The 143,023-nt window shown below is 41.4% G+C and overlaps 9 protein-coding genes and 1 long non-coding RNA gene across 13 annotated transcripts in view; 4 read left to right on the forward strand and 6 right to left on the reverse strand.

The window, feature by feature from the left end:
* Positions 1-20,912, reverse strand: part of sertad2b (SERTA domain containing 2b) — a 42,944-nt gene extending 22,032 nt beyond the window's left edge. Inside the window, exon 1 of the mRNA XM_080869057.1 lies at positions 20,758-20,912. The gene's annotated coding sequence lies outside the window, so the exon portion shown is untranslated. The remainder of the gene's footprint in view (positions 1-20,757) is intronic.
* A 7,771-nt stretch (positions 20,913-28,683) lies between these two features.
* On the forward strand, positions 28,684-33,295 carry inaa (internexin neuronal intermediate filament protein, alpha a; the record flags this gene model as incomplete). Its single annotated transcript, XM_080868780.1, has 5 exons — positions 28,684-28,977; positions 29,843-30,073; positions 30,378-30,905; positions 32,220-32,344; positions 32,744-33,295. 5 exons carry the CDS (start codon positions 28,684-28,686, stop codon positions 32,916-32,918), a joined length of 1,353 nt encoding a protein of 450 aa, XP_080724906.1. The 3' UTR covers positions 32,919-33,295.
* A 1,288-nt stretch (positions 33,296-34,583) lies between these two features.
* pcgf6 (polycomb group ring finger 6) lies at positions 34,584-43,624 on the reverse strand. Its single transcript, XM_080869494.1, has 10 exons — positions 43,142-43,624; positions 42,800-42,899; positions 42,444-42,540; positions 39,753-39,808; positions 39,599-39,658; positions 38,909-39,026; positions 38,154-38,181; positions 37,638-37,736; positions 35,592-35,678; positions 34,584-35,473 (listed from the first exon to the last, which is right to left on the reverse strand). Exons 1-10 carry the CDS (start codon positions 43,214-43,216, stop codon positions 35,423-35,425), a joined length of 771 nt encoding a protein of 256 aa, XP_080725620.1. The 5' UTR covers positions 43,217-43,624; the 3' UTR covers positions 34,584-35,422.
* A 4,084-nt stretch (positions 43,625-47,708) lies between these two features.
* LOC308388305 lies at positions 47,709-49,340 on the forward strand. Its single transcript, XR_013970078.1, has 3 exons — positions 47,709-48,712; positions 48,830-48,922; positions 49,044-49,340. It is a non-coding gene; the product is annotated as an uncharacterized lncRNA (long non-coding RNA).
* A 4,995-nt stretch (positions 49,341-54,335) lies between these two features.
* On the reverse strand, positions 54,336-65,604 carry LOC308388381 (RING finger protein 122-like). Its single transcript, XM_080869064.1, has 6 exons — positions 64,626-65,604; positions 60,731-60,887; positions 59,540-59,582; positions 59,374-59,415; positions 57,408-57,490; positions 54,336-56,541 (listed from the first exon to the last, which is right to left on the reverse strand). Exons 1-6 carry the CDS (start codon positions 64,648-64,650, stop codon positions 56,427-56,429), a joined length of 465 nt encoding a protein of 154 aa, XP_080725190.1. The 5' UTR covers positions 64,651-65,604; the 3' UTR covers positions 54,336-56,426.
* Positions 65,605-69,160: 3,556 nt separating this feature from the next.
* Positions 69,161-80,565, reverse strand: LOC308388380 (uncharacterized protein). The gene is made up of 6 exons (XM_080869063.1): positions 80,185-80,565; positions 70,558-70,722; positions 70,380-70,472; positions 70,048-70,302; positions 69,840-69,932; positions 69,161-69,718 (listed from the first exon to the last, which is right to left on the reverse strand). The coding sequence occupies exons 2-6, from the start codon at positions 70,648-70,650 to the stop codon at positions 69,545-69,547; spliced, it is 708 nt and encodes a 235-aa protein (XP_080725189.1). The 5' UTR covers positions 70,651-70,722; positions 80,185-80,565; the 3' UTR covers positions 69,161-69,544.
* Positions 80,566-81,199: 634 nt separating this feature from the next.
* Positions 81,200-107,244, forward strand: xpo1b (exportin 1 b). Of its 3 annotated transcripts, none has more exons than XM_080869058.1 (25): positions 81,200-81,538; positions 82,991-83,122; positions 83,353-83,454; positions 87,379-87,451; positions 88,802-88,863; positions 90,993-91,037; positions 92,704-92,885; positions 97,450-97,498; positions 97,608-97,727; positions 97,856-97,984; positions 98,074-98,232; positions 98,352-98,549; positions 99,039-99,177; positions 100,279-100,460; positions 100,591-100,747; positions 100,863-101,026; positions 101,139-101,273; positions 101,361-101,544; positions 102,231-102,337; positions 102,767-102,961; positions 103,576-103,744; positions 104,011-104,145; positions 104,624-104,783; positions 104,863-104,959; positions 105,898-107,244. In XM_080869058.1, exons 2-25 carry the CDS (start codon positions 82,997-82,999, stop codon positions 106,042-106,044), a joined length of 3,216 nt encoding a protein of 1,071 aa, XP_080725184.1. In that variant the 5' UTR covers positions 81,200-81,538; positions 82,991-82,996; the 3' UTR covers positions 106,045-107,244. The 3 variants fall into 3 exon arrangements, with proteins under 3 accessions (XP_080725184.1, XP_080725185.1, XP_080725186.1); XM_080869059.1 differs by lacking the exon at positions 81,200-81,538 and adding an exon at positions 88,274-88,322 and having other exon boundaries at positions 83,084-83,122; XM_080869060.1 differs by lacking the exons at positions 81,200-81,538; positions 82,991-83,122 and adding exons at positions 84,594-84,660; positions 88,274-88,322 and having other exon boundaries at positions 83,364-83,454.
* A 1,750-nt stretch (positions 107,245-108,994) lies between these two features.
* Positions 108,995-130,418, reverse strand: sanbr (SANT and BTB domain regulator of CSR). Of its 2 annotated transcripts, none has more exons than XM_080869062.1 (21): positions 129,807-130,418; positions 128,709-128,860; positions 128,382-128,556; positions 127,068-127,164; positions 126,649-126,887; positions 126,397-126,455; positions 125,814-125,974; positions 124,675-124,761; positions 124,441-124,551; positions 124,175-124,298; positions 123,887-124,039; positions 122,208-122,350; positions 122,022-122,118; positions 121,894-121,926; positions 121,660-121,759; positions 114,256-114,341; positions 113,828-113,856; positions 111,083-111,156; positions 110,896-110,984; positions 110,498-110,580; positions 108,995-110,421 (listed from the first exon to the last, which is right to left on the reverse strand). In XM_080869062.1, the coding sequence occupies exons 2-21, from the start codon at positions 128,856-128,858 to the stop codon at positions 110,385-110,387; spliced, it is 2,127 nt and encodes a 708-aa protein (XP_080725188.1). In that variant the 5' UTR covers positions 128,859-128,860; positions 129,807-130,418; the 3' UTR covers positions 108,995-110,384. The 2 variants fall into 2 exon arrangements, with proteins under 2 accessions (XP_080725188.1, XP_080725187.1); XM_080869061.1 differs by having other exon boundaries at positions 113,828-113,880.
* A 222-nt stretch (positions 130,419-130,640) lies between these two features.
* On the reverse strand, positions 130,641-139,251 carry pex13 (peroxisomal biogenesis factor 13). The gene is made up of 4 exons (XM_080869230.1): positions 138,952-139,251; positions 132,112-132,830; positions 131,724-131,846; positions 130,641-131,555 (listed from the first exon to the last, which is right to left on the reverse strand). Exons 1-4 carry the CDS (start codon positions 139,023-139,025, stop codon positions 131,170-131,172), a joined length of 1,302 nt encoding a protein of 433 aa, XP_080725356.1. The 5' UTR covers positions 139,026-139,251; the 3' UTR covers positions 130,641-131,169.
* LOC308388478 (uncharacterized protein) lies at positions 132,868-135,342 on the forward strand. Its single transcript, XM_080869231.1, has 3 exons — positions 132,868-133,735; positions 133,822-133,939; positions 134,071-135,342. The coding sequence occupies exons 1-3, from the start codon at positions 133,664-133,666 to the stop codon at positions 134,229-134,231; spliced, it is 351 nt and encodes a 116-aa protein (XP_080725357.1). The 5' UTR covers positions 132,868-133,663; the 3' UTR covers positions 134,232-135,342.
* Positions 139,252-143,023: the final 3,772 nt, after the last annotated feature.

The raw sequence follows: 143,023 nt of genomic DNA on the forward strand, positions 1-143,023 counted from the left end.
TCCGGGACACCTCAATGGCCGGTCTGTGAAAATATTGTCTGACATTAAACTGGTCCGTGGCACAAAAAGGTTTGGGGACCGCTGACTTAGAGCATTTTGCTGGAATTGTTCTGTGTAGAACGCCTCATTCAATAAGTTTATGCTTCATTCTTGTGGTTTGAATTCTATTATTAAAAAAACAAACTACAAAACTCATGGATTGATTCATTGGCTACTCCATCATGCATATCAGAGTATCTGAGGACAAAATACTGATCCTTGAGTTTCTGCCAATGTGTGTACATAAATGGGTGGATACTAGTAAGCAGGGATGGGAATAACGGCGTTACAAGTAACAGCGTTACAATTAACGAGTAATCTAATTACTATTCCTATCATTACAACGCCGTTATCGGCGCAGTCGCGTTACTATTTTTCAACAAACAGACGGTTGAAGCTGTGTTCAGCTTACCGCATCTTATATCAGTTGCACGGAAGTAGCTGTAAGTAATCTGGGCGCTACAGCTTTAAGCAGCTGTGCGCTCCCGACAGCGGCAATCACTTTCTGGCAGACGATCACTTTTTGGCAGACGATCACTTTCTGGCAGACGATCACTTTTTGGCAGACGATCACTTTTTGGCACAACACCTGGAGCTAATGGGGCAAAACAGTCGCATGAGTGCTGCTGTTTGACTGAGGAAGAATAAAGTAGTCGTGGTAAGCCAATCACATGACCACTTCAAGATGACAAAGCAACAAGGTGATATATACCAGTTTATAAATTGTGTTGATAGGCCACGTAAAACCAGAGTCATGATAAACAATATATATGCAGAGTTTTTGCTTATGAGCAACCAAAAAGCAGCCCGTTCGTGTTGGTGGAAAAATGCACCGTGTTGACCAATCAAAAATGATATGGCAACATGACATTTGGTTGTTTAGGAAGAGGGGAAAGTTTTAGGAGTGACGGTGAGAGAGAGAGAGAGAGAGACAGCAGAAAAAGAGAGAGAGCGAGTTTTGAGATGTGAGAGATTTGTAACGTTTAGCATGTTTTCTTGTGTAGTTAGTGTGCAGTGTTGTGGATAGTTTTGTGTTGTGTGTTAGAACAATGAGGCGACTGCTGTCTCCAGGTAGAAACAGGCGCAGTGATACACCTGCTGCTGTCAGACCTGCAGGTATCAGGCTGTGATGTTCTCCTTTATAGTGGACAGAAATTAATTTTTTGGAGCGGCAGAAATAATTTGTGTGGCGTCTTATTGAACAGCTGGTTGTTGTGTAAATAGTTTGAAATGGTTATTTTAAAAAAAAAAGGTAAAAGGTATATGGCTGCAAATAACTTTGTTGTTTGCAAAACTTGTGCATAGGATTTTAAAATTGGCAATTGCGTTTAAAGTTATGAAAGTTATGAAATATGATTCATTAAACATGTTTGTGGTTGTTACAGTAAAAAAATTAACTTTTTCTACTCTGATTTTATGTTTTCTGTCTGATTTTAGATCAATTGTGTTAATACAGTGTGTCAAAATAAAAACATAACTGTTAATTCAGACACGTGAGGTTGTGCTGAAAAGAATGATGCCAAACAAGGCAAAGTAAATAGTTTTTAAAGGTGAAATGTGGAGGGAAAATCAAAAGTAGTCAGAAATGGCCAATTATACCCTGGACCCCAGAGGGTTAAACATTTTTTTTTTAAGTAACACAATAGTTACTTTTCAAGTAATTAATTACTTTTAGAATATTGTAACTCAGTTACTAACTCAGTTACATTTTTGAAGCAGTAACTATAATTAATTACTTTTTCAAAGTAACTTGCCCAACACTGCTAGCAAGCAGCTATTTTGATAGGGTCCAGTTAAGGAAATCCGAAGAAGTTGATTCTGTTCATCTGGACGTAGCGTTTCACTCCTGCTCCAAAATTCAACACGGCAGTGACCAAAACACAGGCAGCAGACAGATGCATCCATCTTTTATATACAGTATTTAGAGCAACAGAGACACCATCTAGAAGAAGTTACTCTTCACGTTATACTTTTACATTTGTTCTCGTTCAGCTGTGATTGGATAATTCAGGCTATTTCAACCGGATGGTTTCACATCCCGCCCATTAGTCATGCAGTGAGATCAAATCCGCACACCTCAGACTGCTGTGAATGCAAACATCTGCTCATAACCGTCTGATTTCTTCCTTCTCTTCATATTGCCATTCTTAAAAGTCAAGTTAGTCATGTTCTATTACTGTATGCACTCTCTATACTGTATACCACGTTTTGGCTGGAAATTGGTATTTTTATTGGCAAATCAAGATAATCCTCCAGTTTTTATGAGCGTTGTGATGGAAGGGTCAACCAGACTATATTTAATATATTTCTTATCGTCATATTTCCATCACCAAAACAATCAAACGTTTCCTGCTAATAGGCATGTCTAATATATCTCTTACCTCTGTGCCATAAAGCTCTACTGTTATTCCAAAAATTGTAAAAATTAATTTTTATTACAATGGTTTATTACAGTAGACTTAAATTACTTAAATTAGACTCAATTACTGCTGTAAATATCTAACCAGCCTACAGCACGCAGTACTGTCAGCGTTAATCCACAGCAGAAAAAAGCCACATTGGTACAAACTGCAGTACCTCAGTTTCAGGAAACGATTTCTGCTTTTTTATTCCTTTTTCTTTAAAAATAAAAAATAAAAAATTCAGATCTTAAAATATTTTGAGGCTTTTTTTCAAAATTGCATTTCATTGAGAGGAGTAAGCTCGAGGTTGAGATCCAAGAGCAAGGTGACCATTTCTTGTAAAACAGACACATTTTTTTTTACTTTTTCAAAACACAAAATGCAAAGTATGATCTTTAAATAAAAGACATTTCCGAGTTGCCATTTTTCCCAAACAAAATAACACCGCTTTTTTATTTTCTGTCCAGTGACTGAAGAATTCCGAGCGACAGCTCTATAAATAGAAAAGTTAGGTCGCTCTGCACAAAACTTTTCATCTTGCAAAGAGAGGGCTTGTGACTTGACTTGAGCATGGGTGAGAGAGCCATACAGAAAAACAGAGACAAAGAGAAAGAAAGGGAGGGAGGGAGGTATGTTTATTCACGACTGCTGTAACGCCTCCAGTGTCAGGTGACTTACAGGAAAGAAGTTGTTGTTCTCTCTCCCTCTCTCTCTCGTTCTTGCTCTGTTTCTCTTTCATTTGGGAACTTTTCTCTGTTTTCCTTGTTTCATAACTTCTGACATGAATTGTTTTTCTCTCTCAAGTCCCTGACTTTACTGCCCATGTTCTATAACGGATTAACAAATCAGAGTACGAATGCCAAAAACAGGCAAGAGGCAGATTACCAAAATTATATATGATAATGGACTTAAAGCGAAGTTGAAAGGAAAATAAAGCCATTATTTGAGGCTAAAACAACTATTTTAGATGTATCTTAGACCGTACTCAGTTATGTGTTTAATGAGGAGTTTCCCCAACCCTTTAATGTGTATGTGTGTGTGTATACCCATCCATAGCAAACCAGTGAGTGTGTGAGTGTCACACATTCCAACAGAAAAGCTTAGTTAGGACACAGAAACCTCTGTCCACCAACTGAAAACACTGAATTCAGTCAGGGGTTAGCTCTAGCATGACTAGTCTGAACAAAGTTCTAAGTACAGAAAATAGCAGCTGATGTGAGAAATACTGAAAGTGATGGCAGTCATAGCAGTAAATGTGTTAGTCATAGTAAAAAGAGGTGGAGTAGTAATAGTAAAAACTTGAGTGTTATTGCTTTTACCAACTCACTGCAGTGTCATTTCATGTGTGAGTGAATTCCTCCCACATGCATATCTTTGACGCTTTGCCTCCAACAGTAAATTCTGCAGCATTTTCTTTCTTTCCTTTCCTTTTTTTTTTTAATGCACTTCATGTCAAAGCAAACTGCACTGAAAACTCTGTGGGGGGATATTGTAGCTGAAAACAGGAAGGTCATTAATCTTCGAGAGAAAGCGAGCTGACACACAAGTCAGGGCACACAAGGAAGCAGCTTTAGAGACTAGCAGCTAGTAGCTATACGGCCTAGCTGGTTATCCATCTTTCTTTTTCTCCCGATTTTCTGCTACCAAGCAGCTTCATTTTATGCACCCCTATTCCTTCCAGTCACGAGATCCACAGAGAGATATTCTTCCTCTCTGGTGTAGCTTTTGAAAAACCAGGATGCACTCGGAACAATGTACAAAAGTAACAAGCAAAACAACGGCGATAAATTTATCGCTTAACACCCACCAAATCGCCGGGGGACTTGCCTGGGGGTTAGGGTTTCGTTTTTGCCACATGCAAAAATGGGCACATTTTGACAAACCTTTCTGTTAAAACAGGGGTGAAACATAAGGCCTAGGGAGCCAGAATTGGTCCTGCAAAGACTCCAATCAGGCCCACTGGACAACTTTGGAAAATGAGAAGGAGGGCATCAATTTTGGACTTTTTAACTGTATGTTAACAAATTTTACACCTAGTTAACAAAGACCTCCCCCACAGCCATTCATATAACAGCAATGAAGTGATAGACAAACATTTAAATTACACAAAAAAATCATGTGTTTTCACTATATAAGTATACAACAAAAATGCTGTACTATAGAATAATATGTAAAACAGTAACAGTAAAGTATCGCATTTTATGTGGATCATCTATTTTATTTAACAAAAAAATTCTGCTTTGTGATTACAGGAAAGTCCTTGCAGTGAGCTGCATTTAGACATTTATTTCTTACAACTTAAGACCAGTGAGTCATGCTGACAGGTTTCTTTCAGTAACTACTTCAGCATTTCTGTATTGTGTAAAAAAAAAGTCTTTTTCCTACATTGAGATACCTCCAGGATTAAATGAGCAGTTAAACTTCTTTACACTGACAGAAAGAGGAGTTTCACTGGTCCGGCTCGGCTAAGATCAAAGTGGGCCGTATTTGATTCATGAGGTAAAATGAGCTCCCTCTGACATCCGTCTGTTAAAGGATTTTCCATTTGGGTGTTCCAAAGAGACAAAATTATTGGAGACAGATGGAGATTAGCCTAACCCTACCTCTAATCCTAGATGAGTTGCCGGTGACTCGTTCAGTGCTAAGACATTGGAAAAAAAAGAAATTTCTGCCTTACACTTGTTTGCCACTGTCATCCAGACAAGTGTCAGTTTACTTCCATGTCCGCCTGAACTCACATGAAAACTTTGAAGTGAAAGCTGAAGGACAAAAGTCACGTCCACAACATCAAGATGTTACCAGTTCAGTGTTCCTGGGTGTTCCTGGGTTATCGCATTAAATAACAGCCAGAAACTTAACAGAGTTCCTTCTACTAATATGAATGTGATGGACGGCCATGGTTATGAAAAACAAAAATCACACACTTTCACATCTCCTTAACAGAACCACCCCTCACACCGCTTTGATTAAAATGTGCTTCTTTGGTTTTCAGTTCACACGATACACTTCCATCAGCAAAAATGCCGTCATATTTAGATGTTATAACAAAGTCTTTCACTTCAATTCAATTCAATTTTATTTATATAACACTAAGTCACAACAGCAGTCGCCTCAAGGCACCTTATATTGTAAGGTAGACCCTACAATAATACATTCAGAGAAAAAAAAACCAACAATCATATGACCCCCTATGAACAAGCACTTTGGCGACAGTGGGAAGAAAAAACTCCCTTTTAACAGGATGAAACCTCCAGCAGAACCAAGCTCAGGGAGGGGCGGGGCCATCTGCTGCGACCGGTCGGGGTGAGAGAAGAAGAAGAAGACTTGTACACTTTTGTACACTTGTACAATACTGTCTTATTTTGTTTTTGGTCACACAGCACTGCAGTTGCAAGCCTGGTGAAAACCCTCACCGAGCCAACGGAAGCATCTTAAAATCACCGCTGTACACTCGTTTCCGTGACACCTGTGTGACACTGACAGAGAACAAAACAGAAAGTCACAGGGTGAGCTCGAGGTGTCAGAATATGAGTTTCATCTCTTACAACCAAGTGGACTGACGGCGTTTAGGGAGACAAAAGGTGGATTCTTGTACTGTTCACTCCGAACAGTGCTGTTTTCTGAAAGTCCAAATTTCCCAAATCTCTCCAGGGATCATTTATTAATCGGTTTACTGGAATAATCTGGCAATAGGAAAATGTTTGCTGTGTCGACAAGAAAAAAAGTGCATCAGAATTGTGGTTATAGTAATCCATCCTCAGTAATCTATTACTTCTTTCCGTACTGCTGCCCTCCTACACCAGACCAGACTGGCTGAGTCAGCTCCACTGCTCTATCACGATTCAGCCTGACACACTTTCCCTCCCTCCGTCTCTCCCCCCCAACTTTCCTTCATGAATCTCTTCATTCATCCTGAGCTGGTTCAAAACTTCCTCGCCTCTCCACTATTGCTGCGAGCCTCTTTCTGTTTCGCCTGATTGCGTTTGCTCCTTTTAAATCTCATGCAGAGATCCTGCGTCCACATACTCTACGGTTCTCTCCTCTTTTTCTTCCCCCCCAAACCTCACCATCTCTCTCCATCCCTCCCTCCCTGCTGGCTGCCTTCAGGGTAGCAGAAGGGAAGTGAATGGCTTCAGCCCTCCCAGCTGGTCCCATCACCCAGCAACCCAGAGCAAAACAAAAGAACACACACACAGAAACACACACACACACTTGCACACAAGCCTCCAAACAGACAGGCAGTGTACACACGCGCACGGGTTCACCGGCAGATGAGTCTGCATGTTCTTAGACACATGCAGACAGATATGCAGATGTATGCACACACCCACACACACCCACCTTTGCCCTCACAAACTCACATCTATAAACATAGCCAGCCAGCCAGCCAGCCGTCCCCTGCAGACTCCCACCCATCATCCTTTCGTCCAGTCCCCCACCCATCACCCATCGTCCCCTTCTCCCCTCCCCGGCACCTTCTCCAGACACCCAGTCCTTTGTCCACATTCTGCTCGGCACATACACACAAAAAAGACATATTTGGGGGAAAACAGATGAACATGTGTTGACCCCCCTGCTCCCCTCCCACAAAAAAGAAGTCGACACAAAGCACATTCACACACATGCATAAAAATTGCGTTTGAGCAACAAAACAGAGCTCAGTTGTTATCTCAAACTCTGTAAGTAGTCTTGTAGCAAATCACAGCTCCAGAAACCTGCATGATCATGATGTGTGTGTGTGCACTTTAAGCCAAACTGCCAGACATCCTCTGCAATATATCATAAGTGTGCAGGTCGGCGCATTCCAGCAGATATGTTGTGATTAAGTCTCTGACTACTCTGTTTGTTTTTCCACTGCCTGATTCTTCTGCCTGGCCTTTCATAGTTTCACCGGATGACTTCTTACAAACCCCAGAGAAGAACTAGCAACTTAAATGCGCCTCTGTTAGAAATGAATATGATGCAAGCAGAATACAACTCAATGGGAAATCAGCTTTTATCATCAGTGAGATTTTTGTTGTCATGATCAAAGTTAACGACAAAGTCAGGGTCACTTAATATCTGATCGTGGCCATGTTAACCCACCAGGGGGCCCTGAGTAAAATGTTCTTTTCAGAGTTTTAATGTAAAAAAGTGTTTTATATGTGTAGTCGTCGTAAATATATGGATCTACAAGGTTAGTGCATGTTTATAACTGTTCTACAGCACACCATCTACAACTGTACTGATGCTGAGGTGGGATCACAGTTGAACTGTGTTTTACACACAAGCCAAAACTTAAGGTGAACAGATGAAGTGAACAACAATAATTACACAATAAAACTGGTCCAGGATACCCACGTGATGGCGTGTGAATAGTTGTTCCCTGTGCTGGATGTGGTAGAAAACAGGCACATATAAAGGACCTGAGTCACAAGAGCCGTGTCATCATGACCATCTGATCTGAGCAACTCTGAAGCCCAACTTGGTAAGCAGTAGTCACAATCCACCGACAGAACAAAACATAACATAATAATGACAGGGAGGGTTTTGCTACTTGAAGACTTTACCGTTTCCTTTGAGTTAAATGAAAAGCATTTCATGCATGATCTGCAAGTTTCATTCTGAATCTGCGTGCTATGTCAGCAGCATGGCGGTGCTCAGGTCAGCACTGTTGCCTCACGGCAAGAAGGCTGTTGGTGCAAACTCGCCTTGGTTCTCCCCTGATATAGCTGCGAGCTTTTAGGAAACACAAAGGACCGACATTCAAGCTGAAACATTTCCCTGACTATTTCGCATCTACACCGGGCGTGGAAGTAGATTAAGTACGGCTGGGAATTTTACCCAGGTGTTGATCCACCCTTTAGTGTGGATGGCTGTAAACTTGCACCTTCATAAAGCTGAGGACTAATGGTGTCAATGAATCATGTGACACTGATAATAATGGAAAGATGTTCCTGGCTCCTATACATTTTTGGTTGCTGAGCTGGTTAGCAGTTGACACAGAAAGCCCCTTGCTGTACTGACTTGTATCTGCAACAATAATTCGAAAGTACCGATAAACATTTAGTGAAGATGGGAAATTGTTCTGACCTTCAGGGTGACGCTTTACAAATCAATGCAAGCTCCATGGTCCATTAATGGAGATGTCTTGAACTTCATGCAACTGATAGGTGTCTAGGTCACAATGAAACCCATGCCCAGTATTTCAGGTGGACTCCATATATGGGCAGACTGTCAAAACAGGTAGTAGTCTTTCACAATGAGTCAGCAGTCAACACAACTCATTTACCGCCCTATGATCTGTATGAGCACACCCTAAAAAAAACCCAAGAGGAAAACTGGGGTGATGTGCGACATCAGATGTGATTCAGTCATTTACTTAATGAGGCTGAATGAAAAGAAACACATGCACACTCACTCAGCTGTCTGGTAACACCAAACCAGAAGCAGACAAAGCATTGAGGACGTAGACGATAATATTTACATGAGATGGAGCTAAAAGTTGGATGTTGACCTTGAAAAGAAAGGTTTGACCAGATAAATCGGACTCAGACTATTTCATGGCATATGAAAGTTATTTTCAGAGCTTTGAGAGTTTCCTTGTCTTTCCCAGTGGATCTCGTTGTGCTTGGTTTTCATGACTCATCATCGCTCAATATGAATACGAATGAATATTGAATATGGAACTAGTAATTACAAATGTTTATATAAGAACTGAAAAAAAAATGTCCTCCATATTTTTCTACAAACCTCTACAAACCTTTAAAAAGGCTCAATCAGGACAGGATCTTATCGTATATCCCATTTTTTCCATTTTCTCTTTTGTCCAAAACATGAGCACACAAACACATTAGCTGCAGAAAGCCAAAGCAGCTAATTATAGTGGACAGGTCTAGCAGGGGGACTAAAATAGAGCCGTTTGTGCAACAAAATAAAATCTGTCTTCATAAAATCAGGGGGAATGCAGTCAAAGCAATGACTGGAGGGGGGGAAAACACACACACGCACAAAGAACGGCCTGCTAAATATTTAGTTTAACTTTCTCCTTCACCATAGCAATTGTGAGCCAAACCAAACCTGTAAGAAAAATGCTTTGCTTCCAACCTTCTTCAGCCTAAACCGCTGAAACAAACAAACTACCACAGAAATGAAATGAAGTGAGATGTTTTGGAAGCACCACAACATGGAAAATCTGAGAATGTGAGCTGCTTCTTGAGGCATGGGAATGTTAAATAGGAAGGGAAACTGGGGAAAATGACTTGACTGAATAAAACCAAGACTAATCTGGTTCAATCCTGTCCGAGCACACTGTTCATGCACAGTTCTGGCAGCAACTCTATAGATAGATAGATGTAAGGAGGACTCTTCCATCTCTAGTACTGTACAGTTGGCTGGACAGCTCTGTTCACCCTGCACACAACAGAGCAAAAAATGTAAAAGAAAAAAGGGTGGAGGTGGGTTGCAAAGTGGCTTGCAGAAGGAAAGCAGGATAAAGCAGCTTAAAACAGCACCCCCTATATGCCAAATATAAGTGTTGCTGATTGTGACTGAGCTTGATTTCATGGCCTAGCTGAATTAACCACCAGTTTACCACCAGTCAGGCTCAATCCAGTCCACCGGAGACCAATCCAATCGGTTGGGGTTGGGCTAATCAGTGTGGTTTGACTCATCTTTAAAGTGTCCATTTCAGCCCAGTCCAAACCAGTATGTCCCAGTCTTGTCTACAACAGTCTTAATCAAATCCCTTTGTGGCAATCTGGCCCGGTAAACTGGCCCAGCACCAGTTCCAGCAGTAAACACGAGGAAACACAATACAAGCCAGAACAAACACCTGATCACACACAAACGCACACACACACAAACTGTCCTTACTCAGCAGAGGGATGTGTTTGCTTTCCTCCTCATTAATTATTGAAAAGAAAAATCCATCCAATAGCTACGAGTCATGAAAACCAGCTTCTGCCACACACACACAAAAACACACAAACACACACAAGCAAACCTAAAACACGATATGGCTGCGGCCCAAGCTGAATGTTGATATTAATTGCAGGCACAATTCCACAGTCAACACAGTTTAAAATCAGGTGATTATTGTGACCTGTCGTGATGCAGGTGTCCATTTAAAACCAACCACATGGTTAATTATCCAAACAGTAACGCAGTTTCAGTTTTACTATTAGCAGAGAAATATTGGACAGCTTAGAAAAGCAGGGAGAGCTCATGTGAAATTCTTTGCAGCAGATACCGTCCATCCACGCAGCCACTGATTGGTTTTATTACACTAAAGCACGTCTTACAGCGCTCCCAGATATTTTTAGACATCTAAATTGAGAGATGTGAGGCTAGGATGCTGCATGGGGTCGAACCGACAGGTGCGTACTCATGATCAGAAACAAAAACAACGGGATTTTAGTTATTGTAGTTCGGCCAACTTATCACGGTCAGCAGTTGGAGCTGCAGCAGTGGCTGTGACACACAACACACAGAGGCATTAAGCAACATAAAAAAGGATAACAAAATTTTTAAAAAGCTGGCTGAGAATCATCAAGTTTTGAAGTTTTCTTCAGTTTGTCAGTAACTTAGCGACAACCAGCTTTGTTTCTCCAGGAACAACTACCAGCTGGTGCCAAAAAATGTGAAAGGATAAAAAAATAATACCAGTAACAAAAACAGATATGAGAAAAGCATTAAGTGGCCAACTAGCAGGTAAGGACCTTAATCCACTAAACAATGTGAGACATGCTGCAGAATAAGACCGCTTTCCTGCTTTTCACTTGTTTAAAGCGTTCGCCTGACCAGCTGCGTGAGTTTGCTACCCAAAGGATACGCTACTGGCTTCCACACGAGTTTTAAATTATGGCGTTACACACATCATCATTCAGTCAAATGCCCAAACAGTAATCTCTCCAAATGCTACTCTGCACCACTGACACAGATATCAGCCTCCTGAATGGCAGCCAAGCTGACACAGCACTGTATAACAAAGTATATAATCATTAGGCCGTAATCATACAGTGACTGGAAGCCAAATATCCCAGTATCAGGGCTGGCATGTTAATGCTCCCTAACTGATTCGACTCATTTGCCATGCTGATTTGTTGTCCAGTTCCAGCTCAAAGCTTTCTGCAACCCTGTGTTACTGATCGTCCTGTAGGCTAGTGAGAGGAGGCTACAGCCGGTTAACAATACAGAGTTTGTACGCACTTTTAAAGAGAGTGTATATACTTAGCATACCCTTGTAATATCTTATGTTTCAGGAGGCAACGTGCTTTTAATGTCTCAGCAAACACTTTGAGTGAACACATAACATCTCTGCACACACCTTTGCAGATGGAGACTGAATGATTAACGAAATGTTTAAAGTACGACTGAACAATGAACACAGTCCTGCTCAACAGACATATTCATCTGCCAGACTCTCACAAAAACACAAATAATATAAATTGTAATTTAACTTGTTTGAAGATAGGATTCAAAATCTTAAAAGGTGTGTTTTGATATCACACAACTGTGTAGGTTTCACATTTTGGTGGAAGAAGATATGTGAACCTATATACATTTGAATTAAGGTTCATATAATTATTTATCATGGCGCTGATTATCGTTTTAAAATACTCTTACCTGGAGCCAATAAAATTCAGCTTACATACATCAAGTTCCTTAAAGGTCAGCTCACTGATTCATTGGCCAAAAACTGACAAAAAGTCTTATACCTGCAAATTTCTTAAAGCACTTTTAAAAAGAAAATACAGCAGTCTTTCTTTAAAAGTAAATACCCAGAGAGTGAGCTGCCTGGGTGGAGGTGTCCGCCCTCTGAGACCTTCTTGTTGCTATAATGCATCGTCCTTCACTGGACCATCTTTGATTAATTTGATTCAAGCCCATCATGTTTTCTTCCTCTTCTTCTCATTTCCTAGTGTATACGTAAATGTCAACAATGCAGTACTTCTGTGTGCTCAACCCTAACAGCCACCATCGCATGATCATGGTCAGAAAGTCCAACGTGGGCACATGGAACTTATTTCTCTCATCATTGCTGTCATCATCGACACGTATCACACACTCACAGAAGAAGCGCCCCCAACCCCACTCCCCTCATGACTCCCCTCTATGGTCTCTGCAGTTTCCCCAGGAGAATAATGCAGCTGACACAGAGCCCAACACACTCAGTCTCACTCCACAGCCTACAAAGTCCAAATCTGCTGCTAACAACTTGGTGCTACAACCCTCAGGCAGAGCCTTTGGACATAACTTACACCTATTCAATGTGGCTGATCTCTCTCGCTCTGACTTTGAACAGTTAGTCTTCGTTAAACAGCTGACTCCAGTCATTCCTATCGTGTTTTTCTTGCTATTAGCTTACTGGCCAGGTCATTGCAGTCCTCAATAACTTTCAGCTACAGCGAGTCTCTCGTACTGCAGATGAATCAACTTCAACTCCAGCATCATAACCTGCAACTTTATGGCTTTGGTTCTGTTCTTGAGCTCCACTGTGAGCAACAGCACTGCTCTAAGCAGAACCGGCAGCAGGTGGAGACCTGCTTTATGTTAACAACAATGACTACAGAGACCAGCTGCTGTCCAAAATGTTGGCTTTGTTGTCCATAAGAAACACACTTGGGAGACAGAATACTAATAATTTATCACTTGTCCCGAGTTCTTGGTTAATAAATTACTTCTATCTGAGAACCTCAAAGGTCCGCTGCTGTGGCTGTAGGAGAGTCTTGAAATCTATTATGATGTAACTGGAAATGGAACTGGCGATCTTAATCCTAGACCAACGGTCACCAACCTTTTTTGCGCCACGGACTGGTTTATGTCCGACAATATTTTCATGGACCAGCCTTTAAGGTGTCACGGATAAATGCAACAAAATAAAACCAGTACAAGTACCAAAAAAAGAAGATTTATTCATAACACACGGGAAAAGACCCAGAGAAACCGAGTTAATTATAAAACCGATTAAAAAATGATGCTAAAAACTGATTTTAAAAAAACCCCTGAAGACCATGAATTTCACACCCCAGCCTCAATTCTTGCTGCCCGGTACCAAACGACTCATGGACTGGTACCGGTCTGTGGCCCAGGGGTTGGGGACTGCTGCCCTAGACCATAACCTTCTAATCCAGTAAGAGTCGCGGAGTGAGTCGTGCATTCAGGAAACAATGTGTGCTCAAAAGCGGGACCTGTTCGGATATTAGGTTATTTTTGCACTCTACTAGAGCAGCTCTGAAAAATAATAATTTACAATATCGAGGAGAAAGCCCTTCAGTTCATCCCCCAGCTAAAATAATCAGTTTTTAGCTCCTCCTCCCTTTAAGCTCCCTTTATTCTGCCCAGCAAAAGATTTGAACAGGAAATGGGCGGAGCTGTGTGCCAGAGATCACCATATTAGGGATATCCCTTTTTTGTGACATCACACAGACCATAAGTTTAAAAAAGCTGTCTGAAATACAACATTTAGAGCAATCTCAAGTATGAGCTTCTGGCTAACAGGGATTACCTGCACTTACACTAACCTCATTATCTGAAACCTTAGGCATATCTAACATGAGCGGCCACAAACAGCACAATAGGTCCCCTTTAAAAAGAATATATTTATAGGACACTTGACTAAGGTGTTTACTGTACAACATTTTCTGATCATAATCTTCTCATTTCAGACGATCATCGCACCAAAAAAATTGTAGAACAGTAAACTAGTTCTGAAAAACATGCTGGTATTCATGCAGCATGATGAACCGAGTGTGTCAGAGTCGACCGCATTACGTTAGCATCGAGCAGCATTCTCGCTGTCTTACAGAGTAGGAGGAAGAGTGTGTGTGGGAGGGGGTATTCCAACTGAGTACATGATGTAACTCAGCATAGTATACAGGTAGTGGAGCAATGAGTCAGTGTGCTAGGGGATGCAACATGATAACCTCCCAACGAGTCAACATCTGTGCAAGCGGCTCAGTTAGGAGCTCCTTATTTTCTCAATGGACACTGGAAATCTGCTCTTTACATCTGTCTGTCTTTCTCTGAATGCAGTTGTTGCTCCTGTTAAGAGGCCTGCTCTGCAAATGCTCCTTCTCTGACATCTGATCCCCTCAGTCGTGTGTGTGTGTGCGTGTACAGTATGTGTCTCCGATCTCTGCTTGTTGCGTCTTGTTTCCTGAGGATCTCTGAATCCAGCACAATGCTCCCTCAGTTATTAGATCCTAAGTGCATTGCGGTGCACGTCGTAAACATGCTGTAAGCGTAGCAGAAAACAACACCGACGCTGGTGTAATGCTGTAACACAACGTGCTTTTACCACGAGGTCTGTTCTGGGAGTTAAAATACCGCCTCGAGTTACAGTATTTTGTCTCACGACATTTCAACGCTAACTCTTGCACACAGACAAGCCCCAACGTTAAACCACCCCCTGATTTTTAAAATTCTCCTCCCATGCTGCTAAAACAGCTCTGACCCATCAGCACATGGACAAGAGACCAGTGGGCACGTTCTGTGGCGTCTAGCACACAGACGTTCCCTGGTGCCTGTGACATTGGCAGGAGTTAAAAACACAGGAATGGGGGGTGTTTTGAGGTTCAGGGAACATCTGCGGCTGTCCTGTTGGTGGATGGTGGATGGATGGTGGATTCAAACCCAGGGCCTTATTGCACCACCATGTTGCCCCTGCTCTGTTTGGCAAATATGAAATTATTCCACCACTGAAATTCTTGTCCGGTTTTCTTTCCTGAACATTTCCTGACTTTACAAGATCTCAAAAGATAAGAAAAAAAGGCATGCAGCATTCACACAATGAAGCCTTTATCGCAGCTTTACACATTCCCACACTACAAACTTGAAAAGCACATCCATGCCAATAAAAGCCTCTTAAACACATCAAAGTATCAAATATCTAAAATAAAATCTCCTACGATTGCCACTCTTTCTCCCTGTAATGTTGCACAGTTGATCTGTTGGTTTAAAAACATTAAAAATAAAGTTGTATCCGCGTCAACATGTGAGAAAGAAAGAAGGAATGAAACAAGAAAAAGTTGCTGTTTGTTTGAATAATGAAAAAGAGGTCAGTGCCTGAAGGGGCGGGGCGATGGTGAGCGCTCTGTTCAAAGTAAAAGCACTAAAAACAAAAATGCAGAGCTGCTACACAAACACACACACGACTGCTGACTGTGGCGATGGAATGAATGGTAAGGCAGCAAAATGCAAGTGTGTGTCTGTGTGTGAGTGTGCGTGTCTCCTGTTTGCACCTGCAAACCTGTAAGTGCAGTTTATGGACAGCAGTCAAACACTTACATCACACACAAGCGCTGCCACCATGAAACGCAGCAACAAAAGAGAGACGTTTTCATTACAGCTTGACAATCTGTGTCGAGTATGTTTATATCTGTGTGTATATAAAGGATGTTGAAGGTCCTAAAGCGTGCACTGGCCCTTTAAGATGATCTTCACTACATCTGCTGAAGGTCATTAAGCTTAACACCAGAAATATTATGGAACAGCTTGAGATTAGTTCTTAAGATTGAGACTTTCAAATTAGTAAATCACAGGAAAAGCACGGATGGGCATTTTCATCAGTGTCATGACCACATTATGACTTCCTTAAAAAAAACAGCAGCCACTGATTTGCCTTTTAGATATAGCTAATATCTGTTTGCATGAAGATTAGGCTTCTAATAGTCTCCAAATGTTTATATTGCTGCATAGCTACACCTCAAACAAAGACATTACAGGGACACTAAAGGACTGAGCTGCAGCTTCCCCCACTATTGAAAAACATGCTCGGTTAATACTATAATGACTGTGACAAAGCATTTACAGAGAACTATGTTAGCAGAGATATTTGCTATCTGCAGAGTTTGTCAGATTGATGGTTTTTATGCCTTTTGTGCAAAAGTACATCAGTCTAAATCAGGGGTGTCGAACTCCAGGCCTTGAGGGCCGGTGTCCTGCAGGTTTTAGATCTCACCCTGGGTCAACACACCTGAATCAAATGATTAGTTCATTACCAGGCCTCTGAGAACAAGACATGTTGAGGAGGTAGTTTAGCCATTTAAATCAGCTGTGTTGGATCAAGGACACATCTAAAACCTGCAGGTCACCGTCACACGAGGCCTGGAGTTCGACACCTGTGGTCTAAATACTACAATACCCATGACCTCTAGGAGCCAGTGCTGTGGAGAGGGAGCCAATTACAGCTGCTTAATTTTATCGCATGAGATTAAAAAAAATTCAAACTGATTTTGATACACAGACTTAATTTCCTGACAGAATCTGAAGAACCCAGTTGTTCTTGTGGAAATGCAAATAAGGATTTAAGTTAACTTTCTTACCAGGAAGTTTTATTTGCACAACCTTACACTGTTGACTTTTTTTAATTAAAAAAAAATTATAAATACTTTGTAACACCATTGTTAATGGTTTGATGATTGAATCAGATGATTTTGATGGTAATCCAAGCTGTAGAGGCGCTCCAGCTATGAGTCACCTTACATTTTCTGTGGGAGAAATGAATGGGACTTTACTGCTGGATCAGGATTGCCCAAAATAGCAGCCACCACTTTGCAACTCTATAGCAACAGTGAGGCAGATCAAGATAAGCAAACTTTAAGTTCTATGGTAACACTGCAATGAAAAGCACTCTGTGAGTGCCTTCATTGATCCATTTCATTTGTAATTTTTGCAGTTAGAGCTTATAGTTAGCTTTCCAAGACAAGGAAATGATCTGTGGGTGCTGAAACTGATCATAGCCAATATTTGCTTGCTGAGACGTAGCTGATATGAGCGGGAGTCCAGGATGGCATTCAACAAATGGCAGTTTATGCCCACAACTGCAGGAACATGATCTGCCCCCCTGCCTGTTGTCTGACTGACCAGTGAGCTCCATCCACCCTCCAACCTGTTCAGGCTGAGTGAAACACGTTCCATATTACCAAGCTTAATACAGCATTTATGCACACAGACTTTTGGCATAAGGTCAAGGGTTCACAGGATAACCCTGCTTACTGTATAGGGGGAAAGTAGAGGGGATACCTGCTCCCTGTTAGAGCCAGCACAGTGCAGTGGAGCAACGCCAGTCTTGCTGAGGGATTATTGTGTGGTGATGCTATCATCACAACCACTCTCCCACTGTCTATTTATAGTTCACAGAGCTCTCCCTCCCTCTCTCTCTCTCTCTCTCTCTCTCTCTCAGTCTCTGTCACATTCTCCATACTGAATGCCAAATGCATTAAAAGCAGAAGGTCAGGAAAAACAGAACCACTAACCAGTACTTAGCGGTTTGAGCCTCAGAAACAAGTACAACACCTGTCCTCTGTCTTACACAGATTTGTACCCTGAGGTTTGCAGACTTCTTATGTTCACTTCTATGAGGCCAAGAATGCAACTTTCACCACTGGAGATTATGACACATTTGTAGGTCAAGATTTCTGCAGCTGGGAGCCAGTTTAGCTCACAGGGTGAGCAGGTGATGCTGCAAGGCTAAACGTAGCAGCCTGAGTCTGACTCCGACCTGTGGCCCTTTGCTGCTCGTTTTCCCAGGTCTCTGCCTCTTCCTGTCTACTCTTCTACTCTTGACATGAGGACAGTCAAAGAATCCTAAGTTTGAAGTGTATGGAAGAATTACAGTTGACCAGATCTGACTAGTGATTATATCCTTTTCTGATCTAACCTGTTAACATATACCAGGTCATTAGTTACCCATGTTGTGTTGCAAGTAAGGGGTAGAATTTGTGTTTGGATACCATACAACCCCAAGAAAGAATTGTTTGCCTGCTTGGACAGCAGGAACATCTTTTAGTTTCTTAACATCCACAGAGTCACCGCTGACCTGTTTAGGGTTAGAGGTAGGTTCACACCTTCCTCTTTAAATGGAACTTTACCCCAGTAGAAATGCATATCATTTTTTATGTAGCATGTGGCTTAAAGGGAACCCTGACCCCATCCCTGAGTGGCTTGCTGGATATAAAGAGGCAAAGTTCATTTCCATAATGACTTAAAACACCTGAACAGATAAGTGTCCAGAGGACTTTCAAGGTAGCCGCTCAGTGGTGAGACTTGCTTCTGGAAGGGCTTTGCATCTGTTCAGTGTGGCTACTGAAACGTTTTTGGCCCAAAGCGACTCCAGATTTGATCATCAAGGTAGCTTTTAGCAACATGGTGTTATCTTTACTGTGACGGTCAGGTTCATGATTATACTAGATCAGGTATTTCTGCTTTTTAGTGTACTGCAGGATTGTAAGTACAGCAGAGTCTTGAAAGTAGGGAAAGCGACAGCTCATGCTGGACGGTTTGCTGATTTTGCCTGCCAGACGGGCCACAGTGTCTGAGACCCAGGCTGGGAACACTGAAGAACCACAGCACCTTAATCTGGATTAGCTGCTGAGTTAGAGGCCTGGATGCTTGTGTAATCCCTTTGCCAAAGTTCCACCAGCCAGCCCCGCATTGGCCATTTGACGGCAGGAGTGTTCATTCAGGCCGGTCAGCCCGGGCTGCACTCAGATATGAAGGTCTATGCTCCTAGTGAGCAATGATGATTTAAAAAACCCAATAAACACGATCCTAAACACGCGTTTCTTCCTTCGGTTTGACATCGACGGCACATAAATTATAAGTACATGTGTGTATGAAGTCCAGGCACGAGGGAATACTGTGCCGCACTGGAGCAGCGCAGCAGCGCAGCGCGATCTGCCTGTCAGTCAGTCAGTGCTGGTGTGTGAGAGCTTAAAGACAACTCGGTTATATAATGAAGGCAGTAGCAGAACAGCAAATGAGCGCTGATTCTGTGTGAGCGTCAACTGAGAACACCGCGGTGAGTTCCTCCAACTCCAGAAGAATCAGATCTCCCTGAAAGCCCTTTAAAACTATACCCCCCCCCCCCCCCCCCCCCCAAAAAAAAGTTCCTGTGCTCCCTTCATGATTAAGAACTTGAAGTGACGAAGTGACGCCTTTTAATTATGGTAAATGGTAAATGGCCTGTATTTATATAGCGCTTTACTAGTCCCTAAGGACCCCAAAGCGCTTTACATATCCAGTCATCCACCCATTCACACACACATTCACACACTGGTGATGGCAAGCTACATTGTAGCCACAGCCACCCTGGGGCGCACTGACAGAGGCGAGGCTGCCGGACACTGGCGCCACCGGGCCCTCTGACCACCACCAGTAGGCAACGGGTGAAGTGTCTTGCCCAAGGACACAACGACCGAGACTGTCCAAGCCGGGGCTCGAACCGGTGTTGTGCCAAAAAGTGATTGTCTGCCAAAAACTGATTTCCGGTATTTGCCAAAAAGCAATTGCTCATATTTAAAGTGCTATAAGTAACTTGTTGGGCTATAATATGTTAAACATATGTCAAATGCATCCCTTATGGATGACATAAAGTCATCTTGAGCCACAAACAACATTCGTGTAGCAAGATACAAGCCGCAATCAGTTTTTGGCAGCGACTTTTATATAACCTTTATTTATGCAGTAAAAAAAATCTCATTAACATTAAAAATGTATTTTGTAAGAGTAAGTTGGCCAAGAGCACAGCAGAAATGGCAGCAAATATTACAATAGTTCTGTAAAAATATGTTAAGTGGGGATAAAGGACCAGATATGGTTATAATGTAAGTACAAGTTGTAAAGATACTTAAAAAACAGATAATTTTTTAATTCTTTATGTAACCCCTTTGTATCCCCTGTTCACCGAAGTCTATTTACGAACATACGTAAAGATATTACACATAAAAAATACACAGAAACACTGGAAATCCCTTTTTGGCAGACAATCACTTTTTGGCACAACACCCGGCAACCTTCCGATTACAAGGCGAACTCCCAACTCTTAAGCCACGATCGCCCGTTAAACTTTTTAAACACGCAAAAATTACAATGAGCGATGTTTCATTTGTCAAACATAGGCCGATTTCAAGAGCATCGTCATTTCACACGTAAAACACATCTGCGCGCTTGACCTGTTATGCATTATCGTTCAGCAGCATGTTCGCTCCATAAATCGCTATTTTTCCAGTGAAGTTTGGCGCTGAACTGTCTACGCGCGTTATGATCGTGCGTAACGGGAATTCCACGCTGCGCTTTTCCACTTCTGACAGCCTCTGCTGATGTACACAGGCAACGTACTTGCTCCTTCTTTGAACCAGTTTATGATGGGTTATTGTTTTTTTTCTTACAATGCTGAAAGCTACTTGTGGAGATGTTTAAGGTGTTAAAGATAAGAAGACTCATAGAGATGGAAACATAAACACAAAAATACATCACTTACGATCACAACCAAGAGGAGCCCCAGACAGCGAGTGTCTGTACAAGAGTTCATGATGCAGTTTCAGACACTCACCCTGTATGGCAGATCCGTCCAGCACGGTGCTGAAGTAGAAAAATGGATTTGAAAAAATGGACTCTGAAGCTTCTGTGACGGGAGAAAGGTCACACGGCCAATGCCGGGATGTCTAATTTCTGTTCTACCTAAAATCTGGTGGACTACGTACGGGCTCAGTCCAACGTCTCCAATGTCACACAGACCGCCGCCAATGCGAAGTCTTGTAATATCAGCCAGCCTCGTGCTGCATTCAAGTGTCATGGGACAAATAATATTCTTTGAATTCTGCTCCTGAACGAAAAGAAATCACTCAGTGTGGAGGTTCAGTTGCCTACGAAAGCCTATTAAACATATTATACATGTGGTTCATAACACGGAGATGTGTTTTGTAAAATTCGCCATGTTTCAGTCTGACTTTGAGTCTGTTTATCAGTCGTTTGTTCCTGAAGTCCGTGAACGCGTCACACTTCGCTCTGTGACAGACATGTCGTGCAGTGACTCAGAGCTGAGTCACTGTTTCGTGTCCCGCCCACACAGCGGTGGCGGCCAATCGCGCCTGTGCGGAAGCGGGTACGGCGGCGAGGAGTCACGCAGCCCTCAACAGTAACTCAGTGTGCAGTTTAAAGGGACGCCAGCCCCGTACACACACCCACCCTCACTCCAAGCTCCCGCTCCGTCCACGGAAATCGTTCCCATTGACCATTAAAGGCAGGTGGGTGGGAGCGCAGGGGACACATTCACATAAATATAAAGAAACATGAAGGATGATTTCTGAGTCAGTGAATTCAGACCAAAGACTGACTTGCATTGGCCACAGTCTGTGAAATCTATGGATGACATGTATCCTCCCAGTTTGGGGGGGGAAACAGATCTTGTTGGTCCAGATGAAACTTAATGCTTAATGCTTAACGTGCCCTGTGGAGCACCTTTTTCATTTTTTATTCCTAAATTCTGACCTGAGCAGGTAGCTCCTGTCCATTTATGCAGCTCTTGGTGGAAACCCTCTAAAAGAAAAGTGTCAGTGTGTAGAGAAGACTGTAAGCTAAGAACCAAACCCTCAGAATATAGTTGGATTTGAGCATTTAAATGGGGCTTTCACAGTTGACGGGTCGTGGTCAGTCTTCATTCTGCCTGGCTACAGGTTGGGGAAGGTGCAGGCGTCCTGCAGACTAGAGATGATACTTTGTGTGTCATAGGTAGGAAGACATATCACGGCCATCTGATGGTCGAGGTATAAAACCACTGTCACCTCTATTTCTTATATGAAATAGCTCTTTCACGCAGGAGCTACTTTGGAGAATGGACTTCATTTTTGCTGTCGTTACTGAGCTGCTTCTCCTAGAGTGTTGAAAGATATCCGTGGACATGCCTGATTGCACTCCACCCTGCTGGATCCCTTACGGGGCCTCATGCAGCTGGCTTTGGCTGGGAGATAATATCCTACTGTGTGCTGGCAGCATCACTGAGAGGTTAATCTTCCAAAACTGGAGTTTTACCCCATAAGATTGTTGTAATTCTCTTTTTCTTCCCATGTCCATCTCTTTTGTATCTACCTGATATTTCTGTCTGATGTCATAGAGTTTGTAGCGGCTCAGTTCTTCTGATGCTTGCCTGTTTCTGGGCTTCTTCCGCATAACAATCGGGGACTTTTACCTGACAGTCTTTGTCGTAACCCTGCAGAGGTCTTAGGGAGAAGCATTTAGTCCTGGGAGTTGTTCTGCATGGTGCACTTTGGTTGTGTGCCGAATGTTTTTGCTGGTCTGCAGCAGTTTGGGAGCTGTCAAGGATCTTCTGAAGCTACACTAATATATTTTTCTACAAGGACTTCTTCATCATTAACGCCCCTGTGTTAGCGCTCTCAGCACTGCTTAGTAAGGCTCTGAGGACAAGTATGAGTGGCCGACCATAGCAGGTAGTTTCTGGAGCAGCATTTAGTTTCACTTTCCCACTGTAGAGTGATGATTTGTAGACAGCAATGAAGCTGGAGGCAGTTTTACAAATATGTCTGTGGAATAAAAACTGAACTGTAAGCTAACTGGGCCACACAGTGGCACAGCGATTAGCACTGTTGCCTCACAGCAAGAAGGTCCTCAGTTTGATTCCACCATCTGGCTGGTTCCTTGTGTTAGGTTAGGCTGCTTAGGTTAACTAGAGATTCTAAATTACCCATGAGTGCAAATGGTTTTAGCCCTTCGATAGACTGGTGACCTGACCAGGGTGTACCCTGCCTAGTCCTATGGTAGCTGGGACAGGCTCCAGCACCCCCACGACCCTAGTAAGGATAAGTGGAAGAAAATGGACGGATCTAAACTGTGGTCTGACCAGCAACCATAGTTATCTGACTGTTAGTGAGCTGAAAAATGGTTAAAAAAAAAAAAGCTTTGCCACTCAGTAACTGGTGCTCCAACGAGTTTCTGACTTCACCTATTTCACTTCCTATAAAACTGACAAGAAACAGAAATAGCAGTGGGATGCAGTTCAAGTAATACACGATCATTTTGAACTCTCAAATTCAAGTCAGCGCTTCATTTTTAGATTTGTCTGAATGAAAACACACACACACACACACACACACACACACACACACACACACACACACACACACACACACACACACACACACACACACACACACACACACACACAATTGGACAGTATTAGCGTTGAACTTCTAAAGTGTGAGATGTGTGGAAAATAACTCTGGATTTCTGTGACATCTACTGGAAATGTGAAGGAACTGCATTATAAATTTCTTTTTGTTTTTATTGCCCCAGACCAGTATAAGTAATCATCAACCACAACAGTGTAGCTGTTATTGTTTTCACGTTGTCAGTGTGTGTATGTGTGTGACATTAAAAAAAGCCCTCTGAAAGTCCTCAAATGTGCCTTTGGAGTGTTTAATGCAGCAGTACCCAGGAGACAAACACGTGAAAAAGCCCCAAACTCTTTAGGGAGAGCTTCTGAAACTAATAAGAATCGTTATGGTTGACAAAAATCCACCTATGCTGGAATTTCCATTGAGTGGACAAAGTAAAAACATCCTTAGAGATAGGATCTTCGTAAGGATTACAAAAATAAAAACATTTACAAGCAGACACCAAGTTCCCCATGAAATGCATAATAACTGAGACATTTTACAATTTAATGAGGAATAGCCCACCTTGATTTTGTTGGCAGCAACATAACTCAAAAAAGGCCCTGACATTAACCACATCAGCCCTCCCTGTGTTGTCAGTAAGCTATGACACATTAAAGGACATCAGCTGAGCATTTGCGCACTGGTTGCAGTCTCCGTGCACGAAAATAAGAAAACTTGTGAGAAACTCACAACAAGAAACTGTGTTGATGTGATGTGCTGGAAGTGAGACGGATGAAAGAGTTAGTTTAGGTAAGCTGATATGTAGCAGGATTTATCCAGACGATTAAAATTTGGCGTTTACGTGGAGATCCACGATAAATATTTGTTTGGACTTTTTTGGGTTACCGCTTTCTGATTCGTGTCCTGCTGCGCCCTCAGGCGGTGGGGGCGTGCACAACCGCAAATACTCCTGGGAAATGTTGGCGTTCAGTCACACTGATTGTATTAATGTGACATAGCTTCAGTTTGCATGTGAATTCATTTAGAGGAAGTCTCTTTTACGGCACTCATGTTCATGTGTTTGCAGACACACGCCGGTTCGGTGAGCTACAGGCGACGAATGAAAAGATGTAAGAGCTGAACCACCACAATGGAGCAGCAACGGATAGAGTTAGTGTATCGATCCATTTATGGTCCAGTAATATTTGTTTTCATCGCTGTTGTCATATCGCGTTGTTATCCTTAATGATGTAACAGGCGTTCATCACATCAAGCCCTCATTGTGCGCCTTTTTGCCTCTGAGACGCTCTGATCTGAAGCGGCAGACCTTTAAACTCAGACAGAAGGATGTTTGATCGTCCGAAGGAAATGCTCTTTGGATTCAGCTGAAAATAAACGTGCCCACAGCGGTGACAGAGCTGGACTCGTCATGGAGACGCGGCTGTGTTCCAGATGTTGTTTTAGACTTCAGATCTGCGCGTAAAAGCTGTCCGTGAGTAACAAATCACTGCACGTGAACACTGTGGGATTAATCTCGTGTTAGGAGATCTAAATATATCCTTCTGAATGAAGTTGCGGCTGCTGCGCCACGTGCGTAAAATGCGCCCCGAGAATGTGGAAACGTCATGCTTTGATTTTCATTTGGCTGAAAATAAACAAGACCAGGAAACGCTGCTGCAAAGACACGCGCAGATACAGCCATCCACTTAACTAACTGTCCACAGACTGAGAACAGAGTCAGGGCAGAAGCTGTGTGGAAACTTTCTTCCTCACTTGATAGGAAAAGGCGTCATTAAATCATCATCACCGTTTACACTCACTGTGTTTATACACCACTCTCCATTCATTTATTGGTTATTTTTAATTTATGGCTCTTTTCCACAGCATGTCTTTGTCTTGTCTTCCTCCCCTCATCCCAACCGGCCAAGGCAGATGGCTCAGCCAAACCTGCTGGCGGTTTCTTTCTGCTAAAAGGGAGTTTTTCCTTCCCACTGTCACCCAAGCGCTTGTTTACAGGGGGGGTCGTATTGTTGGGTTGTTCTCTGTATTACTGTAGGATCTTTACCTTACAACATAAAGCGCATTGAGGCAACTGTTTTTGTGGCTAATAAAGTGTCTGCTTATTTTTATTTGTTCTCTAAATCGCGTGAAAATCATTTGCTAATGTTGCCTATATCACTAGAGATTATTAGCGTTGACCTTCTGATCCACTAGTTTGCTGATATATCTTGAGTTGCCAGCCAAGGAGCTGATGAACTTTATTATTTTAGTTTGTTAAAATTTTTTGTTCCTATTCTGGTCGAATTGGGCGTCAGTGTTTGTTTAGCAGTTCCGCATCCAGGAAGTCAAAATGACCTGTCTATGTCCAAATATTCAAACTGTATTCAGTTTGAATGTTGTTATAGATTGATAAGGATCAGTTTATGACTTTTATTCACTGTTATTTAACTTTTGGATGATGGCATAAAGTCTGAGAGAGGAGGACAGAGGGATATGAAAGAGTGGAGATCTAGTCAAAATCACCAAAAATTATGAAAATTCTCACATTCATTTATGATGATTTTACATAATTAAGCCGTGTGCTGTACTGTAATCAGTCATGGACCCCCAACTTGATACTATAGTAATTTTTATGAGATGATATTTTTGTCTTTTTGTAGTTTCTAGTTGAGTAATGAGGAGAGAGAGGGGAGGGGAGGGGGGGAGAGAAAAGATAATGAAGTTTGCTGGAAAAACAAAAGTTACTTTTCACAGATACTCATTATTACTATTTTCATGGATACTTTGCATCTTCTTCAGAAGCACACTTACAAAATGCCAGTGCAAATTCTATACAGAGTATATTGAATGGTGGCATTTTACAGGATTCGTACTCTGTCACTCTAAACGTGGCTGAACACGATGGTGCCACTACGTTCATGTGACGGAGTACAAATCTGTTCTCCACTCGTGAAATTGGGGTACATGGTGCTTTATGCTGAGTCTGCATAATAAAGGGAGGGTTTGTATGAATTCAAAAACTTTAATATGAAACATAATATTACCAGTTAATATTTAATATTACCAGTTAGCTTGGCTTACAGGTCTGTGAGCAGCAGGGTGATTTTCCATTGTCTGTACAGAATGATGCTACTTTAAGTGCTTGATGATTTGGTGGACTGCCTCTATGTGATTAGCAGTCTGAAATAATGTTTCTCATTTTGTCTTCTTTGCCACAAATAGTTCTTTAACTTCTTTAATGACTGAGCCTTTGCCTCTGGTTTGATAAGGAAAAGCTCCACCCTACAAGAGGTGGATTAGATTGAAATCTCTGATTATTCACTCTGATTATTCTTAAACACTATAATTGGTCATCCAACTAATTAGATTAACATTGTGATGTTTATCCAACTGAATTGAGGCTTACAAATGTGAAAATAGTTGATTACATTTGCAAACAGCATATTCCATTAATATTAATTACAAGGCACTGCATGCAGTCCCCCTAAAAGTTTGAACCTAGAATGGCATAGAAAGTACAAAGATATAAATTAAATAAAAAAAGTTACATTTGACCTCTGACCTCTCCTTCAAGGTGAATAGATTGATCTAAAGTGATTATAATGTTATACAGAGCTATTAAAAGCTATTTTTCGTACTGGCATTGTTGTATTAACAACATATGTGAATATAGGACTGATACATGGGGATTTTAAATATCGCGTTACTTTGGACTTCTGGCGTCTTCTTCCATATAATATCAAACTTTCATTAAATGTGAAAGTTATAACTTTAAACATATTATTTAATGTTTCATTTAGTTCAGTTGTTAATAGCTTTAACATCTGACCAGCTCTGTCGGGTTCTTGGAAAGCTTTAACAACGGACACGGAGACACGAACCGCGGAAGCAGTGTTCAAAGTGGCAGAGAGGAGGAGCTGTTAGGGTGAGGATGCCAGTTTGGCATATTTTTATTCTTCTTCTTTTTTGTTGTTGAGCCTTTAAAAATGCGACCATGCACAATATTTGTGACTTGAAATCTGTAAAGTTTGGGACTGAGAGTCACAACGAGAGTGAGGAAGTTTAAACACGGTTTTAGGTTTGGCTGGGGTCCAACATGCACAATTAGGTGGGTGTTACAGCCCTGCACAGTGAAAAGAAACATCTAAAAACATACATACAAGTCAAAAATGGAAACCAGGAAACATGGAGCACTTTTTGGGTCTGGAAGAACTCCAGTGATTTTGACCGTGAGCCGTTGTTGTGCCAAAAACTGATTTCCAATGTTTCCGTGTGTTTTTTATGTGTAATATCGTTACGTATGTTGCTAAACAGACTTTGGTGAACAGGTATTACAAAGGGGTATATATAAAATTAAAAAATTACCTGTTTTTCAAGTATCTTTGTGACTGTGTTATTGTACTTACGTTATAATTTCTGTAACTGTGAGACATCTGCTGCTGCCTATCTTGGCCAGGTCTCCCTTGAAAAAGAGGTTTTTAATCTCAATGGGATCTTCCTGGTTAAATAAAGGTTAATAAATAAATAAATTATAATCAATCAGCTCCCTTTTGTCCACTTTATATATTTACAGAACTATTTTTGCATTTGTTGCAATTTCAGCTGTCCTCTTGGCCAGATTACTCTTAAAAGAGACATTTTTAAAGTCAACAATTTTTTTTTAACTGCATACATAAAGGATACATAAAACTCACTGCCAAAAACTGATTGCGGCTTCTACCTTGTTACAGGAATGTTGTTTGTTGCTCAAGATGACGTGATATCATTCATGATACATTTGACATATGTTTCACATATTATACACCAACAAGTTATTTATAGCAGTTTAAATACAAGCAATCCGTTTTTGGCAGAACACCATCATTTGATTTGGGCCCGAGGAAGACAGGAAGACTCATGTTCGTCTCTTTCTGTCAGACAATTTTTTTCACGTCTCTGAATTTAAGCGACTTTTGCTTGGCTCATACTACAAACTTTTCTTCTTTCTCCCCTCAACCACAGAGCTTGATCTGCGCTAATAACAAGTATCCATCAAACAAGACACACACACGCACAAACACGCGCGCGCACACACACACACGCACAGATAAGGAGAGGTGAAGTCTTCGTGGCTAATTCCATCTGTTCCTTCATGTTTTGTTTTCTCAGTGCACACAAAATAAAACACAGACGAAGTTGAAATATGGGAAAAAGTTATCAGCTTGATTTTTCTTTTCTTGAATGGCTAAACTTCGTTCAGCGTGTTCGTTCCGCTGGGCAATTATTACCATTCCCGCTGTGCGTAAATGGTTCGCTCCACCCGCAGTTTTATAAGCTCCTGAAAATCTCTTTACGCGTCACGGTGTTATCTCTGAGTCACAGCAAAGATGAGCTACGGAGACCGCTACACGTCGTCCTCCTATCGGAAGATTTTCGGGGATTCTCCGAGATTCCCCGTCTCTTCCTCTCGCATGAGCGGTGGGTCTCCGCGGGGCTCCCCGAGCCTTCGATCCATGGCAGCGTCGCGCAACAGCGCGTCCTCTGTGACCCTGTACAGACGGGGAGGACGGACCTCCACCTCTTTCTCTACGGTGCCTACCGCCTCCCTAGACTTGTCCCAGACCTCCGTGGTCAGCAATGAGTTCAAAGTGATCAGAACCAACGAGAAGGAGCAGCTGCAGGTAGGTGTGATCACAGCCCGAGAAACGAAGAGGAGTTGCAGGAAAGAATGCGCAGCAGTGTAAAGGGGCCACCCCTGACGACGAGCTCACCGTGGACCGTTACACCTTACTGTTTACTTACCTGCGTAGTTCAGACAAGGTTGCAAGACTTAATGACAAAGAAGCAGATACTTCCCTCCGAGTTAGATGAAGACCAAAATAGAGCCCAAAGGAAAGTGACAGATTAATTCTGAAGGGCAGCAGACACATTCTGGACATGGATACAACAACTGCTAACACGAGAGCCAACTTTGTTGGCCAGTAAATAAATAAATAAATAAATAGATAAATGCGCCTGTTTCTAAAGGACTTTGGGTCAGCTTCTGTTGTTTAAATGTGTTATTAACAAAATAGATGTGACAGTCAACAAAAAAGCTTCTGACATTTTTTACAGTGCATGTTTAAGGTATAATTATTCATTTATTATCAAAAAAATTATTTAACATTATAGAGTGGGCTACATACTGAAGTTAGAGGACAGAAACAAAGTGGACTGATTCTTATATAGCGCTTCTACTCTCCCAGAGCACTAAGCGCTTTATACAACATGCCACATTCACACAAGCACTTTCTTCTATTCTTTTAAGTGATTTCTAACTAACATTCACACTCCGATCTATGCATTGGAGAGTAACTTGGGTTAGTATCTTGCCCAAGGATATTGGGCATGCAGACGGGGGGAGCCAGGAATCGAACCACCGATCAGCAGATGATCTGCTCTACTTCTTAAGCTACAGCCACAGGCAGCTTCCGGTTTGCTGCCTGTCATGTATTGAATATGCCAAATATTTTTTGGTAGTAAAAAAGTGTTTATTCTGTTGCACAGGGTCTCAATGACCGCTTTGCCATGTTCATCGATAAAGTCAGACACCTGGAGCAGCAGAATAAAGTGTTGGAGACAGAGCTGGTGACCCTGCGGCAGAAGCAGAGCGAGCGGCCCCACGTCGCTCATCTCTACCAGCAGGAGATGAGGGACCTGCGCTCGCAGCTGGAGGAGCTGAACAGGGAAAAGAACCGAGTGCTGATCGAGAGGAACAACATGGAGGACGAGCTGCAGGTGAGAGAAAAGGGCAGGTTTGAAGAGGCAAAAGGAAGAAGTTTCTCCTCTGTTCGAATTTGAGTTAAAACAAACAAAAACATAGACTGTACTTAAAAATGGACACAAACATTTAAATGGATGGTATTAAAGAGATCATCTCCAGCACAGTTGTTACAAAGGGGGGAAATAAGAGGAACTGCAGTTTTTAGCTTGATTCTTTCAGGCATGAAGGGGGCAGCTTATTTCAGAGCTAGAATCCACATTAGAATCAAACTTCTAGCACTTTCTCACTTCTTAACCCTGCTGTTTTGTCTCATTTTAGAAGCTAAGTGCAAAGTATGATGAGGAGGTGAGAGCGAGGGAAGAAGCTGAACAGACCCTGAGGTCCTTCAGAAAAGACGTGGACGATGCCGCCACTGTCCGCCTGGACCTGGAGCGCAGGGTGGAGTCCCTGATGGACGAAATCGCCTTCCTCAAGAAAGTCCACGAGGAAGAAATTGAGGAGCTGAGCAGCATGATGGAGGCGCAGCAGGTCTCTGTGGAGGTTGAGCTCGCCAAACCAGACCTCACCTCAGCGCTGAAGGAGATCCGCAACCAGTACGAGTCCATTGCCTCCAAGAACTTGCAGTCGGCTGAGGAGTGGTACAAGAGCAAGTTTGCGAGCCTCAGCGAGCAGGCCACGAGGAGCAACGAGGCCATGAGGGCCAGCAGGGAGGAGATCAGTGAGTTCAGGAGGCAGCTCCAGTCCAAGACCATTGAGATAGAGACCCTAAGGGGTGCCAACGAGTCTCTGGAGAGGCAGATCTCAGAGATGGAGGATACACACAATGCTGAAGTCACAGCAATGCAGGCAAGCAAACAGTACCTTTAAAGCAGTCTTTTGTACATTATGTTATGATTCATGCATAAACCTACAGTTAAAGCAGAACTAGAACCACAAATTCCATGCAGTTTTTGTGAGACATAAACAGCAACCATAAGAGGCAGAAATACTGTGCTACTCATATACGCTCGCTGGATGAAGGATTATTCGATCAAATCTGAGTAAGAACTGAAACTGTAAAAAGCCAAAGTTGAGACAACTTTTTTTTTAAATCGTTTGGGAGAAATCCTGGAAGGAGGTCATAATTATCTATAAACCTGTAGAATAATAGGATTGAAAGTCTGCAGATATCAAGGTCAAGTTAATCATCAATTATGTCACAGCTTGAGTAAAGCTTTTGGCTAACATCACACACCCCGGTGTCCCCATGGTGTCAAGGATTTAGTAGAAGGAATCCAGCATACAGATAATCCTACAGAATTGACCACTCATCTTTATTTGAGAAGATGCAATATTCACTACAATATAGTTCAATGAAGAAGAAAACTACCACTTTCATGTTTGTACTATTAAAAACGATGCTATGGCGGTGAGATTGTTAGCTTAGTTTAGCATAAATTAGATCATAAAGAAACAGGGGGACTCTGAGAGCCTCCTTATGAATCAGAAAAAAGGCATATTATTCAGTGAGCTTTAGAGATGCTAATAAAAGCATTTATTACATTTGGAAAGGTCCATGCTAGTTGGGTTTTTTTTTTTTTCATGTGCTAGGCTATGCAAGCTACTTGCTAGCTTTAGCTTCAGAATTAGCAACATTTTTTCCTCTAACAACAAAAAATTTAAAAACAAATTCACAAAATTATGTATTGAGGCTAAAATAGGGGGACACTTGACTATCTGTAAAAAGTTCTGGCTCTGTTTTTTGGGGAAATGAATATTTAAAACATGTGTAAGCTGTGGCACAGAGTTGACCTTTGGTGTGTGGTCGGCAGTCTAATCAGCCTCTGTGGCTGTAGCAGTTCTAGTGAATTAAGTCTGAATGTCTATTAGCTTAACATCTGACCTGCTCAGTCGGATACCGGAAGGCCATCTGGCTTTCACTGGCTTTTTACGGGCAGTAAAGCTTAGTCCAAAGGTTGTTGAGACAAAAAGGAAATCCCTTAATAAACTTTAGAGGCGTCTTTATTACAGGAAACTACAGGAAAAAGAAATATCACAGAAAATGACTCAGAAAACAGAAAAAGTACGGCTACTGATTTAAAAAAAAACAACTCTGTTTTGGTGTCATTCATTTGACAGTGCTGATATTCTACATCTATTGTCTCATTTCCATTGTAACAGGACACTATTAGCCAATTGGATACTGAGTTGAGGAACCTGAAGAGCGAGATGGCTCATCATCTGAGAGAGTATCAAGACCTGCTCAATGTCAAGATGGCCCTGGACATCGAGATCGCTGCTTATAGGTGCTAAGTGGATTCAAGAAAATGCAACCCTATCTTTTAGCTTAAAGAGCAAATAACATATGTATTGATTAAAGGTATTGCTTTAGTTCAAAGACCACGCAGAATAGCACTGTCTGATGAGGTTTTCCCAAAATAAAGTTCAAATAAACCCTCTTCAAGTTACATGTACTCCCTCAGTCTCATTGAAACTATAACTACGAATACATAAATATCGTTCCTAACAATTAATTGGCACGTCCATACAGTAGGGAGGCTTTAATTTACCCTCATACCAGTTGCAGAAAAGTAAATGTCAGTGTGTTAACCTTTTATTGAAGTTCCTCTGAAAATCAAACTGGCTATCTCTTGATGTACTCTATTTGTGTGCAGCTTGACATTTGTTTCCTATGATCCTATAAGGAAACTGCTGGAAGGGGAGGAGACCCACTTTAACTCAGGGATGTCCTTCAACTACACCTACCAACCTCGAGCCTCAACCAGCTCCTCCAGGAGGGAGAAAGAAGGAGGCGCGAAGGAAAGCTTCAAAGACGTCAGCGAGGATAAAGACGAGGCGGACATCAACTCCAACAACTGAAGATATACGGGGAAATCTGACATCATAGTTGTTAAGTCTGAAACAGACGTTTTGGAAGTAGTCTCTAAAGTCAGTGTTTTGAGTCATAGTCAGCATCCTGTATTTGACATTTTTGTTGTAGTTTTAAATATCTCCATTAACAACCGAAGAGAGCTAACATGACACTCCAAACATTAACCTTAGTACTAAATGTTAATGGGGAATCTTTCATTTTGCTGCTGCAGTTTCATGCACTCAAACCTGTATGAAATGAGGAAACAGACATTGCTTAGACTTGAAGGCATGGAGTTTATTTACCCACAAATTAAGGTTGTCAGTTCCACTTGGATATCACTAAAATGATAAGCAAATAAAATTACATGACTGGAACTGTGGTTTCTTATGATGACTCGAGGTGGCAGACAGATGTTATACTTTAATGAATGGAACAATAAATCTAGCTTCTCCAACTTCTTTCGTGAGTTTCTAACAATTATCAACAAGCTCCTAATCATGTGTTAAGCAAATAACTGTCGCCACATGCTTTCTATAATCTAATGCAGGGGTGGTGATCATAAGGCTTGGCTTTGCTTGGAAAAGACTCCAATCTGGCTCACTGCATGGCTTTGGAAAAATAGTTAATAGAAAATCAAATGATGGAAAGTTCATGTTTTTTTCACTACCTACCATAGAAAAAATATTTGTGAATGATTTTACAAGGTAATCTGGGCAACCAGAACCTTTTCTACAATTGTACACATTTATTTCTTACAATGAAAACCCAAAAAGTCGTGCTGGCATATTTCTTTCATTTACTATAGCTGCTTTGGTTTTTTTTTGTTTTTTTAAACATGTAGAAACACAGATGCAAGGTTAAAATTGTCCCTTTTCTTATATTAACCTCCTAGGACCTGGCGTCCACAAATGTTGACATCACACTTTGGGTTATTTAGACCAAAATACTCAATTTTGCTGTACAAGGGCCTGATATCCACTTACGAGGACATTATACTGCTACTGTTCTAGCAAAATTTTAAACGAATATCCTCATATGTGGCTCTTATTTTTGTTAGAAACAAAAATTGGGCAAAAAAAAAAAATCTGCTTCTTTGTTTTTACATTCATCAGGACCCAATCAGCCCAAATATCAAATAGAAATTAAAAATGCATGCTGTGGAAGAGTTCGGGTCTTAGGAGGTTAAAACATTTCAGAGACTAAATGAGCAGTTAAACCTCTTTACACTGACAAAGAGGAGAGTTTGACTTTGAGACAACAGTTGTGATTTGCCACTTTATATATGACTGACTTGAACTGGAACGGTCCACTTTAAATGCAAAATGAGTTTGACGTCCCTGATCTACAGGCTTTTATTGCACAGTATGTAGTGGCAGCATGTGCGTCACTGGTGGAACATTGACACTAGTGTCATTTCCCCCATAGGAACCATGTAGGTTAGGTGTACTGTTTATGGACAAGTGGATCCATAGTGTAACGCTTTACACGTTTGCCTAACGACAAGCAATTTCACAGATTTGAGCCCAGAAGGAGACAAATGCTTTTGGATTTTTCATAGGAAACTACTTAATACGATAAATTATAAAATCTGAACAATTTAAAATGCTTTAGTCCATCCATTCATTTCTTTCTAAATCTCTAAAAACAGAGACCAAGGATGAATCAGGAAATATTTCTCAGTTGTGCTTTTATTAATTCAACCTGACAAAAGCAAGTACAAACATTTTTTTTACCAAAACCATATCAAAGACTTTATACAAACTCCCTTTAAATAACTGTTTTTGTACTCAAAGTATTTTTGAGCTGATCAGTTTTTTCTATTAACAGCAGAAGGAAGTCAACAGCTCTTAAAAAACTATCAGGCTCTAAGAAGCAAGCGTTAACATACATAAATCTTTGGTAGTGGCAGTCCTTTTCTTGCAGCCCTTTAAATCACAGCTTTGTAGTCAACATAAATCATTAAAGACAATCCCTGGGTTGCAAAAAGTTGGGTAAACTAGACAGATGCTGCCTATACTGCTATAGCAGCTTTAAGAGTTTCAGATCCAGTCACAGTGGTTCAGTCCAGTTTCCGCTACAGAAACAGTAGCAAACAGTTTTAAACAAATCTTCAAACAACAGCCTAGCAGGAACAGAAATGTGTCATCTTCATTTATCAGGTCAAATTCATGTTATACACGTGGGTACCAAGTAGTTCAGATGGATGTCATCTGTGTCCAGCAGATTTGTGGTAACTATGAACTAAAGATAATCATCTTGTTTGTTAAAAATTCAATCAAAACAGTTCATTTTCCAGTCTGCTCAATGAAGAAGTAATACATTAAAGTTTGCCAGGTGCCAAATGTGGCTATGTTCAGGTTTGAATTTTATATGTTTTGTAATCAGCTAGCAACAATTCATTAGAGTCTAAAATCCAAGACCTTTATGAAGACACGAGTCTTATAAAGAGAAACAAAGACCAAAATGTCAGTTCAGCAGTTCAGATCATGGCTAAATCCACGCCTCATATTTAAGACTGGGAGGGCAGCACCAAGCCAAAGTGTAGCACCAACAAACCGTCCTGGAGGAAAGACAAACAAAAGCAAAGTGATTACTCACAGGATGATAACCCCCAGCCTTCTGTAAAACTTCCAATGTTATTACAGGTTAGTCCTACTACGTGCTTTTCTGGTTCTAACCTGTAGTGCATCTTCGCCCACAAAGTTCTGTACTTCTTTGAGTGACTGGTAGTGATCTAGGAGGTGATCTCCACAAACCACATCTACCTGCCGGACACACACAGACAGCATTACAGACCATCACAGTGATTCCAAGCGAGAACATTGGGTAAAAATCAAGGCATTCAATCCAGACCCCCAAGCTGAGGTACAAAATTCTGGATTCGCAGTTTGTAACAGATCCTGACAAAGAAAAAGACCTTCAGGAGGAGTGTGGCCATATTTATCAGGAGGAAAGGTAAAGTCTTTAATTTCAAGAAATCTGTACCAACTGTTAAACACGATGGCGAAAACAGCTTCAGTGGTTTAGATCTAAAAAAAGTTCAGGAAGCCTTGAGAAGGCTGAAGTTGGGACCTCAAACCTACTCACAATACAAAGCCTGTATATAAGTCCCAGCTGTGCTAGCAAAGCAAGCATTTTAATACAAATCCACAAATCCTGCGCAGAAGACAGGTCAAACATCCTACCAGTTATCTTACCACAAGTATAATTTGGACACTTCTCAGTAAACGCAAAATAAAGAAAACTTTGCATCAAATTCATGAGTTTTCCCCCCCCTCAAAGACATAAACATACTTCAAAGAAATGATTCTAATAGCGACATCGCCTTGACATTTCTCAGTGTGTAAACTTTGGAAGCAGGACGTAGACACCTGGCAGTTATAAATTAAAGCGCAACAAGATGTAAAAGCTAAGGTTGAACCTCAGATTGTTGGAACATCTCCTTCATTAAAAAGTGACCTGCAGGTTTGTCCAGACAGGAAACCTTAGTGTCACACCGAGACCAGGAAATCAGTGTAAGCTGCTAATCCTCTCCCCTGTGTTACGAAATACAAAACGCACAAATACCTTAAAACTCTGATCACACTTAATGTTTCTCTTCTGGAAATGAGGACAATTCTGATATTAAGTTTATATATTTGCAGCACAAATCATCTCCTACTGCAGGTTCACTACTCTGAGACAGAAATATGGTATCACTGTTCTAATAACTAGACTCTAATCAGATTACAGTTGTATTTAAGGACTCTCTGTTGTCCTTTAGAAGCCGGCAGCCTGCTGAGTTTTGACCTGAGCTGCTGAGTCGTCAATGTTCAGCTTGTATTCCCTGACGTGTACACGTGCACTCCTCATTCCTCTTATATTTTGATGTCTGGATAACTTTTCCACTTGTCTCCCATCAAGATGAACCGTTGGGAAGTTCTCATCAGCCAGTGAAACTGAAGAAGCCTCATAGAAGAAATGGGAAACATCCTCCAGACAATCCTGATAAACACTCAATAATTCTCATCATACGGCTTTTAGCAGAGCTCAGACAGACAATGTGTGATGGTAGTTACCGGGTTACAACAAGGACCCTACAGCGCCACCAGACACCACTCCTCTCTCTTGCTTGGGCATTGTTTACCTGTGCTCAGTTTTCAATGTTCTCCAATGAGTTTCTGTATTTTAAACTACTCGACTGGTCTTCTCTCTTGTTTAATCCACAATGTATGAGTATAACATTATACATGTTATACTCATGTATAACAAACAAACGTATAACAAATGAGTCACCCTCGACATCCCTACTTACTATCAAGATATGCAGAAATGCATCTCTTGCCCCACTGCAGCTAATAAAGGGTCCGGTGAGTTTATGTCAACCAAATATCATTAAAATAAACTGCAGGAACAAATCAGAGCGTTAAAAAGCCTTAATGCTGTAACATTCCTGGAGTGCAGGTTTCCATGCAAAACAAACCGATTCAATGTGCATCATCCTCCACAGGTGTATGCTGCCCTGAAGTGTGCAAAATGATTGAGAATACATTTCTTTATTGGATCATGCATTTCCTGTCTGCACGCCCTTTGACAGCCCTGTGGGCTCATAGATTGTTCCTACTTTAGAATAATATCCACACACTTGTTGTTCTCTTTAGTGTAGCGCTAAATTCTATTACTGTCCTGCTTCCAAGTCTGTAAGTGTGCAGTCTTGCACCGAGCTGTAAGCCTGGCAGATTCACCTGGCAAGATGGGCTCAGCTCCATCTTCCTCCTGATGAAGAGCTCCACGTGGCGAACGGTGGCCTCACCTGACACACGGACGTACCGCCTCTCCAACGGCTAAACGGAAAAAACAGAAACTGTATAAGACACATTTATAAAACCAAGACAACATTTTCACCCTCTCAAACTCTGACACCGATTTCTTGTTGTTAAACGTTACACTGAAACTGTAAGTGAGGTACTTTTTGCTCACTGTTTCTTGTAGCCTAGCCATGTCAATGCCCCCTCCCACCCACATAAAACCCCAAACTAATGTTACAGTAAGCAGGCTTGAAGTTAGTGAGGAACGCGCTGCAGCTGCCAGCATTGAGTCCTAAAACACGGGAAAAGATTGAACCATTTAAACTTTGCAGCCTATAGATATATGAGAACCACAAAGGAAAACATGAGACACAACTAGCCTTTAACAGGTCCTGAAATCAACGGCACATAAGTGTTATAATCATCTAAAAGCCTTCATATTAAAGACTTTACCTTGTAGTTGCAGATGCCCTCTTCAGCCCTGAAAACAAAGAAGAGATTCAAGAGATGTTCCAAGTTTTTGGCTGTAAAGAAGCTGTCAGTTTGAGACAGTGGAACCACCTGCTGGTATTTCTATGTAACTGCACAATAAACCTGAAAAACCCATGTTTAACTTCATTCATCTCAATCGTTTTTCAAATCAGATCTTTAATGTAGGTCAGATTTGAGTATCTGGATGTCAACTTATCTATAAAACAAAAACATTAAAATCGCGTTCTGCTTGACCTGGCTGCAACTGACGCCGCCACCAGATTTAAGCAGCAGGGCTGAAGCACTGTCCAAATATGACTGAAGCACAGTTCAAACCACCTCCAATTGGTTTGGATTTTTCTAAAAATAGTATTTCATTTATTTTTTGTTTTTTCCCACCAGTACAGCCTTTTTCAATTCAATCAGGGAGCAATCTATAAATCTGCCCCCCAAAAAAGATTTGGACAGAGTGTCTAAAGAAAGCCTTGAGATGTGGAGCCAAAAACTAAAGGCACCCATCCTTTTACGAGTCTCTCATAAAAGCATAAAAAGATCGTCCACCATCCTGCTGACAGCAGTAACTGCTCTAATCAGGAACCACAAAGCAGTGACTGAACTCTCAAAACAAGAGCTAGAAAGACTGACCACAAGTAAATTGATTGGGAACAGTGTTATTCTCACTAATGATTAACAAATAATAAAATAAAAACAAACAACCATACAGTACAAATGTTTACCCAACAAATTCCAGGAGCAGAGACACATCCAGCTCTGGAGGAACGGTAAACACAGACTGAGGAACGTTGTCCTTCTTCTGCCTCTTTGTAACAGCAGGACATGGAGGGGAGACGATCACTGCAAGAGAGGAAGGAGAACCCTCAGCACTGCTGTGCTCCATCTTTACACTTACAGTTCTTGATCTGTAAATCTAAAAAGCATTTTTACTCGTTTCTAGTCTGACATTACTACGTTTAAGGAGTAACACAGGCTGCACAATTATAGCACAGCTCTAAAAATGTCAACCCTTAGCACTCCGTCTATCTTAAAGTAGCCCTTTAACGAATTCAAATCAGGATATGAGAGCTGACAGAGCAAACATCCACAGCAACAGAAATTACAGCGATACATCAAATTTGGATTTTGCATTTCAATCATAAAGCATCAGCAGCAGAAGAGAAAAATGCTTGAAAATGAGCGAGAGGGGGGAGCGCTGAGGCTTCGGGCTTCTCTTGGAAATGTGTCTGTGTTTAACATGACAACCCAGTGCTGTCAAATTATAAGAGAGAAAAGAAGAAGAGCACAGCAGCTCCTCGTTAAACACTAAACTGTCAAAGGTCATGTGGTCAGTTATTACTTTAGCTGGTACTTACATACTGTATATTACAATGTATTGGCCTTACTACACTTCAACAGTTGAAACATGTTACCTGGTTTTGGTACATCCAGTCCTCTCTCTTTGTAAAAGCTGCACATTTGTTCTCTTTCAACTGCATTTTTGGGGGGAGAAAGAGGAGATCACATTAAAATGTGGACTGGAAAATGCAGCACATCAGTTATGCTTCATATGGCCTGCATACTCACGCTCTTCCAAGAAGGGAACCATTTTATAAACTATATCCTGAAGTTGTCTGTCAGGCCTGCAGGGAAACGAGACAAACCTGTGAATCTCAATCTCAATGCATACTCGTATTAAACATGGCTAAAGTTTCCATTGGGGAGGTCAATGCGTGTTCAAGTAGTCCCTGGAAAAAGGCGAGCATCCCTTACAGCATTTTTTCACTAGTACCTACTCAGCTTGAATCGGTTTTAGGGTTTTTCATTAGGTGGTAGCACCTGGTATCAGGTAGAGCAGGGCGAGATGACCAAAAATATTTATCACGATATACATTTGAAAATTTGCGATAACGATATAACTGATGATATAATTGACACTAGACAAAATACTTTACAACTCCACAACTTTATTAGTGCAAAAAAACAAAACAAAACAAAAAAAAAAACAGCTGTTTTTTTATGTGCATTAAAGTTATATAAAAATGTAACAGTGCAAATTTCTTGCTGACAATTTAACCAAAAGGCATTTCCAGTGGAAACTGGCCGACATATCCTCAGCATAACCATGTATAATATCCACAAAACTTAAAGAGGTTATACACACACAATACGGTAATATTATGTTGAAGCACAGTATGTATCACTCCGCGAGGCTCCGCCTACGATAGCCGTAATGCTCCGACAATCCATCAAGCATTGCGGCTTCGTAGCTCAGCAAAGTCGTACTAAAACATTTGACAGATTTTCGAGCGCCGTGTACATAAAATCGTTTTGAGGTCAGTAAACACAACCAGAACTCATACATAAGGTACACGGGATTATAAGGGGCGCTGTCGATATTCAGAAAAATCAAAGGATTGATTTTAAGTGTGCCGTATTTTGCAAGAAAAACACGGTAATAACGACGGCCCGCTAGCATGCTCTACCAAAAATAGTGCTTTGTTGTGTATCTGACGGTCGAAAGCTAAACCAGTTCCACACTGAAGTTGCAGCATTTTTACAAACCACTTCTGCTTCATCCGTTTCATTCAACGATCCGCTTTCGCCCTCATTCTCTGTCGCCGCCATGCTTTTTCCACCATGTGCGTATGAAAACAAAGGCACTGCGCATGCACGTTTTACCCATTTTCTATCGCGATATTTCTTTTTTTTTTTTCGTTGCCCAACATTATACAGGTATTACCGCCAACAGTATGATATGGCCCAGCCCTAGTATCAGGTACCTTTTTAGTGCCTACTCAGCCAGGGTTCCACGTGATTTGAATGTTCTGAAATGTGACATCAAAAGACTGACTGGGTAGCCAGTGGCATCATTCAAGTCATGAGAGCGACTCCATTTTTGGAGACATTTTTGAAACCCGGCTACACAAAAGCCAACACTGTGCTCCCAGAGTCTGATAAAAGTCATAGACAGAGCAGCAGGTATTCCATCACCTCGATGTCCTCCATTGTTGTGTTGTGTTTGTGTTATGTACAAATGACGTAATAAGACTTTTAGCCGCGTTGCTATAACAACCCCATGCACATTTAGGAGGTACTCAATTTTAATGGAAAACAACCAAAACTGAGTCAAGTTGACACTAATGGAAAAGAGACATTAGTTACACGTCTCTAGGCTCAGGCTGCTGGGGTCACTGTGATAGACTAAAGCACTCATTTCTTCTCCACTCCCCTGATTTCAGTCCTGTCCCAAAGTCTTGAGCCACCCTTATTTCATCATATTCTGCTATGAAAATATGAAATCGTTCCATTTTTTAAAAAAAATGTGCACATAATGGTTATTCAGCATATTAAGCACTTTACAGATGGAACTGCATGGCAGATCAGCCTCATACGATACAAGACAAATCAACATGATTGGCTGAAACGCAGCACCAAACCATGACAGGCTGTAAGAACTCACTGCTGTACCTCTCTCCTCACCTGCTCCGTACTCTGTACAACCATCTGAACTAAAACTGTCTACTGATAGTACTGATCTGGCATAAAAATCTGCCAAATCACAACATGAAGAGCTACTCTACTACTGACATCTGACCCACGTTAAACTCATGGACTGAACATACACACACCCACAATGGACAACTGTACCCTCAAACACACAATAATAACATGGACTGAACCACCACTCACAACCACTAGCACTTTATATAGCCTCTGTAGAAACTATCTACACCCTCACTTATCTTAACTGCACTACTGTATAGCTCTGTGTAAATAATCATTCTGTACATTCAATAATCTTTAATCCTACAACTGTTTACAACTTGCATAGTTCCCATTTCTGTATAGCTGTATATCTCAGATTTCTGTAAAGTTATTTATTTCATATTCTGTATAGTTTTTCATATTTATATCCTGTTCATAGCCTGTACATAGCTTGTACTCACTACAGCCTTTACATACTTAGTTATAGAATATTCACAACATACTTCATACCGTGTACATTATAACATACCATAATAGACCCATTTCTGTAGTATACTTACATATCTATACTATTGCTAATATATATTGTAATATATCTATATCACTAAAGCACTTCTGGATGGATGCAAACTGCATTTCGTTGCCCTGTACCTGTGCATGTGCAATGACAATAAAGTTGAATTCTATTCTAATTCTAATTCTATTCTACTCGCTGTGCTGACCCCTTTTGAAAAAAGCACCTGAAAGTTGCTTAGATGATTCCTATATGACCAAAATAGTCAGACTCACCTGATGTTGTAAAGAGGTTGTGTCTGATGGACAACAATGCTGCATGTGGGACACTTGTTGCTGTAGAAGAAGTGCTTCACAATGCAGCTTTTGCAAACTTGGGGAGGAAAGAAAAAGCACAAAAAATACTTTTCAGACATCAAATACCCATTTCTCACATGCCCACAAAAATTTTTAAGTATCATTTAAATAAATCATTTACAATGCAAACTATGCAAACAGACACTGCTTCATATACATATTTCATGTATTTGTGGCAGTTACAAGAGTTTTGCACAGCACTGCATAAATGCTGATACCACCATTATTCCCACCACATTAAATCATTAAACGCAGCAGATAAAGATGTAACTCACATGTGTGCAGACACTCTGTGATGGTGGTGGCATCTATGAGGAACCCACAGCAAAGGGCACAGCGGATGTATGGATAGAACTGATTAAGGGGGAGCGTGGGCTGTGGAAATATAAACAAACCAACGTAAATGATTACATGATTTAAAAAAAAATCACTATAACCTTATAATTACTTTGCGTCAGCTACTATTTATATTAACGTGTACATTCCGTGTAGTGCATTGTTCTGCTAAGTTCAGTGGGCAGGACAGCTCTTGAACAGTAGATATAACTGTCAGAACAGCATGAAAAGCCGCCTCCATTATGAATAAACAGCAGGAAAAAAAAAACAGGTAAACGCACCTCGTCCTCGGAGTCGCTGTCTGATGCGTTCGCTGACCCTTCATGACTCGTGCGACCTAACGGAGGCGATGACATTCCCGCTTCAAAACCCTTCACTCGTCTCTTTTAGTTACGGCCAAAATGGAAACTTAAACAGCTTCCTCTGGCTAAATTTCAACTTTGCACTAACGAGCGACGTTTTCTTTAAGGCTGGCTAAACTTGTTTTTAAGTTAGCCACGCTCGGCTAGGCGGCTAACGTTAGCTGGCTTATTACATGCAACACCAGAAAAAAAAACGCACGTGAAAGCGGCAACCGTCTAGCAGCTAACGTTACTGAAAATGACTAAGTAAAAAACATCCTTCAGACGTACTAATGCCTAAAAGTTACATTTAACATAAAACGATATCACGTCCTAACTTAATGCACTTTGTTGCTTTCTTCATGCTCATATAAACAACTCAATTTCCCTCGCTCGTGTTCGGCGAATGGCGACTACATTACAACTTCCGGTCTGGGTACTTCAAAATAAATGTCATCTGACCCTAGACTTGAGCATAAATTATACATAAAACCTACTATTTTCTTTATCACTAATATATAATTAATATACTGTATTGAATATATAGTGGCTCCCAAGTGTTCTTTAAAGAAACTTTCAACAAACAATTGTATGCCTGTCTTTATGTGTTTAAGTAGCTGCTGTTGTTAGAAAGCAATTGAACCTTCACAGACTCTGACTCGTTAGGCAGGTTGACATGTGCCCGTGAATGACTCTGAAAGTGTTGTACCGAAGGGTTGACTGCGCTGTATGAGATACTTATGGCTCATGGAAATGGACACTTTGTAATGAATTAGTGAAATTCCTGTTAATCCTCCTGCACAGAAATTGGCTGTAATTCAATAGGCGAACAGCAGAGGGTGCTTCTGAGACAGTCTTCAATGAATAGCTAGTAAAGGAGCTGAACGGCTAAACTAATTACCAGAGCTCCATCCACACGAAATAAAGTCCAGGCAATGTAGTGACCAGAGATCATAGATAGAAAGTTAACTATAGGCTGCTGCTTGACTGAAACGTGGCAACAGCCTATTGATTTTGTTTCACTTAATGGCTCTACTCCATCTGAGTTTGTTTACATCTGTCAACCTCGCAACTCCGGGCGGCCTCGCGATAATTCACCACAAGCACTGGAAAGTTCTCCCTGTCACCCTTCCACTCATTTGATAACGTCGCTACTTGGATCTACTCCCACTATTATATGTACTGTGTACCGGCCACCTAAGCCAAATAAGGATCTGATCATAAGTTTATTTCTTTTACTGTAAATACAACAGCCTCAAAAACCTGTACTCCCCGTGACATCACATTTAGGAAAATTAATAATATTAACCCTGCTGATCTTTCATCTGCCATTTATGATTTTCCATTTGTTCACAGCACCTCATCCCCAGATGAACTTGTTTCTCACTATAATGTCAACCTCCACAACCTTCTTAACATATTTGCTCCACTTAAACACCAAACTGTCTCATTTTCCCGTTCAGCACCATGGTTTACTCTTAACCTGCGCCATCGCAAAGCTAAAGGACGCCAAATGGAACATCTGTTCAAGAAAACTGGACTTACCATACACAAAGAAATGTATAACGATCATATCTGCATTGCTTCAGCCAAATCTGCATACTATTCTGGTTCAATCAGCTCTAGTAAAGGTAACTCCAGGTCTCCCTTTTCATTGTTTAGTAAAATTACAAAACCTCCGGACTGATTCCCCTCTCATATAGACTCTGCTGACTTTCGCAACTCTCTTATATAGTTTTTCACTCATAAACTGTGAGGTAGACTTTCTGTCTTCCTCCCAGTCATTTTCATTTTTACTCTTCCCTCCATAGCTGATGTATCAAATCTTATTCAAAAATCTAAATCATCCACTTGTCAGCTTGACCCTCTTCCCACTGTGTTAGTTAAAGCTTGTCTTCCCTCACTGGCTCCTCTCATAACTAGTATTATCCACTCTTCCCTTAACACTGGAATTATTCCTCTCTCCCTGAAAACTGCTCCTGTCACTCCAATTCTCAAAAAGCCTGCTGCAGATCCCAATAATTCTGATAACCTTCACCCTATATCAAACCTCCCCTTTATTTTGAAAATCCTTGAGAAAGTTGTTGCCTCCCAGCTTCACTCATACCTCAATGACCATAATCTCTACAAACAATTTCAGTCTGGTTTCCGCCGCATTCATAGTACAAAAACTGCTTTGTTAAAGATTACGAATGACCTTCTGATGGCAGCTGATTCTGGTCTTTTAACCATTCTCATCCTTCTTAATCTTAGTGCGGCATTTGACACAGTTTCTAATAATATCCTCCTGAACAGATTAGCATCCATTGGCATTAGTCACACCTCCCTTGCCTGGTTCACCTCATATCTCTCAGACCACACTCAGTTTATCCAATTTAATTCCTACTCTTCAAGTCTCTATCCTGTTTCTGCTGGTGTGCCCCAGGGTTCAGTATTAGGGCCTCTTTTATTCATTATCTACATGCTCCCTCTTGGCCAAATATTCCAAAAATATAATATAAATTTTCATTGTTATGCTGACGACACCCAGCTCTATATTTCCTCCAAACTTAATTCATCCCTTCCACCTACCTCCCTCTTGAAGTGTCTTATGGAGATCAGATCTTGGTTCTCCTCCAATTTTCTCAAACTTAACAGTTGGCGTGTGTCGTTGGCACAGCCTCTACCTTAACCAAATCTCACAGTTTCCCCATTAATATTGAAAATTTCCCCATCCTTCCATCCCCGCAGGTAAAGAGTTTGGGTGTCATACTTGACAGTACTCTCTCATTTCAGCCTCACATTAATTACATAACCCAGTCTGCATACTTTCACTTACGTAACATTAACCGACTTCATCCCTTCCTTACTCCCTGGGATGTTGCCATCCTTGTCCATAGTCTTATTACTTCCCAAATCAATTATTGCAACTCCCTCCTATTTGGTCTCCCCAGGAAGTCCCTCCATAAACTTCAACTTCTTCAGAATTCTGCAGCTCTGGTCATAACTCGTACTCCCTTTAGAGCACAGGTGTCGAACTCCAGGCCTCAAGGGCCGGTGTCCTGGAGGTTTTAGATGTTTCCTTGATCCAACACCGCTGATTTAAATGGCTAAATTACCTCCTCAACATGTCTTGATGTTCTCCAGAGGCCTGGTAATGAACTAATCATGTGATTCAGGTGTGTTGACCCAGGGTGAGATCTAAAACCTGCAGGACACCCCTGATTTAGAGACTATATCACCCCACTTCTTCAACAGCTTCACTGGTTGCCCATAGAAGCCAGGATAAACTTTAAAATATTAGTTCTCACGTTTAAGTGTATTCATAACCTTGCCCCTCATCTCTGTGATCTGCTTCATATCACCACAGTTTTCCGCTCTCTCATCTGCTACACACAGCCTCCTGCGTTAAGTCACCTTTGTTTCCATGGTAACATAGAGATAAGCAGTCCTAATGGAGTTACACGTTGCACTGATATGACCATCACAGTTAAGACATGCTGTTATAGATAAACCAAAGCAGCATTTAGAACAGACCTTACATCAGTGTTAGGGGGCCTTGTGTTAATGTAGCACCTCTCTGAGGAACATGAACCGGAAGGAACCACTGAACAGGAAAGTAAACATCACACGATCAGAAATAAATCTGTAGACTTACAGAAAGTACTCTCAGCTTACTTGGACTTTATCCTGTAATTTTTAAAAAAACAAAACAACAAACAGAGCTCGTCAGCTAATTCACAAGAAAGGTTTTTTCTGTCATTTTGTGAAATACCAACAGTAAAAACATATTTTTCTATTTTTTAACGGCTGAGCTCAATGATCTCTCAAAACAGGAATTGTTTTCAGTTATGTCGTCGTTTACCTGTAGGAAGTGTATTTCAGCAGAGATGGGAACTGATCCTGATTCCTTATCAGTTCCCCGGGTTCTCATTGGCTCCACTCTCAGAGTCACCGTCGTCACTAAGCAGTATATCAGGCATTTATGCAAATTAATTGCTTGCTGTGGATGTTGTCTGTGCACATTGGAGCTGTTTCTGCTCTTATCAGTGTTGTTGTTGTTACTAAAAAGTAACGCAGTATGTTAAGTACCAACTCAAGGAGAAAGTAATTCATTACAGTACTCATGACATTACTTTCACACTTCTCCATAAGAGAAGTGAAACACACTGTGTCATAACTAGCATTTAACAAAGTAAACTTATAGGCCATAGGCTAAGCCTACAAAAATCCCAATCCTAATGAGAACACAGATACGATCTTTCTCCTGGTATTTAGATATGAAAACAACAATAAAAACCAGCAAAAAGAGAATTTAAAGTGCCAGCAGCCTCGGTGCATAGCTGCAAATTAAAACGTTGGAAAAAGAAGTTGCAGAATTCAGTTTTCCAAGGACACAAATCATACTGTTCTGACAGCCACCTTTCTGCAAACAACAACAACAAACAAAAGGCATTCCCAGCTGTACTTTGTATGTCTACAGTCAAATATGTGAAAACCACTTTTCTTTTCATGTCATGACTTTAAGTAACAGTAAGGCATTTTTACATTCACGCGTCACTTGAGTCCAGAATTGCTGTTAAATAGTTGAACAAAACTCATCACTCGCCCTGGACGTGTGAGTCCATGTTTTCTATTTCACAACATGAAATATTATTTAGAATATGAATGGGGTCTGAATGCCAAAATTAAGTTAGTTCTGCTGTAAGGTGCAGATTTGCATCATGTTGCTAGGAAACAAACTGGTTTGAATCAAATTTATTTTCAAAGCTGTAACGGTGTCTTACTTTTAGGATTTCTGTCACAGGCCTACACTTGGTTACAACTCTGCTTATTTTACAAATTTGTTTTTGTTTTTCTTCAGTTGACATGTGACCAAATCTGCACTCAAAAGCTGTATTCTGAAATTACAGTTAAGTTTTGATGCATAATTGCAATGGACGCCATCAGATATGAAAACTGCTATGCACCCAGTGAGGTTTCCAAACAGACGGTTCCTTCAGACTGGAGAAATGTTGAGTGGACCGACGTACGTTTCCCTTCTGCTTTCTGAGGATCATAACAGGACGTCAGCTCTGTGCTTTGCTGTCTGACTCTGTGCTTTACTCTGACAGAAAATGAAAGTCTATCTGAATTCTGACCAAGCTGTTACTGCCAAGGATCTGCTCAGCATGTTTTTGGATGTGTCATCTCTGTTCAGGTAACTGTCTTACAAACGTGCTTTAGAAATGCAAAATTCACTTTCATTTGCTTCACGATTTTCCTCTCGTACTTCAGACGATTGTGAAAAACAATCACAGATACGGGATGGTGCATTACCGTAGTGCCGATGAAGCTGCCGTGGCTTTGAGGGAAATGAAGAGCAGCACCAAAGTCTTCTTCGTAGCTCAAGTAGGCATCAGGGAGGTCAGAGAGGGCCCCAAGGATAAAAGATCCGAACGTCCCCATCGAGCACCACCAGGCAGCTGTAGTTACCGCCCACTGCACAGACGTCCCATTCTGTGGGAACCACTGTTTCCAGCTTACAGACAGGTAATGAAACATTTGGACTCCCACAAAAAAGAAAAAAAATCTTAAGGTTTGTTTTTTTTATGGCTGATGATGGATGTTTTGATAATTTTATGAAATCTTTTGTTTTTCTCTCGTCAGACTGTGTCTATTGAAATTGATAACCTCCCATGATCTTGGTATGAAAGAGACCTGCTGCTCAGCCTCCTCCCTCCGACCACCATTGATGTAAAGGTGCTTACTCTCCAGCATTTAAAAGCACTGATTCAGAGAAATACATATGTACACAGCACTGAAAGTTTTAAATACTGTTTCTATTGTTTTAACATGTATGCTCTGTATTATGACCGTGCAGATATTTAAGAGAAAAGCCTGTGTGGTCTTGCCGGACTTCTCCAGTGCCTTGAGGCTCAGAGATTTGTTAAACAGTGCCCTTCACCACCTCCGCTTTATCTTTTCACCTCGTGGAAGACGGAGGTGCCCCACAGTGAAGATATCAGCAGCCGGCACCGTGCTCTGCTCTCGGTGACCTGTGACCTCTGCATGCTGTTACATATACAGATCAACACAAAAGCAACAATAACACAACTTCAGTATAATAATAAATGTAAATGCTGCTGTAGAGCTGGACCCATTATTTCTGCATTACATGTGTTACATGATTAAAACCAGAGAAAACAGGAGCTTAAAAGATGGGAAACAATAACACAACCAACATGCACAGTGATCATGGAACCTGAGTGGGATATATTAGAGAGCAAGTGGCCATTTTTTCCTCAAAGTTGCTGTGCTAGAGTCAGTAAAAAGCAAGGTTTCAGAATACACAGAACGTCACAGTTTGCTGTGTACTGGGCTGCATAGCTGCAGACCAGTCAGGCTGCCCATGCTGACCCCTATCCACCACTATGAGCACCAACAATGGGCACTTGACCATCAGAACTGGACCACAGAGCAATAGAAGAAGGTGTCCTGGTCGGATGAATTACGTCCTCTTTTACATCACATACATGCCTCGGTGCATGAGTGTGTAGGTGGCGACTGCCTGGTACCAGGATGCACCGCGGGAACAACACAAACCAGCGGAGGCAGTGCTGTGCTGGGAAAACTTGGGTCCTGCTGTAAAACTGGGGTTAATGATTGATGTGGCATGAGGGGGAAGTTGGCAGTCACTGATCTGAGTAAACAGAAAGCTTACAAAACAATGCCCCACTAGTGACAGAATTCTGGCTACCTTGCAACAATGCCACCTAAGTTTAAATGAGCCTAGGAACTCTAATTTAGTTTCTGTTCCACAGGGGAGAGAATCGGAATCTTTATTAATCCAAGACAATTAGAACAGTAACCGACTGAACTAAATTAAATAATAAAATATATTATAAAGTTTACAATATATAAGAAATAGCTGTGATATATATAAATAGCTCAATTATAAATATCCAGAATATTACAGAGATGAGCTACATATGACTGACATTTTACTCTAACCTGTCAAACTTTATTATTTCTTAATTTCACTGAAGAGCATGTGCAAAAGTAACTACTGCTCTGTGTACTGTGCATTAGATGGAGGAGTTGTACAGGCATGGATGACTTCCTGTGTCGTTCTGTGGTGCATTTGTGTAATCTCAGTCTCTCACTGAGCGTGCTCCTGTGACCGTTGGCATCTGCAACACCCCACCTGCCGCCCCAGCATGCAACAGCATAGAGGAAGAGTTATCACTGGCTCCGATTTGAGAGTCACGACCATCTCTGAGCAGCATATCAAAGACATTACATTTGTGCAAATTAATTGCATGCTGGGTTGTCAAATGTTTGTGTGTTGGAGGTATTTCCACTCTTTGTTTTATTAAAAATGGAAAAAACCCAACTTGTTTTTTTTAGTATACTTTTCAGTTAACGAAAAGACTCACAAACAAGCTGCAGCTTAAGGTATTGCAGTCTTCAGCTGCAAGGGATTTTCATCCGAGTAAAAAAATAATTTTGCCATTTTATTTTTGTTAAAAACATTAAACTAAAGCTGAACTTCAATCACATCTTCTTTATAATCCACAAAGTCAAAATAGCAACAACAGTGAGTTGTTGTTGAGTTGTGTGACATCGGGTTGCCTCTGTGTTTTTTTGTTTAGGGAAGTGACTTCTGGTACATCCCTGTGCTGATGATGGAATACAACAGTCAGTTCCTGGGAATGAAGAGGCAGGAATAACAGTGACTAGCTTGTGTATTGTATATCTGAGATCATGTGACACATGTTCATTTTATGTGAACCATAAAGTACAATATGTATCATGAGTAGATGGATGTATTATCCTTTATTACACTCTCAAATACGATAAAGTTTTTCTTCATCCTCCTGGTTTATTTGTTTTGTTTTCTTCGAGTCAGGTTATGCCAGATGTGGCATCATCTTGCAGGAGGATAACAATCAGCCCATTTGCTGACTGAGAGACTACAGCCACTTAGAGTTGTGCACCCAGAAAGAGGAAAGAGACATTAGGTGAGTCACTAAGCCCAGAGATTTGATTGCTTATACACGCATGGATGCCAAGGAAACAAAAACAACCATTCCAGACAAAGACGAAAACATAAATAGAACCATAAATAGAGTGGTCCATGCTTTTATTACTTCACGGCTAGACTACTGCAATTCCCTCTATGCTGGCCTAGATCGTTCCTGTCTACATCGCCTTCAACTGGTGCAGAACGCTGCCGCGAGCCTGTTGACCGGTTCAAAAAAAAGAGACCACATCACTCCGGTTCTCTGCTCTCTCCACTGGCTCCCAGTTGCCTTTAGGATTGATTTTAAAATCTTTTTGCTGGCTTTTAAGGTTTTAAATGGCACTGCACCTTCTTACCTGTCAGAACTCCTTAGAACTTATCGCCCCAGGAGATCTTTGAGGTCAGCCGACCTGATGCTTTTAGATGTTCCCAGGTATAAATTAAAGACAAAGGGAGAGAGGGCGTTTGCTGTGGCTGCACCCAGACTGTGGAACAGTTTACCTCCTCACGTCAGACTCTCCAAAAGCCTAGAAACTTTTAAAACCGCTCTTAAAACTCACCTCTTTTCATTGGCTTTTAGAAAGGTTTAATTTATTTGTTTTATATATTTTTATTTTATTTTTATCAGCGAGGTGTTATTACGAAATTGTGTTCTATTGTATTTTTATCTGTATTTACTGTACAGCACTTTGGTCAGCCTTGGTTGTTTTTAAATGTGCTCTATAAATAAACTTGACTTGACTTGACTTGACATATGCTCTTTGATATCTATTTATAATTAAGGCAACAAATCATGTACTGAGAGAACCTGTGAACCAGCTTATCCCCTCCCTTTGCGATTATCCTCTCTATCTTCTAATCATTCTCTCCACTTGCTGTAATGAGGTAATTTGTCTGCAGAACACTGAATGCATGCTGATATCTGAGACTTCTTGAAGTTAAATATTTACTTTATGAGGAACTGTGGACTACTTTCAGGGCATGTGGGAATATAGATGTTAGAACATTTGTAGTGTGGTGTTTTGGGGACTCAAATGAAATTTCTGCCTTTTCAAGTGTCTGCAGGTAATCCGGTTAATCAGTGTCAACAATCAATAGTTAGCATCTTTGAAAACCTTTTCGTGACACAATTGATGTGTTCTTGCACAAATACCCTGATGTCATACCTGAGCAGGGAATTTCCAGACATTTGCTGACTCTGTGCAACAGCTTTCTTTTGTCTCTGCTTTTGTGTTGTGCATATTTATGCAGTAAGACGTGCATCTTTGTACCTGTACGGTCGCTTATTTGTCCCTGTAAAGACCCTGTAGTAGACCAGAAATTCTGTTTATGAGTTAAGAAGACTTAGATGTAAACATTATAAACTGGTCCACCCCAAGGATCGATCCCCCGGCACAAGCAGATTATAATGTATGCGGTGAAGAGCCAGGAGGACCTGTGATTTCTAACTCCTGGAAACCAAACAACCTCCGGCTAAGTGGATGGCACAACACAGAAGAACTACCTCGTTGGGTCAGGACTCCACAGTCTGTTACACCTACAGGCCAGTGGGCACTTGTTCACTTGTACACATCCTAGACAGGGAGGAACGCTGGTTTGAGCGGGACGTCAGTGAGACCATTTACATGAAAAAAGGAAACACACACTTCTGAACTGAGGAGGGCGCCCAAGTGTACATATGCAGCCATTTTCCAACTCTCTCTGTAAGGCACTCATGACGTTTGATCAATGGTCGTGACAGTTTTCATATTATTGATCATTAAACTGACCTCATGGCCCAATGCTAGTCAGTGGTGCTAGTTTCTGTTAGGTTGGGGTTGAGACAGGTTGATGAAGCTTGCAGTCAGAAGAAGTCACTTGGATGAGAGAGGAAATGTTTCTCCCTCTGAAAACATTACAGATGAACAGAATCGACTGTCTGAGAGTTCAGTATATCGTGACTTCCTGTAATAAATACAGGCAGAAATGGTGATATGAAATAATCAGATTGTTATTACAGGCACACCAGAACTTTGAAGCTGAATGCTGAGGTCAGTATGCTAGCAAACTAACAGTAATAATGCTAACATTACTAATGTTTCAAAAGTAATGTTTGCTATTTTAGTTTAGCATGTCAGTGGATTAGCAGGTACGCTGATGAAAATAGCCTGTAATTCTTTTGATATGTGGCTGCAAACCATTAAGGCTTCTTCAGTTTGCTGGATTAAACCAAAGAAGCCTCTTGGATGAAAGGTGAAACCAAAAAGAGGTCCAGCTGCTTTCATTTCAAGCATTTAAGTCTACCATGAACTTTATGACTGAGAACCTACACAGACATTTAGGCACAAACCATAAAATGTAACACAGATTAAATTTTTGACTGAATGAAGGTGCTGGATAAACGTCAACAGATATGTGAATACTTTAATTTTAAAGTAATCTGGATCCCCACTGGGGACCAGTTATGGTTTTTACAGCATCCCATAGCGGTACAATAATTGTCTGGTTTCTTCAAAGCTCAAAGTGTTTGATGGAGAGACGAACCAACAGGCTGAGGTTGTCAACACCAAAGACACTGCTAAAAAGATAACAACAAACTGCATTTAAACTTACACAGAATTATTGGTGGGTACATTTATATAGCACCGATAAGGTGGCACCTCATTGGTTATAACACTGTGATTATTCTGTATGAGGGCACATTGTAAAAGATCAGAGTTGCTAAAATATAGCGAGAGTACCAACAGGCTTTTCTTTCATATATTAAAATGACAACATAGAAATAAACAGTTTTAATTGTGTACATGTAACAAATCTAGACAAAAAAAAAAAGACGTGGGTCCAGACAACCTTATCAAAAAGCTGATTGTACTGAATATATTTTAGAAGTCAGAAACTGTTATAGTTACAGTTTACACAGTACTTAACCTGTATAACATGGTGAACACAGAGAATTATAATTATGATGTACCTCACTTGTTCTCGGACAGGCTCTTTCATGTCACTGCAGTCCCTTCTTACTTTAGCAAGTGTAGCTCTTCACACATGGGGAGCTAAGATTGCCTTAAAGATGAATTAGTTCATGTTAGCACTCCTGCAAAAGTGCTGTGTCATCACAGACTCACAGTATATTTTACTGAAACCTTGTTATGATTTTTTTTTTTAAAGAAGAAGAAGAAGAAACAAATATCAAAATCAGGTATATTTTAGTGGGTGAGTCACTCGAGACATTTGGGACATGGCTACCTTCACTCAGCTTGGCAACCCAGTATAGTACAGAGCTGACTGAGAAATAGTAGATACACCTGAATAAATACACCTCTTCCTCTTGTTAGTTCAAAATAATCCCATTTCCTTAAGTTAAATCAGCCCCGTGGGTCATTTTGCACTTTCTTTACAGTCTCTGCATTCATCATCATCATCATCATCGTTGTCGTCTCATCACACAGAGACAAAGGAGGTTCAGATCTCTTCATAACATTGTCAAGAGACTGCACTTTTTTTCTCAGGCTCTATGAAAATGTAGCAAACGATCAAAGCAAATCATGTTCACAAGGAGCTGCATGTCATTTTTGGGTAAAGTAAAAGAACAAAAAAAACAAGCAGACTGGAGTTTGTCATACAAACATTTCTCAGAGGCAGAGCTGCTCTGAAGGCAGAAATAATCTCATTAGTTCAGTTATAGTAAAGCTATATTATCTGACCCCACTTGATCAACAACCTGAAGCAAAACTTGTGTCTATATTAAACTGGAGCCTTTTGAAGTCTGAAGTTTAGACTTATGTCTGACAAGTTTCACTTTCACTGTTCACATGTAGCACCGACTCTTCCACCATAACCAGCAAACTGAATTTCAAACACGAATCGTAACAACTTTGTCATCACAGGTTGATGAAGGGAAGCATGATTTGTGGTCTGAGTTATTGTTGTTTTTGTTGTTTGTTTGTTTTTTTGACAAAACTACATGGATGCTACATTTTTCACTTCAAATCCAGTTTCTTTTTCTCTTTTATATTACAAAGTCTCTTAAATACTTCATCTGTTTTTAGTGGGCTTTGCATTGTATGCATCTTGAAGGCACTTGTCCATTAGTTTACACATCTGGCTTGACTGTGTTAAAGCTACAGTGGACAAAATCGTTTTGGCAACAATGAAAAAAAAGAAAATCGATAACCTCCCAGCACGCTGTAATCCAGCAGTTGCAGAGGAAAGTGGACTGCTGCACTTTCTCTGGGTTTTGTTTTCAGGCTTTAAAAAGCTAGCTCATGATCGGCGAGGCAATCCGCACAGACTGGAATAGCTGATCGCCAAGAGGTGAAATAATAATTCTGTGACCACACCATTAAAAAGTAGCTTTATTTAAATCTGACTCCAGATTATCCCACTGTGAAGTGCTGCACCTCTCCCTCCACGTCTGCTCCACTTGGATTGCTAACTCTTGGTGTGCCCATGCTCACTGAATCTCTTCCACCTCTGTTCAAAACAGTCAAACCTCACTTGATGCCAGCTGGGAAAAGAGGACAAACTTGAAGAGAGCCAAAACTGAAAAACTTAGTGCTACCTTCTGACCTCATATGCCTTTTTGGCCTTAAACAAGTCCTCCACTAGAAACTGCTTTCTGGTCTCTGGGCCATTCCCAGCTATGGTCGATAGTGATGATCATCGCTATCATGGTTGTGTTAGTTTGACTTTAAAAAAAGTCTGTTTTGTGTCTGCAAAGCTAGTCATGAGTGGGTGATCCAAACATACCCAGAGCACTTGGAGCTGTGCATGGCTGCACAAAGGGAGAATAACACCAAACTAAATTAATAGACTCTAAATTGCAAGTGTACACCTTTTATCTAAAGAAATGAATTCCAAGCAGGAACATGCAGGACCTTCAGGTGGGAGAGAGAGGTTTGAGTTCTGTGAATTCAATGATGGGAAAGCCATATGAGATGGCTGGTTATTTTTGAACTTTCTCCTTTTTTCTGCCTTTGGTTGATTTCAACCTACTGCAACTCTATCATGAATGCCGTGTACATACAGATTAAATGTGGTTACCATTCCAATCTCTCACCTTATTCAGTTTGCCGGGAATGTTCTTTGGCTTTCCTTATTTACTCTCATATCTATATTTATTTTCACTTTCAGAAGAGCTCTGCCTCATAAATACTCACATTACTAAAAGTACTGTGTGTCAGATTGTGGAACAGGATTCTGTACAGTGACAGGTCAATTGACTGAAGAGCCGTGGAGTGCTGCTGGACGTACGCTCCACTCTCAGACCTCCAGGAGACTCTGAGGCACTGGTTGCTGGTGGTCAGGCTGGAGGCGACAAATGGGCTTGTTGCACATGGGGCACACGCTGCGAATCTCTAACCATTTTAGCAGACACCTGCATAAATGTGGATAGACATGAGGCAAAGACACAAAGTTGCAAAGTTATGTGAAAAGGTTCAGTTTTAACCACGTAGCATCCATCAGATCACCAGAGAAATACTTAAGGTTCCATTTTAGCAACATGTTAAACAAGCACAGTCCCAGAAGCAAGATCATGTTACCTTTTAACTCAGCTCCTTTACATGGATTTTGGCCTTTCAGCTTTCCTATTTTAAGATTTAAACCTGAATACACCAAGTAGGTGAAAAGTCTATATAAAAGGGTCAATATGAACTGAACCTACCCTGCCCCAAAAAAGATCCCTGGCGACCCAGTGATGGTTTAGTGGTTAAAAACACAACAAAAGAGAAATACAGGAACAGTGACAGCTCACACACTTTGTAAACAGCATGTACATTCCAGAAGCTGGTCTAAAACTGCTGCTGTTATTGTCACACCTAAGCTGCAGGGTAAATTCAAGGCTCAGTTACAAAGGTCCTCCTGTTCAAACATGCACGGTCAAGAGTTCTTAGAAATCTGGTAGTCATTTCCTGCGAGCGTTGCTGGGCATCTTTTTCCAAATTCTACGGCCTCGGTGATTGCGTCAGCTGCTAATTGAAGGCAGAGACCAGCAAGAAATTTGCACATGTCGTTTCTCCAGCTGGTCGAGATCCTTGCACATTTCACTAAAACTTTTAAGCTTTAAAAAAGACGAATGGAGCCACGGTCAGGCAGTCAGCTTAGGTGCATGATTACAAGTTTGTGAAACCACTAAAACAAATGAAACATGTTTTGAGTTTGGAGTTTTCGTAACATGGAGTCAGTTGTTTGCTCTCATGAAGGTTTGATAATTACCATGGAATGATGTACTAAACAACTTACTTTTTGTGAAAAGCATGGGAACACGGGCACACTCCAAGCTCGTCCCTGCTGCGAAACTCTTCCAAGCACACCGCACATGTTTGCTGAAAAGGCCAAATGACGGTTTAATTCAAAATTCAAAACGACTACCTTTTTTTTTACACTTATTGTGTAACATCTGGGTGTGATTTCACAATAGAGACCATCTTTTCATTCGCTCATTGGTAGCTTAAAAGTTACATTAAGATATAGCAGTTACTATAATTTTTCAGAGATCTTCCTGAAGCTCCTGAAGCACACATTTATTGCTAGCAGTGAGTACCTCGCCTGTTTCTCTTGGGTGAATAACCACAATACCAATTTTGGCATTTAATCAGTTATTCGATTGCTTTACTTTTCCAAAATCTAGTTACGCTTATTATGATGTATCAAACTGCTAAAATAATGAATTATAAATACATAACATCTAGCACAAAGTGGTAGCTACAGTCATGAAGCCATGCCCGTGGAGCACCTGTAACAGCCATAACTTAAAGTAAAGTCTGCAGGACTTTATCAGTGGCTCCTACACAATGTGGCTTCAGTTCACTGAGTTTTGTGGGCATTTGTTTATGCACAAAGGTCCTGTCACAGCGTGTCAGCTGGGTTGAGGTCTGGACTTTGACTGGGTAACTTTGATTCTTTTCTTTTTTTACCCATGCGGGTTGTAGATTTGCATCTGTACCTGGGATCACTGACCTGTTTTATGATCCAGTTTGGGTCAAGCTTTATCTGTCAGACAGATGGCATATTTGACTCAGAATACTTTGGTATACAAAGGAGTTAATGGCTGACTCAGTGACTGCAAGGTGCCCAGGCCCTGTAGACTGACCAGATCACTAAAAGCCAAATGTGAGGCAAAAACTGTTTTTGTGTAGGAGAAAGCGGGATGACAATGCTGAAAAGTAGACTGAAATTTGTCACGTCAAACTTGAAAATAAAACTCCAATCAATTGTGCATGTTACCAGATTGTAAATTACTATGTATGGGCCAACTATGCACCTGTTTTATTTCACTGCTATTTCAGCAGTTTGTATGTTTCACTTTTGATTAATCTAAATCTAGATGCCAAATCCATAGATTGGCATACTTTTTTCAGCCATATCTGACAATTTTTGCCATTTTTATCCAATTATGACCCCAAAAATCATTGTGTTAGTTCACACCATAGTTCCCTCCTGTGGGAAAACGAAAAATAACTCTAGCAAAGAAGACAAAAATTCTTTCTAAGAACATACTGCCACTTCATTTTTGTTGTAGAAGTTTGCATCATATTCAACAAAATCTGCTAGTTACATCTGATGACTTGTAATATTCGCTGAAGAGTATGGCATCGGACAGGTGACTATCTGACTATCATAAAAAACCTTCCCTTCATATATACTGGGTAAATGCTAGACTTTAGAGTCTATTTAAAATGTGGCTGTTATTTACTGTCATAATTTCAATGAAGCAGTACAGGTGTACTTAGTTTTTCACAGGACTGCCTAGATTACTCTGAGTGAAAACTTTCACATGACTGTAATTGCTGTAGCTAGCTAAACCTCAAAACCAGCAGCTAATGGTTAAAAAAGTAGTTCTAAAAGTAACTGGCAGGTTTTACATAATGTATAATGCTTTTACATGGTCTCCTCTTATTTGACCTTTAAAAATATGATGGCATTTTGTCATAAGAGTCAAAGGAGTAGGATGAAGTTTACACTTATCTGATCCTATCCTATATTTACGCTGCAGTCACACCAAACAATGGTTCCCTATTTCTTTGGTTGAATTATAGATTTACTACAGCTCAGCAGTAAATTAGGCTTCCATTTAATCCCTTTATTTGGTTTTGCTTTTCACAGTTTAAATCACTTAACAAAAAGGATGTATAACAAATATCTTTTAAATAGTTAACACTGGCTCTGGTTCCTGTTCATCTCAGCCCAGTTTGCCCCTTTAACTTACACCAAGTAGGCTCAGTTTCTTCTCCGCTCCTTTTAAAACAACCTGTTGAGAAGAAGGGATTTGTGTAAAATATATACATATAAATGGCAGTTCTCTAGAAAAAGCGCAAGTGTAACTGGATTACAATTTGGCACTTGTCATATTGGTCACAATATCAATATATTACCTCGTTGTAGCCGTACTTCCCTCTAGCACCTCGTCGCCTCAGTCTGTGAAGCACAAATAAGAAACATATTATTATTTAGATACATGAAAGCTCTAAACTATGTCTGATGCTTCCACATCTGTCTTCACCATTACAAGTCTTGTCATGCTGTAGGAATCAGCTGGGATAGTACTTTGAGCAGGCCTGGAATTCACACAACGTGAAATTCATGTATCAGCCTGTCCATCCACTCTTGTACTGAGCAGAACTGTAACTCTGTCAGGAATGTGCGCTTGTAGGAAAAAAATCTGGCTGAAATTCAGTTTTACTGCACTGATCACAAGCTGTGTAAAGCATAAATAGATTAGCATTATTTTGGGTTTGGGGAACAAGCAAATAGCTAGTTCACCAATCCCTTACTAAATTTGAAGGATAAGTAAAAGCACCTTTGTCTCCAGGGTATCTTCGCTACACCTTTGCTAGTGAAACCACAATATGACTGATGAAACATGACTTCATCAATCCATTTACACTGACTTTTTCCAGGAATGCTAGTGCTTGAAAGCAGCACCCTGTCCTAAACCTGTTCTGTCAGCACTTCATTTTGTCAAACAACAATGTTCCATGTATTTCCACATAATGCAATGACAGCGGAAAATACTATCTCCTAATGTTCAGAGTCAGCCATTAAGATCTGCTCATGTGAACCCACCCCATAATATAATTTAGCTTGTTTCAGCTGGACTGATAGTTTCATGTGACTCATTTCAACTCCCATATGAATGCCAAATGATAAAAGATGATACGAAGAAATGAGTCTGGCTGTGGATGAAACACAGTTGCAAGAAACTGAGAAATAAGATGTTTTGTTTTGTAACACACTCCAATATAGGTAAAAAAAAAAATCCTGTATAAGTGAATGGAGGATTAAATATGTCTTGGAACTATTTTTGATTCTTTTGTTATTTGTATTTGTAAGTTAGGTGTACAATTCTGTCTACTTAACAACAGATTTTATGATGTTTATTAAAAGAGAAAGACCCATTTACTATTTGGAATTAGAGACCAATTCCGCTGAGAGTCTGACAGACTTAGAATGAATTAATGCACATGACTAAATGGTGACTAGTTCATAGAAACACACAAATATAAGAGTTTTGTAGAGCTATCTGATGCAGGAGCTCTAAAGCTGCACTGCCTTTTGTCCTGTACCTGAACAGGTAGCAGCAGAAGATGAGGCTGAGCATGAGGATGAAGAGGCCAATGCCCAGGATGATTATGTAGACGTTGAGCGGCAGTTCGTGCAATGTTTCTGATGTCATCTTGCAGTAAGGATCAGAGTTCTGCAGTCCGAGGTTACATAGACACCCTAAGAGAATAGGATACACACAGAGGAAAAAGACTGCACCCAGTGTATAAACTACCTCAACCTGTATTAAAACAGCTAGAGCAACACAGTTTGGCTCACAAGAAAACTACTTCCATAACTACTTGCACGTTAGTGTAAACCAGTCCCACCACAATAGCTTAACACAGCTGATTTTTTATACTAAGGAAATTTGCTTTAATGACATAATAAACATTTTAGTTGTTCAGATTTATGAAAAGGTATTTTGAGCTATATAATAAATACCTATAGCAGCAATCATTTATGAATAGTTTCAAATTAAAATACAGTTAATTATTAAACTGGATCATTTTATAATATCAGTGTATAATATTTCCATAATACGTTGGTAGTGGCCTGTATGTAAGGCTCACTGTTCATATATCTTGACACAAAGAACAAGCCACTCATGAATATAGTGTTGGTGATAATGCAAATACGAATTCATGGTTTCTCATGCCTGATTGTATGGCAACACAATAAACAAAGCTATTAGTCAGCTAATTCAGCTGTGGAATTAAAATGCCAACAGAAATCATTAGGAAAGAAAGAAAGCATGCTTGCTTTTTCTGCACAGAATATTTATGACCTAAATAGTTTGCAAAATTCATAAAGATGTGGGAAAGCTTCTATTTAATTTTATTCTGAACAATTTATGTCCTTTGTCTGTAGTTCTGAAATGACCCTAATAGCCCAATATGTTATAGAGACATATATATATGTGCACAAAAGGAAAGGAAAAGCTAATATACACAATTGTTTTTTAATTTTTTTAAACAATTTTTTGCAATGCTTCATAACTATACTGTTTAACAGGTTCTTTTTGTTCTCTTCAGACTTGTCACTAGAAAACTCTGATGAACCAGATGTACCCTACTTGCCCGGCATCAAGTGGCAGATAAATTTATCCCTTTGCTAGGAAGCTAATGCCCATTTACCTAGCTGTAATGTTCGAACTTTTATTTTGAAATCACCGGATGTAGATAGGTACGCCGGCTGTGTGTTCATGTGCTAGCTTGTTCTATATATACGGAATAAAAGAATCAGTATGAAGACTCCGAGGCGATTTCTTCATAAGCAGTGAAGACACAACACTAGCTATTATCTTCATATCAAAACGTTGCCATTAGCTACTTAGCTAAAGGCTATGTAGCCTTAGCTAAAGGCTATGTAGCCATTAGCTTGACCAGAGTAGTAGCTAAGAGCTAAGGACTGATCAACGTGTAACATTTAGCAGCTACAACCAGAACTTTCCTCGGCAGTTGTTGGACAACAAGTAGCCTAGAGTTGTTATCAGTTGTTAATGTTGCCTGCATTAGCAAACATTTTAGCCTTTAAAACCAGGCTGTTAAACTTGTTTCAAAAAATATACTAGTCTGGACTTCCCATGTGTGTCACGTTGCTATTTTAGATCAAGGGAATGAAGGTCAACAACATAAGTTTAACACCTGTGTGTATAAACACATTTTTATGTGAGTATTAGACCACCCAGCTCCACCAGAGGTTTCGGTTGGGCTCACTAAAAAGAGCCGGCTCTTCAGGTTGTTTTGTTGCTTTAATTAATTTATTATTAACAATAATATAAAATTATGCACAAAAGGAATTACTAATGTACAAAAAAAGTGGTTTTATTTATATATGTTTATATATAAATATATGCGGTGGCCCCTAGAGACAAAACACGTACAAACTCCAAAACACATTTCTAGCATGAACTGAACTTCCAAAACAGAGCTACCTAGATCACTTAAATTACACAATTGAAAGCATGAAAGCATATGTGTGTTGTTTATGTATTTATACACAAGCATTCATATATAGTCAAATAATTTAAAAAAAAATGTTAATTTACCTGTTATTACCACACACCAAATCCGGTGGTTGGTACTTGCTGGCTTGTGTAGCCACTAGGTAACAAAAGCTCAACACTGCCCCTAACATCCTGGAGCACTTCTGTTGTCTTTTGTACGTGTTTTGAGTTTTTATGTGCTTCTGAGTTTTTACATGCTTTGGAGTTTGTACGTGTTTCAGAGTTCGTACGTGATTTGAAGTTTGTATGCGCTTTGTCTCTAGGGGCCACTGTAAATATACGTTTATTTATTCACTCCACATAAAATGTAATAAATAAATCATATAATACAAAAATAAGCTATTCACATTTCAACTTTTAACTATTTAAATTTTCAGCTTTTTCCTTTTACAAATTTAAAGTGAAATAACACAAAACACTGCAAACCACAACACAATTAAATATAAATTATAATATGAAAATAAAAAGAACATGTATATTCTCTGTCATATGGACCTGCATGAATAAACTTTCTGAATCCTTTGTCCCTGGCTCTTTCTGTCTTTCCCTCCCGCTCTGTTCCTGTGCTACTGAGCATAACTACCGCCCCTCCCCCCCTCTGCCCAGCATAAAGCACAAGGCTCGCATGTTGAGTGAAGCGGGAAAAAAGTGCGAGAGAGGGTGAGAGAGAAAAAACAAAACAACAAAAAACCCACGGCTAGCGATAAGGAGCCGGCTCGCGTCGTTCATGTCAAACACCCGGCTCTAAGAGCCATTTCGTTCGCGACCGACCCATCACTACTCCACAGTGGATGTAGGGTTGGGTTTTAGGGGGTGCACTCTTGTGTCTGTGCAGTCTGTAAAGCCTGGCACACGAGCTGCACACGACATCTGTGTAGCCTCTTGTCTCAAATTGCAAACTGCTTACCCTGTTAGCATTCTTAGATAGAGTGTTTGAATTCAGGGGAAAGTTGTGGGAAAGTATTGTGGGATTTTGGGGTCAGGTTTTTGTTTCTGGTGATGTTTGCTATCCTCATGATGAAGACAGAGAAAACAAGCAGCTTTCCACACCCTAAAATAGACCGACTTTAATATGAACTTTTATATCTCTCCTTGCATCACAAAGGAATGTGTTCTACTTGCTTTTTGGCCCAACACCCCTTAGTTTAGCTTGGGGAGAAACAAGTTCTTAGCCTGAGGCGTTTGAGCAAGGCACTTTTCATTCCATGCAACAAACGTCAGGTTTAAACCACAGTAATTAATGTTTTCACAAGACTAAAGTGCAAGAAGTTAAGCTACAGTGGAGGAAGTCTGGTTCAGAAGTCACTCTCTAATGGACAAGGGTCACTGCAGCAGGTGACAGTCTCAGGGGGTTTTAGGAGGAGGGTTAAGGAGGACGTCTGGACGAAGGAGGTAATCTTAGCACGATGCTAGTAAATCATTGATAGTGGAGCACTAAAGGCTAGGCTACTGTGCACATGCATTAGTTGGGGATAGGCTTATATCATTGTTAAACATGACTAGTTTTATTTTGATGTGTTTTGGATGGAAAATTTGTAGAAATGTGTAGCATAAAAATCTTTAAGATGATTAAGTAGGAAAAACTTTTTTGCAGTCATTTTTTTAAAATTATAAAAATAGTAAAACATGTTGTGGCCTAGTTGTTACTGTTGTCATAACTTCATGACATCAGGATAGGGTTGGGTCAGCTCTTCACTAATCTAGTGACTGGAAAGTCCTTCCTCACCTCATAGTAACAATTATATATAAACATGTCTTACCTACAAACAGCTTAATAATGTATAAATCAGTTGCTAGAAAACACCAGTAGCATTATCCAATCAAAATCAGTTGACTATGTATAAGGAAATCGTGGTGGAACAGCTTAATATAACTCTTTTAGGAGGGCAAACTGGCTCCAGGTCACTTACCGTTACACCAGTGGACAGGATGCATCAAATGTTCATATAGCAAACCCAGTAAGCCGTTCCAGTATCACAAACTATGATTTGCACAACTTTTCTGGGATTGTTTCCAGCACTGAAAATGATGTCCGCCTCCAGGTTCCTCTTATACCTGTGTTAAATCCTTGTGGTCTAGAGTCAGTACACCTGATCAGAGACACCTAGGACCTTGAACACAATGTTTCAGTCTGCTGGGATGATTTTACCCCATGAATGTCATAAAAAACATCCACTTATGTGAGATTTTGACTCCCAGACGGCTGCGAATGTATCAGAGGTAGAAACTAAAGTGCTCCTTTGTGCATTCCCCACAAATGACAAAGAATCCGAGTTGTGCTGATGAGAAGACACCAATGTCACTGACAAGACAAGGAAATGTATTCCAAATCCCATACAGCACTTTTGTTATGAGCCTCTGGCTTTGTTTCCCCCTTCAAAACACTGTGACAAGGCTGTCCTTCCCTTCCTCTTCTTCTGTTCTCTTTTCCCTTTCTTCTCACTCCTCTGTCCGCTCCTTTTAGATCTCCACGCCGCTTTCGTCCTCTCTGGCTGTGAAAACCTGCCGTTGCCAATTATGGAGAGACAAAGGGAGGGACGTGGACGGGTTCTCCCGGCAGCACAGCCAGCCAAGCAGGCAGGCAGCCTCTCAGTGTTCCCGTGGAAAGCAGCAACTCATCTCTTCCCCCGGCTTCCTGCTGTGAACACAGAACACGGGGAGGTATGTCAATGCAGGAAGACAATGCAGCCAATGGTAACTCAAACCTAGGGTCTCCTCTCTCCGCCTGTGGTTTCTTTTTTTTCTCTTTTCTTCTCACATTCACTCTCCTTCCTCGTCTCTCTTCCCCACGTTCTCTGTCTAAAGGTCTCAGTTTGTAAACAGATCCCTGCTCATGTGATTTGCTGTCTGCATCATAGCTCTGCTTTCACCGCCCCCTCCTTCCTCCCTCCTTCCCAGCTCGCCTGCGTGCCCTCCTTTTACCCCTCTGGGTTTTCCTTCCACCCACTCTCTCCCCCACCCCATCCCCACCTTCCTATGCAGCTGCAAGCTATTATTGAAGTAGCTGCAGAGCAGATGGCAGACAGGCAGATGAGGGGAAAGTCAGCGATATGACAGTTGAAAGATAGTTTGATTAATTAGATGCAGTGTTTTCCACTGATAAACAGCAACTCGCTTTGTTTATGCAAAACTCGTAACCCGAACCAAAGGGGAATTTTGAATCCCTCAAAACTTCCATAAGCCAACTTCCAACTGAACTAAAAATGTAACTGCCTCTGGGCCCTTGCCCATGTATAAAAATAGCTTCAATAAGCTCAATAATCGTAAAGATAAGTGTCAATTGCAGGCGATAAGACAGGAAGAGAGATGTTAGCAGATAGCTAATCATGATAGGTAAACATGGAAGGAATATGACACAGAAAGACAGAAGGTTCAGTACAGCTGTTATTGACAGACAGATGGATGGGTGTGTCACTGTGTTTGCTGGTTGTTGCTTTCACCTTTCCAGTGCTTTCACCTGTACAAATGAACCTAGCCAAAGGTAAACAGTCCAGAAAAACCACTGTAAATGCAGCCTGAGGTTATGGGCCAGGAAAAAAAAGGAAGAAATGTAGAGCTCTGCTAAGTGAGGATTAACGGGTTCAATGAGTTTCTACCCTCAGACCTGCTTTTATAGAAGAAAAATTACAACCTGCCTTATGACTTCAGCTTTTGGCCAGTAAATACTTTTGTTCAGGAGTGAATAATAAATGTTTCATCTCACGAAGAATCACATTAAAAAGAAAAAAGTTATTTAAGTAGCTATAAAAAAACTGGTTATGGGACTTCTGTGATTTCTTAACGGTACAACGTGTAAAATCTAACCACTAGATGTCAGTACATGGCAGATTACGGTTAACTGAATGCTTTTTTCTTACTCCTCCCAATTTAAGTGCATAATCCTGTCTATGGTGGCCACTGTAGGACAAACAACTCGGCCAACAGTACAATTGTAGCGAGTGTTTGCTGTCAGTTAGCTGTTTATGCCACATCTATTTCTCCGAAGGAGGCTGTAAAACTTTCCGAAAAGACTCCGATATGCCTCGATTGTCATGGTTCCCTGTGTCTCCCCAGCGATCTCGGTGTTGCTGTTGTTGCTTTCTCTCTCTGGCCTTTCTCTCTCGCTCGCCTCTGCTGGGGTTCCCACCTCTGGCCCATGCCCTTGCAAGTAATCACGCACCTGCAGCTCATTGTCCTGAACTTCAGCCACTATTTAGGCGACAGCTCAGCGTTTCTCATCACTGGATCGTTGTACGACACTCACCAATGTAGCCCCGACTCTTTCCTGTGTATCGTCGTTTCTCGTGTTTCCCTGGCTTCTAATTGTCTTCCCCTGTACATAGATCTTCTTGGACCCATCCCCGTTTCCACCCCTGGAGTTGCAATCTTGATTGTTTTGGTGAGTGGTGTGTGTGGCCAAAGAAGTGTGTGGCTTTCCCCCTCCTTCCCTGGATTCCCTGGAGCCCTATTCCCCACGCACTTTGTATATAGCACTCGGTGATCGTGTAAATAAACTGTTTATTCTCAACATCAACAGAGTCCTGCGCCTGAGTTCACTCGTTCGTTGTGACATCAATGAATCAGTGAAGCTCACGTGTCCGTTTCAGCGATACCAAGGTGAGTTATGGAGAATATTCCAGAATATTCTGTCAGTAAGCGCTGCTGTTAGCTGCTGTTAGCTGCTGTTAGCCAATGTAATAAACTTGAAACTGTCTTGTTGATCTAACATCAATGGACTCGGCCACTTAGTGAATAAACTCTTACACGATCTGATACTTTAATCAAACTGTTTATCATCTGACAAAGTAATTGCGACAGTATTGAGAATAACCAAACATATTCATTCACGATTTCAACTTCAGTTAAGGAGATGACGCTTGAGTTGAGGAGGAATAATGAGAAGGACGATGAAAATATACACATAAAAATATTAAATGGTCACATATAGTTTGAAAGAAGTATTTGTGGTCTTTAAATTAAAAGTAACTTTTAAGACATACTACATGTGTTACTGGTCTCAAGCCACAGACAAAAAAACACAACTGGGCATAACAGCAATATCCACCTCAGTCACTGTATACATGAAGTCAGCATAACATGCAAACCAGTGCCTGCCCCCATGTATTTTTAATGGTTTCATTCTAAGTTTATGACAATGCATGAATTTGATGGATGATGTAATTAAACACTAATCAGTGTATATTTATGAGTACAACATTCCTTTTTTTCTTTACATAACCTGAAAAAATTACTTATTGTACCTTTTAAGCTGAGTGAGTCTAGCAAAATCAATTTCCTGCTCAGTTGATGTGTGATATAAGTGCTATAATATAAAATTAAAATGGAAATAGAATGAGGTAAAAGTGATTTATTTGTTTTTGTATGTCAGAAATATTTATAACTGAGAAAAATATCCAGTTAACATTAAAAGAAACAATAATGTAAAGTATACGAATTCCATGTTCAGCCTGTGCGGCTGCTTCGGAGAATCCAATGGTCCATCTAGTGGTTGTTGTGCAGAAGTGCAGCACGGGCTCAGTGCAGCTCCTGAAAGTAGAATTGAGTTCACAGAAAACCCATTCACATTAAACTCGAGACTCTAATAATTATCCAGACACAAAGCCATCTCAGTCCTTTAAGTAGGACTCAAACTCCTTTAGCATTGTCCCAGGAAGTCCCACACAGTTTGCCATCTGATCTGTTATTGCTTTGTGGTCGATGGTCTCAGTTGCAGAACTAAGATCCTGTGATACTAAAATCTGCCATTCACTATGTTTAGGTTAAACGTGGTTAAACTGCTAATTGTAAGACATCAAAGCAGTTGTTTAATTCCAAAAAGCTGCTCAGTTGATTAAAAACAGCAACTTGTCCCTTGGCTTTAAATAAAATGTAACAGGGGCCAAAAGAAAACAAAATTATTATAATTATTCTGTCAACTGTTCAGTGGCAAGGTGTGTTTCTAATTCCTGTATTACACAATGCATCCTGATTATACATTGATCAGTCATAACATTATGATCACCTGCCTAAAACTGTGTTGTGTTGCTAACAAAGACCTTGTGCTGGCACCAAGATGTTAGCAACAGATTCTTTAAGTCTTGTAACTTGTGAGGCGGGGCCTCCATGCATCTGACTTGTTTGATGCTCGATTGGATTGAGACCTGGAGGATTTGGAGGCCAAGTCAACACCTCAAACTCGTTGTTGTGCTCCTCAAACCGTTCCTGAAGCATTTTTGCTTACTACCAGTTTTGCCTTACATGTCTGTGGCTATGCAGCCCCATTCACAGCAAACCGATACACTGTGTATTGTGACATCTTCCTATCAGAACCAGCATTAACTTTTTGTGCAGTTTGAGCCACAGTAGCTTGTCTGCTGGATTGGACCACCAGCCTTCACTCACCATGTGTATCAGTGTCTTGGCCCATGATCATTGGTTCACCACTGTTACCTCCTTGGATCACTTTTGATAGATACTGACCACTGCAGACCAGGAACACCCCACAAGAACTGGAGATCTGGAGATGCCCAAAGCTGACCCAGTCATCCAGCCATCACATTTTGGACCTTGTGCTTTTTACTGACTCTAGCACAGCAACTTTGAGGAAAAAATGGCCACTTGCTCTCTAATATATCCCACTCAGGTTCCATGATCACTGTGCATGTTGGTTGTGTTATTGTTTCCCATCTTTTAAGCTCCTGTTTTCTCTGGTTTTAATCATGTAACACATGTAATGCAGAAATAATGGGTCCAGCTCTACAGCAGCATTTACATTTATTATTATACTGAAGTTGTGTTATTGTTGCTTTTGTGTTGATCTGTATATGTAACAGCATGCAGAGGTCACAGGTCACCGAGAGCAGAGCACGGTGCCGGCTGCTGATATCTTCACTGTGGGGCACCTCCGTCTTCCACGAGGTGAAAAGATAAAGCGGAGGTGGTGAAGGGCACTGTTTAACAAATCTCTGAGCCTCAAGGCACTGGAGAAGTCCGGCAAGACCACACAGGCTTTTCTCTTAAATATCTGCACGGTCATAATACAGAGCATACATGTTAAAACAATAGAAACAGTATTTAAAACTTTCAGTGCTGTGTACATATGTATTTCTCTGAATCAGTGCTTTTAAATGCTGGAGAGTAAGCACCTTTACATCAATGGTGGTCAGAGGGAGGAGGCTGAGCAGCAGGTCTCTTTCATACCAAGATCGTGGGAGGTTATCAATTTCAATAGACACAGTCTGACGAGAGAAAAACAAAAGATTTCATAAAATTATCAAAACATCCATCATCAGCCATAAAAAACAAACCTTAAGATTTTTTTTCTTTTTTGTGGGAGTCCAAATGTTTCATTACCTGTCTGTAAGCTGGAAACAGTGGTTCCCACAGAATGGGACGTCTGTGCAGTGGGCGGTAACTACAGCTGCCTGGTGGTGCTCGATGGGGACGTTCGGATCTTTTATCCTTGGGGCCCTCTCTGACCTCCCTGATGCCTACTTGAGCTACGAAGAAGACTTTGGTGCTGCTCTTCATTTCCCTCAAAGCCACGGCAGCTTCATCGGCACTGCGGTAATGCACCATCCCGTATCTGTGATTGTTTTTCACAATCGTCTGAAGTACGAGAGGAAAATCGTGAAGCAAATGAAAGTGAATTTTGCATTTCTAAAGCACGTTTGTAAGACAGTTACCTGAACAGAGATGACACATCCAAAAGATGAGAACATGCTGAGCAGATCCTTGGCAGTAACAGCTTGGTCAGAATTCAGATAGACTTTCATTTTCTGTCAGAGTAAAGCACAGAGTCAGACAGCAAAGCACAGAGCTGACGTCCTGTTATGATCCTCAGAAAGCAGAAGGGAAACGTACGTCGGTCCACTCAACATTTCTCCAGTCTGAAGGAACCGTCTGTTTGGAAACCTCACTGGGTGCATAGCAGTTTTCATATCTGATGGCGTCCATTGCAATTATGCATCAAAACTTAACTGTAATTTCAGAATACAGCTTTTGAGTGCAGATTTGGTCACATGTCAACTGAAGAAAAACAAAAACAAATTTGTAAAATAAGCAGAGTTGTAACCAAGTGTAGGCCTGTGACAGAAATCCTAAAAGTAAGACACCGTTACAGCTTTGAAAATAAATTTGATTCAAACCAGTTTGTTTCCTAGCAACATGATGCAAATCTGCACCTTACAGCAGAACTAACTTAATTTTGGCATTCAGACCCCATTCATATTCTAAATAATATTTCATGTTGTGAAATAGAAAACATGGACTCACACGTCCAGGGCGAGTGATGAGTTTTGTTCAACTATTTAACAGCAATTCTGGACTCAAGTGACGCGTGAATGTAAAAATGCCTTACTGTTACTTAAAGTCATGACATGAAAAGAAAAGTGGTTTTCACATATTTGACTGTAGACATACAAAGTACAGCTGGGAATGCCTTTTGTTTGTTGTTGTTGTTGTTGTTGTTGTTGTTGTTGTTGTTTGCAGAAAGGTGGCTGAATATTGTGTTTCCACAAATTAAAATGTCCTCGTGGTGATGACCAGAGGGAAATGATGACAGACAAAGTCAATATCAGCAGATTAGTGCCACATTCATTCTGCAGTAGAAACAGGAGTTCTTTAAAAGATTGTGATTATTTCTGTATTTTCACAGATTAAAAGAAAACACTGAGCATTGATTCATTGTTGCCTTCAGGATCCCATCTGAACCCTTTCTTAGAGAGCATTACAATGGCTTCATTGTAGCTGCCTAACTTCCTTCAAAACTCCTTCATCACTTTAGTTTGCTGGCTTACGTCACATAAACCCTTTTCTCTAAACACCCCAAATTACTAAATACTTAAAATAACTTACAGCTGTACAGTGTAGGAATGTTTTTTTAAAAGTACTTACAGTATAATGTGTTTCTCCTCCCCCCTAAAACCCTCTTGTTCCACTGTACCTATCAAAACAGCGTGATTTGCCGGGAGTGTCTCCTCACAAAGGTGAATTCTACTTCTTTTTTAAACTTTTTCATTTGCAGCTATGCATCAAGGCTGCCGTCTGCGACATCCTGCAATTGTGAAACTGAAAAAATTTGTTGTCTTTGCAAGCAATGTTGGAGCTGCTGTGAATGGCTGATAGAGACACACTCAGGAGAGTCACACTCGTGTATAAGAAGATCAGCCTTTATACCATTTTTTAAACGAGATTAATGAGCCTCGTCTTGGAACACTTCTTTGCTTCTGCTGTTCCACTGCACCCGACTACATTTACTTCCTTTACTCACCTCTTTTCAATGTATATTCAGTTGGTCCAGCTGTCCTTTGTCGCTGATCTTAGATCTTTTTCACCCATTAATTAGATTTCACAATAAAAAAAAATCTACTAACATATGATCCTGTGTAAAATTGTTGATGCATAGTGACCTTCTTATCACTTCCACAGATGGTCTCATGTGTTGTTTTGCATTTAGAAGCTGTTCTTGAGCACATGAGCTGCTGAAGGTTTGAAACTCAAGTCATTATTTTATTCAACAGTGCCACCTGCTGTTGAATTCATGAACTACCAGATGAGTTTAACTTTTCCCTAGGGGTCAGGGGTCAGATCATCCTCCCCTACATCCACAAATCTTCTCTGTGATCTTCTTTTCCTCCTGCCTGGAAGCTCCATCTTCAATATCCTTTGTCAAATATATCCACTATCCATCTTCTCAACATGTCCAAATCTCAGTCTTGCCTCTCTACCTTTATCTCCAAAACACTAACTCTGGATTCATCAGGTCATCAAAGTGCCTCTTCTATCATCTCAACATACTCTCTTCAATAGTTGAATTGTCTGTGTCCATGTTTTTAAATCCCTCCAGGCCCTGTTTGCACAAGGAAGCAGTGACAGAGCTGAGGCAGAAAACAAGTGCCAATCAAACCGAACTCGAAGGTAAAGAGACTGACATTAAGAAAAAAACATGTAATCTTAGTATTGTGCTAGTAAAACGTACCAGCACTTAAAGGAAAATACTAAAAACTGAACTTATTTAACAATTCTTAAACACACAGCTGTGTTTCGGCAGCTTTACTTTGAAAATCACAGTGGCTACTTTGGCTCTGCTCCTGCTGTACAACATCCAAATGCATTTACTGTGCGCAGATCAAAGTGTAAGAACTACACTTTCTATCAGCTACCATCCAAATGGAGTTGAATATTCAGTGTGTGTGCCGTATGACGTAGGCTGGCTGCCTGGGCAGACAGTTAATTTTTTTTTCTTTTTGACTGGCTAAACTTGACTAAACAGACAGTTGTGGCTAGAATCTGATTTGTTACATCTTATACCTCTATGGCAGGTATAAGTCAGACTCAGATCATTATAAGGCCCATTGCTTTCATCCTCTTTGCAACTGCCAAACCCAGATGTTCATTGGATTGTCAGACTGAGAAGCGTGATTTGTCACTCCAGAGAACACGTCTGCACTCTACAGTCCAGTGGCAGTGTGCTTTACACCACTACATCCAGCATTGCACTTGGAGATGTAAGGCTTAGATGCCATGAAAACCCATTTCATGAAGCTCTCTGTGCACTGTTCTTGAGCTAATCTGAAGGTCACATGACGTTTGGAGGTCTGTAGTAATTGAATCTGCAGAAAGTTGGTGACCTCGGTGCAGCACGTGCCTTGGCATCCACTGACCCCGCTCTGTGATTTTAAGCGGCCTAACACTTCATGCCTGAGCTGCTGATCATCTAACATTCATAAATTCCAGCTCCTCAGGGTACTGAATTTGGGCTAAAAAACCCAAACAATCTTCAGTGTAAGCTTTCAACAGGTAACCTCTGTCGCTAGTAACACTATGTGACACTTGGATTTTAGCACTGAGCTTTTGCACAACATTTGCCTGTAACTGATGTGTTATGTGCCTATACAGGGAGTGCAGAATTATTAGGCAAGTTGTATTTTTGAGGAATAATTTTATTATTGAACAACAACCATGTTCTCAATGAACCCAAAAAACTCATTAATATCAAAGCTGAATGTTTTTGGAAGTAGTTTTTAGTTTGTTTTTAGTTTGAGCTATTTTAGGGGGATATCTGTGTGTGCAGGTGACTATTACTGTGCATAATTATTAGGCAACTTAACAAAAAACAAATATATACCCATTTCAATTACTTATTTTTACCAGTGAAACCAATATAACATCTCCACATTCACAAATATACATTTCTGACATTCAAAAACAAAACAAAAACAAATCAGCGACCAATATAGCCACCTTTCTTTGCAAGGACACTCAAAAGCCTGCCATCCATGGATTCTGTCAGTGTTTTGATCTGTTCACCATCAACATTGCGTGCAGCAGCAACCACAGCCTCCCAGACACTGTTCAGAGAGGTGTACTGTTTTCCCTCCTTGTAAATCTCACATTTGATGATGGACCACAGGTTCTCAATGGGGTTCAGATCAGGTGAACAAGGAGGCCATGTCATTAGTTTTTCTTCTTTTATACCCTTTCTTGCCAGCCACGCTGTGGAGTACTTGGACGCGTGTGATGGAGCATTGTCCTGCATGAAAATCATGTTTTTCTTGAAGGATGCAGACTTCTTCCTGTACCACTGCTTGAAGAAGGTGTCTTCCAGAAACTGGCAGTAGGACTGGGAGTTGAGCTTGACTCCATCCTCAACCCGAAAAGGCCCCACAAGCTCATCTTTGATGATACCAGCCCAAACCAGTACTCCACCTCCACCTTGCTGGCGTCTGTCGGACTGGAGCTCTCTGCCCTTTACCAATCCAGCCACGGGCCCATCCATCTGGCCCATCAAGACTCACTCTCATTTCATCAGTCCATAACACCTTAGAAAAACCAGTCTTGAGATATTTCTTGGCCCAGTCTTGACGTTTCAGCTTGTGTGTCTTGTTCAGTGGTGGTCGTCTTTCAGCCTTTCTTACCTTGGCCATGTCTCTGAATATTGCACACCTTGTGCTTTTGGGCACTCCAGTGATGTTGCAGCTCTGAAATATGGCCAAACTGGTGGCAAGTGGCATCTTGGCAGCTGCACGCTTGACTTTTCTCAGTTCATGGGCAGTTATTTTGCGCCTTGGTTTTTCCACACGCTTCTTGCGACCCTGTTGACTATTTTGAATGAAACGCTTGATTGTTCGATGATCACGCTTCAGAAGCTTTGCAATTTTGAGACTGCTGCATCCCTCTGCAAGATATCTCACTATTTTTGACTTTTCTGAGCCTGTCAAGTCCTTCTTTTGACCCATTTTGCCAAAGGAAAGGACGTTGCCTAATAATTATGCACACCTGATAGAGGGTGTTGATGTCATTAGACCACACCCCTTCTCATTACAGAGATGCACATCACCTAATATGCTTAATTGGTAGTAGGCTTTCGAGCCTATACAGCTTGGAGTAAGACAACATGCATGAAGAGGATGATGTGGACAAAATACTCATTTGCCTAATAATTCTGCACTCCCTGTAGATGTTAGAGCACGTTTCATATGTTTTAAACTTCACTGTTAAAAGACAATATTTCATCACCACTTATAAGTCGTGTTTAAACTCAGTCTGAGGACGGGTAATAGGGTATTCCAGACAGCTTGACCTTTATCTTATTTGGCTTTCCAGATGTGAATGAAAAGTTGAAGCATTTCATGAAAACTTGAACACACCCGCTGACCTGAATGACACTTGCTGTATGAGAGCTGTTTGAGATTATTTGAGTGTGTTATCCTGTTGGAAGCAGCCGTCAGAAGATGAGAACATAAAAGAACATACATCGTAAGCAAAAACAATCAGACAGGCTCTGGAATTCAAGTTATGTTCAGTGGGTACTAAGAGACCAAAAATGTGTTAAAAAAAATTCCCCAACAACTTTACACAACCACCACCAGCCTGAACTCTTGATACAAGGTAGGATGGATCCATGTTTCCATTTTTTATGCCAAATTCTGACTCTAATATCTGAATGTTGCAGCAGAAATCGAGAGTCATCAGAACAAGCGATGATTTTCCCATCTTCTGTTGTCCAGGTCTGGTGAGCCTGTGTAGCCTCAGTTTTCTGATTTTAGCTGACATGCATAGCACCCAGTGTGCTCATCTGCTTCAAGGTTCAGCATGTTGTGTTCAAGATTCTGTCTTCATACCTTGGGTGTAACAAGCAGTTATTTCAGTTACTTTTACCATCCTAGTAACTCAAAGCAATGTTGCCATTTTCCTCTGACCTTCGACAACAACTGCTGCTCACTGGATATTTTCTCTTTTTCTTACCATTCTCTGTGGTCGTGTGGAAAAATTCCAGTAAGTGAGCAATGTCCGAAAACTTACCCCCCCTTGAGTTGCTGCCGTGATTGGCTGATTAGATATTTCTGTTAATGATCAAGTGATAAGGTGCTTCCCAAAGAGCTGTTAGTCAAAAACCTGGTCTATCTGGGCACGATGTGCATTTTTTGCTTAAATTGTTTTTTAGGAAAGTGGAGGTCAAAAAAAAGAAAGAAATGTCAGGCCTATCTACATCAGATGGACATTTTCCAAAAGTCATGTCAAAGGCTGAGGCATGCTAAACTGCACAAGAATTGGACTGAAAATCAGTGGAAATAGGTCTTAGAGGTACAGCAGGGAGTATCTACTGCCATCTGTAAAACACGGTACAGGCTCTGTCAACCAGTGGTGTTTGAGAGCTTGTTAAACTTGATGGAGTTCAAGTTTCAAGACTTTCAAGCTTATTAGAATAGTCTTATACACTGTGTTTCCAGTTTTGTTTGGACATGTCTCAGTAAAAAGCTGCACCTATTTTGGCAACAAAATATACAGGGAGTGCAGAATTATTAGGCAAATGAGTATTTTGTCCACATCATCCTCTTCATGCATGTTGTCTTACTCCAAGCTGTATAGGCTCGAAAGCCTACTACCAATTAAGCATATTAGGTGATGTGCATCTCTGTAATGAGAAGGGGTGTGGTCTAATGACATCAACACCCTATATCAGGTGTGCATAATTATTAGGAAACGTCCTCTCCTTTGGCAAAATGGGTCAAAAGAAGGACTTGACAGGCTCAGAAAAGTCAAAAATAGTGAGATATCTTGCAGAGGGATGCAGCAGTCTCAAAATTGCAAAGCTTCTGAAGCGTGATCATCGAACAATCAAGCGTTTCATTCAAAATAGTCAACAGGGTCGCAAGAAGCGTGTGGAAAAACCAAGGCGCAAAATAACTGCCCATGAACTGAGAAAAGTCAAGCGTGCAGCTGCCAAGATGCCACTTGCCACCAGTTTGGCCATATTTCAGAGCTGCAACATCACTGGAGTGCCCAAAAGCACAAGGTGTGCAATACTCAGAGACATGGCCAAGGTAAGAAAGGCTGAAAGACGACCACCACTGAACAAGACACACAAGCTGAAACGTCAAGACTGGGCCAAGAAATATCTCAAGACTGATTTTTCTAAGGTTTTATGGACTGATGAAATGAGAGTGAGTCTTGATGGGCCAGATGGATGGGCCCGTGGCTGGATTGGTAAAGGGCAGAGAGCTCCAGTCCGACTCAGACGCCAGCAAGGTGGAGGTGGAGTACTGGTTTGGGCTGCTATCATCAAAGATGAGCTTGTGGGGCCTTTTCGGGTTGAGGATGGAGTCAAGCTCAACTCCCAGTCCTACTGCCAGTTTCTGGAAGACACCTTCTTCAAGCAGTGGTACAGGAAGAAGTCTGCATCCTTCAAGAAAAACATGATTTTCATGCAGTACAATGCTCCATCACACGCGTCCAAGTACTCCACAGCGTGGCTGGCAAGAAAGGGTATAAAAGAAGAAAAACTAATGACATGGCCTCCTTGTTCACCTGATCTGAACCCCATTGAGAACCTGTGGTCCATCATCAAATGTGAGATTTACAAGGAGGGAAAACAGTACACCTCTCTGAACAGTGTCTGGGAGGCTGTGGTTGCTGCTGCACGCAATGTTGATGGTGAACAGATCAAAACACTGACAGAATCCATGGATGGCAGGCTTTTGAGTGTCCTTGCAAAGAAAGGTGGCTATATTGGTCGCTGATTTGTTTTTGTTTTGAATGTCAGAAATGTATATTTGTGAATGTGGAGATGTTATATTGGTGTCACTGGTAAAAATAAGTAATTGAAATGGGTATATATTTGTTTTTTGTTAAGTTGCCTAATAATTATGCACAGTAATAGTCACCTGCACACACAGATATCCCCCTAAAAAAGCTAAAACTAAAACCTACTTCCAAAAACATTCAGCTTTGATATTAATGAGTTTTTGGGTTCATTGAGAACATGGTTGTTGTTCAATAATATTCCTCAAAAATACAACTTGCCTAATAATTCTGCACTCCCTGTAAAGAAATGAGGGGTTCTTCATCCTCTGTTATGTGCTTTAGAGATGTTAAATCTTTGTTTTTTGCATTTAAAACTAAAAACTTAAGCATAGATTTAGAAACAAAATATCTATGTGTATTGCCTACAGCAAAGGTCTCCATATGAGCACTGATTTAAGCTTCAATTTGATAAGTTAACTTTGGTTTGGAACCCAGAATTTTTTGGTAACCCAGATAACCAACACACACTTTAAGAGACCATTAGACTTTCTACAGCTCATTAAAATGACACCCAAGATCCAAATTTGTAAGACTGTGGACAAAGCTCAGAAAATTATAATACCTCAATATTGCAAATACAATGGAAATAGAAATACTGCTTTGAGATTTGATCTCAGCGATAGCAAAAAAAAAAGAAGCCATTTCTCCAGCAGATGGCACTCCAAAATCACATCTTAGACGCAGGAGTGTGAAACACTTCTACAGCAGGAGATGGCGCTATTAATTGTTTATAAGGTCCTGACTTTAACATGGGCTAGAGTCAGAGGCTAATCAAAAAACAATGAGTGTTTTTATTCTCTGTAGCACAGATTAGTTTCCTGTACCGACCAGCAGCTGGTACAAGCAAGTAAAACGCATTGTTTAAACAGCCCACAGAGTTGACAACAAGTTGACTTTTTCTGTCACACTGGAATCATTGCGCAATAATACCCTGAAATTATGCACCACTTTTCATTTCTCCTTTTCCTATCATAGACCTGCATGCCAAAGCTGACCATTCGGGCACTGGGACAAGAGGAGTATGAGCCAGCACAACAACTTTCAATATGTTTTTTTTTTTAAGTTGATTGCCACATAGAGGTCAGCCCACTAGTGTGGTGCAACGATAATATATGTAAAGGGCCTACTAGGCTCCAGCCAGAGAGAACAAGCTTTAACCAGCCTGTGCCTGATCGAGCTTGGTTACCTCCAAACTTCACACATGTTTGAAAATAAATTCCAGCACCGCTCTACCAGAGAACCTCATTTGTGTGGACAGTGAGGCCCTGCGGGCAGCTGGGCTCGTGTAGGGTGGGAAAATGAATGACACGATGAGGATTTTCATAGTACTACATCTATTTTTAATGATATCAGAGTGACATAAACTTTAAACAGTGTGGCCTACTTTCTATGATAAGGGCACTGGTGGACCCTACAGTGAAGACACGGCTGATGTTTAAAAAAAGCTTTTCTGGCTTTATGGGAAAAAAAAAAAATCAGCCTTCAGCTGTGGTATGGGTTTAGATCCATTTTTCAATATCTGAGGCTTCGCTATAAATTGTACCTGACACTTTTTCCTGCAGAGGTCACACACCTACTTGGAGGTTTGTTGATTTGCACTTACACTTTCCTGTTGGGCATTAAAAATAGCAGTCTATCATACTTACTTATTTGTTTGCATATATATATATTACAACTGTCAAACTCACAAGGGTGGACAACTATGTGCATGCACTATATGTAAATGATAAGCCACCACAGTTAAAGCATATCCCAATGTTAATATGTCTTACCTTACACATAATATAAATTGGACTTCAGATAGCTTTGCCTAGTCTATTACATTCCCAAAAAGCAGGATGACCTGTTTGTATCTAGAAATGTGCACATCCTGTCCTCCTGAGGGTCAGGCACTCTGTGACAGGACGGAGGGCAAAGCAAATGGCGTGCATGACTCCACACATAGATAATAGGCTTTGAAATCTTGTTTGTTAATAACAAAGGCTCGGATATAGGCCAACTGTCTGAGGTGTGAGGCTGATCCAAGGACACTGGGACGCCATTGGCACACTGGCAGAACAGGTGAAATAACATAACTTATTTTCGACATGGAAAATATGCAAAAAGAAAAAAAACTTTTCATTAATACGAATAGCTTTGACATTACACTGCAAGTTGTGTGCAGTCAGTTCCCCTTGTAGTGTATCATCATGACATGCACTATAACATAACACGTACGCTTCTCATGAGCAGCGTGCAACTCTGAAACAACCCGACTGGTAATGGATTTTCTTGCAGTTTGCGCAATTTCACTGACTGACGTGCATCTCAGTCCGACTTGGACTTTAAAAATAGATATTACTTCCCACCTCTGACTACTTTGACATCATCATCATAATAATAATAATAAAAAGCGAGTCTTACAGGTTTCTAAGAAACATAAAGAATGAGCGGTAGATAGTGTTGCTGGGTAAACATTCAAAACGCCCTTCGAAATATCCTCTCAGAATGACTTTACTGGGCTGTGTACTGTCTCCGCTACACACCAAATCCAGTATTTTTCCATCAAGTAGCGCGCTGGACCACGTGACCACAGAGGAGGGAAAAAAACGCTATCACGTTTGCGTCCTCCATTGACAGCGGTGCATTGAATATATGGCGCTCAAATAGGAAAATACAAGACAGCGTTTCTGCATTTACCGTCCGGCTGCTGCTGACACTATATATATATACACATAATGTCCCCCGTTCACTTTGGTAGCGTTACCCATTCGGGGAAACAAAATTCTGCTCCAGGTCGTTTTTCTAACCCCGTGCGTTCATGATCATGTAACCACGCCCACTCGTGGCTGGTGGAAAATTACCAGCTTACGAGCAACAGGCAAAATGAATGGTAGTTGCGGTTTATCACATCATTCAAACCAACAGGCTACCTGCATGAACTAGGCACTCTGCCTTCTGGCTATATTTGGCTTCAAAATAGCAAAACTTCCACAGAGAGGCTTAAATGGATAACAAACATCAAACGCCATTACTTTTGCTCCGCGTGCTGCACGCTCGCGCTCCAGTTATTTCTTGTAATTGCTCAAATAATTGAAATGTTTATGTTAAAGCTCAGTTTTGACACGAAAGTCGGGTCGAGAAGTTATTCGCCATTCTGTAAAACGGAGTCGTGTAGAAGTCCATTCTGCAAGGGAGTCTGCCCTCTTTTTCTCTCCGGGCGGAGTAGTCGCGTGGGCGCTTGTGCGAATTGAAATAAACTGACAGGCCGATCCTTCAATGGGACGCCAAGTAGGAAGTCTTCGCCAGAGACACAGCCAATCACAGCGCGGCCTGGGCGTAACCTAAGTCCAAACTTTACGCGGCGCCATCGGCTGAAAACTAAACCGAGATGGAATCTCCCAGTCTGAACCGGTTTCAACCGGTTGCGAGTTAGTTGCTTGAGAGGAGAGAAGAGAGGAGGCGCAGGCACACAACCTCTATACCACCCTGCTGGAAAATTATTAGAGTAAAGAATAAATTAGTGAATCAAGGTTTACTTAGTTTCGTAAAATGTATCGGAGTAACAGATTGTTAGGTCTACTGTGATAGTAGTTTTGGAATCCACATCAGTGGTTCTTACCAGCCAGACATCATTCACTACTGGAGCTGGAGATAGTCAACGCTGCAGAGATAGGAAATCTTTTGTAATCATCAGATACTCTGAAGTACTCAAAGTACCTAGTAGCTTTTTTTTTTGGCAAACGCCACTCTTTTCAGTCAGAGCCTCGGATATTAGGTAGGTAACTGGGGTGAAGTACGAACCTGCCATGCTGTGATTAACGTGTCTTGGCTTTACCCTTTATAGAGAATAAAATGCATCTTGGTGTGCACATTAACCTGTGTTATCTTGTAATTTGCCTTTAAGCTCATGTAACGACATGCTAATTCAGAATGCAATGGCATCAGTGGGGATAACCAAATAGCCATCGGCTGTCCGCTTGCTAGCATTTGCCACTTAAAAATAAGCTAACGCTGGCTGTCAGAGAAAGTGTTGTAACTTTACTGAACTAAACGCATAATCAGGCTACCTCTTTTGACGTTACGTGCGACGCTGCAGACGAGCACCAAACTGCGTGAGATTAAATCCGCGCCTCTCCCACCGAGGCAGCATCACTCGTGTACGTGATGCGAGCGGATGTCGAGTTGATGTTGCTAGGTGCTAAACGGCGTCAGTATTAACTTTACCGTACTGTACCGGAAAATGGCCCATAATCGTTTCTAGTCTTTGGAGTAGAGTCGCAGCAAGAAGCGCTAACTTCTCTAAACAGCGGTGACGACACAGCGAGTAAAATTTATTTATGAGCACCCTCCGTCCCTGGTATCCTCGGTGGGAGTGGTTGGAGTGAGCAGTGAGGGAGCACATGTGTGGGGTGAATCCTAGTGGCTGGTTAATGTGTGCGGGAGACGCGCTTGTGCTCTCGCTCTCTCTCTCTCTTTTTTTTTTTTTTAAATTAGCGGGTGATGCTACTAGGTAGACGTGGTTGTAAGATGCGTTTGTTGTTTTTTTAACTGTTGCTGCCAGTCATTCGCGGTGTGCTCGGTGTTTTACAGACGTAAACAACGTGACGTCGGATAGTATATGCGGCACGTGGCTCATTTAATGATACTAATGCAGTTGTAGAAATGAGTGCTTGGTTAGTGAAACAACGCAGGCACCACGGACGGATTAAAAGCCTGCTTGTAACTGTGTCTGAGTCAGCTGTTAAGTTGTTTGTTTAAAGCAAAAGCGCAGTGTCATTGACTTCGGCTTTCTGAATAGTGCACTCATCTGTTTACGGATCAATACTGGCCTGTTTTTTTAAAGATAACGTGGCGCTGTAACTCTCTTTCTCTAATAAAAGGTTTGGAATTATACTGAGATTGATTTTAAGTTATTTTGGCTTTTGCTGCTCGAGTCCCTGGGCTCCTGGTGTAAACCAGAGTACTATGTCCAGCATTTTCAGCCAGTTTGAAGTTTCCTAAACGGAGTCCAGCAAAGGAACCAGGAGCTTTCCTGTACTTTTTGAACATGACAGGCATGTGACACCATGAGCCTAATATCTTAAAATGACATCTCAGTGGTTGGTCTAGCAGATGTTTGTTACACGGTCAGCTGTTAAGAATGGTTTCTAAACACACAGTTCACATGACTTTGTCTGTTAAATGCGTTCTGTGCACTCATGACCCCCGCCCCCTGTCCTTGTTGCAGAGCTCTATGCCAGCAGTTATGACAATGTTAGCAGACCATGCAGCACAGCAGCTGCTGGACTTCAACCAGAAACTGGATATCAATCTGCTGGATAATGTGGTGAACTGTCTGTATCATGGGGTAGGACCACAGGTATGTTATCCTTTTCTCTCTCTCTCACTCTCTCTCTCTATCTCTACACCATATCTGAAAGAAGCTGCTTGTAAATTTCTTCTTTTAAGTTCCACTTTACATTCACCTGAGAGTAACACATTGACTTTTTGTAAGACAGACAATGTTGACTTTACTGTTGCATTTTCCTTGCAATTCTTTTCATATCACCTCAGTGTTAATTCTAAAGTGTTATCCTCATCGATTTACAGCAAAGAATGGCACAAGAAGTGTTGACACACTTAAAAGAGCACCCAGATGCCTGGACGAGAGTGGATACCATCCTTGAGTTCTCCCAGAACATGAACACCAAAGTAAGTTAACTCTTACCTGCAAAATGCTGTTGAAAGGAAACTTGCATGTACTTTGAGGAAGAAGTATTTTTAGCCAGCACACAAAACAACATAAAAGCTTCACCCTACGTCACAGTGGTTAGCCTATACCATGCTTTCATTTATATAAAAGATACTTTGTAGTGGATCTTTTTGTTGGAAGCAGCCTTTATGCACTTGCAGTGTTTGTCTCATGCCCTAACTGCTGAGCTATGCAGGACCCCTGTCCTTCTGAATTCTGTTGGATCTGAACCTAGCAGACAAACAATGGAGGCTTTCTGTCATCTTACTGTTGTATTATTAAAACGTACTTCTCTAAATACAACTATCATAAAACTCCATGCATGCCAATCCTGTTTGTGTGGTAATATAAAGGGTTATGAAAGATGGTTAAAGTAACTTTCCACACCTGCTAATAATTAACATTTACATAGATGTAAAGTGTATTTGGCATTTCTGCTTATGTGGTTGTATGTTTTTTTTGATTTAAGAAAACCGAATGAATCTTGGTAACTATTTAAAGATTTGGGTCTTGTGTGTTTCTAGGACATCTGTTTGCAAGTGTATGTTGTGCTGCTTCTGCATGGTGGTACCGCTAGTTAAGCAACCAGTTGTGAATGGTAAACGTTTGACTTTGTAACCATTCAGATGTCAAAGATTTACAGATGAATTGTGCTGTTAAAGCCAGTACATATCCATAATCAAAGAATAATATTTACATGGTATGCAAATCATACACAACTTCCTCAAAGTAATGTTGATACTTGTTTTTCATTTGTATTTTATTTATTTTTGCTTGCTTGTAAGACTGCTTTTAATACTGACATTCAATACTAATCTGAGTTCTTGATGTATCAATATCACTTTAAAATTCATAAATTTGCCAAATAAATAGGGATAATTGAGGAAACAAGGTAAACACCTCTCGAATCCTGCATTCTATCTTCAGTGATAAGTTTGAAAAATGCCCAGTTTCAAAGCACTTTGGGTGTCTGCCTTTTTTTGTTTGTTTGTTTGTTTTTTAATTAACTACAGTAGCTATATTTGAAATTGTCATGATTTCAAGTTGTGACTTTTTGATATTAATCACAATGTTCCATTATGTTTATGGCTTGTAATAGGAAGAGAAGGGGTGTGTCATCCTGTGCATCATGACACAGCTAGGCTTTGACGGCAGGCCTCCACAAGGTCTACCCTTTTTAAATTCCCTTTGACTGAATTCTGTTCATCCGTTTTTATTGCATCTGTTTCATTGGACAGAGGGTGGGTGCAGGCTGCAGTCAGTAGGATCTATTGTAAAGAGACACGAAAAGATTTAATTTCAACTGTAGGGATCATGGCACTGTTCCCACCTCGCTCTCATGCTTTTCCTTTTTTCTTTTTTTTCTTTCTTTTTTTTTTAAACGGTACAGCTGAGTTCTCTCGTCATGGCCTCTTCTTAAGATGCACCTCTGTGAGCTGAAATGTTGCAAGGCATTTCGCAGTTTCCTACTTGTAATTTCTCTCTTCTTACCTTGCGCGGTGGTTTGTGTAGTCCGGTAATTAAAGGTGAAATAAAACACGGCAGAATTTAATGCAGCGCTCCAGGTGACACCTGCGAGTGGTGTACAGTCAGCTTGTTATAAGGAGCTTTCACCTTTAATCTTCCAGCATCCATTGTCCGTAGCACACTGTTAATCTTGCTTTAATAACATCCTGTAATACAAGTCATTTCTTACTACTATTTTTTTTTCTTCTTCTTCTTTTTTTTTTTTTTAATTTATTGACTCATGGTCTCAAGTGATGATCCCTACAGTTGAAACAGTCAGCTGAAGTAACATCAGATCATAAACTAACTTGGATTAACAAATTATATTTTTATTTCTTTATGCTTCACAAGTAAGTGATTTAAATTAGTGTAATCTGTGGTGGTCCTGCTGTTCTTTATGACACACCAGGTAAAGTTGAATTTAAGTTAGAAATGAAGCATTGTAAAGAAAATGGACTAGAGTTTAGGGTTGGGTATCGACAACATGATACTGTTGTTATTTTCTTTTCTTTTTTTGTAGCTAGGTTGGTGCTTCACTTCCTTAAATTCTGGTTATTATAAAGAAACGACCTTTAAAGGCAAAGTTTTGTGATTTGTCAGTGGGGATAACAATTTTGAATTTCATAGCGATCTGTGGCTTTAGCTTTTTGTGAACATGCTGCGTCTGGGGAAAAAAAAAAATTCAGATGTTGAAAATACTGCAATTTTAAAGGGCTTTCAGTCCCAAAAAAAATCTCTGCTTTAAAATAAGCGAAAAAATGTATGTCTCTGTTGGAGGGCCACAGTGAAATTTGATCCACGAGATACAGTTTGAAAAATGCAACTGAGTTTGATGGATTGTCAGTCTGAAGGAACTTACAATGTTATGAGGTAGTTCTGGCAAGTTATTGCATGAGCTGTAATTATATTTTTCATAGGAACAGAGACAAACCTTTGGTATTACAAAAAGTGTCAAATAAATGTGTGTTTGTATATATTTGATATCTGCAGCATTTTCAGCTAAAACTGCTTATTTGTTGGTTGGGTTTTGTTCCTTTTGTCTTTTTTTAATTGCAGGAACTAGAGAAAAAACAGATTGACTTCATACAAGTAATGACAGAGTTGTGAACCTGAGAAAATGGCATGCCTTTAGTGAAAGAGTGGTTATGTAGAATTGTGAGCAACCTAGACAGTCACTGTGTTTACACAGACTGTTAGTATCGAGGAGTTCTCAAGGTTTGATGGTTGTTAATGTTGGCATTGTTGTGACACTTTTAACAGGTATGAAAAATAGCCACAAAGTATATATCCATAAATTCTTCCTCAGTATGTATGAGCTTATATTGAACCTCTGTTTTATTTCACTGTAGCGATTGGCTGATATGACCCATTTTCCGATGTGTCAGTATCCTTTGATGAATGAAAATGTAAAAACTAAAAGAAAATGAGGTGAGAGAAACACCCTTCAAACATGTTGCCCACCAGTGGGTGCGCTGCAGCCTCCCTGTTGGCAAACACAACAACCAGCTGATCTGAGCAGAAAATAAATTTGATTTTTATATTTTGTGTGTCTGAGGTGGAGAAAAGAGGGCTATTGTCCAATATCTAATTTTTTGGTCAGGCTCTAACTAAAATGTTGCTCTTGCTAGTTGGCAGCAGAAACGCTGGTTATATTTTTAGGATATCCGGTCCTATCGACCCCACAGCGGGTTTTCCTCCCTGAAAAGAACAACAGTCAGAAAGGTAATATGAGTTCTGCAGTGGAAACCTGTACAGTTGTCCAGTTGCCCCAGAACATCCCACAGACTCCTGTGGTGGGTACTTGTATGATGCATGCTCCACCTTTAATGTAGACTGAAGCACAGTGGGCTCAGAATTTGCTTTAAGGGGTCTTAAAGCACAATCAGTTTAAGGGACAAAAGAAACCTGTAGCAATATTGCACTTGAACAAATTGTCCTTTAAAAACAGTTCTCGATGCCCAACCCTACAAAGGTCCATGTAGCCTAGATAGAGGCGTTTAAACCTTGTTGTGTCTTCTAGGCCATTTGACTCCCTTTTGAAGCAATCTGTGACAAAGCTGGTTAATGGGTTGCCTTTTTTCTTTCTTTTTTTTTTCTCCTTTTTTTGTGTCTGGTGTGATGCTGAGAATAACAGCAGGGCTTCTGCAGTGTTCCAGCATAATGCTGCTTGTATATTTAAAAAAAAAAAAGAAAGTTGAAAGTGTTGCACACTACAAAATCTGCATGAAATGTGGTTCAGTGCAATCTAGTTTAGAAATGCAAGTTATTGCAGACTGGTCCACTTCATACTGTTTTTGGATTAAAGGTGGGCACTTCTTGTTGTTGGATGCTGTCATAACAGCTTTGTCCTAATGCTGCTTCTTCCTTGCGTGTTACAGTACTATGCTCTCCAAATTCTGGAAACGGTTATCAAAACCAGATGGAAGATTCTTCCCAGGAATCAGTGTGAAGGTAAAAGTTTCTTTTGTGGAAAAATTCCTGAAACATTTATTCCCATGGTGTTAGTGTGTTTTGTTTTTGTTTAGTTTTTTTCTTTGTAAATGTGACGTGTGGTTGCCATGTTGAGGAGTATTCCCCCACTAAGCATGCTGGTTTGTTTTCTGCTCGACTGACTCGAACTGGCTACTCAGAAAGGTTGGATTCTGCATTTGAGCAGTAGTTTTAGAGAGGAAACAAGGAAAACACCCCAGCACTATTTTGTTTTTAATGCTTTGTGAGGGAAATTTTTTGAGAGGAAACAAAGTAGATACGTTGTTACTGTTGTCTAGCCTTACATTATTCTGATGGGATATGTTGTTGTTTCTAAAATCAATGACACATTGTGTGTGTTGCTTTGAGCCAGTTTTTCCACATTGTACCCAGGGAGGAATGAGGGATGGGTTAATGGAGTGCGGTAATTGCTGTCAGTTATATTTTCAAAATGTTTATTGATAATTTTAAACGTTACACGAAGTTGTTGACAAGGTAAATGTGCGTATGAACCTATATAAAGTGTTGCAGTGTTATCAGTATATGGCTATAGGTTCTTAATGTTCAGCCTTTAATTATTGCCTAATTGTCAATTGGACACATCAGCATTAGCACATAGCAGAGGTCTCAACACAGTGGAACAGAATTTATTTAGAAAAACATTTCAGAGGAAAAAGCAGTGATAATGAAATAAATTTGATAATCATGTGCAAATCAGATGATTCTGCCTCCCTCCATTCTTCTATAATTTTGCTCAAAATTAATTTTTTCATTGACCTAAGACTTACCTGCTTCTGACCGTAGATGCCTGAATTTTGTTCAAGTGGCAAACCCAGTGCAGGGCGACTGGCAAGTATGTCTTTTCCCCCCTTGTGTCAGAGTATTGCCTTGTTTTCGGCTCCTCTCACCACACCAAAACACACATTTTCGTAGTCAGCTGCAGTCTAGAGAGAAATGCGAGGGAGCTGAAAACGCATTTTAAAGATGCTCTGCTCACTTTGACAATCTTGAATGTCTGTGAAAACACGTGGGGGAAAATGGAACTTCCACTGAACCGACCAAAGGGTTTTGTCCTGTGAAAGTTCAGTGGCAGTTGCTGCTCACGTCCACGTGTTTATAAACTGGCTTTGCAACAGTGTGTGTATATGGAGAACCACACCTTTTTTTTTTCTACAGTACAAATGTGGGATATGATTGGCAGATTCAGCTAGTTATGAGCCCGCAGATTGTGTTAGGGTTACTGACTAATGTGCTCCAGGCAACTGCTGATGAACACATTTTTATTGGTGCATGCTAACGGACATCTTCTGATATTCTCTGTGTATTTGCCAGGTATAAAAAAGTATGTTGTTGGGCTCATTATCAAGACTTCATCTGATGCATCAAGTGTAGAGGTGAGTAAACTTTATATTTTATAAATAGGTTGTATTCTTGGGGTAATAGTACGAGATGGAACAACAAAAACAGTTCCTACTTTGTTGCAAAACCTCTTCTGTTAGAAACACCCCGTAAGAGTTGGAGAATTTGGTTTCCCATTCTCGTGACTGGATTTCAAATAGTCAGTAGTTCAGGACTGCCCGTGTCACATCTTTGTGTCCATAACGCCCCAGATGTTTTGAGTGGGTCACAGGTCTGGGATGTGCCCATGTGTCCACGAACAATTTCCCATTTTGATTCAGATCACAGGATAATTTTCCACTTCCCATCAGTCTGCCTTAAACGAGCTCAGGTCTGGAGAAGAGCTTTTTGTTCTTCTTTAAATAACATTTTATTTGTGTTTGTGAATGCATTGATGAACTGTATTCATAGTAATTTCTACAGCAGTGCAGTGCTGTCTGAGGACCCAAAGTCCATGGCTGTTAAACATTGGAGTCTTATCGCTTATGTGCAGAGATTTGTCTGGATTCTGTGAATCTTTTAATTGCTCCCGGGTTCTTTACAATTGGGCAATTTGCCCATTCAGTCAAGAACAAGGTGGTGAGACCCTCCCCATCGTAAAGTTGGAGAGATCCTGCCTGCGGTGCGTTTTTTGTACTCAGTAATGTTACAAATTAGCTTAAAGGCAAAGAAGTTCCACCAGATTCTTGTTTGATTGTTTGAGTTTCTTTTGTAAAGAGTTTAGTCCACGTTTCCAGGATTTTGGAAGCATGTCACTGGGAAATTTTAAATGGGTATATATTATAAATCATAATAAAACATAAAATGCTGGTGTTTAATATGGCTCTTATTATTTGCAGTTCAGCAAAGGGTTTAAATGATTAAAGTGTACATTTTACACAACCTCCCTGTGGTTCAAGGAAAAGTCAGACATATTAGAAGATTCACTTTAAAAACAATTTATAACAATTTATAACCTCGTCGATGTTAAAAATTTTTTGCACAAACAGCCTCTTGTTCCCTCTCTCGTTATTTGTGTCCATGTTTTATTGCAGCAGCACTTTAAACAGGCAGGTTAGTAGGGCAGCCATGACTTAAGCTGCTAAGAGTGCTGTGTAATTCAGAACAACTATGGTGACTTCAGCAGCTTTTCTCACTGTTTCAGCCATTGTGAGCACTCAAGCAGTTAAAAGGCTGGAGTTGTAAAATGTTTTAAATTTAAACTGACAGCAAGCTTTTCTGGTGTTCATTAGGAGAATGCAGTGTTTTTCTCATAAGTACAGAGATTGATACATGAAAATATGACATGCTGGCCTAGCTTTAAGGTTTTTAAGTCCAATGAAGCTTGATTTTTCTTGGTGGTTGTATTGCTGTTATAAAAACAGCAAGAAAGGGGGGTAAATTGAAAGGTAAAGGAAAATGTAAAATTTTGTTTTAGATTTGATTATTGGAAAGGATTTGTGCTTTGTAAATGTTCCTTAAATGATTTTAAATGTGAAGTCAGAAGAGCCAGACGGTGAACACTGTTAAATACTTGTTTGCTTTAACAAGAGGTTAGCTGAGGAGAAGAAGACAACATAAAAATGAAGGAGTGCAGATGCCACCTACAACAAAATGATGTCTAGTTAGTATTTAACTTCCTGCTGAGCAAGCAACTTTCCAGCCGTGTTTCAGGTGTTTGCATCATTCTCAAGTATGTAACTCTACAAAACATGATATATTTACCAAGTTTATTAAGGTTATTAAACCAACCAGATACACCAGACTAGAGGTTTTGTGAGGGGATTTTCCAAAAGAGCACTCAAAAAGAATAATTTCAGTGAGCTTTAAAAACCATAACTCTCCATTATAGAAATGACTATTTGTGTCTGGCTTACTTTACTGCAGGTTATAATTGTAGGATAAATTCAATTCTTGGTGTTTACTTTCAAATGCACATGACCAGCCTCGACATTTCTGTTACAAACACCTGTGACTTTATCTCGTGGGTGAAACCCAGCCTTTACTAATTTTATATAAAATGTCAAACATCAACATGTTCATACATTTTCTCTTGTTATACCTTACCTTTTCATGATGTGTTTAAAGGATATGGTTGTGTAACTGAAACGTGTTCCTTGACTTACTTCTTTTTATTTCTTTTTAGAAAGAGAAGGTGTACATTGGCAAGCTGAACATGATCCTTGTTCAGGTAAGAGTTGCTTGGGTTCGTTTTTGGACCTACTCAGTCCTTTGTGGGGGATGTTTTCTCTTCATTTTGCGTTGTTACTGTTAGTTTACTGAATGAAAAATGTGGCCTGTCTATTGTCTGTGTGCGTGCGTGCGCTTAGATGTGTCTGAGCTGCATGTGGTAAATGTTTTCTATTTGCAAAACAATATCAGAGAATCCAAGAATTGTTAAAACAAAGGATTTGATTGTGCACTTTCAGCCACAGATTTTGTTTTCATTTCAGACCTGTTAAATATCTAACTATATCAAACATATAGTATTGGTTACACTGTAAATAATAAAGTGTGCGTTACTTTTCTTTTAAATCTATCAGTATTATCTTTACAGAGCCTCAGTAACACTGAGAAACACTTCATTGTGTTTATAACTGTGATGTTTTCCTAACCCTCAGCGTTCATGTGGGTGAATAGTGGAGAGGGATAAAGAAAGTGTCAGCAAACAGTTTCCAAGAAGCTATTCACTCTGACAGCAGTAGCGTACATCAGAGCAGAGATTCACTTAGCTAGCTACGTGTGTTGTACTCATTGCCTGGAGCATGGTAGAGCCACTGAGTCACAGAGTACTATGATATGTACTATACAGCCTGATTCAGAGCAGTATATACAGTAAAGATAACACAGCAAATGTCATAATTTTCACTGGAGACCATGTTACAGGTCCATGAGCAAAGTGGTTCTTGCTACCAAAGACACAGTGCTTTGTTAATGTCTAATAAACAAGTGGGTGTGTATTATTGACCATTATCGACTCCTAAATGGTAAAATTCTGGGTGTCGTCATATGAAGCAGTAAATCTAAAAACGCTGGGTTTGAACCTTATGTTGTTGTTGCCTCAGTGCTTCTCTTTTGCAGTGGTTCTTTTTAACCTGAAGATGTCACTCTTAATTGGTAGATCTGGCTCAAAAAACATCAGTGTCATTAAAAAGGGACATCAGTACTACTTGAATGTCTCAGCCGAGGCAAACGATGCTTAGAAAGTGACTGTGATCTTGTGATAATAAAGGATATCATCTCGAAGAGTGTGGCAGAAAAATGGATGTATGTGTCTGTATGGAAACATACAAATTAGTTAAAAACTGGCAAAGTGGAAATCATCATGGAGCTGTTGATGGCAGTATCCTTAATTCAGCAAGGCACTGAAATCTGTAAATGCAGAGTTGTAGAAATATCAGGACCATGAGACCAACAACTTAGACCTTAGTGCTTCTAAATGTGCAACGTGACATTTTTCCCATGTTTTTGCGTTTGATGAATGTGTGAGTGAGGGAGCGAGAGGCAGAGATTGGTTCACTGACTTCACAAGTGACTTTGCATTAATGCCAGTGAGAATGAGTCACCGTTTACGTCATTTGAGCTAACGTTGTTTTGGCCTGGAGGGGCTGAAGAGCTCCAGATTCCACGTTCATCGTCAGGAGGCTGGTTAAAATGGTTATGTTCAATATGGACAATTAAGTATGGAGTTTAACAAAAACGGCATTTTCTTCACTACGGGATGCTTGTAAAAGAAATGTTTTTGACTTGAGACTGATGGGGAGTTGCAGTTTGATCTCGTTTTTTTCTTCAGATTACACATTCTTCTCAGTGTGTGCCATCTCTCACTAACATGTCTGTGTCCTCTACGTCTGCAGATCCTGAAGCAGGAGTGGCCCAAGCACTGGCCCACCTTCATCAGTGACATTGTGGGGGCGAGTCGTACCAGCGAGAGCCTCTGTCAGAACAACATGGTCATTCTGAAGCTGCTCAGCGAGGAGGTGTTTGACTTCTCTAGTGGCCAAATGACCCAGGTCAAGGCCAAACACCTAAAAGACAGGTCAGTTTTGAGAGCATGGATGCCAAAATGTCTTTGATCATTACCCCCAACATACCTTAGCATAGGAAAGCTTTTCTATAGAAGGTTCACACCGAAATCAATCAAATCAACTTTTTAAAGAGTTCAGTCCTGCAACTTTGTGTTGCCACATTATTTCAGAGGCTCATGAAACACGATGTCTTTGTGCTGGCATTTGAAAATGGATTTCACTTTAAGATGAAATGTGGCTCCATGTTATCAAACAGTAATGTCAGGGCAATAAGGTTGTTATACAGTTTCTTTTATATTATTAATATGCAGTTGTGTACTTGCCTGAAAATTCTGCTATGGGGGGAAAAAAAACACAGATCAAATAAACATAGATATTTTTTTTTTATGAATATTCCTCATATCTAAAGATGTGGGTTGATTGTTTAGCACAGTTGACTGTTGTTGATGTTTAATAGCCATCCATCCATCCATCCATCTTCTTCTGCTGCCTTCGGGGCCGGGCCCCGGAGGCAGCAGCTTGAGCAGAGAAGCCCAGAACTCCCTCTCCCCAGCCACCTCCTCTAGCTTATCCGGGGGAACACCAAGGCGTTCCCAGGCCAGCCGAGAGATATAATCTCTCCAGCGTGTCTTGGGTCTGCCCCGGGCCTCCTCCCGCTGGGACATGTCCGGAACACCTCGCCCAGGTGGCTTCCTTGTCAAATATCCGAACCACCTCAGCTGGCTCCTTTCGATGTGGAGGAGCAGCGGTTCTACTCTGAGCCCCTCCCGGATGGCTGAACTTCTCACCTTATCTCTAAGGGAGACGCCAGCCACCCTTCGGAGGAAGCTCATTTCCGCTGCTTGTATCCGCAATCTCGTTCTTTCGGTCACTACCCACGGCTTGTGGCCGTAGGTGAGGGTAGGGACGTAGATCGACCAGTAAATTGAGAGCTTTGCTTTTACGTTCAGCTCTCTCTTCACCACGACGGACCGGTGCAGCGTCCGCATCACTGTCGCCGCAGCACCAATCCGCCTGTCGATCTCTGGCTCCCATCACATCAACAAGACCCCGAGATACTTTAACTCCTCCATTTGGGGCAGGAACTCATCCCCAACCCGGAGTGGGCACTCCACCCTTTTCCGGCTGAGAATCATGGCCTCAGATTTGGAGGTGCTGATCCTCATTCCTGCTGCTTCACACTCGGCTGCGAAACGTTCCAGTGCGGGCTGGAGGCCACCACCTGATGAAGCCAACAGAACCACATCATCTGCGAAAAGCAGAGATGAGATTCTGAGGCCACCGAAGTGAAAGCCCTCCGCCACTTGGCTGCGCCTAGAAATCCTGTCCATAAAAATTATGAACAGAATCGGTGACAAAGGGCAGCCCTGGCGGAGCCCATCACCCACCGGGAACGAGTCCGACTTATTGCTGGCAATAATCGTATAAGGATCGAATGGCCCGTAGCAATGGGCCAGACACCCCATACTCCCGTAGTACCTCCCACAGGAGGTATTCCTTCTCCAAGTCCACAAAACACATGTAGACTGGTTGGGCAAACTTCCATGCGCCTCAAGTATCCTTGAGAGGATAAAGAGCTGGTCCAGTGTTCCGCGACCAGGACGAAAACCGCATTGTTCCTCCTGTATCTGAGGTTCGACTAGCAGACGAACTCTCCTCTCCAGCACCCTGGTATAGATTTTCCCAGGGAGGCTGAGGAGTGTGACCCCCTGTAGTTGGAACACACCCTCCGGTCCCCTTACTTAAAGATGGGGACCACCACCCTGGTCTGCCAGTCCAGTGGTACTGCCCCTGATCTCCACGCAACATTGTAGAGGCGTGTCAACCAGGACAGCCCTACAAAGTCCAGAGCCTTCAGGAACTCTGGGCGGACCTCATCAACACCAGGGGCTCTGCCACCAAGGAGTTGTTTAACTGCCTCAGTGACCTCGTGTGCCACATGCACTTATGGACACTCTTATGTTCGAACAAGGTGTTTGTTATGGGCAAACTGTGATTTGCACAGAAGTCCAATAACAAAACACCACTCGGGTTCAGATCAGGGAGGCCGTTCCTGAAACATGAAGCTCGCGTGATTGGGAGCTTCATGTTTTATTGTTTCCTCATCCAAAGAATCCGAAATATGTCCACTGGGGCTGAAGTCATTTTAGATTTTAGATGTTTTGGTTTTTTTTTTCTCTTCAGATGACTAAAGAAGGTCATCCCGATTGACTGTTTGGAACTACATTCAATGACAAATGAGGCTTATTATGTTTAGACTAGGGCTGAACGATTATGGAAAATAATCTAATTGCGATTTTTTGCCCCAATATTGCGATTGCGATGCGATATGCGATTATTTTTTAAGGTATTTGTCTTCTGTATTATTAAACAAAGACAAGCAATACATCATATAGTATGGCCAATACTATATTACATTAATTTTAAACTGTTCTTTCCTGGAAGACAGACCTCTGTTATGATGACATGAGGTGATGCATGAATTGATGACTGACATTTTTATTTAACTTCTTCAATCACAACAGTATATTTGAACATACACAATAGTTTATTTTTAGCTTACAAACATCTGAGCATAAAGTGCTGACAAGGAACCCTGGTGTAAACATTAAAATGAAAGTCAGTACAATGTGCAGATTGCAGAAATATACATAAAAAAAAATCAGTGGCTTTACCACACTCAGTTTTTCGACATCTGTGAACTACTAGACAGTCATTCAATTAAAAAATAATATTAAATAAATAAAACTAATAAATAAAAAATACACACATCTTACTGATCTCTGCAGTCAGTAACATTACACATAAAGTGCAAACATAATAGCAATTGTATAAACACACACACAAACACGCCTTTAAAGTTTAAAGGCGTGAAATTGGACGGTCTAGCCTTCTGAATCAGAAGGCTAGTTCTGCTTAGCGTCACCGCTGTCTCGGTGGAGTTTAATAAACTCGGCCGTCTGCTTCTTGCTATCTAAAATATAACCAGACACTGGTGTAAATTCTCGACTGTCTCATACTTCTGTTTAATAAGTTTTCTGTTTGACGTTTAGTCAGCTGTGTGAAAACCAAGGAGGAACCCACCCGGGGGATTAATAAAGTTTTATTTTATCTAATCTAATAACTTTAATCTCAGCCAAACCGATTTACTCACGAACAAACAAAACACTGAAAAAAGCCCAACAATAACATTTTTAGGTTGTCTAAGTGACTTATATATTACGTTTAACCCGAGCAGCGAAACTCCGTGGTGATCTGAAAATGATGTGCCGGGAGTTGTGCCGTTCTCGGCCGCATCAATAACCCTCGAGCTCCCGGCTAGCTGTCGAGCTGGTGGGTAGCAGACGCCTCTGAAAACGTCGAAGCACTTTTGCAAATATGGGATATCTTGATAAACCGAGCAGATATTTGATGTTTACACAGCTACTTTCTCGCCTGAAAATATGTTAAAAGTTTATTTTGTGACCCAGAAAGATTAGTATGAGTAATTTTAAAACTTAGTAGCGGCCGCCATTGCTGGAAACTGGAGTTTGGCTGGGCCGCGCTATGAATTCTGGGATATGGTAGTAATTTGGACAGCCTTCGGCGCGTCGCTGTGACGTAATCGGTCTACAAATGCGGCCTCAGGAGGATGCAGCCCATGAATTGTATAATATAATCGCAGTATAATCGCAGCCTTTGCGGTTAGAAAATTGCACTTGATCATGTCGCGATATTATCGCAAATGCGATATATCGTTCAGCCCTAGTTTAGACTCGGTGCAGTTGAATTTACCAAGTCTAGTATAACTAAACAAGCTGTAAACTACTAAATCTGACTAAACATTTAATACACTGCTACCCAGGAATACCGTGTCACATGATACACACAAACGCCAAAGGAAAAGACATTGATAGAATATTAAAACCATCTTTTATTTCCTTCCTTTTATATGCTCTCACTTTATTTTAATGCCATCTTAAAGCCTGTAATGTATTTTCTCAAAACGTCCCTGTTCTGCTGTCACCAGACGTCAGAGTGTAGCCATTTTCTTACATGGCCTGGTTCCCTGAGTTTTTCTGGAAGTCACCCAACATCACCCAGTGCATTTACTATTGGCCAGTTGGGCATCGTGTGTGTGGTACCTCCTACACAGTCTGTCTAGGCAGCACCCTCCACTAAACTACAGTGTTTTTCCAGTGGTGCAACTGTGTCTGAAGCAGACCATGTCCCATTGTGTGCTACATGTGAGGAAGGACAAATGTGAGAAATATTAACTAGACTCTCCTGAACTGGCCCAAAGTTCATGTGTGAAAACTGCTGCATGAGATGGGTGGAGTGTAACACTGGAGAGAGCGGGATAAGAGAGGGCGGTGTTACTTGAGTAGGTGGCAACTTGTTAGCTGCTGTCAGTGCAGCAAAACCTTTGAAACGATGTTGGTTTGAAACCAAACATGAACAGACATAAAGTGATCAAAAGAAACGAACCACGGTTATTTACATTGTTTCAGGGCACAGGTTGTACATGAAACTTTCAGATTTGTCTTTCATTATCAGTGTCAGATGCTGTTTAACATGTTGTTTGTTTTCTTTCAGCATGTGCAATGAATTCTCCCAGATATTCCAGCTGTGTCAGTTTGTTATGGTATGCATTCATCTTTTTCCTTGTATCGTACATTCTTTTTATCATCGGTTACACACCAGTGTTTGTTCTTCAGCTGATTTTACTGATTGTGTTGCTGTGTGCACCTCAGGAGAATTCCCAGAATGCCCCCCTGGTCCATGCCACCCTGGAGACACTTCTGCGTTTTCTCAACTGGATTCCTCTGGGATACATCTTTGAAACCAAACTGATCAGCACATTGGTGTATAAGGTGCGGCCGCAAAGACGCACACAACACACAAAGATGCAGATTTGTGTGATTATTTAAAATATTCGATGATGTGCATAAAATCGATTTATAATGGATATTTAACATATATATATTTTTATTTTAAACAGTTCTTGAACGTGCCGATGTTTCGCAACGTGACGTTGAAGTGCCTGACAGAGATTGCGGGCGTGAGTGTCAGCCAGTACGAGGAGCAGTTTGTTACCCTCTTCACGCTGACCATGTGTCAGCTCAAACAGGTGGGTTACCCGGTGACATCTGACAAAGCCACACTGACACGTTGCTCGGTTTGAGACTCTAAGATGAATTTTAACTCTAATCTGTTCAGATGCTGCCTCTGAACACCAACATTCGGCTGGCCTACGCCAACGGGAAAGATGACGAGCAAAACTTCATCCAGAACCTCAGTCTGTTCCTGTGTACTTTCCTTAAAGAGCACGGGCAACTCATTGAGAAGAGGCTCAACCTCAGAGAGACATTAATGGAGGTAAGGGAAGCACGGTATTCTGTATTTTGTTGTTGCTCTACATAGGCTGCACAGGAGAAGATTATGGTAATTAGCTAACATGTTCACGTTACATTGCAACTCCCCTGGTTCTCCTTCAGGCCCTCCACTACATGCTGCTGGTGTCAGAGGTGGAAGAGACTGAGATCTTCAAAATCTGCCTGGAGTATTGGAATCACTTGGCCGCTGAGCTCTACAGAGAGAGTCCCTTTTCCACATCCACGTCCCCTCTGCTGTCTGGCAACCAGCACTTTGATGTGCCTCCACGCAGACAGCTCTATCTACCCGTTCTCTCCAAGGTACCTCTTAGAACAAGATGGTATTTATTCATACCACATACATGATCGCAGAGCCCCATGATTGAAGTTGAGTTTATAGATGCAGACTCTTCTTTAAGAAGCATGTCTTACGTTTATAGTGAAGATGACACAGAGGTTGCTGAAGTGTTTCCAGTTTGTGGAACCTGAAGCGTCTCAGCTCGCAGTCATACTAGAAAGACTTGGCTCAGGCCAGCGACAGGTGGCTGCTTCAGAGCTGCCAAAAGAGATGCTGGTTACAGTGTTACTAAAAATCAGCAGCTACTAAAGTAATACAAACATTTTTTTTCTACTTAATGATATTTTACATTCCATATGTGTGAAATGTGACTATAACCAGGAGACAAACCACTTGTATCGTCCTTTTACATTTATGAGAACACAAGCTAAGCTATATTTTCCTGTGTGTGTGAAAGGCAGGTGTTTTGATTTGTGTACTTGCTGACAGGTTTTTTTTATCTGGAGTAACAGGTGCGTCTGCTGATGGTAAGTCGGATGGCCAAGCCAGAGGAGGTCCTGGTGGTGGAGAATGATCAGGGGGAGGTGGTCAGGGAGTTCATGAAGGACACAGATTCCATCAATCTCTACAAGAATATGAGGGAGACCCTTGGTATGACTTAATGATAGCTTCTAATATTTTATATCCTTAAGCTTGATTTATAGTACTGTGTTAAATCTGCAGCATAATCTACGCTGCAGCAGTTGTGTCTCCGCTTGCTAGTAAAATCCTGTGTAAACGAGGTATAATGATTAGCAAAATAAGATTTTGCTAATGCAGGTACATGCTGGTTTCTTGTTTTAAAGCTCGAATAATCTGTGTAAAGGCTCGATCGCTTCTGAATTCTTTTTGGGGGGGGGTTTCTTTTTCTTGCATTTCGATGTAGCAGTGGTATGATACTATTAGCTTGAAGTGAATGTGATTGTCTCAGTTTACCCTGGTGATAGCAGACCAGTGCAACTCAGCAGCGCTCAAGTACAAATGCAAATGATGACGACGCTACTGCAGCGTAGGCTCTGCAGGGATTCAACACAGGACTGTAAATCAAGCTTTAAACTCTCTTTTTTTTCTAGGCCACTTGTCTTAAGAAGCAGTGTTTAACTGATCATAACCACAAGAAGTCATATTTTTGAATAGATCTTAATTAATGCATCCATCCAGTGGCTTCAGCAGCTGGATTTGTATTTACTGATCAGACACATCCTCCAACAGGTTAGGCGAGTTGTTCTCAGCACCACTGTAATATTTAAATATTGTAGGAGAATCGGGCGGCACCATGGCTCAGTGGTTAGCACTGCCGGCTGGCTGGGGCCTTTCTGTGCGTCTGCGTGGATTTCGTCCGGGTGCTCTGGTTTTCCCCCACAGATCCAAAGAAATGCAGGTTAGATCGATTGGAAACTCGTAGACTGGCAGAAGGATAAGCTGTTTGAATAATGGATGGATGTAGGGAAAGCTTTAGCTTTGACTGTAGAACTGACTGACTATAAATTTACATTTGACTAAATTGGCTTGATCAGTGTCACTCATCACACAGGCGTCAGTGTTTTTTAGGGAAAATTCATTCCGCCATTTCTTCTCATATATGTTTCTTTCTTTTTTTGTTGTTTTTATCTCTCTCTCTGTCTTGGTTCTGAACTGTGTCTCTAGTTTTAACTCTTAATTTAGCAGAAACTGTACTGTACTCTGATACACATTTCCTCTACTGTCCTGCAGTGTACCTGACTCACTTGGATTATGCGGACACAGAACGCATAATGACAGAGAAGCTTCACAACCAGGTAAACGGTACTGAATGGTCCTGGAAGAACCTCAACACACTGTGCTGGGCCATTGGATCCATCAGTGGGGCTATGCACGAGGAGGATGAGAAGAGGTTCCTTGTTACTGTCATTAAGGTATTGATGTGTCTGTATTTAGGTTTAGGTGACAGCAGTCCCTCACTCATGCTTACGCCTCATATTAATTATTGTCTCACCCATAAGGTTTAACATTAAGCCTAAGTGAATCCTTTGGTGTTTGCTTCAGGATCTGCTGGGTCTCTGTGAGCAGAAGCGAGGAAAAGACAACAAGGCCATCATCGCCTCTAACATCATGTACATTGTTGGCCAGTACCCTCGTTTTCTTAGAGCCCACTGGAAGTTCCTCAAAACTGTTGTGAACAAGCTCTTTGAGTTCATGCATGGTGAGCTGGAGTATTTTTATTTGTTGAACTCCCTCTTTGCATCTATTTCAGGCAGATGGATGAATAGATGGATACAGCTCTAATGCATTTTTATTTTTCTGTCCTGCCCTCACAGAGACCCATGATGGAGTTCAGGACATGGCGTGCGACACCTTCATTAAGATTGCCCAGAAGTGTCGGCGCCACTTTATCCAGGTGCAGGTGGGAGAGGTGATGCCCTTCATCGATGAGATCCTCAACAACATTAACACGATCATCTGTGACCTTCAGCCTCAGCAGGTCATTAAGTGTTCTTACCCACAGAAATCCATCAGAGAGAGGCACAGCTGTCTCTTATTTGCCCAGTTGAGTGTCCGTGCTGACTGTTTTGTTTGTTTGTGTGTACGCACAGGTGCACACGTTTTATGAGGCAGTAGGGTACATGATCGGGGCACAGACCGACCAGGCTGTTCAGGAGCACCTGATAGAGAAATATATGCTGCTGCCCAATCAAGTGTGGGACAGTATCATCCAGCAGGCCACCAAGGTAAGATGGTGTATCACCATTTATTCACATTTCAGAGACACACAAGCTGTTTGTTAATGGCTCTTCTGCTCCTCTTCCGTCCATGAGAACGTGGACATCTTGAAGGACCCAGAAACCGTCAAACAGCTGGGCAGCATTCTTAAGACCAATGTCAGGGCCTGCAAGGCAGTGGGACACCCCTTTGTTATCCAGCTGGGACGGATTTACCTTGACATGCTCAACGTGTACAAGTGCCTCAGCGAGAACATCTCTGCTGCCATTCAGACAAACGGTAAGACCGGCACATTTGTTTTCATCGTGCAGCAGACTGTCACAGTTGCATGGTGGTCACTGCAGACAGATGGTTGTAAACATGCTTACTGTCATGCTGCTGTCAGAGCAGTGAGGTTATAGCTGTTCTGTAAGCAGCACACAAACTGAGTTGATTTTCAGAGGTTTATACTGTTTGTTTTACTTTTATAGTGTTCATCACACTCCAATCAGGGTTAAGTCAGTGTGGTAGATGAGATGAATATCAGCCACTGTTTCAGATAATTGACGTCTTATTTGCTGATACCAGTCATCGAGAAGAATAGGGGCCAGTGTTTAGCTGATAAATGGGTGCAGCGCTAGTATAATATTTAATGATCTGTAATTATATCATACTTCTTCATTCCAGCCATTTTTCTAGCAGACTTCTGTTCCAAGTGGGCTCTTAGTCAGCTACAAAGTCTTTTCTCTCGGGTTTTTTTTTGCATTACAGTAATTAAGGTAATTCCACGTGTGAGATATGTGTTATGTAACATGGGATGGGTTTCATTGGCACAAAAAGCTGAGATTTGAGAGGTGTGCAGTGCACATTAAGTTTAGCGAGAGCTACACATTTAGACCCAGCTGCTATGTGTGAGACTTTTGTTGTTTTGTTTTTTTCCCATCCTCATTAAGAAGTCGCATGTTCTGCTAATGTCTGTGTTGCAGGTGAGATGGTGACAAAGCAGCCACTGATCCGGAGTATGAGAACAGTGAAACGGGAGACTCTGAAGCTGATCTCAGGCTGGGTCAGCCGATCAAACGACCCACAGATGGTGAGAAAGGCGCTCACATATGTCACTGCTGAAGGAGACAAACCCAGTTGGGGCTTTATGTTGACAAAGAATGAAGGAAGAAAGCTGATGATAAAAATGCTGATGATATCAGAAGTGATATATTTACACTCTTGTGTCCTCCTGAGTTACTCCTACTGTAGCAGCCAGTGGAACAGCTGACTGTGGAACAGCTTTCGAACAATCCAATCGGTATTTTTAGATCAGACACAAAGATTGTGTTCCCCTGCGGCAGACTTTTCTGCCCCCCCCTGTGTTTGCATCTGCACAACCCTTTAATATTCACAGTTTGTCACTGTACTGAGGGGTTGGTCACCTTTCATAGTTTTATTTAAAGCATGTCTGCTCAGGTTTTTGTGCGTCACTCAAAGCTTTCTTTGCTGACGCCTCTTGTTGTTGTTGTTGTTTCAGGTTGGTGAGAACTTTGTTCCCCCCCTGCTGGATGCCGTCCTCATTGACTACCAACGCAATGTCCCTGCCGCCCGTGAGCCTGAAGTCCTCAGCACCATGGCAACTATTGTCAACAAGCTGGGGGGGCACATCACCAGCGAGATACCCCAGATCTTTGATGCCGTCTTTGAGTGCACTCTAAACATGATCAACAAGGTACGACCCAGTGAGCCGCTGACGCATCATATGTGGATATTTGTTTTTAAATCTTTCCTGCACACGTGACCGAGACAGCAGTCTTTGTCTTTCTGTTTATCAAGTGGCCGGCCATCTGTTCAACTGTTCGTAGTTATCAGCAGCTCTTTTATTACTGAGAGTAGTGAGTAAACACCTCAGTCATCAAATCAGCAGCTTTCATTTGCATTGGGATAAGCAATCTACCATGCGGCCTTCACTGCAGTGTGTAAATCACTGGGCGGATAATTACATTCATGCACGTCATCATTGTTGATAGAAAACAAAAAATCTATTTAACTGCAGCACTGCATTGGTTTTAGTCACTATCAGTTAAGTGCTTGTGTTCTGCAGGAAAAAAAATGAAAATCTTAAATTCAGTCGGCTTCAGCTGTTGTTTACTCTGACCTGAGCCTCTGTTTCCACTCCAAAATACAACTGGGACCCATCAGGTGCCTCTCAAAAACTAAAAACCTGCAGCAGTGTGAGGCCAGATTTAAGTTAGACTGCTGATACGTTATTTCATGTGTAGCATTATGATATAACTTGGTTTGTAGATTTAAATTTTTCATCATCTGTTTGTATGTTTGTACCAGAACTTTGAGGAGTATCCAGAGCACAGGACCCACTTCTTCTACCTGCTCCAAGCTGTAAACTCGCACTGCTTCCCCGCATTCCTTGCCATCCCTCCAGCCCAGTTCAAACTAGTGCTGGACTCCATCATCTGGGCCTTTAAGCACACCATGAGGAACGTGGCTGACACTGGTAAGGGCTCAGAGATGAGTACACTAAGGTGTTTATGCTCTTATTGACCAACAACATCTTAAATACTGATAATGGGAAAACCCACTGTGGGATCCACAGGCAGAAACGTGACATGAAGGTGCACTGTGATCCTTTTCACACTGAAACAGACGTGCATCAGAACAGCGACATCACTGTGCAACCCGGCTGTTAACAATAAGCTGCTGTGGTCTTCGAAGGATGTGCAACTATAATTTTGTGTTGTTTTGTGTCTTGTCGCTGCTCAGGTCTGCAGATTCTGTACACCTTGCTGCAGAATGTGGCCCAGGAGGAGGCAGCCGCTCAAAGTTTCTACCAGACGTATTTCTGCGATATCCTGCAGCACATTTTCTCTGTGGTCACTGACACATCGCACACTGCTGGTGAGCTCACACACAATTGATGCCGTTCAGTTGTTTGAATCTGCAGTCGTCCAAATGATATTTATACTTTCAAAAAATGTTGGCGTCTGCTGTGCAGGTCAGATGAACATGTTTATGTTAAAATCATTGGCTCAGATCACAGTAAGGCTGTAGTAGTTCAGTACAACCTTTTAAAGGCACTAGTTTGAAAAATGGAAGTGACTTCTTGCTTAAAAGATCACACATTACTCAGTACTGATTTATTTAGGAGTTGATTGTAGTGTTGAATCTTCCTGGTGATGGGATCAAAAACATTTTTAAAAAGACACATTCATTATCTGAACTGGATTAAAGTCACTAAACCAGGCCAGGTAATATTAACACCTCCCCCAGAGAACTAAATCAATTTGAACGTGGCTTTACAAAGACGAGGGAATTAGGGAAAGACGATGGATTCATTTTCTGTGTGTGTGTGTGTGTGCGTGCGTGTGCGCTGCAGGCCTGACGATGCACGCGTCCATCCTGGCCTACATGTTCAACCTGGTGGAGGAGGGGAAGATCACTGCAGCGCTGAACCCCGCCAGCCCCACCACCAACCAGGTGTTCATCCAGGAATATGTGGCCAACCTGCTTAAGACTGCCTTCCCCCACCTGCAGGAGTGAGTGTGAACATTACGCATATAAGTGAGTCTGTTTTTCAGTCGATGCTTACGTGTGTGTGTGTGTTTTGTCTGTCAGTGCTCAGGTGAAGGTGTTTGTGACAGGGCTGTTCAGCTTAAACCAGGACATTCCTGCCTTCAAGGAGCATCTGAGGGACTTCCTCGTCCAGATAAAGGTGAGCTCGTCAGACTGTAGCAACTTTGATTGGAGGTGTATTAAGTATTCCTTTCAGTGTTGAGGAGGTACACAAAGTGTAAGTTGTGAGACTGAGTGTATCTCAGTTGTGTATTTGAGCTGAAGCACATGGAGCCTGTCCCTCTATGGAAGCTTTGTCTCTCCTTATCACTGACTACATAGCTAACTGCTTAGCTGTTGTTTCCACAAATAACATTTTCCTGCCACTTCATGGTCAGGCGGCCATGACTTTATGGAAGCTTTGTGGGTGCTGTTGGAAACATTCAATGTTGTGTCATGTGTCCTGATTGGTCTGATTATTATTATTTATTTATTATTTATAATTATTTTTTGTTGTTTATTTTTGTGCACTGAAGTTGACATTTAGGTGGTAATTATGTCAGTAAATCAAATACTGTTAAACCAATTGCTGAGGTCAAGCATGTTGGGTTTTTTGTTTGTTTTTTGTCTAAGAGGGCGAAAAGAAATGAAAGGGAATATCTGAATGATGGGCATCCCAAGAAGCCCAACCAATCAGCCGATCAGATCTTTTGTTTGTGAGCAGCAGCCAATCAGAAGGAAGTTATCTCAAAGAAAGGGAACGTGAGCTGAACGGCTCATGCAAATCTCTAAGAATATAAAAATGTAGAAATGCTGGAAATGAGCCTAATACATGCTTTTAAATGACTTTTTATTAAAAAGCATGTGCATGCTAACCCTGTTACAAATAAAAGTCCATCATTTGGAAGAGTGAGTTCAATTACCAGCACCCATAGTGAGTATTTGATCCCTCACTCCCAAATGGGGGTTTAGTAGTGTTGCAGTTAATTGAGCAGTCTAACAGTAAAAATTAGGATCTCGGTCGCTGTGGTAGAAAAGCAGCATGGCTTTCAAACCTTGTAGCTAACAGCAGCTTTCTGTGATTGTGTCGCTGTTCAGGAGTTTGCAGGTGAGGACACCTCGGACCTTTTTCTGGAGGAGAGGGAGGCTTCACTCCGACAGGCCCAGGAGGAGAAACACAAGATCCAGATGTCGGTGCCCGGCATCCTGAATCCTCACGAGATCCCAGAGGAGATGTGTGACTGAGCGCCTGCTCAGTCTAACTGTACAGTACTCCAAACTTAACCCTAACCACAGCAAACACAACAAAACCCAAGAGAGGCACTTGAGTGTGGTGGGAGGCCGTGGGCCATCCCATTGGATGTTTGTTGACCAAAATAATGCCAATACTCTGTAAATGATTACCGCATCACCCTGTGGTCCTTTTTACATGATCTGCGTTTTCTATGGAGACTTTTTGTGTAATAACTTTCCAAAACTGTTAATCTAGCTTACGTTCTGTTGGTCTCTGGCCCTTCTCAGACCTGCATGATGAAGTTATAACGATTAGGACAAGTTAACCATGTTGTTTTGGATCAGTTTCCGTCACTTCCCTGGTTCTGTTTCCTAGTTCTTCCCTCTTTCCCATCTCTTTGTTTATATATAGATCTATTCTACACCCGGTGTGGGCAGGGGAGGGCGGGGGTGTTGTGAAAATCGGCCCATGTGTTGAGTTGGCATAGAAGCTTCTAGACCCGTGTTGTGACAGAAAGTGGTCTTTTAGAGGCGCACGCACCGCTTGTTTGGTGCCCCACGGCATTGTGGGAGAATGTGAATCTAATGGAAAATGAATGAAGGCTGAGAGACGCTGCTCGTGCAGCAGCATCTTGTTGCTCATGACTTTCTGCTTCACCCAAAAAACTGAGCTGCTGCTGCCAGCGTGAGGTTTTTCAGGGAAAGCAAAAGCGAATATGTGCATATCATCCCAATTGTATAGCATCTTTAATACCATGGGAACATTTTTTTTTTCCTCTTATTCTGTTATTTCTTTTTGTTGTGGGTGTGTGCGCGTGTGTGCTGTCGCCTAGTCGACATCAGCGTTTTGTTTTCCTCTAAGAGGATTGTTGCTCATTTGTGAGCCTTCATTAATGGGATGTTTTAAGGAAGTGGCGGAGGTATTTATGGGCTCTTTGGTTGGTTGCATCTTTATAACAACTCCTGTTTAACTCAGATGGCTTTTGATTTTGAATTGTACTAATTTAGATTGTTTACCATGCAGTAGTGCTTCAAGACACTACCTTTAGAGCAAAATGAGAAATAAACCTGGGTTTACATTTAATTTTGTATTTTTGCATTTTTCATTTGTAACTGTTTGAGTTTTGTCCAAATAAAGGCTTTTTTTTTTTTTTTTTTTTGTCCAGAGAGTAAATGAATTGCCAGTGAGTTTAATTAGGAAGAATGTATAAATCCAAATAAGCATCCAATCTCTAATGGCAGATTTCCCTTCTCAAGGTGTTACATTTGTTGTGAACTTTTTGAACTGATTAAAGGTGAGAATTTTATAATCCTGCCTTCGCTCAGATCTCTTCATTCCACAGCAGAGACTCGAGTTTTATATGAGCAGATATTGTTTGTGTGTCTGAAGACTTCAGTGTTGGCCTTGATCAACACTGAGTAAGAATGCAGTCTTTATCGTGTTACGATACAGCAGGCTTTTTCTGTTGAATTTTAAGTCATCGCTGCCATAGCTGACTAAACTCTAAACCTAACCTAACATTGTAACATACAGCCTTTGTTAGTGAGAGCTTTGCTCACTAGCTTTTTCTTGTGTCAACAGTTGAACAATGACACTGACGTTGTGCCGAATTCAGTTGTGAGCTGATTGAGTCATCAACTCTGAGAACTTGTGTTTACTTGTCCAACCCCACCTCCTACAGTGCAGGCTGCTTTCGCTTTCACTTACTATAAAAGACTATTTGCCACATGGCAGCTGGAGTAGAAGACATCTTGTGTCAGATTTGTTGTGTGAAACTAAAGCCAACCTAAACAGGTTTGTTGCGCTTTGACCTGATGCACTGTTAATCAACTCTGGAAAATGATTTCTGACCACATGGTCGTTAAGCATAGTGACTATTTTGTCCCATCTCCTGTTAGATGCATACATCTACGTGTGAAGAGGAGCGTGCTTTGAAAAGGTTTGAAAACACAAATCCTAAAAGGAAAGCTCAGTGATGATGGATGGCATCCGTCACGCAGGCAACGCGACATCCAACAGTTTCCGCCTGGGCATCTTTAGCCAAGGTTGCTGCTGTGTAAGTGGACTCCTCCACTAATCCCTGTTAACATACTGGTATTAGATTAAAGGTTATGCTGACGCCGTGCCATTGAAAGTTGAAACGCTCGTCTTACGCAATCCCAACAATCTTGTCAGCTCTGATGTAACCAGAGAGGGAGATGGAATTCTAATTTCACTCAACTTTTCATTTCCTTGTGTCCCAGAGCCAGGCTTCAGAGGAATCTGCAGCAGTAACATTTTAGTTCTGCAGGTCTTGGCACACTGAGCATCTCTGTCAGTTTGGCGTGTTTGCTTTGATGCTCTCGTGTCCAACCATCTCTTTATCTCTGTGGGACCATAATTCAGTCCAGTTGTAACAGGACTCCCCCACCCCCCCTTCCTGACCCAGATCCACATCCTCAGCCATTCTTGGCATCTGCTGTTGAGGAGAAGATAGAACAGCTGGGGTAGCGCCCGCCCACAGGGAGAAAAAAAAAAAGCCCACATCACCCCCTCTACGCTTTATGCCCCGTTAAGCCCTGCTCTGGGTCTGTGTTATGAGCAGCCAGGGTTATTAATACCCCTGTGAGTAAGTCTTACAGGAAGAGCCAGGTTAGCACGCCTATTGGTCAGTGCCTCTCATGCAGAGAGGAGCGGCGTGACCCCGAATCAAGTGGCACATACCAGCCCTCTCTGGGACTTTCAGTTTCCACAAACTGCTCTGGCTTCTTTTCATACAGGAAACAACACTAACACTCTTTGCTAAAGCTGAGAACCAATCAAGTGCGTATTTTTCACCTGGTAGATTGTTGGAGAGGTGAAAGGTCATGGTGAAACTGGGGCAAAGGTTGTGTCTTGGGAATCCATAGTTATTCCCCCAGTGTGATTTGCTGCCACCCAGTGGATATAAACCAGAAACAAAAGTTCACATAAGGCTCTGAATGGATTTAGCCACTTGTATTTTATTGGCCTAGGTGTGGTACATGGCACAGTCACGTTCCAGTAAACACAGGAAAGACTAGAACTACATCTCTACCAGAACTTGGTGGAACAAATGTGGCATCCTTCTCACCTACAGAATGAGCTTTACACAGAACGCAGGCAGAATTACAGTGTAAATGTAAGGCTGGGTGTAAATTTCAGTTGATGCAGTAAAATTTCCATGCGACACGTCTGACCTTCCACTATGGTGGAAATAAGATGTCAACATCTTCAATTAGCCATCCAGGAAGATAATCAGTGCCAGTTTAAGAAAATGATTTTTCTTTTTTCATAAGTTTTTCTCATGACATCTTTTTGACCGATTTTCATATAACATACAATACATTTATCTCAATTTTACTTCTTAACCTCAAAATTAAATTTGATCTCAATTTAGCATTTAAAAAAATGTCACTGGAGCTTTAGACACACATGTTTTCCAGTATCCTGATGTAGTTTTTTTCTTCAGTTCAAGTCAATTTGATTTATGCTTTTTTTCCCCTTTTTTTTTTTTTAATATCAAAACTTTTTTTCTGTTGTGGCATTTTTGTAATTTCTTTCTTTTTTAAATTTACCTTTACTACTACATCCCATGTCCTGCTCTACTACATAAATGTATTTTTATTCTGTTACCAGGTGGTTGCCAAGCAACACGATGATATTGCATATCAAAATATTCACAACTATAACATCTGATGTAAATGAGATGCTACTGTTGTGAAACTGAAATGATACAATGCTTGTATAAGGTGAGATAGGTGCATAAACACAAAGTGTGTCCTTTTAGTTGGTCAGTAGGTAGTTGTGTAATGTGATTACACCATAGTATCTGATATAGGTAAGAACTTATAGGGGCCTAAGATGTACCTGTGTGCCAAGTTTGGTTGATTAACTCCTGATTGTGTAGGAGTTGGTGGACAGACAGAAACTATGTATTTTACAATAAGATACATGTTTGTCATTGCTATGAAATATTTTCTGAAATACAAATGACTTTTTCTTTTCCCACTGGCATGAGTGGACTTCCATACATTTCTCCTGTTGCCTTCTGTAGAAATCCCCACCTGTTCGTCTTTAAAGAAACACTGAGGAAAGTCAAAGTGCATTTCTAATGAGCCGAGATGGGTCCACAGTTCTGCTGTTTTTGTGGACTGGATGCAGCTGAACAAACACACAGTGGGCCGAGTGAAAGGAGATGTGGTTGACGGTGATCCATACATAGTCACCTGAGTTAAGCAGGGGCGGGTGGGCTGACAAGTGCTGGGGTTGAGGAGCGAGTCTCTGTCCTCTTCATCGGGTTTAATGCTGGTCTATTTAGCAGCTCCACTGCCTTTTTCCCCCATTAGCTTCTTTATGTTGTTCGGATTTGAGCGTAGCGTGTTTTAGACCTGCAGAGGTAAAGAAAGAAAAAAGTGCTTAGTTATTGAGTGAGACACCAGGGTGTGTGTAACACTGTAAATGTACCTGGGTGTCTTTTCTGAACTCTGTCTGACTTGAGAGGAGCTCCTAAATTGCACTTCAAGTCTGGAGTAGATCCCCCCTGCAGGCTGTAACACACACACACACACACACACACACACACACACACACACACACACACACACACACACACACACACACACACACACACACACACACACACACACACACACACACACACACACACAGAGAGAGAGAGAGAGAGTCCGGAAGAAAAACAATCCAACATGAGGCAGCTGCAAAAACAAGGACAGCAGGTCTGACAGCTCAGCACCAATCTTGACCACATGATGTGAAGAAAGACAATAAATCCTGGTCAAAGTCACATTTCCTGCACCCTGACAATCAATCTCATTTTAGGTGTACAGTAAATAAACAGCCACCTCTTTAGTATCCTTGGATTTACTCTGTTCCTGGTCTCCAAACCTCATCTTTGTCAGGTAGCCAATGATCTCCACCATGCGGCGCTGGTCTGGTTAACATGCAAAGAAAGTGGTTAATGCAAGACTGAAAGAACGTAGTCTGACTCAGTGGCTTAAAATAGAAAAGCATCAATGAGTCCTCCTTTACCTTCCTCTCGCTGAGCGTCCTGGTTGTAGCGCATAGAGCGAGAGCTGTCCCACTTACTCTTCTGGACGCTTACTCTACAACACACACAAACACCCACAGAGCGAGCACCAGTTAACTTCAAACAGCAAACACGAGAAATAGATTATACGTTTTTTCAATCAATGTTATTGATCCAGATTTACAGCAGAGAAATTCGTTCAGATTATGTTGTTATATCAGGTTGGTGCCGTACACTTTCAGCCCCACATGGAACAAACAGGCACTGAAAAGGAGCAGCTTCCCCTTAACCACAGAGTATTTCCCAGGGTGAGTACCCAGCTTAAGGGGACTATCTCCAGTTAAGTGTGAGAACAGGCAGCCAAGGACAATGTCCTGACCTGATTCTCCACACCTTACCTGTAACTCCTAAGTCAAAATAACTTGTGCCTGTGACGACAACCAATCAGGACACAGAGCGCCTTCCCACATGCAGTAAACATGGCGCAAACGCAGACTGAAGGAGAAACATTTCAAAACAAAACACCGCAACACACCTCTGACCAGTTGCTGTTGACATTCTTGCTACCAGAAGTCAGATCCTGCTAACTTCCACATGAAGATGGCAAAATGATTACTGACTGGGACTAATGTGTCTCAGAACAGTCACTATATCAACTTAAAATTAAACTTTATTCATATAGTACCACATCCCAACAACAGTGGCCTCAGGACACTTTATACTGTAAGGCATATCCTACAATAATACAGAGAAAACTCCAACAATCAAATGACCCCCTTCAAGTAAGCACCTGGTGACAGTGGGAAGAAAGAAATTCCCTTTTAACAGGAAGAAAACTCCGGCAGAACCAGGCTCAGGGAGGGGCGGGGCCATCTGCCACCACTGGCTGGGCATGAGGCAGGAGAGAAGAAACTATGGAGGACAGCTTAGATTGATAATAACTAAGAATTAAATGCAGAGGGGTGTATAAACACAGAGAGTGCAAAGAGGCGAGTAAAGTAGAAACAGTGCATCATGAGAAACCCCAAGAGCCTAAGCCTATTGCAGGGTAACTAAGGTAGGATTCTGGGTCACTTGATCCAGCCCTGACCATAAGCCTTATCAAAAAAGAAAGTTCTAATGTTAAAACCAGACTGGTTGGGCTGAAGGTCGGAGGTGGGTTTTGTGTCGCTATTTCCCTCACTGCCGGATTTCAAAAATGTCAGTTTTGATTTTTGTGAAGGAGTCTGAAGCCACTGACTGGCATGCAGTCTGTTGATGTCTGTTTTCAAATTGATTTGGATCACTTGGAAACTCGGCTGAGAAACTACAAAAACATTACCTGGTACCAAGTACTACCACTAGAGCAGGGCGATATGACCAAAAATATTTATCACGATATATATTTGAAAATTTGCAATAACGATATAACTGACGATATAATTGACACTAGACAAAATACTTTACAACTCCACAACTTTATTAGTGGAAAAAAAATCAATGTATTTTCACTTAAACAAGCAGCTGTTTTTTATGTGCATTAAAGTTATATAAAAATTTAACAGTGCAAAATTTCTTGCTGACAGTTTAACCAAAAGGTATTTCCAGTGGAAACTGGCCGACATATCCTCAGCATAACCATGTATAATATCCACAAAACTTAAAAGAGGTTATACACACACAATACGGTAATATTATGTTGAAGCACAGTACGCATCACTCTGCGAGGCTCCGCCTACGATAGCCGTAATGCTCCGACAATCCATCAAGCGGTGCGGCGTCGTAGCTTAGCAAAGTCGTACTAAAACATTTGACAGATTTTCGAGCGCCGTCTACATAAAATCGTTTCGAGGTCAGTAAACACAACCAGAAAAATCAAAGGATTGATTTTAAGTGTGCAGTATTTTCCAAAAAACACGGTAATAACGACGGCCCGCTAGCATGCGCTACCAAAAATAGTGCTTTGTTGTGTATCTGACGGACGAAAGCTAAACCAGTTCCACACTGAATTTGCAGCATTTTTACAAACAGTTCTGGTTCATCCGTTTCATTCAACGATCGCTTTCGCCCTCATTCTCCGTCGCTGCCATGCTTTTTCCGCCATGTGCGTATGAAAACAAAGGCACTGCGCATGTGCGTTTTACCCAAATTCTATCGCGGTATTCCATTTTCTTATCGTTGCCCAACATTATACCAGTATTACTGTGAACGGTATGATATGGCCTTAACTACCACCTAATGGAAAACCCTAAAAGCTGAGCTCAGGGGATCCACTGGTTTCTACCCAGGACTGGTTTACCTGTTGTAACTGTTTACCATCACCAGAGGGCACCAGCTGGTCTATGGGCTACTATCGTTCTCTGTGGCTCTTCTGCCACAGACAAGATCCGAGTCATGCTAGACAAAGAAATTTTTAATTGAAGTGAAGTCTGGATAGCTTGAATACCCATAATGCTTTATTCCTTCTAGCCAAATATGCAAACAAACACAGATGTGGCAACATGAATTCTGTTTCAGTCGGAGCCACGCCCAGTTTTAAAACACCAAGACTGTAAAGGCAATGACACACCCCTCACAACAGGACTTCAACAACAAGTTACTGAGAACATGGTGGCTTCATCCATCTTTTCTATACAGTCTATGAATGTGATTAATACAAAGTGCTGAACCCTTATATTAGCTCCAGCTACATTTTAAAGAATTAAACTTCAATGCACAGCTACTGCTTAGCAAATTTGTAAGTAGGATAAACATGTAGATCTACTCACGTGAAAGGCGTGTTGTCCCTGGTCTGTGACTGAGGGAGGAAAAAAAGCACATTCTGAAGACAAAATAATGAATGTTGTAAAATTGAAGTAAAAAAGATAAGCAACAATTATGACAGAATATCTAAAAGGAAGTATAAGTCAGTGTGTGAGATCTTTTTATGGACACACAATAAGATATTGTGGAGTATCAATAATAAATCCAGCTTTTTCCTGTAGGATGTCTACTAATATCAGATATGCACCAAAATGCTACAAAGTCAGTTCTGTATCCATATTTAGGGCATTTCAGTTATTTATAAGACCCAGCTAAAAACAATTCATCCTGTTGTAGGTTACAGATAAGATGTGTCAGATATTTGGGTTGAACTCTGCCGTGTTTGACTCCACTAAGGAGCCGCAGTGAAATATTCATGAAACTGCTGACTCACTTTCTCAGATTTTTCTTTGCGTTGGAAGTTTGGCGAGGACAGCTGTTTTTTCAGAGGTCTGTGAGCCTTTTTGGCCTTCTTAGCAGCTGGAAAACAGAAAAACAGGATGAGATGTAGTGAAGGACTGCAGCGCCATCTGCAGGCTGAAAAGAGAAATGCCTTCAGTTTCCATTCTTAAGCTGTGAGGACTGACAATGAAATGTTAAAAATAGATGAGGTGGTGGAGATGGTGGTGGAGATGAGGGTGGAACAGCGGTGATGTGCTATGAATAGATCGTGTTTCGTCAAGTGTCCTCATTTTGCTTTAATCACTTAGAGGCGCTCGGTGACGAGAGGATTGCAGGACTGTCGGGTTAAAGGAAATGAGTAAGCATAACATTATGCGATCATTAGTCAGAGCACATGGTAACATGAAGCCATCACGTGATTAAAACCAGTCAGTGATGAAAATAGGATGACTTTGGGTTTTTCAGCTCTCACACTGCCAACATCAAAAGCTACTTCTGATAAGCTGCCAGTTCAGCCCAGTATGTAACAGCCATGTATGTAAAGTTTCAGCATCTTGTGTTCTAAGCTGTCAGTCAAACCTGTTTTGAAGACGAATAGGTGTGCCACTTTTTTCTGTCCAGCGATTCGTATTAAAAACTTAACGTCTGAATTGCTCCTCCTATTTCTAAGTTCTAACAATATCTCTTCTTAAGCTCTTTATTAAGACCAGAGTAAACTAAATGGATGAATGGACACTAGAAACAATGCTCAGAGAGTAAAGTATCTCTTATTTTATGATGAGCCTCATCTATTTGAACGACGCAGTGTCTGTTTTGTAAATCATCAGCCTTTTACATCTGAGAGGAAACAGTCAGCTTGAGGCTTCAGAAAGAGTCATCCCTACAGCTGCAACACCCAATACCAGTATACCTGGGACTTCTGATCCTCTCAGAAGTACTACCTGATGCAGCTAGTTTTGGGTACTATGATCACCAAGCATTTAAAAAAATCTATTAGAGGATAATAAAGTGTTTTCACTAACTTGGCCAAAAAGAAAAACATATTTTAGCATATAAATTAGCACTCTCTTCTAAACAAGTCCTTCAACATGCTGATGTTAAAAATATAATAAAAGGCATCTATCAAATTGTTAAAAGTACTAATTACAGTGTATTTTAATTGTTTCTAGTACTTTAATTCTAGCAGTGTTTTGTTTACGTAAAAGACAAAATATGTAAAACAATTAATAATGAATGAGTCTGTTTAATGAAAACACTTTACGAAAGAGAAAAAAATATCCAGCTGTAACTATAGCATGGATCAGCTCAGTAGTTGAGATCACAGCTCACTGCGAGGAAAGTCTTTATGCTGGTACACAAATGAGCCTCGAAACTGCAACTAAACTGTCACTGCGAGGCAGAGCTGTGGTGGTAATAAGGACAATGAAACCTCTGCACAAGCATTTTCCTGACAGGAACAGATCCATTATTACTATTAATATAAGATTATTTCATGTATCACAGATTATCATCACATATTATTGTTACTTCCTACATCCACCTATGAAAGTACTAAAGAAGAAGCTGAAGGCTCCAAGATAAGCTCTTTGTCTATAGAAAGGATGTAGCCCTGAATTTATGAGACAGGTAAAGATACCAAAATACAAAAAAAATGTTTTTTTAAAAAGCTACATGAAAATGTAAATGTAACACATGTATAAAATATATAGAATTAAAAAAAAACATAAGAATACAATAAAAAAAGTTAATAAACATAAAGATCTATAAAAATATGTACAAAAAACAAAATATGTACTGAATTCCTGCTTTAAACATGTTTCCCAATGAAGGTAAATCAGATGTTGTCCTGACTGTGTGACTAAATTTTGTGCTGAACGCATCAAAATCAGATTTTACTTCATACACCTTTTTCAGGGTGACATTCAAGCAATTTGTAAGCACTATCAATCTCCATCTTCAAGCTTTTCCAGCACATTACCAAAAAAGGATGACTATTTCACTTCGCATCACCTCAGTCAGATCATGAGAAAGGCCAAATTAATAAGTCTTCTCATCAGATATTTATGCTTCTTTCTTACGTGACACAAAAGAATAGGAGACAGATGTTTGCTTGTCTTTTTTCATTCATTCAAAACTAACTGTAAGATGCTTAACTACATTGCAGTCTGTGTTGCTGAAGTCCTAAATTATCACCTTTAAAGTGTTTGTGCTAATAACATCATGTACAGTAAGACAGGCACATAGAACAGCACTGACTGGGAGAAGCTTTGAACAGTTGACATACTCGGTTCAATTCAACATATAAGACTTGAATGCACAAGCATCTTTCAAAAACCTATTAAATCTATCATCTGTGATATTATTATATACAATTATAATGTATTGTTCATCTCCCTTAAACAAACAGGCAGCCTTAAGGTATGAAATATTCATTTGTCTACTGTTTCAGTGGCTGATAGTGTCCCACAGGCCTTAATGTGAGTTTGAGGCAATTATGTTTAAGTTGTTTAACGATAAACAGATTTTGAATGAAAGCGAGGGAACTTCGGTAGCATAAAAAAGTCTATATTCTTTGTGTCCATATGGATCAGCCATATTACCATTATTTCCCCGTAAGGTTGCCAAAAGCACCAAGTTAATACTTGAAAAAACTGCAGCAATACACAAAAATATAATCAATATTCTATTTATTCGGTGACAACGCCGCTTTTAGCCTTTAATCAGAAAGCCTTAAGTTGGCTAGTTAAGCATCGGGCTAACGTTTAAAGCGTTCACTTTGGGGAAGTAACTCGCAATACTGCTACTGCTGTGTAGTCTTGGTTAAATTCACAGCATATTACATAAATTACCCTGCAATAACTAACTGTTATAATAGCGGCACCGTATTGCATCACACTGAGTACATTTCAATCATTTATCCCGGAGTTTGCTAGCTAGCAAAATAATAAAAACAATTCCAAAATTAGCATGTGTAACGTACACACTCGAGAAAATTATTTACTAGCACTTACGCAAACTCCCCCATTGTGAAAACGTACAAATCCATCTTGCAGACTCCTTGTATTTTTCGTTTTCCAGCAAACACTCATTAAAACGGCAACACCGGACACGTTAGTGCACTCACCCCCGACTGTTCGGGGAGGGAGGGGGTCACACATTGAAGAGACAACGTGCAGAGCTACAAGGCAGCCCAGGCAGAGAAATGTTGGTTTTAGACTTCTGTATCTGATAAGAAAACTATTCAAAATCAGATAGTGATTTATGGTGAATGAAATACGGTTACAGTTTCACGAAGTTTTAAGCACCAAATCCAAGATTCTTCATTACTTTATACAGAAAAGCTGGACATGGTATGCAGAAAAAACAACAACAACAACAAAACAAATACAAATAAACGAAAAAAAGTTTTGTAACTGTCAGTTTCCTTTTAAAATTCTTAGTGTGAACAACATTACACAAACAACCACGTGTGTGCGCATGCGCGCATATATTAGAACGCTTTGATTCCTTGTGATGCGGCAACTTTGCTTTGATCCTTTCTGACGTGGCAACTTTGCTTTGATCCCAAAACACATAAATAGGAGCGCCCACCTATTGTACTTTATCGCTTAACGGACATTGACCTGACAGCAACAAAAACCCTTTCGAGAAGTTTTGAGAGCATTTTATGACAGAAACCAAACCAAGTTCAGTTTTGTTTCTCACCAATTCACAAAACAAGCAGACACGTTACACCATGTCAGCCAACCCATCCTTTGGCTCAGATGAGCTTGAAATAAGTCGTGGATCAGAAAAATTCAACTGCAGTTTCCAAAACTCAGTTGAATTTCCACAAAAAGAACACGTCAACACCTCAGCAAACCCATCTTCCTCTGAAATATCATCTTCCTCTGAAGATGATTCTGAAATATCATCTTCCTCTGAAGGTGATTCTGAAATATCATCTTCCTCATCTTCCTCAGAAGGTGATCTTGAAATACCTGAAGGGACCATTTTGGGAGATCACCACGTGGTAGAGGCTTTCCTTGGGGAAGGAGGCTTTGGTGTTGTGACCAAATGTCGCAATACAAAAAACAACCAAACTGTGGCTATCAAAGTCAACAAGGGCAACCCTAAAATTCAGCAACAGGCAAAACTGGAAATTTTCATCCTGGAGCAGCTGCGACGCTTGGATCCAGACAGGTGCAACATTGTTGAATGGAACGGCTATTTCCTCGATGGAGAGCGTATTTGCTTAAATTTCGAACTCCTCGACCAAAGCCTGTGGGACTACATAGGGGACCGGAAAAACCAGGGTCTCCCAATAAGAGAACTCAGTCCCATTTTGCATCAGCTCGCAAATGCTCTGTTCCACCTGGGTTCTGTGGGAATAGTGCATGCTGACCTCAAATCTGGAAACATAATGGTTGTGAATCGCCATGAGTCTCCCGTCAAAGTCAAAGTTATAGACTTTGGCCTCGCACATCCCGCTTCTGCACTGATTCCTGGTCACCGTCTGGGGACAGTTGGTTATTGTGCACCCGAGGTTATGCTTGGCATTCCATGTGATGAAGCAATTGACATGTGGGCTCTGGGGCTGGTAGCTGTGGAGCTTGCTACAGGGGTGCCTCTCTATCCTGGGGAAGACAATTATGATGTTTTGAGATTCATAACTGAAACCCAGGGTCAGCTACCAGATCATCTCCTAGATTCTGGCTTCTACACTGATTGGTATTTCATCGAAGATAACTACAACGAACAGCGCTGGACATTTAAGACCAAAGAACAATTTCAATACGAGACAGATTATCAATCCAAGGAAACTCGATATATAAAGCTTAAGTGTCTCGATGACCTCGAAAAACTAATGAAGGTTAGGCGAGGACCTGAAAATGGCCAACAATTACTTGTCAGGCTAATCAAACAGATGTTGGCCTTGGATGCAAATCAGCGCATAACACCCTCAGAGGTTCTGAAGCATCCCTTTTTCAACACTGGCCTCTCAGGGAGAGCCCCCTGCACTGACATGAATAGCACAGGGGGAGAAAACCTTGTGCTCTCTCAGCAGCCTTCAAACTGGGAAAGTCATGGATCGCAAAAATTCAACTGCAGTTTCCAAATCTCAGTTGAATTTCAGCAAAAAGGACACGTCAACACCTCAGCAAACCCATCTTCCTCTGAAGATGATTCTGAAATATCATCTTCCTCTGAAGGTGATTCTGAAATATCATCTTCCTCAGAAGGTGATCTTGAAATACCTGAAGGGACCATTTTGGGAGATCACCACGTGGTAGAGGCTTTCCTTGGGGAAGGAGGCTTTGGTGTTGTGACCAAATGTCGCAATACAAAAAACAACCAAACTGTGGCTATCAAAGTCAACAAGGGTAACCCTAAAATTCAGCAACAGGCAAAACTGGAAATTTTCATCCTGGAGCAGCTGCGACGCTTGGATCCAGACAGGTGCAACATTGTTGAATGGAACGGCTATTTCCTCGATGGAGAGCGTATTTGCTTAAATTTCGAACTCCTCGACCAAAGCCTGTGGGACTACATAGGGGACCGGAAAAACCAGGGTCTCCCAATAAGAGAACTCAGTCCCATTTTGCATCAGCTCGCAAATGCTCTGTTCCACCTGGGTTCTGTGGGAATAGTGCATGCTGACCTCAAATCTGGAAACATAATGGTTGTGAATCGCCATGAGTCTCCCGTCAAAGTCAAAGTTATAGACTTTGGCCTCGCACGTCCCGCTTCTGCACTGATTCCTGGTCACAGTCTGGGGACGGTTGGTTATTGTGCACCCGAGGTTATGCTTGGCATTCCATGTGATGAAGCAATTGACATGTGGGCTCTGGGGCTGGTAGCTGTGGAGCTTGCTACAGGGGTGCCTCTCTATCCTGGGGAAGACAATTATGATGTTTTGAGATTCATAACTGAAACCCAGGGTCAGCTACCAGATCATCTCCTAGATTCTGGCTTCTACACTGATTGGTATTTCATCGAAGATAACTACAACAAACAGCGCTGGACATTTAAGACCAAAGAACAATTTCAATACGAGACAGATTATCAATCCAAGGAAACTCGATATATAAAACTTAAGTGTCTCGATGACCTCGAAAAACTAATGAAGGTTAGGCGAGGACCTGAAAATGGCCAACAATTACTTGTCAGGCTAATCAAACAGATGTTGGCCTTGGATGCAAATCAGCGCATAACACCCTCAGAGGTTCTGAAGCATCCCTTTTTTCAACCCTGGCCTCTCTAGGAGACCATCCTGCACCAACATGAATAGCACAGGGGTATAAAAACCTTGTGCTTTCTCAGCAATCATCTGATTGTCTGGGTGTCCAAAACTCTAGGGAAGCTAGCAATTCTTGTGAACAAAAGCCCAAAGTAATAACAACAACAAAAACAACCAATGAATATGGTCTTAAACTTAGGCACAATTGGGCTTAAAATCTATTCACTAATCACTCAATATTCAAAGCGGAGCAGCAGTCAACTTACCATCACATCAGTCCTTCGATCAGACCTACAACAAATGCCTTCCTTCTCTCACCCCAACCGGTCGCAGCAGATGGCCGCCCCTCCCTGAGCCTGGTTCTGCTGGAGGTTTCTTCCTTTTAAAAGGGAGTTTTTCCTCCCCACTGTCGCCAAAGTGCTTGCTCATAGGGGGTCATATGATTGTTGGGTTCTCTGTATGTATTATTGTACCATACAATAATACCATCTACCATCTACCATACAATAATACATACAGCCTTGAAGTGACTAATGGTGTGATTTGCTGCTATATCAATAAAATTGAATTGAATTCAAGATGAATTTGGAACTAATTGGAAATAAACTGGATATTAATTAATTAATTTGAGCATCAAATAATTGTTGTTTGTAATTCTTTATAAATATAGTGCTACTCTTTTACTGTTTAAATTGCTACTGTTTAAAACTGACTCGTTTATTCATTCACTTGAGCATAAAAACACACACACACACAGACACACACACACACACACACACACACACACACACATATACCAGTCAGTGCTTACATACTAGGTCTTTGCCCTACTTTTTCATGCTCACTGGTACAAATGCCTGTTACTAGAGCTAAATGCTCTCAGTGTACTCTCACAGTTATCGAACTGTACAAATGCATACAAAATAACGCTCACATAAACATAATTGTGCACTAGTTTGCCCTTATTGCTGCAGTTTGTTTTAAATCACTTTGAATAAAGCTCAGCTTCTGTCAGTCTCTCTTTCTTACACACACACACACACACACACACACACACACACACACACACACACACACACACACACACTTTTTAAGCACTTTCAAGGCTCCCCTTCAGCCGTATGAAATAGAGAATGAGATCCTGCTGATGCAAGAAAACAAGAATAAATTCTCCACCTTGCTTCTTAGAGAGTTCCTCTTCATCCCCAACCTCGTCTTCAGTGACCTCTGACCCTGTGGTGTACTCCTCATCCTCTGACAGAAGAGACTGCTGTCTCTGAAAGGGCAAAGGTCAAGGCTTTTAGACACACACTTCTTTCTCGTCTAAAGCAACATTTGCAGGTTCCTCATTTGTAATTTTCAATCATTTTAAAAAAGTAAGCAGATATCATGAAAAAAAGAGTGTCCTACCAGCTGAAGACTCCAGTTTTTCAAAAGGGAAAACTGGTTAAAGACACAAAGTAGACACAGTAAGAACACAGAAAGGCTGAGGGCAGACAGACAGAAGCACACAGAGAAATGGGAAGTGTGCGACTTACGGTGCTGCCATCTCCTCTCAGAGATCTGAGGACTGTTGGCTCCAAGAGAACGTCACAGTCCTGAACTTTTTCTGCACTGGACTGGCTCTCCTCAGCACTGACACACACACAGGAACATTTGCAATTAGTGCATCGATAACACACACAATGAAAAAGAACATTGTGAAAGAATCCTCACACACTCACCCCTCTGCCGATGGAGAGTTTGACACACACACAGCATCTCTGTGCAGCAGCAGGTCATTGAGGACTCGGGTCTGGGCTGAAGTCTCCTCGTCACAGTTCTCCTCATCGGGCACATTCACTATGTGATCCCGCGTCTTACAGCCCTGCACACACACACAAACACGAGCAAACTGGATCAGGATTTCTTCTGCAGGGTAAATTTGGGTGTTTGTCAATTTTACCCACCAATCAGAGAGATGTCAAACAAACTCTGCTGCAGCCAGAATGAGACTGCTTGCACAGTGTTTAATTAACATGCACCACGTCACAGGTGCACGCAAATGAGACGAAAACTGTCTTTAGCCTGTAACCACAAAACTGTGGGGGCCAACATTGGAAACCTGAGGGATGTGGCCTTGGAAGTGTTTGCTGAGCTAATATCACATCTGTACACAGACTGAGTCTGCTTAATTTCTGTTCCATATTTAATCCTTACTCTCAGGTTATTCTCCAGATTTTGCATTAAAATTGTCTTGAAGTCCCAAGTTTTCACTGATTCTTCCAATGGTAATTTGGTAAATTGTAGAAATATTTTTATACTGTATTCTACTCTGCTGCTGAGACTCTTTCTACATTGGAAAACGCATCTACTAGCACACAGGACACACACCAAGCATTTCTGTTCAATCAGTCAGACTAATTTCACTTTGATCTACCGACAAAATGAAGCAATTTCCACAATTTATTTATTAGGCTTTGGGGCAGTAACCTTTGAGCCTTTATAGGGCGCTATAGTTTAGATCTTTATATGACTTATGACAGGGTTAATGTTTAAATGGATCCAGTTTAAAGTTTCAGAGATCTGATGTGCAACCATGTGTAGCATTCTGCTACAAAGTTCTTAATAACATTCTGGGGAAAAGTCACATGACCTGTGAACCACCACTTTTAGATCAGTCAGATGCTACCAACACCACCAAGTCCAGATTATAGAACGATATCCTGGTCATGTTGAACCAGCTGTATGCTACAGCAATGCAGCAGAAGCAGCATCAGCTCAGTGTGAAAGAGTACTGCTCCACTTCATAGTGGTTTTAATATGAACTCAGAGGCTTAAGGGGGTAAATTATTTTCCACTAACATATACTACTACAGTGGTGGATGCTCGCATTAAGCATTTCATTTTCAAATAACTATGTCAACGCATGTACGAGAAATTCCCGTGAGCCAGAAGTTCAGGCTTAAGCCTGATCTACACACTCAATTCAAGTAGTCTTTCTCCTACTCTTGCCTCTGAATGATGTCAGTGCTGTTTTTGAGGGGCAGCCACTCAGAAGAAGGTTGCCGTAAAGGACAGAGGATGGCAGAACAGCTTGTTTTAGACGAAGATGAACTAAGGAGCTGTACAAGTATATCGGTATCGGATAAATATGGATTAAGTGAGATATGCCTATAACTGACTTATGCCTATCTATATGTCCTCACATTTACTTGTCCTGTTTTATCAATAAAATGTGTGTTAAATGAACTCCAAGTGTGAAGGTGCCCTAAGAAAGTAAAGGCAGTATTAATGCATTAAGCATTACCTTGCACCTAGAATAGGTAAGTGTGTGTGTGTGAGTGTGTGTGTGTGTGTGTGTGTGTGTGTGTGTGTGTGTGTGTGTGTGTGTGTGTGTGTGTGTGTGTGCGCACATGCATACCTTTGGTATCCCAGTGGGGTCAAAGCGGAGAACCCGCTGGTTGCAGCACGGATATATTCCTGCACCGTGCCAGCCTCTCTCTGTACCCATGCCAGGGTACAGGACGCTGTCTGGGTGGTACTTGCACTGCGTCAGCTCTGCACATACAAACACCTACACACACACACACACACACACACATACAAATGATTTTTAAAAGTATATCCTGCACGCACTCTTACTCTGTTCACTTTCTCTTTATTATTCATTTTGCTCATTTGTGCAACACACACACTATAACACTCCAACCTGCTGGCATCGGAAGCAGGTGAGGTAGTTGATGGTACCCCAGATTCTCCAGTAAACCAAGACCCAGGACTTGAGCTCCTCATACAGGCCTGTGATGTATTCGTGCACATCCCAACTCTTCTGTCTGCACACACACACACACACACACACACACACACACACACACACACACACACACACACACACACTGTGATCAGGAACTCAGCCAATCAAGTAAAAGGTTAAAGTAAAAGGTTTAAAACAGCCATTAAAACATGCTGCTATACCTGGTGTGTGTATAGATGATTTCTCCACGAGCGTCAATATTGATTTTGCCCGGAACACAAGAAATTTTCCTCTCTGTGTCTTTGGTCAACAGCTTAAGGCACAGACCACACCTGGGATGAAATGCAAGGATGACAAAGAATATAAATTAAATTAGCAGAGAATATTCACATGCTCGCTACACATGTCAGAGCATAAAAAGAAACACAATGCAAAAATAAAAAGCTTATACTCACCTGTACAGAGTTGAGGCATTTCCCGGTGAATCTCTGTTCTGGTAGTTTGGGTCAAAGAGACGCTCAATTTTTTTTTGAAACAGTTTGCTTTGAGGGTGAAAGACAAGAAAGGATCAAACTTGAGCTGATATTGCATATATCTTAATAAAAGGTTATAAAAGTATAAGCCACTGTTGCTTTAGTAAAATTATACCAGGTGCTTTTGTGACAGTAGCCTTTGTGCTTGTGCTTCAGTTATTTAATGCAACACATGCAATATTTCTTTTATTGGTGTTATATGGAGAAACTGTAACCTGACAAAACTTCAGCGTAGGAATCATGTAAAAAAGTCTGACACTTCCTAGATCTTTAGACTGAACTGGCTAAAAAGAGAAGTCACTGCATTGTTCTCTACATCGAATCTGTGGAGCTTAAAGAGACCATCTGTCTGCAGCTGAACTGCTGCAGCCATCATAGTGTTACTGACAGAACTTTTAACTTCTCTGTGATCATTGAGAATTCAAGGAAATATACTATTACACTGGCAGATGCTCATACCAAAAGCTCAGGCTTCAGTCAGCGCTGAATGAGTTTAAGTTTTGGTTCGTGGTTATTTAATTAACATCTTTCTTTGCCTGTGGTCTTCATTTGTCTCAGCTATAGTTACTTTTTTACACTTCTCCCTGTGCATCTTTTGTAGATTTATTCCCAGTCTTTTCCTACTTTTTTCCTGTCCCACCTGTTCCTACCTGTGTCCCATTTCCCTACAAAGTCTCAGTGCATATATTTGTCTCCATCCCCTGTCTCCATGTTGTTCCTGGTGTTGCTTATCTGCATTTGAGTCCTCATTTTGAACTGAAACACAACTGCATTTAATGGCAGAAGAAGATGTTCTCTGCGGTTCGAACCTTCTGTTTGCTATGTGCAACAAATCAGAAGCAGTTAGCACAAATGGAGGGGTAAGAAGCTAAAATGGCTTGTTTTAGATTAAGACTAACCCTAACTGAGGGTCCACGCCGAGGCCCGGCGTTAAAAAAGGATTATTTTGAAATGCAAATGATGCAAAGCTGATTCACAGCTTTGTCCAAATATTTGTATTCACAGAGACCCAGAATACAAATACGGTGCCGAGAATAAGCAAAGCAGCTCGCCCCTCTTACCTTTTAAACTTGTCTTTTTTGTCCCTGATGTCGTCGGCCTCATTGTGGCTGAAGAGTTCAGCGATCCGTGTGGCCAGGTTGCTGTTTATGCAGTTCATGTTGCAGGGAGTAGCCACAATGGCACTCATGTGCTTGTGGCAGTACTGGATGCACTCCTCCACCTGAGCCAGACGCATATACAGAGCACTCATCAAACAAAAATGGGAAATGTCCTTTCAACAATGCTCCGTCTAAACCATGTCAACACTTCTTTAGCAGTTCTAGCTCTTCTGAGTAGTGGTGAGAAAACACTGCTACCGTAACTGCACGGGGGCAAAAGAACATCTGCACTTTCATGCAACACTAACTTAACAAAGCTCTGTGTGTAGGCCTCTTGTTTTTTTGTGGATTAGGAGCAATTACCCATTGTTACCTTTGAACTATCATTCTACATACTGCCTGCGCCTTACTGGGCAAATGTGAGACTTTTGCACCTTTGCTGTAACATTTTTTTTGGATATATCTAAGAAAATGTGTTCACAGCTGAAAAACAAAAGGCCCGATGCACATCACCACACCTTGCGTCACATGTCACAACACTTACTAACGTGTCCATCTTCAAGAACTCGGAGGAGATCAGGATTGAGATCACATTGCTGGGCTCTGTAACCGACAAATACCACATGACCAACCAAGCAAACCCCACGAACGACAAACAACACAGAACACGCAGCCAGTGACGCACCAAACACACACCACGTTTAGTGACCAATAAATCAAGCGCCACAGGTGGTGTAAATGACAGCTCAGGGATGTGTAATAATGTTGATTGTTTTCTGTTCTTGTTTCTTTTTACCAAGTCGGGGTTTGTCCTTGTTTCCCTCTCCTGCTGAGTTCCTCCTGACGTAGTTCATAAGCCAGTCAAAGATCTGCACGTCACAGTGGACTGAGATGTCAACTTCCTCCCACCTCTGGGGGTCCACAGATAAATATTCAGCAAAGTAACGCATCTCCTTGACCAGAAGATCTCTGGGACAAGTGAAGTCCTGCTTCAGGTTCTTGGTCTCATCGCACACATGGATGACCATGTTGGGACTGTAGGGAAAAGCCAAAATAATATTCAATCATATTCATCCACAGGGTGTGTGTGATTAACGCTGAAAACATTTCCACTTTAAGATGGAGTCATGTTTATAGATTCGATTTTCAAAGGATGTGTGAGGAATCTCTCTTAGCTCGGTTCACTGTGGTATGAAAAGATATCTCCCAGCGTACTCTCGTGGTTTCTGAGGTTTTTCATCCTCCTCTGCTGACACTCCTTTCTCTTTCTTCTCCACAGCAGCACTTCTTCCTGTGGACTTCAACTTGGACCCTGTACACAAAAACGTTGGAAAAAACAAAACAAAAGTAAGGTTGTCATGCAGCATGAGAACAAAAATCATACTACACCCCTCTAATTTATTAGAGTCTTTCAATTATGTGTTTCATAGGGGCCTCGGAGCACTTCCGCAAGCTAAATAGCTGTACTGGAACTTACACCATCATGTAACCCATAAAAGAAATCTCTTATTCAAAAAATGTTTATGTGTTTGTGTTTATGTTAGTTGAAGTTTTCAATTTAGAGAAAAAAAGGATTAAACTTAAAATATAACCTGTGATTAGAGTAGAATGACATTTAAACTGCTTATAGTAATTCCAATCGATTATACTGTAACACATAAAATCACATCCAGAATAAGTATCTGGATGATTTTTGTATTTTTGACTCTATACACCATCTGATTGGTTCTGTAACTCAAGCTAGCAGGTCTAATTAAAATGCAGACTTAAGTTACAGAGGGTTTAACAACAGGATCACATTCATTGTTTAGGAATTGGAGCTATTTTTATACATTTATACATTTTTGGTTACTTTTGAGAGACACTCAGAAGTAACTGGACAGCATTCCTCATTATTTGATGACAGTTCAAGAAAGATATATGGCTTCCCATGTCTTTGGACTGTGGAAGGAAGCCAGCATAAAATAGGAAAATATATAAAGACCAAAAGTGGTCAAATTATATAAATAGGTTTCATAATTTCATATTTACTCAGCACTTTCTAGTAGTATGTAACAAGACAATAAATTATGTTATTATTATACTTATGTTTGCCTATTACGCTCATTTCCTGTGGTGCGTTTTTATTCTTTAATTTCACGGTGCAGCCCCCGAGTTTATCCACTGTCTGAAAGATTATTGGTTGCCTCTTGCAAACAGAAGGTTTGAACAGCAGGTGGGTGGGGCTTCTGTGCTCACAGCCAGAACTGTGTGCCTGAGATGACCAAACTTAGTATATCCTCCCTCACTGACATCATGCAGAGCCAAAAGTGTAGGAAACTGTGTGAAACAGCATATTTCGAGCAGTCTGAAGCCTGAGCTTGTGGTTCCCAGGGTTTAAACGCACACATACAGCTCTTGCTCCCCATGTACAATGAACTGTGTACTGTCCACTGTGAAGTTTGAAAGACATGAGTAAAGCTATCGATAAAACCAGTTCCTGCTGATTAAACTTATTGAAGGTTTTATCTGTGGGTGAAAGTAACTGACCTGTAACTTTGCTGCTGCTGCTCTGGCCGCTTCCTCTCTCCACTATGTCCCGAGTGTCCAACAGTGTGGAGAGGAGGTCTGACGGGGAGCTGCTTCCTTCTATCAGGGCATTGCATTGGTTATCCACATGAGGAAACCCCCCCATGCTCTTCAGCTCCTCAAACCGACGGGCACACTGCAACACAATTGCATCAGAGCCACAGAATTATTTCTCATTAAAAATTCAGGTCTCTTGTTACTAAAGCATGGAACGAACTATGGGCGGGATGGGATGGATGGAGAGGCAGGATGGATGAAGGGGTTCTAGTTACCCAGTGATCCAGTTACCTCCTTAGGAGTAAAGCCTGGTACTAGCTTGGCCACATTGTCCCAGTTTATGGGCTGGGGCACACCCCACAGGGAGCCCAGCACCATGTCCAAAACCAGGACGTTGTTGTCGTAGGGAAAGTTGTTGTTATCCGAACAGAAGCGACTCATCTCTACACACACAGAGGGCAGGAAACAATAGGCAGCAAGTCAACAATAAATTCCTTCATCTGTTTGATCATCATAGCCAAATTAGAGCTGAAATCACTGTGCAGTTAGCACCCATTTTAATTGCCTTTAAGCATTCTGCGCATAGTCAGCACATAGATTAATACAAGAGTGGCGTGATTGGCATTTTTTTTGTAGCAGTATTCAGACGTGTTATTGCAGTTGGATAAAAGCTGTGTTTAAGTCTATTAGTCCTTACACTAATTGCTCTGTACCGTCTGTCTGAGGGCAACAGGTCAAACAGGGAGTAACCAGGATGTGAGTTATCTTTTATGATGTTTTGGGCCTTTTTAAGACAGCGGGTGTTGTGTAGATCTTCCAAAACTGAATGCTTTCAGGTTTTGGACTATTTGTGAGGTAAGTAGAGTGGGCCAATAGCGTCTGAGGGACCGTTTTGTAGCCCAGATAATAAATTGCTGGATAAAAGGAATGGACCAGTTGTGAAACTGTGCACCACTGCATAAAATAATAAATTTGGCCAACTACTGAGACAAATGTTGTTTCTTTCTTTAGTATGATTTGGTTGTTATGCCTCAGAAACACATTTTCATTGAGAAAAAAAATGAAGTTTATTGTAAAAGACTTTGCTTGGCGGCTGAACTTGCCATTCACTACTATTCAAAGTTCCTGTGTTTTGTTTTTCTGTTATTAAATGCATCACAGGTTAGAGCATACTGGTGACTATGTATGAGCTGAAAGAGGAGACTGATCATCCATGTACTGTACATGATACGGGTAGATGCTGTACGTTTATGGGATGCCGTAGAGGCACAGATTAGGGTAGGCCGAGTGCCTCTGCCCTCCTGCTGAATCAACATCAGATGCTTTCAGGTCACATTAAAATCCTCAGATTTCCTAGGACACACATCCAACAACAGAAATGACACTTACTGTTCTGGTCTGTGAGATAATCCTCACCGTCGTCTCGTACAATCTAATAAGCGGGTAAATGTTTCATCTCATTGTGCGTGTGGATGATGCTGATGCTGCGGTGTTCTCCTACCGGCTAATGCTAGCTAAGTTTGCGGGACGGGACAGATCTGCTGCCTTCAGGTACTCCCTGTAAATATCAAACGACGGTCACTAGTGATGTGGTCCGTCCTATTGCGTCATACCTTCTGGTGGGATTTACACCGACGTATTTAGCTCTCTCTCTCAACGCGTTTGAGCACGGTGGCTATGCGATGACATTTAAACCAAAGGCGAAAGTGAACTAGAACATCAAAAATGTGCCTTCAGGCTCAACTCTGCCTCAGTAATTCCGATAGCCATGGAAGGTAGCATTAGCTTCTAGCTAGCATACAGTTAGCTGAGCAAGTGGCTACTTAAATTGCCGTATGTATGTCATTAAGCCGACAACACAGAAAATGCTATCGGCAGGTTACACTATCAAAATACTACATAAAAATCTACCCCCAGAACACTTTCGATTAACAAAACGCGTTTATTCGGTCTGTATCTGCAACGGTGACTCGTCACTGTTGGCGCAGTGCAGCAGGCGTCCTGTTGCTTGGAGACAGTGGTCGCAAATCAAGTGCTTCTGCCATAAAGTCAGACTTAAAAACAAATTAAATGAAATTATATTATACTAATATGTCATTTAAATTAGCATAAACTAAACAGTTAGGTCCAAGTTTTGAAATTGAAAATCTTGACAAAATTTCTAACATTGTCACTTGATACCTTATAGCACAATGGACAAAAACGATTTTTAAATTATTTATTTTCATAATAATCATATTAAATATTCCAAAAATTTCTGAATGGTAACTGTTGAAAATGTGCAAAATTCGCCCCTTTCTTATTCTGAATAGATCAAATTAACGTCACAGAAAACTATACAGAAACCCAAACATGTGAGGGTCAAAACAAAATGTGATCACATGATCAAACAAAACACCTTAACTGTGTTCTTACACTGTCCTTGTACACATAATGTGCCAGTGCGCCTAAAAACACATTTTAGAATACTCATTTGTTTATTTTTGTAAAAGCTTTGAGTTTAAAAATAAAAATTCAGCTCAGATTTTCAGACGCAGTGAGCCTTGTGCATGGAAACAATTCTTGGCAAGTAATAAGAAGGTCCATACTGCGTTAAAAAAAATTGAATCGAAAATTACTTTAACAGTTCCTAATGAGGTCTGTGGATTGTCCACCACCCCAAAATATGAACTAACAGCAGATTATTAGTTAAGCTCCAGAGTTACACACTGAGCAAACCGCTGTTATGAATGAACATTTATGGACACAAAGATCATGGATCAGTCTTTTCAGGGATGTTAAGTGGTGTGTTGGAGGGCATGGTGGAGGTGGATGATCCCTGATTGAATGAAGCAGGTGTTTCCCTGTACGCTGACTCCAGAAGGTCCTCTGAGGAAGCCGAGGCAGAAGAAGAGGCTGAGGCAGAGGCAGAGGCGGGGTCCGGGGTAAAGCCTTGGGCTCCAGTTGTCTGCATTTGTGCAGCCAAGCTTGTTTGGGGTTCCTGTGTGTTCGCCCGCTGGGCCTGAGCGAGCCTCTCCATATCTGCGGCCCGGCGGCCTCTCCTCTTGCCGAGGATCTTAACGTAGTTGGCTGGGATGAGCCCTGTGGTCTCACCGTCCACACTGGCCAGGAGCCAGCCACGCACACGGGGCTGTAGCTCTACACACGAGGAAGAGGAAAACACTGTGATAGTTGTAAACATGGTGCACGCTCACACAAAAGAAGAGCCCTCATCTGTTATTCCCAAGATAAGGAAAACAAAAATAGAAGGTTTTTGGTCAAAGCACTCAGAATCAAATGTCCCGCAGCCAGTAAAAAGCTCATCACCTTTAGGAGCGAGGTTGAGCATCTCTCCAGCTTGCATAGAAAGCTCCTCCTGAGAAGCAGCTGTAAAATCATATTCTGCTCTGGCCACCACGTGGTCGTCCTCCCCACTTGCCCAATTAGTGTCTAAATCAAGCAAGGAAACTGAATTAAAGACATTCATAATTTTAACTTGTTTTAATTAAAAACAAGTCCACTTGCTTTGTACTGTCAGTTGTAAAGTGACTAATGGCATATGGAGCTATGATACCCAATTTATTTGCCACAGAGTTACAGAAAGGCACATGATGTCATACAAGCAGACTCATCTTTACATGTGTATTGCAAACAACAAAACAAAATGTATCTTTATGAATATGTGAGTGCTTGCTGTTCCATCTGCAAGCCTTACCTTTGATTTCAGAGTCAGCAGTGGAGCTCAGCTTCCAGATAAGGTAGGGTACACCCAAGACTAGAGCAAAAAACATTAAGATGGGCCAGGATTTAACTGCCTGGTCCTCCATCTCTCTGGATGATCTCATACCAGTGGCCTCACTGGGGTTGGGCCACAGGGCTTCGACCTCAGGGTCTAGCCTCCGCCCGAGCAGCTTCTGCACCAAGCGGTACAAGTAGTGCAATGTGCGCACCAGAGCAAACTTTGACAAAACCCGGGTGAGGTGCACGCGCAGTCGTGTGACGTGGTTGACTACTTCCAGTACGGCACGGAAACCGTTATGTAGCGCAGAAAAGGTGGCGTCCATCATCATGCTTATTGAAGCAAACGCATGGACGATGCTCTCGATGGACTCAAAGGCACCGCGGCTACTTTCTTCTGCCTGCTGCACAAACCTGCTGGGGGGGACGTCTTCAAGGTGAGGTGTGTGTCTGTATCCTCCCAGGCTGTAGCCGCCACCATAGCCGCTACCATAGCCTCCACCATAGCCGTAGCTGTAAGGACTGTAGCCACCATAGATGGAGCTCCCATAGGGGCTGTAAGATTGGGAGAAGGAGCTGTAGGATGGACGGTAGGACTGCTGGACCTGACGAGGGGGCACCGGGGGCGCCATCCTGGGCAGGACAGAAGGGCCAGCAGAGGTGGAGGAGCCTCTAGCTAGTCCCAAATCTGTAGATCTGTTTGGTGACAACATAAAGATAGAATATCAGTAAAATCCACCCATAATTCATTGCAACATTAATTGAGCAAAGCATTAGTTCAGAAACGTCATGGAGTCAAGCTAAACCACAGTCCACAAACTGCTCAACAGCTCAAATATGTAAATATGTAAGAAAAATTGTGTACGTTTCTGTCCTGTGTACTGTTTGTTTGTATATGTGTCTTTCTGGCTGCTGTTACAACCAAATTACCCCTTGTGGGACAATTAAAGGATTATTCTATTCTATAGAGTGGCTCTCTTCCACAGCGTGTCCTTTGTCCTTTCTCCCTCCCCTCAACCCCAACCAGTCCTCAGAGGCTGCCCCTCCCTATACCTGGTTCTGCTGGAAGTTTCTTCCAGTTAAAATGGTGTTTTTCCTTCCCACAGTCACCAAGTGCTCGCTCAAAAGGGTTGTTTTGATCATTTAGTTTTCTCTGTATTACAATAGGGCCTCCACCTTGCCGTATAAAGTGTCTTGAGGTGACTGTTGTTGTGATTAATAGTGATGGGACGTTCTGTATCGAGGCTTCGGCGCGTGTGTCGAGTAATGGAGGGGGCGTTTCCGCGAAGCGCGTATCGAGGCTTGCTTCATTTATGGGAGGAGCTGAAAATGATGACGTCCGAAGCCTCGCTGCCCGGCTGTACCACGTGACTGGTTCATGAAGTGGTTCGAACTTTGCCGCGAGATATGACAGCGATATAAACCCCTCAGACTTCATTCAAAAATGTGGGTGTTTGATGGAGAGTTGCGGTTAGTGAGAGTTTGGAGACCGTTTGGAGGTTTATGAGAGTGAGGAAAGTCAGGAGAGAATGGAGCCAGCTAAGAAGAGGAGGATGTCCTCCCCTGTGTGGGAACATTTTGATCTTATTCCTCCCAACAAGGTATGTAAATTTCTACAGAAGATGTATTTTCATGATACTGATGGTGCAATACAATTTATGTTGAGCTGTCTTGACTTTTGTACAAGGTGAAGTGTTTGCTATGTGCCAGGGAGCTGGGATATGACAACAACACCTCATCCATGCTTAGGCACTACAGAGCTTTGCATGAGAATAAGGGGGACACCGATTGTGGAGCAAGACCAGGTGAGCCATCAAATGCAATGATAATATAGGATGCAGTAATGTTGCTAAATGATATAACAATATTATACAACTGTTATAAGTTACGTGTGTGATATTTATATTTGTGCTTTATCTTTATTGTCTTTCCTCAGGAGAACAATCTCAAATAGATGAAGACCTGGTCAGCATGGTGATTGAGGACTCCCAGCCATTTAGCATTGTGGAGGACAAAGGATTCAAAAGATTTGTTAAATCATTAAATCCTAGCTATGTTCTCCCCACTAAAAAGGTCATAAAAGCAGTGAAAATTTAGTTTTTACAGAATAAAATGTGAACAGGCAGGACTGAGGCTCAAAGCCTCAGTGTGTAGCTGTCCATACCTCAACGTTACAAAAGCACAACCACTGTCCACACCCCAACCACACCTCACCTCACAGTAAATGATCATTTCCATTTCAAGCATTTCCAAATAATCATTTCCCATACTGCCACTATAAATATACACAGTATACTGCCATCACTACAATATACATGTTTTGCACACTCCTTTTGTTGTTGACATTTAAAGGCTGTGTGCAAAATGCCACACTCTTCAAATTCATGCCAGCTATTATTTTTACGTCCAGTAGGTGTCCTGCTAGAGCAAATGAAGCTTCATGAAGCTTCGCGTTGGGGTGAACCAATTGGATGAAAAGCTTCAGTGCTTCATGGGGCTTCATCTGCCCATCACTAGTGATTAATGCTATATACATAAACTGTAATTGAATTGAGTCAACTCTTCCTCCCGTCTCATCTCCAGCTCTGCTACTCTTCATCTGTACAGACTGTGGAAAATACACAGTAAATTCACAGTGCCGCTCACCATCAACCAGCAGCTACCGGCAACTTTTAGCATGGGATGTTTTCTCATGTGAGCTGACGTTATGAACCAGTCAACACACCTCAAATATCATTATCACAGCTCTGATTGTTCAGCTTCTCCAATCTGATGACCATATTCTCTTAACCTTAAAAGGCAAGTAAAATCGACGAGCTCTCAGCACTGGTACGGAGTCAGAGGGAATACCGAGAGTGTAGCCTGATGTGTTTCACCGAATCATGGCTGCACCAGGACATTCCCGATGAGAATGCTTCCGTGGAAGGCTTCCACACTGTTCGGGCGGACAGGGACAGCATCGCTAGCGGTAAGCGTAAAGGAGGTGGGCTTGCTGTTTTAGTTAACAACCGGTGGTGTAACCCTGCCAACATAACAATCAAAGAAAGGATTTGTTGCCCGGACACTGAACTGTGTGCTGTTGGACTCAGGCCGTATTATTTACCCAGGGAATTCTCTCACGTCATCTTGGTGGCTGTTTATGTTCCCCCCTCTGCTAACCCCACAGCTGCATGTGACACTATCCACTCTGCCATAGCTCGGCTACAGACTCAGCACCCGAGTGCCTTTATTGTGATCTCGGGTGACTTCAACCATGTATCACTGGACAATACACTACCAACATTCAAACAATATGTGGACTGTCCCACCAGGGGAGAGAAAACTTTAGACTTACTGTATGCTAACGTCAAGGATGCATACAGCTCCTCCTCCCTCCCCCCACTTGGTAGGTCAGATCATAACCTGATTCACCTCACCCCCCGCTATGTGCCAATTGTGAGGAGGGAACCTGTGACCACCAGGACTGTTAGGAGGTGGTCAGAGGAGGCAATAGCGGAACTACAGGGCTGTTTCGAGGTGACCGACTGGGAAACACTCTGTGAGCCTCACGCCGAGGACATCAATGGGCTTACTGAGTGTATCACAGGCTACATAACTTTCTGCACCGACTCCATTGTTCCAGCTCAGACTGTTCATTGTTACCCAAATAACAAGCCGTGGGTGACTAAGGACATCAAAGCCCTCCTCAACAACAAGAAGAGGGCTTTCAGAGGGGGCAACAAAGAGGAGGTGAGGAAGGTCCAGGTGTTACTAAAGGACAAGATCAGAGAGGCTAAGGACAATTACAGGAGGAAGCTGGAGTGGAAACTCCAGCAGAACAGCATGAGAGAGGTGTGGAGGGGCATGAAGACCATCACTGGATTCAGGCCAACCAACAGCAGGGGAGCTGAGGGAGGTGAGAATAGAGCCGACGAGTTGAATCTGTTTTTCAATAGATTCGACACCACAGTGTCTGCTCCCACCCCCACAACCTCACCTGCAGTCAGCCTGGAATCCAGAGCCACACCACTGTGCCAGCCTCTCTCTTCACATGTTGCCTCCTGTGAGATTCCTGACACCCCTCCCCCACCCATCACCTTCACTCAATACCAGGTTGAGATGCAAATGAGGAGACTTCACTCAGGCAAGTCTGCTGGACCAGACGGAGTGAGTCCCCTTGTCCTCAAGGCCTGTGCCCCCCAGCTGTGTGGAGTCTTTCATAAACTGTTTATGCTGAGTCTGAGTCTGCAGAGGGTCCCGGTGATGTGGAAGACATCATGCCTCGTCCCTGTACCAAAGACGCCTCGTCCCAGTGGCCCCAGGATTACAGGCCCGTGGCACTGACCTCCCACATCATGAAGACCCTGGAAAGGCTCATCCTGGACCAGCTGCGACCCATAGTAAGACCACATCTGGATCCCCTTCAGTTCGCTTATCAGCCTCGTCTCGGAACAGAGGACGCCATCATCTACCTGCTCAATCGTGTCTACACCCATCTGGACCAGCCGGCGAGCACTGTGAGGGTCATGTTTTTTGACTTTTCCAGTGCTTTCAACACCATCAGGCCGACCCTCCTGGGTGATAAGTTAGCAGCGATGCAGGTGGATGCTTCTCTGGTGTCCTGGATTGTTGATTACCTGACAGGAAGACCACAATATGTACGTCTCCCACAGTGTGTGTCTGACAAGGTGATTAGCAACACAGGGGCACCACAGGGGACTGTCCTCTCCCCCTTCCTCTTCACCCTCTACACCACAGACTTCAGCCACTGCACAGAGACCTGCCATCTTCAGAAGTTTTCTGATGACTCTGCGGTGGTTGGATGCATCAGCAGGGATGATGAGACAGAGTACCGGGCTGTGGTCGACTCCTTTGTCACGTGGTGTGAGCAGAATCATCTGCAGCTCAACGTGGCAAAGACCAAGGAACTGATCGTGGACTTCAGGAAGACCAGGAAACACTTGACCCCTGTTTCAATCCAGGGGGTCAGTGTTGACATTGTGGAGGACTATAAATACCTTGGAGTACACATTGACAATAAACTGGACTGGGCTAAAAACACCACAGCACTTTACAGGAAGGGCCAGAGTCGTCTCTATTTTTTGAGGCGACTGAGGTCCTTCAACATCTGCCAGAAAATGCTGAGGATTTTCTATGAGTCTGTGGTGGCCAGTGCGATCCTCTATGCTGTTGCATGCTGGGGGAGCAGGCTGAGGGTCGCAGATGCCAACAGACTTAATAAACTGATCCGTAAGGCCAGCAATGTTGTGGGGATGGAGCTGGACTCCCTCAAGGTGGTGTCGGAGAGGCGGATGCTGTCCAAGATAAAGACAATGTTGGATAACACCTCCCACCCACTCCATGACATGTTGGTCAGTCACAGGAGCTCGTTCAGTGAGAGACTGAGATTACCGAAAAGCACCACTGAACGACACAGGAAATCATTCCTGCCTGTGGCCATCTCCCTGTACAACGCATCCACTTAACACACTGTTTGCTGCTACAGCTACACATGTTTCTTTTCCAAATATTTATTTATAAGTGACTTATGTATGTATGTATGTATATATATGTATATATTGTACTATTCTTAGTTAGCGTATTGTCTGTCTTGTCTTAATGTTGGTTTAAAATGGAGCACTGTAACAAAAAATAATTTCCCCCAGGGATCAATAAAGTATTCTGATTCTGATATGTTGATATGTCCAAAAAAGATAAAGATGTGTGCAGATTTAATTCCATTTCCCCCCTTAAAGTGGAAAAAAGTGTCAGGTGGGGGGGGGGGGGGACTGATTGAACTGTGATTGTGGAATTTGCCTCACACTGGTGCGTTCACTATTGCTTGTTTGAGAATACTGCTGTATATACACAAATGCCAGCGGACAGCATAAACAAACTGTTGTACATATATTTTTATAATTATCCGAATATAATAATAAGACAATTAAAAAAATATGACTTGCAGCAGCAAGCGGAGGAGTTTAATCTTCTCTGGGTCTTGTTTACGAGTTTGGGGACAGGTGAGCAGAGGACTGACAAATGGAAAAAAACCAAAAAAAACAAGAGCTTCTCTAAGGGTGGCTGGCCTCTCCCTTAAAGACAGGGTGAAGAGTTCAGTTACTCGAAAGGGGCTCAGCGTAGAACTGCTATTCCTTCACACTGAAGAGAGGCAGATGAGACGATTTAGGTATCTGGCAAGGACGCCTCCTAGGTGAGGCGTTCCAAGCATGGACAACCAGGAGGCCCCGGGCCAGACCCTAGACGCTCTGCAGAGGCTATATCTCTATATGCATTTTCTGCAGGAAATTATCGGGCGAAGGAACTGAGTTTGTTGGCAAACAGCAACAGGAAGACAGCAGCTACATTTTCTTCTGAATTGACTGTTAACAACTACAGAACAAACAAAAATGCAATTCAAATATTTCTGGGGCTTTTATTAATTTCACTTGTTAACCAAAATTGCAACAAAACAAACAAACAAAAACGCTCAATCAACAGAAGAGAGAGAAATCTAGCGAGACGCACTGCCTAGGACACGGCCTCAGAGGACCAAACTAGCAGTTAGCCACTTATACGGCTGTGCAGATAAATAATTAGTTGCCGTTTTTGTTTTTGGGGCATTTTTAATGGCAACCAATTACTCTTACAATCGCAAACACGACTCATCGTTTTGCAATAATTTTCACCATCGTGTCAATTATTAAAACAAAATGTCAACTGTCGTCTAACAACTCCTGCACGAAGTGACAGCGACAACTTTAGCATTTCAACTGCGAGCAGCTGCAGCTGTAAACACGAGGGACTTCTCGCGACTGCGGCCCCTCCGAAATTCGCTCACCTGTAATTTAAAGGTGCACCAACTGAGCCAGGAATCCGCCTTTCCCATGGCCGTGTCGGGGGCTGTGAATCCATAGCAAAATATATGTGCACAGTACACAAATAATATAGAGCCCTCGCAGAATCTCCTTCCACTACTGCCTACCCGTATTTCCTCTTCTTCTTCTTCTTCTTTCTTACAGTTATATTGGCGGTTGGCAAACAATTGAAAGGTGCATTACCGCCACCAACTGGTATGGAGTATGGTCTGGAACGACGACAAAAAAAAAAAATCTCAAATCCTGCCAAACAGGTTCCCCTCTTTTAAAAACTGAAATAAGGCCTGATAACTTTTACTTCCTGATTCCATTCGCAACAACTCAAAACATAGAATAGACGCTTTACCGCCACCATCTGGTGTGGAGTTACACTGCAGTAACTGAGCTCTCACTGTCAAAAAAGTAGCCCAAAATTGGTGTTTGCCCCCGCGTTCCACTCCACTGTTCCACAGAGGAACCTTTTGACAGTGATAGCTCAGTTACTGCAGTGTGAAGTACTCTGTGGACCTGTAGTGTAATGTTGACAAAATGCATCATTTAAGTAAATTTTCTATCTATTATGCCAAAATATGACCTTATGCGGTTAATTTTGTGAGTTCTCTGACATCTGTGAGGTTAGACTTAACTTTTATTTTCTGAAATAAAATAAACAGGAAATATCTGTTTAAGGAAAAGTCTTAGTCTTGTCCAAGTCTAAATATTAATGCTGAGGTCTTTCTTGTTTCTTCATGCACATTTCTAATGCTTTCCTTTAATTCTATGAAATCATTTTTGGTATTTGAAAGTCTTTTTACATTTTATTCAGAGCTATTTTCTCTGTTTCTTTCTCTGTGTTTGCTACCTTTCCTTTCATTTCTGCCTCAAAATGCTCCTGGACAAATCATTGTCCTTTGTGGCTTCATTTTAAATCTGGAATCTTAATTTTATTTCATTTTATTTTAATTTAAATCCAAATGCCATCCATATGATTAAAAACTTCCCCACTCTTTGTCCTTAATGTCTACAGTGTTGCCTTCTGGTAGTACATTCCCCTCCTGACTCCTTTCCCTCTCTTTGTTACCATTTACACTTCTTCCAACTACAGATCCCACACTTGATGGTGACTTGTGGTATTGGCTCAAAGTTGGCCTCTAGTGATCAACAAACTCCTGATGAAGGCTCTCAGGGTCCTGTTGATCTTGTTAAACTTTCTTGGATGTCTTCCACTGTGATGCTTACTGGTTCCTGTTCAGAGAGGTTGCTGTGGTCTGGTCTTAGCTCTGCTAGCCACTGAGCATTGTTGTTATGGGTCCCTTCTCCCACATGCTCTTCCAGTATTACTCTATCTCCAGTCTCGGTGGCACTGTTTTCATATTGTTCCCCTGCACTGAGTGTACACCTTGGATGGTATAAATTTCCCTCTCTCCCTGCAGGCGGTCTTTATCCTTCATCCTCCGGTCCTCTACCAGATGCTCAAGGCTCCTGCGCAGTATCTTTGCTGTTCCTAGGACTGCGTCTGATCTCCTAGAGTGACTTGCCCAGTTTGGGGGGGGTCACTGTACCGAGTAGTCAGATTACCTGATTACTGAGACCACTGTTGTCTTTATCCTCCACATCTTCTCAAGCTATTCTCCCAGCCCTTGGTACTTGTTGAGCTTCTCGACTTCCTTTTTCCTGATGTTGCTATCATTCGGTATAGCTACATCTGTCACAACAGCCATCTTCCACTACTTGTCCACCACCACTATGTCTAGTTGGTTAGCCATTACCAGTTTGTCTGTCTGTATCTGGAAGTTCAACAGGATGTTAGCCTGGTCATTCTCATCCACCTTAGGGGGCATCTCCCATTTTGACCTTGGGACTTCCAGGCCGTGCTTGGCACAGTATGACCTGTATGATACTATGCCAGCCACTTGGTCATGACATTCATGACATTCCATGTATGCCCTGACTGCTAGCACCTTACACCCTGCTGTTATGTGCTGAATTGTCTCAGGGGCATCTCTACAAAGCCTGCCCCTGGGGTCTTGTCTGGTGTGGTGTATATATTTATACACCACCATATATACCGTATATATATATACAGACCTGAGTCAAAAATTCAGTATTTACAGGTAAAACAGTCATTACACCCCTGAGAGGGGAAAAAAAGCAAAGGCAGACGAAATTGGGTGACGTGTGAGGTCATCTCAGAATGTCATCAACTTAAAAAACATTTGCACCTTGTGCTTTTGTCCAACAGAGGGTGCTGTGACTCATCAGATAAGACTGACGCAGTTCTGTGGGCTTTAATATTACAGATGAAAGGGAATTTCCCCTGTTTGTACTCTGTAATTAAACAAAGAACACGTTTTTGTTTAAAAACCATGGTTTTACTAACTAATATGCAGTCATTTTTAATATAATCTGACGAGAGTCATCAACACGTTGCTGATGTTTGGATTTTTATTACAAAACCTATAACAGGCAGTCAGAATGTGAAATGTGAGTGAACAGCTTTTGGTAACCAAAGAAAATACTACACTACAAAGTCTCCTGTCCCCACTCTAATGCACCCAAGATGACACAATTTCCTCTATCTAGACAGTAAAGTTGCTAAGACCTGATAACATCTCTGTGTTATCCTCTGTAACCTGCTTAGCAAAAAGAAACAACATGCCGCTGACACAGTTTCACACCTCTGACACTAACAGAAGATGGATACTTGTTTGCCGAGTAGAATATATATCTATATATATGTCTATATCTATAGATATAGACATATATATATTAGCATTATAAGACTTCTGTTGTCAGAAATATTGCTGACAGCAGCTTCAAGATTTGACTTTTAACCTGTTGTGTGAGATTGGCTTGAGGATGCGTTCACTAGCTCTCGGTAACGTCAGTTAACTGAGGGGGTGATCTGTGACTCCGCTGCTGTGAGCGTGAGCAAAGGAGGTGTACAGTGTGGTTTAAAAAACCACTAAGAACCAGGAGGGAGTCCTGTGATGTCAAGCACTGTTGGTGCATGTGGGTGGGTGGGGGTGGGGTGTGCGCAGCATTGTCACATTAGATTCCCTAGGGTGGGACTACAGAAAACACCAGTGTGATCTCACAGCGTAGGTGTACAATACCGAGGCTGCCTTTTTGTGGCGTGATGGTGTCAGAATCCAGGGCCAAAGGTGCGAATCCAAGTCTCTGCCTGTGGTGACACTGAGTGGGGGAAGACTGTTGAACTGATGATGCTTCTGATATTTAGGGGTTCGTGCCATGCAACTGTGACCTGTGACCTTTTCAGATTGTGATGATATTGGAAGAAGAATGATTTTTACACTTGAGTTAATTCACAGAACTAAAGATATTTAATTTATTACATGCTAAAAGGTTGTGGATTTGTAAGTGTGATTGTTGGTTGTAAAAATACTGCATCTGCCACTCTTCTGGGAAAAATCTAATCTGGAACTTTTTGTAAATCTTGTCCCACATGATGCCAAACATGTTGGGTTGTATCAAGCTTGCATTCTTTGGTAAACACTTTTTGATGATGCACAAAAATGCTGTAACACCGAAGCAGGACTGTGAAAGCAAATTGAAAGAATACTATTATCGAAAGACAGGTTTTTCAAAATAAGGGTTAGGTAACCTCTATGGCAGGGATGTCAGATTCATTTTACGTTGTGGGCCACAGGCAACTCACTTTGATCTTAAGTGAGCCGGACCAGTGAAACGCTCCTATCTGTCACATTAAATACACTTTAAACATGAAAGTAAAAACATTAAATACACTTTAACTACACATTTAATCCCTTAGATATTTTGATACAAGAAAAAGAAGAGCAGTTTTAATGATACTTCTCAGTATTTCTACATGATAAAGAAATGCTACTTTGGGCTTAAACTGTCAGAAACAAATGTATCAAATTATCAGTTGTATCTCAGCACGACCAACACATTTTAAAAGGCTCTATTTTTTTTTACTGTAGATCAATATTCTCTGCTTCATTTTTGTCTCACACTTCTCACTGTTTCACTAGTACTTGGTTTAGTGTTTGCAGACAAGTTGGTGTCTTCAGT

The sequence above is a fragment of the Rhamphochromis sp. 'chilingali' genome, assembly GCF_963969265.1.
Source record: "Rhamphochromis sp. 'chilingali' genome assembly, chromosome: 20".
Lineage (NCBI taxonomy): Eukaryota > Metazoa > Chordata > Actinopteri > Cichliformes > Cichlidae > Rhamphochromis > Rhamphochromis sp. 'chilingali'.

Bases quoted from the DNA above. Each gene is read 5' to 3' on its own strand.
- pcgf6 (XM_080869494.1), bottom strand. From the start codon at position 43,216: ATGTCATCGCCTCCGTTAGGTCGCACGAGTCATGAAGGGTCAGCGAAC. The intron at 39,809-42,443 runs GTGAGTCTGACT...GTTTCCCTGCAG, and splicing joins CAACCTCTTTACAACATCAG to GCCTGACAGACAACTTCAGG. The intron at 35,679-37,637 runs GTGAATCTGCCA...TGTGTCCGGCAG, and splicing joins AGCTGAGCCCATCTTGCCAG to GTAGATGTGGTTTGTGGAGA.
- LOC308388381 (XM_080869064.1), bottom strand. From the start codon at position 64,650: ATGCATCCTGTCCACTGGTGTAACG. The intron at 57,491-59,373 runs GTAAGTTAAAGG...TGGCCTTTTCAG, and splicing joins AGAAACTGAGCCTACTTGGT to CAAACATGTGCGGTGTGCTT. The intron at 56,542-57,407 runs GTAAGTTGTTTA...ACATTTATGCAG, and splicing joins TCCCATGCTTTTCACAAAAA to GTGTCTGCTAAAATGGTTAG.
- LOC308388380 (XM_080869063.1), bottom strand. From the start codon at position 70,650: ATGGACGCCATCAGATATGAAAACTGCTATGCACCCAGTGAGGTTTCC. The intron at 70,303-70,379 runs GTAACTGTCTTA...CTCGTACTTCAG, and splicing joins GATGTGTCATCTCTGTTCAG to ACGATTGTGAAAAACAATCA. The intron at 69,933-70,047 runs GTAATGAAACAT...TTCTCTCGTCAG, and splicing joins TGTTTCCAGCTTACAGACAG to ACTGTGTCTATTGAAATTGA.
- xpo1b (XM_080869058.1), top strand. From the start codon at position 82,997: ATGCCAGCAGTTATGACAATGTTAGCAGACCATGCAGCACAGCAGCTG. The intron at 98,233-98,351 runs GTAAGGGAAGCA...GTTCTCCTTCAG, and splicing joins TCAGAGAGACATTAATGGAG to GCCCTCCACTACATGCTGCT. The intron at 100,748-100,862 runs GTGAGCTGGAGT...CTGCCCTCACAG, and splicing joins GCTCTTTGAGTTCATGCATG to AGACCCATGATGGAGTTCAG.
- sanbr (XM_080869061.1), bottom strand. From the start codon at position 128,858: ATGAGTCGCTTCTGTTCGGATAACAACAACTTTCCCTACGACAACAAC. The intron at 122,351-123,886 runs GTATGCATGTGC...GTGTGTGTGCAG, and splicing joins ACCCCACTGGGATACCAAAG to GGCTGTAAGACGCGGGATCA. The intron at 122,119-122,207 runs GTGAGTGTGTGA...TGTGTGTGTCAG, and splicing joins AACTCTCCATCGGCAGAGGG to TGCTGAGGAGAGCCAGTCCA.
- LOC308388478 (XM_080869231.1), top strand. From the start codon at position 133,664: ATGGAGCCAGCTAAGAAGAGGAGGATGTCCTCCCCTGTGTGGGAACAT. The intron at 133,736-133,821 runs GTATGTAAATTT...CTTTTGTACAAG, and splicing joins ATCTTATTCCTCCCAACAAG to GTGAAGTGTTTGCTATGTGC. The intron at 133,940-134,070 runs GTGAGCCATCAA...GTCTTTCCTCAG, and splicing joins CGATTGTGGAGCAAGACCAG to GAGAACAATCTCAAATAGAT.
- pex13 (XM_080869230.1), bottom strand. From the start codon at position 139,025: ATGGATTCACAGCCCCCGACACGGCCATGGGAAAGGCGGATTCCTGGC. The intron at 132,831-138,951 runs GTGAGCGAATTT...GTCACCAAACAG, and splicing joins GGTGCACCTTTAAATTACAG to ATCTACAGATTTGGGACTAG. The intron at 131,847-132,111 runs GTAAGGCTTGCA...TGCTTGATTTAG, and splicing joins TGCTGACTCTGAAATCAAAG to ACACTAATTGGGCAAGTGGG.